This window comes from Sturnira hondurensis, unplaced genomic scaffold (genome assembly GCF_014824575.4).
Source record: "Sturnira hondurensis isolate 20B ecotype Veracruz unplaced genomic scaffold, ASM1482457v3 Scaffold0012533, whole genome shotgun sequence".
Taxonomy (NCBI): Eukaryota; Metazoa; Chordata; class Mammalia; order Chiroptera; family Phyllostomidae; genus Sturnira; species Sturnira hondurensis.
In genome coordinates this window covers 510,982-655,160 of record NW_028085164.1, presented here as the reverse complement: position 1 = coordinate 655,160, position 144,179 = coordinate 510,982, and the positions used below count along the sequence as shown (strand labels likewise).

The 144,179-nt window shown below is 37.6% G+C and overlaps 2 protein-coding genes, 1 long non-coding RNA gene, 1 other non-coding gene and 1 pseudogene across 7 annotated transcripts in view; 1 reads left to right on the top strand and 4 right to left on the bottom strand.

Annotated features, from left to right (window-relative positions):
• Positions 1 to 5,287: 5,287 nt before the first annotated feature.
• Positions 5,288 to 14,410, bottom strand: LOC118997168 (uncharacterized). Its single transcript, XR_005068625.1, has 3 exons — positions 14,113 to 14,410; positions 6,055 to 6,059; positions 5,288 to 5,298 (listed from the first exon to the last, which is right to left on the bottom strand). It is a non-coding gene; the product is annotated as an uncharacterized LOC118997168 (long non-coding RNA).
• A 40,966-nt stretch (positions 14,411 to 55,376) lies between these two features.
• Positions 55,377 to 117,069, bottom strand: TMEM182 (transmembrane protein 182). Its single transcript, XM_037060825.1, has 5 exons — positions 116,785 to 117,069; positions 116,453 to 116,552; positions 114,773 to 114,871; positions 75,666 to 75,803; positions 55,377 to 56,163 (listed from the first exon to the last, which is right to left on the bottom strand). Exons 1-5 carry the CDS (start codon positions 116,914 to 116,916, stop codon positions 55,943 to 55,945), a joined length of 690 nt encoding a protein of 229 aa, XP_036916720.1. The 5' UTR covers positions 116,917 to 117,069; the 3' UTR covers positions 55,377 to 55,942.
• On the bottom strand, positions 103,439 to 103,608 carry LOC118997180 (uncharacterized; annotated as a pseudogene).
• On the bottom strand, positions 113,680 to 113,806 carry LOC118997183 (small nucleolar RNA SNORA25). Its single transcript, XR_005068629.1, has one exon. It is a non-coding gene; the product is annotated as a small nucleolar RNA SNORA25 (small nucleolar RNA).
• A 25,037-nt stretch (positions 117,070 to 142,106) lies between the features above and the next one.
• SLC67A2 (solute carrier family 67 member 2) overlaps positions 142,107 to 144,179 on the top strand; it is a 23,461-nt gene continuing 21,388 nt past the window's right edge. The window contains exons 1-2 of one of the 4 annotated variants that reach the window (XM_037060823.1): positions 142,241 to 142,329; positions 143,021 to 143,052. Coding sequence is in view for 2 of the 4 variants with exons in the window: in XM_037060820.1 (XP_036916715.1) it covers positions 142,174 to 142,329 (156 nt within the window). In the remaining 2 variants the exon portion in view is untranslated. Of the gene's footprint in view, positions 142,330 to 143,020; positions 143,053 to 144,179 lie in introns of all 4 variants that reach the window. The other 3 variants (XM_037060824.1, XM_037060822.1, XM_037060820.1) reach the window with 3 other exon arrangements.

The window sequence follows — 144,179 nt, the reverse complement described above, 5'->3', positions numbered from 1 at the left end:
TGCTGAGTCATCTGGGTGATTTGATGTTTCACAAAAAAAACTCTGCATGAGATGTGATTCACAAACGGGCACATTGTCATACTGAAGCTGCCGATCACCAGTTGCCACAGCCTTCTGAATCATGTAATTTCCATGGAGGAATGTTCAAGCTCAATGCAAAATTTGATACAGATCTGTTGCTCTACTCACACAGTCATTTTGAATATGATGGCCACACAGTACACAAGCTCACACATCAGCATATACCTCCCTCACTGACTAGTACAATGAAGTTATCCTTGTTCATGCATGTGCCTTCCAGCCCACTCTTCCTCTGCTGTGAGGTTACATCAATGTCGCATAAACCATTTTTTATTATGTTAACAATAGTTGGACTTTTTTTACACAGGCCTTGTACATCATCTGTATATTGTATTGTATGTTCACAACCCCAAGTCAAGTCTCCTTCCATCACCATATATCTCCCCTTTATCCTCTTCTTTCTCACTCCATCCCACTTTTACTCTAGTAATCAATATACTGTTCTCTATGTCTATGAGTTTGGTTTTTTGCTTTTTTTTTTTTTTGCTAAAACCCTTCACCTTTTTCACCCATTGAAATTACATGGTACTTGTCTTTCTCTTACTTGCTTATTTCATTTAGCATAATATCCTCCAGGTCCACCCATGCCATTGCACAACTAAACAGTTTCTTCTTTTTTATGGCTAAGTAGTATTCCATTATAGAAATGTACCATAATTTTTTTATACACTGATCTACTGGTGGGCACACGGCCTGCTTCCAAATCTTGGCTGTTTTAAATAATGCTACAATATAATTAGGAATACATATATTTCTTCAAATTAGTGGTTTTGGTTTCTCTGGTTATATTCCCAGAACTGAGATCACTGAGTCAGTTCCATTTTTAATTTTTTGAAGTAACTCCATTATATTTTCCACAGTGGCTGCACCAATCTGTATTCCTACCAACAATGCATGTGGGTCCCTTTTTCTCCACATCCTTGCCAGCACATTTTGGACTTCCTATTTGGTTCCCTTTTTCTCTATGTCAGTATTTTGATTACTGTTGCCTTGTAATACAATTTGGTATCAGGTAGTATGATTCCTTCAACTTTATTCTTCTTTCTCAAGATCATTGTGGTCATTAGGGGTCATTTATAGTCCCATACAAATTTTGGGAATATTTGTAGTTCTGTGAAATATATCATTGGCACCTCGGAAGAAACTGTGTTGCATCTATAGATTGCTTTGGGTAGTATGAATGTTTTAATGATGACAATTCTTTCTAGCCATGAACATGGTATATGCTGCCGCTTATTTGTATCTTCTTCGATTTCTTTCTTTATTGTTTTATAATTTTCTCAGTATAAACCCTGTTCAATTAATTACTATTACTTATTACTATTTCTATTAATTATACTATTTTGTTTGTTTTCTCTTTTATACTTTCAGCTTTTTTCTTTGTCCAATTATATTTGAGTTTAATTTGTTATTGTTTTGCAACTCTTTGACTTAAACATTTAGTCATTTATTTTCAACCTCCTTCTTCTCTAAACATAGATACTATAAATTTTTCCACTTAGCTTTCTTTGTATTCCACAAGTTTGGTATATATGATAATTTTGTTCATTATCTCACATTAATAGTGATTCGTTTGCTTTGAAACATAGATTATTCAGACTGTTTTCTTTTCTCTTTGTTTGTTTCTTTTGTTTTGTTTTTTACTTCCAGACTCATGAGAACTTTGTGGGGGGGGGGGTGTTGTTATGATTACTTTCTAGCTTAATTGAATTGTGGTCAAAGTAGATATTGCATGATTTCAATCCACTGAAATCCCTGAGACAAACTGTGAAAACTGTTACTGTTCAGAACACTTACTTCCGCTTTCTCATGTGATCCTCTCTGCAGTAGAGTACAAACTCCTGCAACACTGTTGTCAGTTGTAAGCCATAAACCTGCTTTGTTCAACTAAATGTAAGTGGAAGCAAATGTAAATGTAAGTAGAACAAATATAAATGACATGAGATTCTTCTGAAATCTCTTTTCCTGTGCCAAGAGATAGTCATTGTTCCATATAGAAGCAGCTCTGACAACCTGAGTCATAATGAAAACATGGAGAGAGTCAGGATCATTCTCAAATATTTGGGGTGACTGCAGTACAATTTTGAATGATTTGCAGATGCTAGGGTAGCCCTCCATGACTTCTAAATGCTGGAATTCATGCCATTATAATGCCTTACCTTCAGAATTTAAGCACTTGTGTCCTTAGAAATAGAATGCAACAAATTTGATAGAATTTCACTTCTGAGATTAGGTTATAAAAAGACCTTGGCTTCCCATTGTAAACACCTCTGCCTATCTTCTGGTTCCCTCTCTTTCTCTTCCTGTGGGTGTCCCTCTCTTTCTATCATCAGTAGCTGCCGTGTGATGACAACACCCAGGCAGCCCTATGCAGATATCCACATGACGAGGAATGGAGGTCTGCCAGCAACTCCATAAGTGAGCTTGGAAGCAGGTCTGAGCCAGGCACATAAGTAAGCTAGGAAGGGGATTCTTCGGCTCCAGTCGAGACTTGAGATGATTGCAGCTCCAGAAAATATCTTCATTGCAGCTTCATGAGATTCCTTGAGCCAGAACCTTCATACTCCTAGATCCCTGACCCACAGAAAATATAAAATAATAAATGTTTTTTTTATTTAAGACACTAAGCTTTAGGATGGTTAAGTATATAGCAAGAGCTAAATGATATACATTTTGATACCTGGAAATGGGGTGCTGTCATAAAAATACCTTAAATGTGGGAGTAGTTTTGGAATCAGACAGTTGGTGGAAACTGGAAAGATTTTTAGGAACACGTTAAAGCAGCATAAATTTCCTTGAACAGACTGTTAATAACACTCTAGACTTTGAGGACACTGTGAATAAGAAGTTACAAGGAAATGACAAACATATTTTTGGAAACTAGAGCAAAGGGAACCCTAGTTATACAGTGGTGGAAAGCTTTGCAACATTATCACCTGCAGTAACATGTAAAGCACTACATATGACAAATAAACTGAGATTTCCAAGAAAGTTGTTGAAGGCTCCAAATGGCTTATTTTTACTGCTTACAGTAAAATGCAAAAGGACTGAGATAAATTGTGGGAAGGGCTGTTGATCATTAAGAATACAGAAATTTCTGGATTTGAAAATCCTCAGACCTTCAAGATGGCAAAGAATGCAAAAGTTAACAAATGACTCCCAAGTAATATTCAAATCCAGGGCACTGTCAAATCCAGGTCACTGTCTTTGTCTAAAGATGAAGCTGTGGATGGATCATAAAATCTCTGTTAAAATCTCAGAAAGATAAAAATTGATGTCTTGCAGTACTATTTCTTCACACAAAAATACCTCTAAAAAGATTAAGGGTGTACCTCACAGATCCTCTCAACTGAACAACAAGACCTCTAAAAGAGCTTAAGTTCTTCTTTGAAAAATGATTTGGAGGTGTGTTTTTTTTTGTTTAATATAGTGAACCATAAAAAGATTCTAAAGAGGTCCACAAAGTTTTTGAGAGAATTATGTTAGGAGAAACATAAGTGGCTTCAGCTGAAAGAAACAGAGACAGCACAAAATGAAAAGAGGCATTTGGATCATTTCCCCCACTTCTACTGGCAGGAAACTGACTAACAAAACTACTCACATGCAAACAAGTGTTACAGTCACTTCTTTATGATCCCAATTTTCTCTATTTTTGAACAAGAACATCTACAGCAGCCCTGGCTGGTATAGCTCGGTGGATTGAGCACGGGCCTGCAAACCACACAATCGCAGTTCGATTCCCAGTCAGGGCACATGCCTGGGTTGCAGGCCAGTTCCCAGCAGGGGACTCACAAGAAGCAACCATACATTGATATTTCTCTCCTTCCCTTCCTCTCTAAAGATAAATAAATCAAATCTAAAAAAAAGATTAAAAAAAACTGTATATTAGGCACCTCATCCATATTTGCCCTCATCCAAATAATGGCATTCTGAGCTTTGAGCCAACATATTAATGGCATGACACTTTTGTGGGGTCTTAAGAGCATGTGAATGCATTTCTTAGATTAAAGGGACTGAATCGCTGGGGGCCAGAGGGAAGATTGCATTAGGCAATCTGTGCAATGGGTACAGAACTTGTATATGCATGCTATGCTGGCTTCTTGTTAGACTTCCATACAGTTAGAAATGAGAAATAATTTCAAAATTTTAGATGCAAATACCACAATAAACAATATTGCAATCTGGTGGGGAAATTCACTACTCTCCTAAAGTTTTTAACTTTAAAAATTATATATTTATTAGCTCTACGTTGTACACTGTTCTGGGTTTTCTAAGTCTCTGACATATTTTTGTTTTGTATGACATATGGAATTCACAACACAGAGAGAGAAAGTCATAAATGTAGAATGTGGTAAAAAATAATCTATAGTTGCGCTACTCAAAGTGTGCTCTGCAGAGAGCCTGGTCTACTAGTTGTTTCCAACTAATGAGAAGAAAAGAATAGGAAGTTGAGAACAAGCATTAATAAAATATACATAAATTTGGCATTGCCACATCCAAGTGTGTGATCAGTGGCCTCCTCTGCTTTGACAAGGTTTAGATTTATCTGTGAGTTCCTGATCTCATACTTGTAGTCAATGTGGCAGAGCGCATGCTAACCTGACACAATACATAGTAAGTAGAATAGCAGTCCATAAAGCACTGGAAATTTTAAAGATGTGTCCTCCACAGCAAATACTTTGAACCACATATCATTTACTAGTGTCAATTTATGCACTGCTCTATATCCCCGTTTACTGTCTGATTGCGTCACCCAGCAATGGCTAAATAATGGACTGATTGCTCCTGCTCTAAGACTACACAGCTAAGATTTTTATTTTATTTTACTTTATAATATTTATTATATCTATTTTATAATATTTATTTTATTTTATATTTTATTTTAAATTGTTCTTCAAGTACAGTTTTCTACCTTTTACTCCCATACTAGCCCACCCGCCTAGCCCTCTCCAACTCCTTCCCATTTCCATCCCTACCTTGTTTTTGTCCATGTGTCCCTTATACTTGTTCCTGCAAACCCTTCCCTTTTTCTTCTGAAATTCCCTCTCCTCTCCCTTATGGTCACTGGCATTCTGTTCTCTATTTCAGTGTCTTTGGTTATATTTTGCTTATTTGTTTTGTTGATTAGGTTCCTGTTAAATGTGGGATCATATGGTATTCATCTTTCACTGCCTGGCTTATTTCACTCAGCATAATACTTTCCAAGTTCCCTCCACGCTGTCGCAAAGGGTAGGAGCTCCTTCTTTCTTTCTGCTGCATAGAATTCCATTGTGTAAATGTACCATAGTGTTTTTTTAATTTATTTAATTATTTTTCAAGTACAGTTTTCTGTCTGTTACTCCCATCCCATCCCACCCCCCCAACTCCCGCCCTCCCTTGCATTTCCACCCTTCTCAGTTGTTGCCCATGTATCCTTTATATATGTTCCTCTAAATCCCTCCCATATTTCCCCTGAAATTTCCTCCCCTCTCCCCTCTGGCCACTGTCAGCCTGTTCTCTATTTCAGTGACTTTGGTTATATTTTGCTTGCTTGTTTGTTTTGTTGTTTAGCTTCCTGTTAAAGGTGAGATCATATGGTATTTGTCCTTCAACACCTGGCTTATTTCACTAGCATAATGTTTTCCAGTTCCATCCATGCTGTTGCAAAAGGTAGGAGCTCCTTCTTTCTTTCTGCGGCATAGAATTCCATTGTGTATATCTACCAGAGTTTTTGGATCCATCCATTTACTGACGGGCCCCTAAGTTGCTTCCAACTCTTGGCTATTGTAAATTATGCTGCTATGAACATTGGGGTGCATATGTTCTTTGGGATTGGTGTTTTAGGGTTCTTAGGGTACAATCCCAGCAGTGGAATTGCTGGGTCAAAAGGCAAGTCCAATTTTAGTTTTCTGAGAAAATTCCATACTGTTTTCCATAATGGTTGTACCAGTCTGCAATCCCACCAACAGTGGACCAGAGTCCCCTTTTCCTCACACCCTCTCCAACATTTGTTGTTTATTGTTTTGTTTATGATTGTACCATAGTTTTTGGGTCCACTCATTTACTGATCAGTATCTAGGTTGCTTCTAGCAGTTGGCTATTGTAAATTGTGCTGCTATGAACATTGGGGTGCACATGTTCTTTTGGATTGGTGTTTCAGGGTCCTTAGAATATAATTCTAGCAGTGGAATTGTTGAGTCAAAAGGCAGATTCATTTTGAGTTTTCTGAGAAAATCCCATTCTGTTTTCCATACTGGTTGTACCAGTCTGCAATCCCACCAACAGTGCACTAGGATCCCCTTTTCTCCACAACCTCTCCAACACTTGCTCTTGGTTGCTTTGTTTATGATGTCCGTTCTGACCAGTGAGTGTGAAGTGGTATCTCATTGTAGTTTTAATTTGCATCTGTGATGGCAAGTGATACTAAGCATCTTTTCATGTGTCTCTGAACCATCTGTATGTCCTCTTTGGAGAGGGGTCTGTTCAAGTCCTTTGCTTTTTTTTTTTTTTAATTGAGTTCCTTTTCCTCTTAGAGTGGAGTCATGTGAGTTCTTTATATACTTTGGAGATTAAGCCCTTGTCTGAAGTGTCATTGGCAAATAAGTTTTCCAATACAGTTGGTTCTTTTTTAATTTTAATAATGTTTTCTTTAGCTATGCAGAAGCTTTGAATATTGATGAGATCCCATTTGTTTATTGTTTCCTTTATGTCCCTTTCTCTAGGGGACATATCAGTGAAAATGTTGCTGGGTGAAATATCTGAGATTTTCCTGCCTAGGTTCTCTTCTAGGATTTTAATGGTGTCATGGCTTATATTAAAATATTTTATCCACCTTGAATTTATTTTTGTGTATGGTGTAAGTTGGTCCTTGAGTTTCATTTTTTTGCACATAGCTGTTCAGTTCTCCCAACATCATTTGTTGAAGAGGCTATCTTCACTCCACCTTATGTTGCTTCCCCCTTCGTCAAATATTAATTGACTGTAGAGCCTGGGATTTATTTCTGGGCTCTCTGTTCTGTTCCATTGATCTATGTGCCTGTTTTTATGCCAGTACCAGGCTGTTTTGATTGCCGTGGCCTTGTAATACAATTTGGTATTGGGTATTGTGGTCCCCCCTACTTTACTCTTCTTTCTCAGAATTGCAACAGCTGGTCGGGATCATCTGTGGTTTCATATAAATTTTTAAAGTGTTTGTTCTATGCCTGTGAAAAATGCCATGGGTACATTAATAGGTATTGCATTGAATCTGTAAATTGCTTTGGGTAGCATGGACATTCTGATATTAATTCTTCTGGTATATGGTTTTATTTGTTTATCTTCCTTGATTTCTTTCTTCAGTGTTGTGTAGTTTTCTGAGTACAGGTCTTTTACCTCCTTGGTTAGGTTTATTCCTAGGTATATTATTTTTCTTGTTGCTATATCAAAACATTTTCCCCTTTATTTCTGCTTCTGCTGTTACAAAAATGCCTTTGATTTCTGGATATTGACTTTGTATCCTGCTTTTTTGCCAAATTTATTTATTAGGTCGAGCAGGTTTTGGGTGGAGTCTATAGGATTTTCCATGTACACTATCATGTCATCTGCAAACAATGACAATTCTGTTTTCTCCTTTTTGATTTGTATGCCTTTTATTTCTTTTCCTTGTCTGACTGCTGTGGCTAAAACTTCCAATGTTATATTGAATAGAAGTGGTTAAAGTAGACAACCTTGTCTTATTCCTGATCTTATTAAAAAAGCTTTTAGTTTTTGCCCATTCAGTTTGATGTTGGCTGTGTCTCATATATGGCCTTTAGTATATTGAGAAATTCTTCTTCTATTCTAAAAACACTTTGCTGAGTGTTTTATCATAAATGGGTGCTGTACCTTACCGAATGCTTTTCCATATCTATTGATATGAGAATGTGATTTTTGTCTTTGCTTTTGTTTATGTGATGTATTACATTTACTGATTTGTGAATATTGTACCATCCTTGTATCCCTGGGATGAATCCCATTTGGTCATGGTGTATGACCTTTTTAATGTGTTGCTGGATGTGGTTTGCCAATATTTTGTTGAAGATTTTAGTATCTAGGTTCATCAGCAATTTTGGCCTGAAGTTTTCTATGTTGTGCCTTTATCTGGTTTTGGGATTATGATGATGCTAGCTTCATAGAAAGAGTTTGGGAGTCTTCTATCACTCTGGATTTTTTGGAATAGTCCATGAAGAATAGGGGTTAGCTCTTCCTTAAATGCTTTGTAGAATTCTCCTGTGAAACTGTCTGGTCCAGGGCTTTTGTGTGTTGGGAGTTTTTTTATTACTGTCTCAATTTCACCTGCTGTTGGGCTGTTATTGGTCTTCAGGCTTCCTGCTTCTTCTTCGTTGAGTTTTGGAAGATTATATTTTTCTAGAATTTGCCAATTTCACCTAGGTTTTTGAATTTCTTGGTGCACAGTTCTTGGTAGTAATTTCTTACAGTCTTTTGTATTTCTGTGGTATCAGTTGTAATCTCTCCTTTTTCATTTCTGATCATCTTTATTTGGGTCCTCTCTCTTTTCTTGGTGAGCCTGCTTAAAGACTTGTCAATTTTGTCTTTCTTTTCAAAGAACAAGCTCCTGGATTCATTGATCCTTAGAATTGATCCTTTTCATCTCTGTCATTTAATTCTACTGTTATCTTGATTATTTCCTTCCTTCTACTTGCTCTGGGCTGTCTTTGTTGTCATTCCTCAAGTTATTGTAAGCATAGGGTTAGGTTGTTGGTTTGAAATGTTTCTATCTTTCTTTGGTAAGCTTGTATCACTATAAACTTCCCTCTCAAGAGTGCCTTTGCTGTGTCCCATGAGTTTTGAGTTCTTGTGAGTTCATTTTCATTTGTTTCCAGAAACTTTTTGATTTCTTCCCTAATTTCATCCTTGACCCATTCATTGTTTAATAACATGCTATTCATTCTCTATGATTTTGAGTGTTTTGGGTTTTATCCCTTGGGGTTGGTTTATAGTTTCAGTCCCTTGTGGTTGGAGAAAATGCTTGATATGATTTCAATTTTCTTGGATTCGTTGAGGCTTGTTTTATGTCCTATCATGTGGTCTATCTGTGAATATGTTCCATGTGCATTTGAAAAGAATGTGTATTTAGCTTCTTTGGGATGAAGGGCTCTATATATATCAGTTTAGTCCATTTCATCTAAGGCATAGTTTAATGCAACAATATCTTTGTTGATATTTTGTTTGGAAGATCTATTTTTGACAGTGGGGTGTTAAAATCCCCTACTATAATTGTGTTGCTGTCAATATCTTTCTTGAAGTCCTCTAAGATTTTCTCTATGTATTTGGGTGCTCCTATGTTGGGGGCATATATATTTCCAATGTTTATGTCTTCTTGGTGGACTCTTCCTTTGAGTATTATAAAGTGACCTTCTGGGTCTCTTTTTATGGCCTTTTTTTGAAGTCTGTTTTGTCTGATATGAGTATTGCTATGCGAGCTTTTTTTTTTTTTTTTTCTATCTGTTTGCTTGGAAAATTTGTTTTCAGCCCTTCACTTTCAGTCTGTGTAGGTCTTTTGTTCTGAGGTGGGTCTCTTGTAGGTGGCATTTGTATGGGTCATGCTTTCTTATTCATTCAGCTATTCTATGTCTTTTGATCAGAGCATTTAATCCATTTACGTTTAAGGTTAATATTGATAGGTACTTATTCATTGACATTTTCATACCTGTGTTCCTTGTGGGAGCCCACCAGGCCGCAGGGGACCACGGACAGAGCCCCCACTGTGAAAACGGTGGCGGGACTTGGTTTCTGGTCCCTGGAGCCGGCGGGTATCTTGACATCTTCCGGACCTTCTCCTTCTCAGCCTTGAAGGAAAGAACAAGGTCTTGGCATGTGCGTCATGTTCCAGGAAAGAGATAATCTTGAGGACACTGTTATCTGTGGGCTAATGTTCTCAGGATGTGAGAACATCTTGCCCTCTTGATAGCCTTCAGGAATGTACAAACTTTTGTAAAACAGCATTGTTCTCAGGCCACTGTAGTTCTGCATATAAGCCAGCAGTTCCTTGAATAAACTTGCCATTTGCCAGCCAGGAGCACTTGGACCTCTCCATTATTTTAATTAAGTTAAGTCCATCGCCTCACCTCGCGAACACCTTGCTGCCGCGGGCGGCGGCAGAGTGGCGCCCGAAACAGGGACCCGGAAAAAGGGGGTCAGGGGGGACCAGCAGAGTCCTAATCGCGAGGATAGGGGAGCCCGAGAGGACCGCTGCTACAGGGGGCCCGGTAAGTAAAAAATAAAAAGTAGCAGGAAGCAGTATTGGAGAGTTTATAATTATGGGAAGTTCCCATTCATCAGATCAGGGACTTTTTGAAAAAGTCCTCTGCTCCTTATTAAAGGGGCGAGGCATTACTACCTCTAAGAATCAAATACATTGTTTTGTAGATTTTATTCAACAAGTTTGCCCTTGGTTCCCGGAAGAAGGTACTATTAATATGGAAACTTGGAAAAAGGTAGGAGAACGTATTCGTGAACACTACCGTGCTCACGGTCCAGAGAAAACTCCTGTTGATGCGTTTTCTTTGTGGACACTAGTAAGAGATTGTCTTAGGGGAGATTCTGAGCTTGAAAAATGGGAACGAGGGACTCGTGGCAGTTTGCCAGCCATTCATTCGGCAGAGGATCTTTCTCGCCCTCTGCCTCCAGTGCCAACTGCTCTGCCTCCTCCGACTTGGGAGGCGCGGTATGAAGAACCTAATCTTAAGGTGGCGACTAATCTTAAGGTGGCGACTGATTTTAAGGTGGCGACTGATTTTAAGGTGGCGACTGTTCAATCGGGGCCGCCAAACCCTGATGAAGCAGATTGGGGAGATCTAGCAGGTCAAGCGGAGCCCGGATAGCTCAGTTGGTAGAGCATCAGACTTTTAATCTGAGGGTTCAGGGTTCAAGTCCCTATGTCAAAAGTTTGTGCAACAAGCTATTCAACAAACTCGAGATCAGTTTCCTCTTGCATTAATCATCCATTACATGGATGACATTCTATTAGCTCATGAAAGCGAGTCTTATTTGTATTCAACTTTCCAGCATATACAACAAGCCTTATCCCAATCAGGATTGCAGATCGCTACTGATAAGGTACAAAATACCTATCCATTTTCTTACCTAGGGTATTCATTAAAACCCTCTTCCTTCTCTCCGCAGAAACTAACCATTGATACTTCTCAATTAAAAACTTTACATGATTTTCAAACCTTTCTAGGGGAACTCAATTGGATCCGCCCTTCACTTAAATTATCTACTGGTGACTTAAAACCCTTGTTTAATCTTCTTTTAGGAGACCCTAATCCCTCGTCTCCTAGATCCATGACTCCAGAAGCAAAGAAGGCTTTACAGTCTGTAGAAAATGCTTTATTAACAGCTCAACTCACATATTGTGATATTTCACGACCGTGGTCCTTGATTATTCTTCCTACTACCTTAACCCCAACAGGAGTTTTATATCAAGAAGGTGTATTGCAATGGATCCATGGATCGTCTACTCCAAAGAAAGTTTTGAGTCCCTATCCCTCTCTGGTAGCAGAACGCATCCAGCAAGGGCGCAAAATCTCTCTCCAAGTTTTAGGACATGATCCCACTGTTATTGTTATACCTTATACCGCTGAACAACTTAACTGGCTTCTTAACTTTAACGACATTTTTGCTCTTGCCTTTGAAGGTTTTGCTGGAACCATCTCTCATCATCTGCCCGCTGATAAAATTTTACAATTTGCCCATACTGCACGATTTATTTTTCCTAACATTGTCACTTCTGAACCTTTATCAACTTCCTTTACCCTATTCACAGATGGATCTTCTAATGGACGTGCTGTTCTACTTACTCCTACCAAGCCTCTCATCTGGACCACCCCTTATGTTTCAGCTCAAGAAGTGGAACTGTTTGCTGTCAGCCAAGCTCTTGCCCTATATAATCAACCATTTAATCTTTACACAGATAGCCAATATGTTGTTCGAGCTATGGCTGTTTTAGAAACTGTTCCTTTAATTCATACCTCTAATCATACGATTTCTCAGCTTTTCTCAGATATTCAACAACTTTTACAGAAACGACAGTTTCCCTGTTTCATTGGTCACATTCGAGGACATTCCTCCCTTCCTGGACCCCTTGCCCATGGTAATCAAACTGCAGATACTTTTACGCAAATTTTCCTTTCACAGGAGCAAAAGGCTACATCTTCTCATGCCCTGCATCATCAATCTGCTCGCTCTCTTCGTTATCAATTCCGTCTCACCCGAGAAGCTGCCCGTCAAATTGTTAAATCATGTTCTACGTGCGCTCAGCTTCTCCCCGTGCCTCATTATGGTATCAACCCTCGTGGTCTTAAACCCAATGATCTTTGGCAGATGGACGTTACCCACTGCCCAGCGTTTGGACGATTACGTTACTTACATGTCACCGTTGATACCTGTTCTCATTTTATCTGCGCTTCTCCTCTCACAGGTGAAAATGTACGCAATGTTATTACTCACCTTCTCTTTTGTTTTTCAATCCTTGGAGTTCCTAAGGTCTTGAAGACAGATAATGCCCCAGCGTATACTAGTAAAAGTTTCGCTTCTTTTTGTGCTTCATTTCAGATTTTACATAAAACAGGTATACCTCACAACCCACAAGGACAAGGTATCATTGAACGTACTCATCTTTCCCTCAAACATCAGTTCTCTAAATTAAAAGGGGGGAGATGGTATGATCCTCATTCTCCTAAACTGTTAGTGTCACATTCCTTATTTGTTCTTAACTTTTTAACTTTGGATGCAGAAGGACGCTCCGCGGCTGATCGGCATTGGGGGCCGCGTATGCGACATTACCCGTTGGTTTATTGGAGAGACCCCATAGATGGCTCTCGTCATGGACCTGACCCAGTTTTAGTTTGGGGCAGGGGGCATGTTTGTGTTTTTCCAACAGACGCAGAAGCCCCTCGTTGGCTTCCTGAACGTTGTGTCCGACATGCCCAGAAGCAAAACGAACCGGCTGCGGGGACGGCTAGCACGCTTGACGATGCAGCCTCGCCTCAGCCACCCGGAGCGAGCTCGGAGAAGACGCCAACGTCTGGCGATTTTGCTGAGCCTTTTGTGGATGCTGAGGATTCAAGTGAAGACTGAGGAATATTGGGCTTTTGTCCCTAATCCTCCAATGATGCATCCTGTGACCTGGAACGATAATGACTTTGTTCCTGTTTATGTTAACAATACTAAAGTTTTAGGACCTCCTTCTATAGGACATGTTATCCCAATATCTACGCTTTATAACTACACAGGATTATCTACTACTTTGCCCATCTGTTTTTCATTAGACAATAATAACTGCACTCTTATCTCTAGATATGCTGATTGGGATGGGAATTTCACTAACGGGACTCACTGGGGAGTGGACTTACTATACCTACGACGAAATGTCTCAACTACCATTGTAGGACCAGGAGATCCCCCACCTGATATCCCATTGTGCAAGCAGAAAACACCATCCCCAAGTCAATTGGGACCTGCTTGGAGAATGTGCCATCTCAACTATACCATCTGTGATCAAGGGCTTTGTGACTGGAGTGATTACCGCCCCACAACATTCAGACCAATGAACTTGCTGTATGGTATATGGACTAGAAATAACCGTACATTTCAAAATATGTTATGGAAAGCGGTTGCTGCCCTTCAATATGTCACTGTAGCTAAAAGAGATGTTCAATGGGTTCACCTTGGAGACCAGGACGCTATGAATGTTTCGGGGACTCAGAAAAATGTTTCAATTATTGCTTGCGTTCCAGATCCATATGCTTTTGTAGCCGGAAATGTTCAACTTATATATGATCAAAAGTATAACTTAAGCTGTCATAACTGCTTCCTAACCAATTGTTTAAATGCATCAATGAATGTTACATCATTTGCTGTTATTAAGCAACCTGCCTTCACCTTTCTACCTGTTAACCTTACCATCCCCTGGTTTAATGATCCAGGGTATGCTATTATTAAGGCTACTAACGATTTGATTTTAGCCCGATCAAAAAGATTTATAGGGACGCTTATTGCAGGAATTACCACCTTGATTGCCCTCATTGCGACAGCAACTACAGCTGCTGTTGCCCTAACTGAAAGTGTACAAACAGCAGACTTTGTTAACGAACTAGCACATAATGTCTCTGTTGCCTTCCAGACCCAGGAAGACTGGGACCGAAAAGTAGAACAGAAATTGAACGCCTTGTATGATACTGTTAGAATTGTTGGAGAAGAGTTAAAATCACTTGAGGTTCGATCTTCTTTAAGATGTCATTTCATGTTTTCCCATATATGTGTTACCCCTTTTCCCTATAATTCAACTAAGTTTCCATGGGAAAAGGTTCGCAACCATTTGTTAGGAATTTGGCATAATTGCAATTCATCCTTAGACCTTATTACGTTACATAAAGAGATTCAAGATTTGATAAATGCTCCTCCTTTAAACATAGATATTGCTCGAGATGCTCAGAATTTCTTGTCCGCTTTATCTAAGCAGTTTCCCTCTTTTGGACATGTTCTTTATAGTTGGATAGGTTTTGGTATCTTCGTTATTTTGCTTTTGTTATGTATACCTTGCATTATTCGGTTTTTTATCAAACAAATCAGTGGCTTGTACGTAGACCTCAAAAGACATAAGCTGGACATGACGAGGAATGTGGAGCCGGTTCGATATATAAAATAAAGAAGGGGGAGATGTGGGAGCCCACCAGGCTGCAGGGGACCACGGACAGAGCCCCCACTGTGAAAACGGTGGCGGGACTTGGTTTCTGGTCCCTGGAGCCGGCGGGTATCTTGACATCTTCCGGACCTTCTCCTTCTCAGCCTTGAAGGAAAGAACAAGGTCTTGGCATGTATGTCATGTTCCAGGAAAGAGATAATCTTGAGGACACTGTTATCTGTGGGCTAATGTTCTCAGGATGTGAGAACATCTTGCCCTCTTGATAGCCTTCAGGAATGTACAAACTTTTGTAAAACAGCATTGTTCTCAGGCCACTGTAGTTCTGCATATAAGCCAGCAGTTCCTTGAATAAACTCGCCATTTGCCAGCCAGGAGCACTTGGACCTCTCCATTATTTTAATTAAGTTAAGTCCATCGCCTCACCTCGCGAACACCTTGCTGCCGCGGGCGGCGGCAGTTCCTCTCTGTCTCTCTCTTTTCCTTCCTTTCCTTAAAGCAGTCCCTTTAGCATCTCTTGCAGAGCTGGTACGGTGGAGGTGTATTTATACTTTTTTTTGTCTGGGAAACTTCTTATTTGGCCTTCTTTCTTAATTGAGAGCCTTGGTGGGGAAAGTAGCCTTGGTTGCAACCCTCTGGTTCTCATTACTTAGGATATTTTTTGCCATTCTCTTCTGGCTTAGAGAGTTTCCATTGAGAATTCAGCCTTAACCTTATCAGGGCTCCCTTGTATTTTAGTTCCTGTTTGTCCCTTACTTCCTTTATGCTTCTCTCTTTGTGTTGAAATTTTTTGATTATGATGTGTCTTTAAGTGGGCCTCTTTGGGTTCCTCTTGATTGGGACTCTGTGTTTTCTGGATTTGTGTGACTTTTTCTCTTATTAAATTAAGGAAGTTTTTTATTATTACTTTTTCAAATAGGTTTTCTATCCCTTGCTCTTCTTATTCCCCTTCTGGTATTCCTATTATACAGATATTATTATGTTTCATATTGCCCTGCATTTCTCTTAATCGCTCTTCATTCTTTCTGAATTTCTTTTCATTTTCTTGCTCTTTCTGGGTGTTTTTTCTACTTTGTTCTCCAGCTCACTGATCCAATCTTCTGCTTCATTGATCCTGCTTTTGATTCCTTCTACTGTGTTCTTTAGTTCAGAAATTATATTCTTGATTTCCTCTTGGCCCTTGTTGATAGTTTCTAATTCCTTTTTCCATGTTGATAGAGTTTGCAGTAAGTTCATTGTAGTTTCCTTATAGTTTCTGGTAATTCTCTGTGATCTCATTGAACTTCCTGATAACCATTGCTTTGAACTCAATATCTGATAGTTGAGTTGCCTCTATTTCATCTAGCATTCTTTCTGAGGCTTCCTCCTTTCCTGTCATTTGGGGATTGTTTCTTTGTCTTCCCATTGTTTGTGAGACTCTTTTTGTTAGCCTCAGTTTCTTAATTTGATCTGTTCTGACTTCCTGGGTTTATGATGTGAACTTCTATGGTAGAATACCTGTGAAATATATAACTAAGATCTTTTGTAAGATGCCAGGTGCCACATGTGCCCTCTGGCTTGTCTAGTGGCTAACTGGACAGAAAGGAGACACAACTGAGAAGTTGGGAAACTATCTCTTGGAGTAGCAGTAATAAATTGGAGGTGAAAGATGAGAGAGAGATTGGGACACAGTCTTCTGCCCTTCTCTCCTTAGGCCATCAGCTGTGCTTGTTATCACACAAGGGCCAGCTCAGAAGCTCAAGAGTATATACCATCATAGTTTTTTTATTTTCCCCTTTTTCCCTACTTCTAATTTCTTTTTTCTGTTACACCAGTTTTCTAATGCTGCACATGCTAATAAAGTATTAGCATTTAAGCTTTGGTCTCAGGGTACATTTCTGGAGAACATGGGTCAAGGAAAATATTATGTAAAATGAGCACACAAAATGCTTTACACTAGTGGTTCTCCAAGTGTGAACCCCAGCCCAGTGTCATTTGTAACATTGTTAGAACTGCTAATTCTTGGGTCTCACTGATAAGAATTAGTAAGTCAGAGATTCTAGAAACAAATCCCAGCAATCTGATTAACAAGCCTTACAGATGAGTCTCTTGTATGAAAGTTTGAGAACTACTGTTTTAAAGTAGCAACTAGACCTGGAAGTAGCTTCTTCCATTTCAAAGTGTAACAGTATATTAGAAGCTTACCTCAACTATGAACCATTTCTTAGTTGATATTCATAATGTTAATTTAACAATATTATAATGGTATGTGATCCAGTAGCTAAAATATAATATTTCTGTCATAGAACCAAGCCTATTGAAAAAAATAATTTCTGTATATTAAACTTGTTGTGGCTACTCTTTCTTAAAGCCCCACTTTTAAAATTTTTCTTCCTTTATTACTTAGACCCATATAGAAAATACTTAATTCACCAGACCAGTGCTTCTGCTTACTTAGACCATACTTCTGTTGGGTAATATATTTCTCTCCCATTGCATTCCTTCTTCTTGCTCTACCCTCTAAGATAGCTTTGTAAAATAACTACTTAGTTTTAAACAAAGAATATTAAAACTAACATTTGGACTTTTTGCAACATTTCTGACGATCCATAGAGTTACCATGGGCTGTTGACAACATTGAGGTTTGGAACTGGTGCTCTGTTCAGTACTGAGTGTAGGTAGAATCAGCAGAAAAGCATTAAAAACACATTCATATGTTTGCTCCCACCCCCCAAAACTAATTTATTTGGTTTAGGGTTAGGACCTAGGTATTGTCTATTTCAAAATCCCCAAAGGGTTATTCTAATGTTTAGCCAGGGTTGAGAAACACTTCTGAGGCCAACTAGCTAGCAGTATGTTTACTTTTTGCTCCCTAACCCCAAAGCCCTGGGTCAAACACACCAACTATTTCATGTGTTTCTGCCTTTCAAAGGTAATTTGAAAGGACAGCCTTCACTATCAGTACCTTACAACAATCATAAAGAGTTCTAGTAAAATGACATTCTGAAAATTGAAGTTAAAGGACAAATCAGAGTCCCTTGAAAATTTCTCTCACACTGCGCTTCCAACAAATATAGGACTTTGGGTTTTGTTAAAAATGGTCTGCAATCTTCTTATGGGACTGTTACTGTCTCTTGTATTCCCTGCTACATTATGTAATCAGAGCAAACTTTCTTGGTCTCCCATAATCTCAGCCCAAAGGCTACAACCTGGTGCTCTCCAAGGTACTTGGCAGTTGGGAGGGGTCTGCACACTGGTTCAGGACATAAACTATTGGTTCCACATAGCTCCTGAGTGCAGTCTCTGGGGTTGGGGTGTGAGCTTCCAGGAAAACTTTGAAGATGCAGGAACCCCCGAGCCACCACTCCAACCTTCAGCCTGATTGTGTGGGTTGGTTTGTGCTGAAATTTTTGTGTTTGATCCTTATTTTCCATTCCCTTGGTGAAAAACCCAATATATCTAACAGCTGTGTGTCAAGAGAAGACATAAATTTTATGTAATACCAAAAGGATACTGTACTTGTTTGTTCCAGGTACCCTTAAGCAATAATATTTTATCTCACTTTCTTTATTTATAATATAAAGAGTGAAACTTCCTGCAGCAAGAATGGAGGTACTTCATAGCGAGAAAGCTTGGAAAGAAGCAAATTAAATGTATAGCACAGAAGGAAGTCCATACTAATATATATACATATATTTCAAAAAGCCTGGGCAAAAAATATTAAAATTTGCGGTTCAAATATTATTTGCAGGTTATCATATCATTTCTAGGTAAATTTACAAAGTGAAGAAAAACCACGAAGGTGACTTATACTGCTAGTGTAAAACTTGAAATTAATTTCAGAAGTATCAGCGCTCACTACAAAAGAACTTCACAGTTTAATTAGTATGGCTCAAATCCAGCATCTATATTTAGGATAAACTGGAAATTATAATGTAGAAATGAGAATTAACCAGCAACTAAATGGTGGGGTGGAGAGGGTAATCTACGGAAAAACACACCTCCACTTTTCTCGGCTAACTATAAAATTTATTAATTTTTCTTTTTCATTGCACAAAAATTGAATTATATCTGCTCAGCTGAGGAATACATTTTTACTAAAATTTGGTAACTATAAACTTTTAAATCAGAATTTATATCTATTCCTCAAATTCTTTTTAAAACTTATATGATCTGCTTTAGTACAGATGAATTTGGCATTTAAGTTATATCAAAAAATCCTCATTAAAATTCTGAATGTATATAAACATTTTATCTCTTTAATATTTTGACTCGTTTTTTAAGAGGTTGGCAGGGTTCTCATGGCACTATATCATTAATTCCTTAACTGTTCCTGTTTTCTTTTCATCACTGGTAGGTATATCAGCAAATAAATTAGTTTAGACTCAAATGTGACAGAACAATATGATTAATTTTTTTCATTCCAGGAAATGTTTTAAATGATTTTGTACAAGTTATATTGACTTAATCTCCAATAATTTTTAGAGGAGGACATGTGTTTTATAGCCATAATTTTGGTTTTTGAATGTTGAACAGGGTGTTTTTCTTCTTCCTCCTTTTTCTTTTTTACAGTGATGTAGGTCTGGGTTTAAACATGCTTTTCAGTGATTTCCCTAAAAGCAGTTTAAACCATCTAAATAATATACTCAAATCTGTTAAGAAGATAAGTTAGTGAGCTACACTCGTCAGCAAAGAGGCTTCAATGCACAATGACTGTAGCCAGAAAGACACAGACAGAAATTAGAATCACAGGAACAGTCTAAAACTCTTTAGAATTAAAATTATTTGCTTTGGGTAATGGTTTAATTTTAGAATACAAGAAAGAAAATACTCCATGTAAAATAGCTCTTGCCCAATTTTACCTAAAAAATAAATTGCAGATTTCCTATTTAGAACTTGAGTGTACACTAGTCACATATTGGTGAATTACTTTCTCATTTGTTAATTTTATAACAGTTCGAATACTGCTCTATGCTATAATTTTTCTTTTTTATTTATTGTTGCTCAGTTACAGTTGTCCAGCATTTTCCTAATTGCTCACCCCATCCCACCCACCCCCATTACTCTCAATATACCCCATTTTCCATGCCCATGAGTCCTTTATTCATGTTCCTCTGCTTGCTTCTTCCCTTTCTCTCCCCTATTATCCACCTCCCCCCAACACTCTGGTCACTGTCCACATGTTCTTCATTTCTAAGACTCTGGTTCTATTTTGCTCATTTGTTTGTCTTATTGATTAGGTTCCTCTCATAAGTGAGATCACATGGTATTTGTCTTTCACCATCTGGCTGATGTCACTTAGCATAATGCTCTCCAGATCCATCCATGATATTGCAAAAAGTAGGAGCTCCTTCTTTCTTTCTGCTGTGTTGTATTCCATTGTGTAAATGTATCAGTTTTTTTGATCCACTCCTTTACTGATGTGCGCTTATGCTGTTTCCAGTACTTGGTTATTGTAAATAATACTGCTATGAACATTGGGGTGCATAGGTTCTTTTGAATTGGTGTTTCAAGATTCTTAGGATATAATCCCAGCAGTGGAGTTTCTGGGTAAAAAGACAGCTCCATTTTTAGTTTTCTGAGGAAATTCCATACTGTTTTCCACAGTGGCTGCACCAGTCTGAATTCCCACCAATAGTGTACCTGGGTTCCCTTTGCTCCATAACCTTATCAGCACTTATTGTTTGTTGGTTTATTAATGATGACCATTCTGACTGGCATGAAGTAGTATCTCATTATGGTTTTAATTTGCATCTCTCTAAAGGCTAGTGATATTGAGCATTTTTTACATGTTTATTGGCCCTCTGTATGTCCTCCTTAGAAAAGTATCTGTTCAGGTCCTTTGCCCATTTTTTAATTGGATTGTTTGTCTTCCTGGTGTGGAGTCATGTTAATTCTTTATAGATTTTGGAGATCAAACTATTACCCAAGGTATCATTGGCAAATATGTTTTCCTCTACAGTTGGTTCCCTTTCCATTTTGTTGATGTCTTCTTTATGGTATAATTTTAATGTCAGTTATCTTTAACGTGATCATTCAAATTTAAACATGTCCTGAAATTTACCAAACTCTAACTCTGAAGACACAGTGTAACTGAGTTTGCTTGTTAATTGACAACAGAACTATTTGAAAGGTACAACAGTTAGCTTTACTCATTTCATCTTTATAATGTCAATTATGAATAGTTGTTTATTTCCCAAAACTGAGGTTAAGTGTGACTCAGTAATTTGCTGCCAATGTCCAAGCCATCATCGTTACCCTCTGGGCTGTGCCTGTCACTATTCTAGGTGTCCAGAGAGGAGGCAATTTTGAAAAGATATAGCTGACCCACCCAGGAATTACCTAATACCAGGATGAAAAAAATGATCACTGCTTGTTTCCCTGAAACTGTCTTACTAACTGAAGGTGAAACAGGCATTTAGTTGTTCTCTTTTGTGTGGAAAGTAGGAAAGGAGAGTTGAATAAAGGGGTCATGGTTGAAATAAAAATCTTGGCCTATGATCATTTTCTACAAAATTAGCTCAAGCATCCTTAATATCTTATGGCTTCTATTAACTCAAATTGAAAACCTTTAGTCTTCAATAAAGAAAAGGACAAACAACAAAATTTTAAAAATACTTTTGAGTTAAAGAATCAGGAGGATAGCTGTTGAGTTTTATAATGAGTCAGGCAAGCCAGGTTATTCAGGTCTTGTTGGTCACCCTCCCTATAGGCAGAGTAGACTCCAGAAAGAGGGACTACCAGCTGGCCTGATACTATTAATTTTGCATGTGCAGGGACTGCTGTGGTTGTCAGGCACCAGAAAATGCAGAAAACTCAAGATAGAAGAGGGGCAAGGTCAGTAACAATGTGGTGACTCACCAAAGAATGAAATGTTTTGCCTAACACTGCCACTGGGTGGTTTTTCCAGGAGAGGTTTATTAAAATTAAAACAAAAACCTCTAAGGTTTTCTTGCTGATAATCATAATTTAATCAAGTCTCAGACATGTCAGCAGCTAGGTGCCGAATAGCATTGGAATATTCAAACAGTCAAATCCAGAATGACAAATCTTCAGGACAAATTAACCACTTTCTTCAACAAATTCATGGCAGGAAGAAAGAAAACTGAAATGGAAGTAGTAGGGAGGCAGGAAAGAGAGGGAAAACTATTTTAAAAGACATTTAAGAGATACAATAATGAAATGCACTCAGTATATGCATCTCATTTGGATCCTGATTCAAACAACTCAATTGTAGAAAGACATTTTACAGCCAATTGGGGACAGTTGGATATAGAAGTATTATATAATATTAAGGAATTATTGTTAATTTTTCTGATAACAGTATTGAGGTTTATTTTTAAAAGAGGGGTATTCTATCTAATAGGCAGAATATGCTGTTTAAATAATATATCAGAACTTTGTTTTAAAATATTCTAAGTAAAACATGGGGTTGGGAATAGATGGAAGAGCCTGGAAGAATGGTGTTATCTGTGGAATCCAGAGAATGGTCACATGGTGGCAGGGGGTGGTATTCTGCTGTTCTTCATGTTTGTATATTTGAAAATATCTTCAATGAACATATTCCAAAAATTGACTAATTTACAGGGGAAATTACTTGTTCTTCTAAGTTGAATATAATGCTATATAAAACATATATATTGCTTTTTGATCCGTCCCATTGCAAGTTTTCTTGTACTTATTGCCTTTCTCTTCACACATGGACACCCTTAACTGTATTAGTTGCCATTCCATGTCACCTGTATTATTGTAAATACTATACATCAAATCCTAAAGAGAAATTTGACTTTTGAAACAACTTAATTGAATAAAGCATTCACAATTCCACTTTAAAAACCTGTCAATATTAGGAATCCATTTTGTCTTGTCTGGTTAGAGGCTTTTCTCACTGAAATGCTTTAAACACTGTAATATATACATTTCCTTCTTCTTTCATCTCCGTGGCATAAAAATATAGAAAGCAAACATATGAATGGTTATTTCTTTTCTAAAAAAATTGCATTCCTTGACATGTCTTAATATATTATTTTTCTGGGACCGGTTGGAGGGGGGGGCGGGAATCAACAGCTTTGATAACAATATAGCATATCTCAACCCTAATATTTGAGTGAACACTTTGTATTCAAATTCCAAAAAAGTAACACCTGCATAATATAGTACTTATATGCCCAGAAAAAAAATTGAACATTCTCATGAAATTGGGCACCAGACAGCTCAATGTTCTGGTTTGAATTCTGAAGAACAAGAACTCAGACCATAGCACAAGAAAAAATTTCCAAACAGATAAAGGTAATAAACAATTTTTTTCACTGAATTAAAAATTTCACTAAAAGGTTGCTACAAAAAATTTCTCTTACTTTTTGGTACTTTGTTTTATTTTGCTTGAATGTGGAGTGATTAGTGCAATAGTACTATCTTTGTTAATGTATTTTATGTTAATTTTTAAAAAACCCACAATACAGTGAAGCCGCAAATAAGTGAATCGCGATACAGCGAAGGACAACTGTACACTTCACTGATGAGTACCTATATAGAATTTTATATGTTGTTAAAATTACATTAGATTTAAGAGTTTAGAAAGTGTTTAAGAGCATATGAAGTGTTTATAAGAGTGTAGGAAAGGTTAATAGGAGAGTAGGAAAGGTTTATAGGAGTGTGGGAAGGGTTTATAAAGCCTTAAAATATACATAAATAATAAAATAAATATATCACCACTACTTTATGGATTTTCACCTATGGGGGGGGGGTCTCTGGAACATAATTCCCCTGATTGGTGAGGGATCACTGTATTAGGAATACCACTTCAGGTGATTACAAGATGCTTAAAAAAATCATTGCATATATTTCAGTTTTCCTCAATTTGCCATTTCCCTCCACCCCAGACAGGGGGATTGGTTTTGCTTCCCAGTGTTCAGTCAAGTTCCCTTCTCTGATCACATATGTATACAGAGACACTCACAAACTCTGCTTGGTGTCAAGTGTCTCTTAAGAAGAACCTCAACAACAAAACAAACAAGCAAGCAAAATATAACCAAAGACACTGAAATAGAGAACAGGCTGACAGTGTCCAGAGGGGAGAGGGCAGGGAATTTTAGGGGAAAGGGGGAAGGGTTTACAGGAACAAGTATAAAAGACAAAGGGACAAAAACTAAGGGGGGTTAGAAATGGGAGGGAGAAGGGAGGGCTGAGTGGGTGGGCTGGGATGGAAGTAAAAGACAGAAAACTGTACTTAAACAACAATTAAAATTTTTTAAAAAAGAAAGAAAGAAATGGCATTGCTGAGGGGAAGAAAAGAGTAAAATTGGTGGATGATCACCCAGAGGCTGGGGCTCTGCCCTACTACCCCAGTGTAAATCCCAGCAGGTCATCCACTAACTTAGTGAGCAGGGCAATTTATTTCATCTCATGTTTTCCTCAGGTTCAAAACGGTCATAAATCATATCACTGTTGGGAGGATCCAAGCGACTCCACAGGGTCAAAGTGCTCAAGGAAAAAGAAGAGAGCAGAGCACTCACTGAGCCCTCCAACCCGGAGAAGCTTGGCCAATGAGCTGCATACTGTGGGTGGTGCTCTGGCTGTGCTGGATGGTGCCACCGTCTTTCTGGAGTCCAGGATTCCCAACTTCTTTCCCCTAGTTTTAGAAACTTATCTCAGATCTGCTCCTCCTGCTAACTCTTCTAACTCCTGCTTCTCCTTCTGTCTTAGCTTCACCATGACTCCCTTTGGAAGCCTTTTTTTTTTTTTTTGCCCTAAATTAAACCCTACTTATAAGGTGAGGCCCGATGAACATTTCCTTATGATTTTTAAAATTTCAATACTTATTGGTGGGTTAAAGTAGTTGTCTAATAACTAAATACCACTCCCGTTAGACTGTAAATTTGGGTAGGGAAAGAAATTGCTTTCCCTATACACTGCTACACCTTTGTACTTGCCACACAGTAGGTCCAGAATAAACAGGTGTGACAGGAATGTGCAGTCTATGGGGAACAACATATATTGTTTTCAGAATCCACCATCAGAACATCCAGCCCAACCTGTGGGAAATGAGCTGGGAGGAAGGCAGGAATTAAAGGAGTTATAGGAGGGGAAGGAGGGTCTCCTAAATGAGCACCAGTTGTGGATCCACACAGAGCTGCCAGAAGGGCAGGAGTAGCTGCAGTTCAGCAAATGTTTACAATATTTCCAGCACTATTCTAAGAATGTGCAAATTCTTCTAATCCATACAGCAACCCCAAAGAATTAGGAATTAAGATTATTGTCACTTTACAGAGGAGATGATTAAGATACAGAGGTGTAATGAATGGCCAAGGTCATCCTGCTAGTGAGCAATGGGGCCATTCACAGACAAATGGGCGAACTGAGGTCTTTTCTCCTTAGGTACTATGCCATACCACCCAACCCAATACTGGCAAGAGTGTCTACCCACATCAGCTAATTATCTCTAACTGCAGGTACACCCATAGCCAGAGACATAAATAATAAGACACAGCAAAAATGTTCCTCTCTCCTAAACTGTACTGTAAACAGTTACCCTTTTTTAAAAATTTCTTTCAGCTTGTATGACAGGGCTACATGTCAATAGAAACTTATTAAATGATCAAATAGAAGGGTGTTGGCCACCTAACATATTGGTAAACTGGTTACTAAAATATATAGTTACTGGGAAAAAGTTAATTAGTGTATTTATAGGAGTACACTTTTTATTCTAACAATAATTCTTATTTTCTTATAAGAACACTTAACTATAAAAATAGGAACTATGCAACTTTGGGAAAGTTACTTAACTTGGCTGTGCCTCAGTTTTTGCCACTACAAAATGGGATCAATAAAGAGTTCCTGCTTTGTATGGTTGTTGTGAGGGGCATGTGAGCAAATTCTTTAGCCATATATAATACTGATTTATGTACACTAGCACACTAATATTGGCACATTAGTGCTAGCACACTACTAATTGTGGTGTGCTAGCCCTGTGGCTTTCTAGGGAGCACAGCCTATGAACATCACAGTTCGAAGCCACACTTCTATGCTCAAGGAACATAAAGCCTTCCCTCCTTGGCCCCAAGACATTACAATTTACCTCCTCAGGGAAGAGCCACTCTTCTACATCAAGTGAGCTGAGCAGTTGTAGCCAAGAGTAACTTTGGGGTCTCAGAAGAAGACAAACAAGGAAACTCAGACCAGCAGCATGGAGGATGTAATTGTCAAGGTTAAAAACCCCGTGACTGGATCCTAAGTTCATGCCAGAGAAATGGGAAACCTCTGTTCCCCATCATCCTCTGCAGTCCCTCAAAGTTTCTCTTCATGGCCATCATTTGCCCTGTAAGACCGGTGGGAAGTCCTCAGCCTGAAATGTCAGCAAGGCAGGTCCATGCAGGACACAGCTACGAGGAAGAAAAGAGACTGTCCCAAGGTACTGGCCTGGATCCAGCCTGGAGGGTCCATTCAGCCTCTTAGTCAGGAGGACCTGGTAAGCAAATCAGGCCACCCACTTGGATGCAATTAGCTACCGAAAGGTTCTGGGAATCGGTATGCAAATGTTTCCATAATGCAACCTTAGTTATTTTCCATAGCCATAATTTGTTTTTAAAAAACCTCATGCCAGGATAGAAATATCTGAGACAAGGTGGCCTCTGCTGACCACCAGGTCACCATAGAGGTTCCTGGTCACAAACCACTATTCATTAATCATTCTGACAGGAGCAATTACAAAGCGGACATTCTAGAAAGGAAATTTTGCATTTCCCTCTACATGTGAACTGATGAAGGAATGGATAATTGGACGCATTTTTTTAGAAACAAATACTACACTCCTGAGTTCCCTTTAATTTTAAGTGTAAGTAGTTATGTACTTCCTTCATTTGTTTAATAAATATTTATAGGACATGTATAGTAAGGAAACAAACACTTAAACAATGAGAATTTAGGAATAAGAGTAGTAGAGGAAGATTTAAGCCTTAAGCATTTATCAGAAAAGCATTACAAAACAAATTCAAGATGTGTTCTCTGCTTCCAAATGGGTTGCAGAGATGATGAACTAAGTACAAGAAAATAAATGGCAATAGAAACCCACATGTGATAACCATTCAGTGAATGGTTTATAGCAGCTTGTGGGAAGGAGATATCATCGAGGACTGAAGGAGCTCAGGAAGGGGCTGGGACATCAGGGCTTTGAGAGACTGAAATAACAGAGAGGAGAGAAAATTAGATGTAGAAAAGATTGAAATTTATTAGGAGAATCACTTGTTCTAAATAATAAATTGCTCAGGGTATTGTGAGAAATAACATGAAGTAGGTATTGGTGCTATATTATAAACAAACTGAATCTCCAGTATTTTATCAGATTATGCTTTGCCATTTCCTAACAAGAAAGATTTCCTACATGACTTGAACACACACAAAAAAATGACTATCTTTTGATGGGATAGACCTGAGTAGCCAAGGCTCCAGATAGGCAAAATGGGGCTTTGTCTGAGATCCTCAGCATTGAGAATTCTTTTTTTTTCACATTTTTTATTGTTGTTCAAATCCAGTTGTCTCCATTTTCCCTCCACCACTTCTCTGTACCCAAGCCATCCCTACTTCCCACCCTTGATCCTACCCACCTTTGGCTTTGTCCATGTGTCCTTTATAGTTGTTCCTGAAAACACTACCCCCTTGTCCCCCCATTATCCCCTCCCACCTCCACTCTGGTTACTGTCAGTTTGTTCTTAATCTCAAAGTCTCTGGTTATATTTTGCTTGCTTGTTTGTTTTGTTGATTAGGTTCCACTTATAGGTGAGATCATATGGTATTTGTCTTTCACCGCCTGGCTTAAAAAAAAAAAAGCTATGGTACATTTACACAATGGAATACTACGAAGCAGAAAGAAAGAAGGAGCTCTTACAATTTGCAACAGCATGGGTGGATCTGGAGAACATTATGCTAAGTGAAATAAACATTGAGAGTTCTTAAGGGTAGGTGTTACCATACATGGGACTCAGTTTCCATCACTTCAACTCTTAATGTCTCTCCATTTCACATTCCATATTCTTTGAAAATAGCATGTGCATACACTGAATCAGAAGCCTGCATTCAACTATGGAGAAGGGTCAGTGCCAGTTGTCTTTTTATTTATCAGGACAGTCCCTAGGGAAGGGGACATGGTTGTGACCCAGGCAACCACAGAGAGGTATCTATTATGAGTAAATACATATCAGGTGACTAATGCTTTGTTACATGATAACATTACTTAACTATGAATTTAATTCCATTCTTTACAAAATGGAAATCACAAAGGTGTGCGGCAAGGAAGAAACAAAATTAAAATATGGCTTTAAGAAGAGCATTCTATCAGTGAAGTGCATTATAGATTTAAAGGTAGAACTAACTGACTTGAGGTGAGAAACATATGTGATGATTCCCAACAGAATCCAGAGTGTATGTTAAAGCCATGTCATCTTACCCCATCACCCCCAATATCAATGACATGGATTTAGGATGGGCCCTGGACTTGGTGTTTAAGGAAGGCCCCCAGCATATTCAGTAGCCACTGATGTAGGACACCTGACAACAAATGATGGGACAGCATCAGGTAGACAAAGGAGACAAGCAACATTTGAAGATGACATTGCCAGGTCAGGGATCTGTTTAGATATTGAAGATGATGACAAAGGAGAATTTGAGGTGATTCCAGCTCTTCAAGGTTCAGGGAAAGGGAACATAACCATCAGATGGAATAAAGAAAACAGAAAGTGATATTGGATCATAGAGATAAAGACTTTGCTTTTGAGTCCTAGCAGGACTCTGGGCAGAGATGGTCAGTGGGTATTGGGGCTCACATGAGACAAGCAGGTTATTGTCCTAGAGGTTATAATTTACACATGGGTAATAATGTATGAACAGAATCTGTTCAAAATTAAATCTAACCAGTATTTCAATGATGCATCTGGATTCAGATTTAACTAACCATTTGCGGTGCTTTCATGACTTATTTTGTTTAACCTTCTCAATTACCCTGTCATGGAACTGAGTTGCAAAGCTCTAAATTATGTAAATTATATAAAGTAACATACACTCAGGGATCAGAAGTGAGGCTCTCAAGCCAGCTTTTCAGATTCCCAAGTTTTTCCATGACATTGTTACCTCCCAATTAAAAAACAAACAAAAATATCTACCCAAACAGTCAGCAAGTAGGACAACAAATTTATGTTGCTACTGACACTGTGAAATGTAGATGTCTTGCCTTTGAATGGCTGTGTGGATAACAGTTCTGCTTCTCAAACCTTGAAACTCCGGGTGAACTAAAGAGTTTAAAGACAACAGTCACTGCAGCATCACAGCATTGGAGTCAGCAGAGATAGCATGGTTTGCTTTTCTTTTTCAGTTCCTCCAAATTATTGCTGCGTAGCCTGTGTGCAATTTTAGCTTAAGGTATTTTCCATGGGATTTAACTCACTACAACACAGCTCCTTTTCTTCTTTCCATTTTAGTAATTCCACAGTGACACCTGCTGGGAAGAAAAAACTCTTCTGCCTAGAGTCCCCTGCAGGAAAGTTCCTCCTGGCTTGGGCCCTTGATTTCCCCTGCCCTCCCATGTTACAGCTTGCCTATCACACAAGAGTAGTCTTCTACCAGGAAGATCAATAACCATATTCTGGGCTGCTCTCCAGCCAGATCCCAAAGCAGCAAGACCTGCAAGGTACTGGCAAATGAAGGGGGCAACTGTTATATTCTTGCCACTCTGTGCTTATTCTGGCTCCCTTTTCTGCCTCAACTTGTAGCTCTAGTTCCCTCCTCCGCACTGCATCCTTGACACCCCTGTCTTTTTCTCCATGGAGCTCTGTGATTACTTAATAATAAAGCAAAATTGAAAAAAGTCCCCTGACAGAACTGAGAAGACAATGACTTTCATGGGAAGTGCCAAAATGTTTTAGAAATAAACAACAGACAACAAAGTACTTGCTTATTTCATGAAGCAGGATACTAATTTATGTAATGTATTTTTAACTATGAGAAGTGAGTGAGGATCACTTAAACATTATGTGAATTGAAGATTTGTCAGTTATGTAGTTGGCGCAGTGGCAGATCTGGAAGCTGTTAAACAAATTGAAGTATCACCAATAGAGAATGCCTAATATCAGAGGTTTTCGAGTTCTGACGCCCCCTATCTTGAGGAATTTTCTGCTTTCTGGGAATATTGTGCTTTCTGTGAAAAGAACTAAATCCCTGACTGGTGTAGCTCAGTGGATTGAGCACAGGCTGTAAACCAAAGGGTCACCAGTTCAATTCCCTGGGCCCCGGGCCAGATCTCAAGTTTGGGGCAACCTTTGGTTGCCTGGAGAGGCAACCACACATTGATATTTCTCTCCCTCTCTTTCTCCCTCCCTTCCACTCTCTCTATAAATAAATACATGAATGAAAAAGAATTTGAGTTATGCACTGTCAAATGTTCTTTTTTAAAAATCATCTTTTTTCATTATTTTTGTACCTCCGCTCCGCTCTGTATTTTAGCCTTTCTATAACATTGAAGTGACCTGACACTAACTCAGTGACACTCTATTCTCTGTGCCCAAATATCATTTATCTGACCCAGAAATACCCCTATATTTACTTTGATTTCTCCCCCATTTTGGGTGAATGGCCTCTTGGGAACACATTGGAACATTTATTAAACCTGGACCCCCTCCACAGGAGAGAATTTATATTGAGAAAAATAGTCTTTAATTTCTGTCTGGAATATGAGCTGTGTGTATTGAGGCCACACAATCAGAAATATATAGCGTCTTAACCTGTGGTCATGTCACACTCAGACACACACCTTCCCCAAAAGTTATCCAAAGATACAACTCTCTATGTCACGCCATACACTCCCTCCAACCCTCCCACACATACACTCTCTCATCCCCTCTGCACCCCCTCCCCCCGCACCTTCTCAGTCCCCACCACCCTTTTACATGCGCTCCAAAAAGGCTTTTGGAAGTTCCTGTTTTTTCATTGGAAAAATATCTTTATAGATGGCATGAGCCCTCTAGTGGCCACTTTTTGAGTTACGTCCTCTAGATTCATGGTTTGAGGATGTTGGTTATTTCCTCTTTCTTCCACAGAGAAGCCAGAGCTAATAGTTCTTACTATGAATTCATGTAAGTCCCATTTCTTGTTGCCTCCTTCTCCCCAAGACAATTTGCACTCCCTTTATCACTTTGCTGCATATCCTGAGAATCTTTCCTTTGTTTATTATAATTTGCACAATTCATTCTCACCTATTGGATGCCAGAGAACCAATCTAGAATCCTTGTCCTCCTGTTATTCTGTGGTAGACTTGCTGACCTTCTGACTTCAAGGCTCCATGCTGAGAATAATCGCAGGACACTGGTGGTCGACCAGCTGGACTGACACTTCTCTCTGAACAGAAATGTAATGCAAACACTGCCCTCTGCACAAAGGACTCAGTTTGGCCAAGAACTATATCCACGTTAAAATTAAGTTTCATTGGTGTTTCGATATTTTCCCAAAAAGTCTAATGTCTTCCATGTCTGTCACATCTCACACTTACATTTTTGCTTTTATAGTGCTCCAAACAAACTAAAAGGGCAATTTTTGAGTATTTGCCATAAAGTGCTACGAGGGGTAAAAGTTTAGACCTAGATAGCTAAAAGCAAAGCAATCAAAAACCTGTACTAACTTGGATGTGTGCCACCAGGGCTGCAGATTGTCCTATCTTCTCCTACTCTAAGTGTTTAAATCAACAGAGAAAATCCATAGCCTTTTAAAGAGCTTTGATGTTCTCTTTTTGATCATAACCAGAGAGAAAAATGGCAGGCATTTAGCATCCACTGCCATGTGAAACAAACATAGTTACCAAGTCCAACCTAGTTTTGAACCTAGTTATCAGAAACAGAAAAATCACAGGCACAATCACTACTAATTATTGGTTGCTATCTGGGGAATTACTAATAATGAATGTCATTGTTCCCCTGGGTGAAATATAGAGCTTTGTTTATACTACCTTAGAGAAGACAATGGGTCCTTAACCATCTTTGGATTTCTCTCTCATTTTTCACATCCACAGTGTATCTTAAATTCATTCTCTTGCCATCCTTCCTCTGCTAGTGGCTTGGCTGAGGTCTCAAGGTATCTCCACTTGAACAGCTGTGAGACCAAATTCCTTAGTCATTCATGTAAGTCCATTCTACACAGAGCCCCAGAACTATTTGTAAAATGTTCATCCATTTTCATTCCCACTTTAAAAGTCATCAGTAACTTTCTGTTGTCCTCAAAAACAGTTCCAAAGTTTTTCCAGGATTTTGATTATTCAGGATGTTAGTGGTGACAGATGAAAAGGATTATCCACTTGGGAAATGGAAAAGGTGCACTGTGGATTACCAAGCTGGGGAGAGAGGACAAATGGAGACAGTACACAGGAATTTTTGCTTGGAGTCCTCTGGGCAGTCTTCCCTGACCACCTGCAGCTAAATTAAGAAGCTCTTCCCCCTCTTAACATATACATACTTCCCATCCTCCTCTTAATATATACATACTTCCCACATGGCATAATATATTTTATGGGGTGCTTTATACCCCATAAAATATGAACCCTTGAGAGGAGAAACTGTGTCTAATCATATTTGTAGTCCATTGCACCAGACAGTAAAACTAATGGAAATTAAACACCTTTATTGAACTTAAAAAAAAAGACTCTAGGTTCAAACTATAGCTATCTCTCAAAAGTGATAACTGAACTTCATAGTTTTCTGTTTTGTAACTTAAGACTTGGAAAACCTAAATCAAACTGGAGAAGTATAAGCACAATGCCATTTATGGAGGAAGCATTAGATGATTACTTTATATAGTAAAGAGACTATAACTTTGTGAATTTGGAAATGATCAACTAAAATATTAATTAGTGTTAGTAATACTAATTAATAGTAATGTTAATTACTAATTAGTAATTATTAATTAGTCATTAGTCACATTACTAATAATAGTAATGAAGGAATTTATAGCCCATGAGTGAAATTCTAGGTATTTCTCCTCACTAAAATATAAGAAGCTGAAACAATGTGACTTGTTCATTTTCAGTTAATTGTATTCTGATATATAAAGGTTGAGCTTGATGGAGGATGTCTCCTACCTGGCATAGATTTGGTGCAAATATAAGAAGATATGCTAACACTATGTCAGGACCAGCTTCATGGGTGAGTGACCTGTGCAGTCATATAGGGCCCCAGACTTAGAAAGGCCCAAACTCGGTTTAGTGCTCTGCTCTTCAAATTGTTAATAATTTTTCAACAAGGAGACTCATGTTTTCATTTTGCACTGGACCCTGGAGAGTATGTAGCCAATCCTGCAGGGAGAAGCTCTCAGAATTTGCTTCTGCCTTTCTCAGCTGGCAGCTTCCCTGTGTACAGCAGAGCTGGAGGGAAGAACAGACAGACAGAGACAGAGAGAGAGACCAAAGCCAGCCTATACATCCTGGCTTGTTTGCTGCAGTCTCCACCATTGCATTATTAATCACATTCCACAACTGGGTGCTGGTGATTCCATCAAGGTGGCATCACAACAGCTGCAGAGTCCAACAAAGTCCTCTCATAGCACCACCACACAGAAAGATACACAGGCCTGCACTGGACTCTTACACCCTAACTCTGCCATCAGTTTTCAGATTCTTTATATTGTCAAGCAGAGACCCCCAGTCTGTTAACAGACGCAAGTCCTTCTGCAAAATATCTGTAGAAGGCAGTCAGTGTTTTATTGCTTGTGCTCTTCTAGTCTCTAATTCAAGTTCAAAGCAAATCATTTTTCTTAATGAGAATATTTTTAATCCTTGGGCATTTTTGAAATTGTAATTCCTTAAATTGAAAAAAAAGGTCAACAAACTTCACCTTTTTATTACTATTTTTTTCAAAACTGAATTTGGTTGGAACTAATATTCTAAGAATTCCCTATTTTATATGAAAAAATGGGAAACACCACAGGGTACTGGGGAACTGGGAATGAAAACTACCTAATAATACAATTAAATTGGAGAGAGGTATCATATAGCACAGAGTTCTTATCAGCAGTTGGTGTTTATTCAGAGAGCAGACAATGTATTTCAACTAGATTGCAAAGCCATGCTAAGTTTGTGCTGCACTCAGAGGAAGCCCTCTGTTTCTAATATAAGCATTAAATTAAATGCATTTAAAATAAGTATTAGGGTCTGAGAAGCTTTGAATACCCATAATGCTTTGGGATTTGTGTGTATAAAGCCAGGGAGTACATACCTTACATTGGAGGCCAATCCTGACTTGACTGATGGCTGAATGGTTGGGAAGTTTTGTATGGTATAGAGGGCAAGGCTGACAAAGAGCAGGTTCTCTTCCTATGCCTTATTCCAAATAGTCATGACTTCCAGTGAGTCTTTCATCAGATCTGGAATCAATGTCTCCCTTCTGAAAAGGAGGAGGTAAACTTGCAGACCAACAAAGTCACAGTAACCTTGCTTCATATTGCGAGGGAACTCTTCTGAACATTTGTTTTTGTGCTTGATATTTCTGGGACCTTAGGCAAGTTGGGTCCTCTTTCTCAACTTATCTTTATTTCTCTATAAAATGGAAAGACAAAATTATAGCACCTGAAAGGATTTTTGTAATGATTAAATGATATTATTGTTGTGTTTACCCCAGTCTCTGGCACATATTTAAGAACTCAAAAACTTTTAGCATAATGAGATACCACCTATATACATATTATAAAAGCTCAGATCCAGAAAACTGACTACATCCAATGCCGGAGAGGACTGGAGCAACAAGAACTCTTATTCATTGTTGGTGGCAATACAAAATGGTACTGCTACTGTGGTAGAGAGATTGGCAGTTTCTTATAAAACTAAACATACTCTTAACATATGATTCAGCAATCATGCTCCTTGATATTTACCTTTGGGGACTGAAAACATGTCTACACAAAAACCTGAACAGAGATGTTTACAGAAGGCTTGTTTATAATTGTCAAAACTTGAAGCAACCAAGATGTCCTTCAGTAGCTGAATAGATGTATTAAAAAAAACTTAGGTACATCCAGACAATGAAATACTATTCAATGCTAAAAATAAATGGTCTAGCAAGCCATGAAAATATATGTGGGAAATTTAAATGATTTTTTTACTTAGCAAAAGAAGCCAATCTGAAAAGCTAAATACTGTGGGATTACAACTATATATATGACATTCTAGAAAAATTAAAACCACAGAGACAGTAAATTTTTTAAAATTTTGAAAGAAAAAGATCAGTAGTTGCCAGGTGTTAAGCAGGAGGAAGGGCTGAATAGACGGAGCACAGAATATTTTTAGGGCAGTGAAACTGCTCTGTATGATACAATATGGTATATATATATATGTCATGCATTTATCCAAACCCACAGATTGTACAATACGGAGAGTAAACCCTAATGTCAAGTATGGATGATGGATGATAATGATGCATCAGTGTAGGTTTATCAATTATAGCAAATGTACCAGTCTGGTGCAATATGTTGATAGTAGGCAGGCTATGTGTCAAGAGGTGGGGGGACACAGTATATGGGAAAGAAATCTCTAGCGCCTGTTTAATATTGCTGGGAACCTAAGACTGATCTAAAAACTGTGGTCATTGTTGTCTAAAATCCCTTCTAGCTTTAAATTCTGGGATTTATGTAGCCAATATGCATTTGTTGAGTGAAGTTAATGTTTACCAAGCATTTGTATTACTCTGGCCTCTAGTAGGGAATGCATAGAGAAGTCATAATTCTTACTAATGCATTAAGCATTTCCCAGTGTTTTCCCCTGATTTTGGTTTTCCCTAAGCTATCACATTAATTGAGCCTTTTCCACTCCACCCCCATAATTATTTTGTGTGCAGCTGATCACTATTATTACCCTTAATTTCCAATGAAGGAAATAGGCACAATGGGTCCTCATCTGGGCAGTGTTGTTTGGGCATAAATAACACCTCAGGTCAAACAGGTGAGGCACAATTTGCATCTTGACATTATATTAGCAGTGTACCCCAAGAGAATTTTGTTCCTGAAATAACAACCACCAAGTGGAAAAACCAGAGTGATTAACAAATATTTCTTGTCTTTCATAATAACTTGGTAATAAATTCAGAGTTTGAGCCACCTGCTTATAGATTGGACTGCTCTCAACTGCCAAGGGCCCTGAGTCTCTAGGGTGTATCAAGCCCAGGCAGTTCAGTGAACTAAGTATCAGAGAATTTGGGTCCTCTAACTGATGCTGCACTGTCATAGCCATACAACCTTGGCAAGTCCTTGATTCTTTCTAAGCATTAGTTCATTAGTTGTTGTTTTGCTTTTTGTTTTGCTTTGTTTTCAATTTTTGGATTGGAGATAACATTCTCTCTGATTTTTCCACTTCCAGAGCTGGGGAGGAACAAGCATAAATGTGGCATATGCAGTTTGAAAAAAGATAATTCCCATGTTTCTTTCTTTAGGTCTACTTGTTCACAAAGCTCATCATTGGATAATCCTTCAGCTTTAAATAAGAACCAAGGCAAAGTGGAGTCAGGGTTTGATTTATTGATGGCTACAACCAGCTACAGCTATATATATAAAAAATTATAATGGTCACAAATTATTGAGTACAGAAATTAAAAATACAAGTCAAATCAATGATGCAAAGCATTGAATACTTACTAAAAGCACAGACATGTTGTTTAAATTACATTTCTACTAAATTAATTGTTAACATAAGCTTAACCATGATATTTTGCTAACATAAGCCCCATTCACAAATAGAATAAGACTTAGAATGGAATAAAACTGACTTAGCAGACTTAGAATGGAATAAGACTGACTTAGCAGACCCCGCCTTGACTAAGGTTACTATCACCATTAATGGGATACATTGATGTCCTGAACCTCATGATATGAACTGAGAAGGGAACATCATTCTCTCCTAAAACCTATAGCTCTAATCTGTTGAAGCATCAGATGAAAACAAAATGAGAGATATTTGACAAAGTGCTTGATCAATACTATTCAAAAATATCAATATTATGAAAGATAAAGACTGAAGAAAGGTCATATATTGGAGGAGGCTAAGAAGACACTGCAACTAAATGCAATGTGGGATCCTGCAGCATATTCTGGAATAGAGAAAGACTTTGTAGGAAAAACTGGTGAGATCCAAGAAAGGTGTGTACTTTTAGTTAGTGGTATTGTATGAAGATAAATTCTTGAATGTTGCACTGTGGTTTCATGAGAGGTTAACTTCAGTGAACGCGGATGAGGGTGAGTGTGGGAGTTGTCTGTTTTATCATTGCAACTTCTTTGTAAGTTTAAATTTATTTCAAAAAATGTTAGGGGGAAAAAGAAACATTGTGCTTGATTTTCCAGTCCCCATGCACAACACCACCAGTGCAATACTACAGCTGCAATCAGATGTGGCAAGGAGAGGAGAATGATGGCCATTGCTCTTTAAATTGAGGCAAAGGGTGAAATTTCACATGGTTGTTACTTCTACAAAAAGTATATCCTTAGTTGATTTATGCCAAAAGTGAACAAATAACTGAGAATTGGTTTGATAAGCTCGGGCCAGAAACTTTTTCATCCCTAATCCCCATTCCTTCCTCCACCTGCCTGAAAAGGTGAGCTCCTCTGCAAAAGAATTACACGTTGCAGTTTTTGTGTTGACCACTGCAAAGGTATTAACTCTCTCTCTCTCTCTTTTTACATTGTTCTTATGAAGTATTCTATTAGGTGCTCAGAATAATAAAAACTTCTGTCATAGTTAAGCTCCAGGATATACTTCAAAGACACAAACGTTACAGATGGGAAAGATCCAGCAAGGTCACACAAGCCTGTCTCCTTGCCAGTGCAGTATGGCTGTGTACAATTTGGCAGATGTGCTATCAGGCTATAAACATTCTGAACTATTCAAAATTATATTGTACAAATTATCATGCAAAGTTTACCTTATTAAAGGAAAATTCTTGAGGCTAAGGGGAATGAAAAGTAAGCCATGCATAGCTCACTAAAAATAGTTATTGACCTTTGTAGCATGTATTTTCCAAAGTGAAAATGTAGTTATTTTCCATTTACTGTGACAGCCTGTGCTTATTGTTATGCAAGAGTTGCTTCTTTGCATCTGATAATTTAAAATTTAGCACTGACCTCAACAAACCTACAAATGATATTCTAAAAGTGGTTTGCAAAATCCCTACTTCTGAGGGCTTCCAAACTCTTTTTATGAAGTCAGCATCATCCTAATTCCAAAATCAGGTATAGACACAACATAGAAAGAGAACTATGGGTCAATATTGTTGATGAACATAGATGCTAAAATCCTCAACTAAATATTGGCAAACCACAACCAACAATATGTTTTAAAAATCGCATACCTTGATCAAGTGGGATTCATCCCAAGTATGCATGGATGGTACAATATTTGCAAATCAATAAATGTATTATACTGCATAAACAAAAGAAAAGACAAAAATCACATAATCATGTAGTGATGTGGGAAATGCCTTTGATAAGGTACAGCACTTACTTATGATAAAAACATTCAGCAAAGTTGAAGTAGAGGGAGCATTCCTCAACATGATAAAGACCATATACAAGAAACCTACAGCCAATATTATACTCAATGGTCAAAAATGAAAAGCTTTCCCACTATGATGAGAAACTAGACAAGGGTGTCTGTTTTCACCACTTCTACTCAACATAGTATTGGAAGTCCTAGCCACAGAGACCAGACAAGAAAGAGAAATAAAATGCATCAAAATTGGAAAGGAGGAAATAAGACTGTCATTGTTTGCAGATGACTATATAGCATACATACAAAATCCTATAGACTCCACCAAAAAACTATTGGACCTAATAAGTGAATTTGGCAAAACACCAGGATACAAAGTCAATATTCAAAAATCAAAGGCATTTTTTAAAAATTTTATTATTTATTTATCTTCAGAGGGGAAAGGAAGGAGAGAGGAAGGAAACATCAATGTATGGTTGCTTCTCGTGCATCCCCTGCAGGGAACTGGCCCCTGCTGGAAACTGGCCTGCAACCCAGGCATGTGCCCTGACTGGGAATCGAACCCTGATCGTCTGGTTCGCAGGCCCGTGCTCAATCCACTGAGCTACACCAGCCAGGTCTCAAAGGCATTTTTTATACCAACAAAGAAATATCAGAAACAAAAATCAGGGGAAAATGCCATTTTCTATGGTAGTATGAAAAATAAAATATGTAGGCATAAACTTAACCAATGAGGTAAAAGACCTGTACTCAGAAAACCACACAACACTGAAGAAGGAAATTAAAGAAGACACAAATGAATGGAAGCATATACTGTGCTCTAGGACTGAAAGAATTAACATCATCAAAATGTCCATTCTACCCAAAGCAGTTTAGAGATTCAAGACAATTCCTGTCAAAGTACCAATGACATATTTTACAGATATACAACAAACATTTCAGAAATTTATATGAAACTGTAACCTCTCTGAATATCCACAGCAATTTTGAGAAAGAAGAACAAGGTAGGAGGGATCACAATACCTGATACCAAACTATATTATAAGGCCACAGTAATCCAAACAGTCTGGTACTGGCATAAGAATAGGCCATAAATCAGTGGAACCAAATACAGACCCTAGAAATAAACCCAACTCTCTATGGTCAATTAATATTTGACAAAGGGGGCAGAAGCATAAAATGGAGTAAAAGTTGGGAAATCTGGACAGCTACATGAAAAAGATTAAAGCTGATCACCAACTTATACCATACACAAAAATAAACTCAGGATGGATAAAAGACTTAAATAACAACATCATAAGACTTAAGTCACAACATCATAAAAGCCCTGGAGAAGAACATAGGCAGGAAAATCTGAGATATTCCACATAGCAATATCTTCACCAATATGTCACCTAGAGCAAGGAACATGAAAGAATAAACAAACTGGACTTGATCAAAATACAAAACTTCTACATGGCTAAAGAAAACATCAGCAAAATGAAAAGGGAAAAACTATATGAGAAAATATATTTGCCAATGATACCTCGGAAAAGGGTTTGATCTCCAAAATATATAAAGAACTCACACAACTCCACTCCAGAAAGACAAACAACCCAGTTAAAATGGTCAAAAGACTTGAACAGACACTTCTCCAAGGAGAACATACAGAGGACCCAGAGACATATGAAAGGATGCTCAGCACTGCTAGCCACCAGAGAGATGCAAATTAAAACCACAGTGAGATATCACCTCACACCTGTCAGAATTATCATCTTAACCAGATCAACAAGTGCTGGTGAGGTTGTGGAGAAAAGGGAACCCTAGAGCACTGTTGGTGGGAATGCAGACTGGTGTAGCCACTGTGGAAAACAGTATGAAATTTCCTCAGAAAACTAAAAATGGAACTGCATCTTGACCCACCAATACCACTGCTGGGATTATACCCTAAGAATTCTGAAACACCAACTCAAAAGAACCTATGTGTTGGGTTCCCCTGCTCTGCCTGGTTTCAGGGGTTGTATCTACTCCCCATGGCTAAGGATGAGTTTGCGACCTCTGGAATGCAAGCCACAAGGAGACAAAGCTTGTCTCTGGTAGCAAACGCTGTTTCTGCTTCCTCCCCCTGGCCCCAAAGCATGGTCAGTTAGTTGTGATGGGTAAGACTTCTCAGAGAGAGGGACAACCTAAGCCAGCCACAATTACTTGGGAGGACCCAGGGGGAGCTGCAACAATGAGGGAGTGATGGACCCTCACCCCCCAGCTATTTTGACATAGCCTGAGTCCCCATGTCCTCTGGGAGAAGCACTTCCTGGCTCTAATCCACTCAAGCCTGAAATCCTGTGATGGGGGAGGCAGTGCATCCCCTTGCCTTGCTAGAATGGTATCTGGGGTAATCAGGCATAAGAAAGAATTCCTAAAAGTCCTGTGAAACCTTCTTTGCTAAGAGGGCTTTCATTCATATGTTAAGGGTCCAAGCAGGAAATGAGTATGTCTCCCAAAGTTTCTGCAACCCCCTTTCCTGACAGACACTGACTCAGACTAAGCCCTCAGATTTCTTTGAAATGTTATCTACTGTTCGATCCTTGCCGCCTGTATTCTTGTGTATTACAACCCAATAAAAGCCATTGAGGAAAGGGCTCCTGGCCCTTTTTCTCTGAGAAATTGGCCACCTCTCCTCCCCAAGAAGATCATGTCTTATTAGTGTTACTTTCATCCGTTGCAGATGGGCGGACTTGTGGGCAAAGTCACCCCACATCTATGCACCTCAATGTTCATAGCAGCACAATTTACAACAGCCAAGTGTTGGAAGGAACCTAAGTACTCATCAGTAAACGAGTGGATCAGAAAACTATGGTATATTCACACAGTGGAATACTATGCAGCAGAAAGAAAGAAGGGGCTACCTTTCACAACAGCATGGATGGAACTGGAGAGCATTATGCTGAGTAAAGTGAGCCAGGCAGTGGAAAACCAATACCATATGATCTTACCTAATCAGCAAAACAAACAAGGAGGCAAAATATAACCAGAGACATTGAAATTAAGAACAAACCAACAGTAACCAGAGGGAAGGTGGGAGGGGATAATTGGAGGAAAACGGGCAAGGGTCATTAAGGAACATGTATAAAGGGCACATGGACAAAACCAAGGTGGGTGGGATCAAGGGTGGGAAGTGGGGATGGCAGGTGGTGAAGGGGTGGGTGGAAAATGGAGACAATTATACTTGAACAACAATAAAAAAGAGAGAAAAAGAACAAAATAATAAACAAACAAACAAACAAACAAACAAATAAATAAATAAGAGTTCCCACTTTTTCGGTTTGTATCTAATGGACTTGATGGACTTGAACACATTTGTGGTATATGATTCTGTCTTTGGCTCAGGCATCTAACCCCAAAGTCTACATTTCCTGAGAAGGAATGCTAGAACAAACCTTTTGAGTCCTTCAAAGAATGATACTCAAGCTACTGTTCTTATCAAGTTGAGTGAGGCCCTTTCTAATTAGAATTGTGAAATACTAACAAGGTACATATGAACATAGAAACAGTTAAGGGCAAAACAACTACAACAATAACAAAAGCAGGAAGTATTTTCAATGAGAAGAACTTGGGGGAAGATTGAGGAGCATCATTTAAGTGGGTAGGTTGATTCATAGCTCAGAAATACATCCTTGGAATACATTTTGATTATGTACAAAGTAGACACTTTGCAGAATAAAGAATGTAGATAAAGTCCAGTGAAATACATGGTCACTGCATCCATCAAGACCTGATATTCATCTGTCACTCTCTTATACTAGGCATAGAGAAACAAGGGCACAAAACAGAAATATGTTAATATTTTCCATTTTTCTTGTGTTTTCTCTTCTTGGCATACACATTTTACCTTTATATATAATACATAAGAAAATGGTGGTCTGTGTACTATGGGGGGAAAGCATTGTAACAAAATTTGTGCTTAGGTTTTCTTTACAAGCACTGTATTAGTTGGGCACATCATGTCTGCAAGAAGTCATGGCAGAAACTTGTATTGAGGAGCATATCTCGAGAACCAGAAGTTTTGCATTTGAAATTTTTAATCACTCTTCTATTGGTATAATTTCATGGAAAATGTATGCAGATAGGACCCTGTTTATAAACGGTTTATGTTCCCAAATTTCATTTGTCAGTTGGTTAAAACTGGAATGTACTTTCCAAAAGCTCCAGTGTTTTAAACAATAGCTTACTTTCCAGGGTGGCTCACAAAAGTCCCACTGATAGAGCAGGTCATGGGTTTGACTACCTCTAAATACAGAATACTTAAAACCCAAGTGCTGAAAGCCCTATTAGTACACTAGTTCACATGCCATCAGGACTTAATGCCAGCAATTTAGCACTACAAAATTCCAAGTCCTGGGTTTACAGGCTAAGAATATTTATATAATCCATTATTCACAGAGGATATTATTCATTTATATAAAATGGTCATCAAGAATTTATTATTCATCATGTCTGAGGATTAGGGTATTGAAAGTAATAGGTAAAGTTTAGATATATGAAATTAACAATAGTAACAAGACATCTATATAATTATAACAAATGGGAGGGGCAGATTAGAAATTAAGTATTCTCAGGGAGATCTAGCCCCTTAGATAGAAGTCGATGAATAGTTAATTTTCAACTGCTATAGCTTTTTTGGATCTCCCAATGGTATATAAGCAATATGAACATATTGTTACTTTTTACTTTTCAACTATTACTCTATAGATAATACGGACATTGGTCTATGGGGTGGGAGGGAACGACCCATAATTTTTTTCTGTTTTGGTTTGGTCCTTTGGGTTGTCATGAATGTAGACAGCCTCAGTCTAGTTTAAATGGGAGAGGAGAGTGTTCTAGCAATGCATGGTGCAGTAAGAGAAAGTCTCCAAAAAAGCCAAGAACAGGCCACATAAAGACTTAGGAGGTCTGGTTCCTGGAATTGGAAGCCAGGAGGCTCCAAGGGCCACCATAGCAAATACCTCTGTATCTCACAGCAGCCATCTGATATTCATGAGACTCCTTTACACTCTCCATGTGCATGGCTTTCTGTTCTGCTGGCCAAATCTTCATGTGCTTTCTAATGATTTCCATTCCCCTAAGCCTTCTGACTATTAATTTCTGTCTCTACTTCTTCCTAACAACTTTTGATGTTCCCGTGTAAATACTAGGAGGGCAGCAGTTGGGGGAGAAGAGAGAATCAGGGAGGAAAGAGAGAAAAAGAACAGCTGCCCAACTTTTTCCCTGGATATAGGTCAGATGTCATGAGTACTTGGATAGACCACAGATTGGTTTTCTGTGGGTCAGGTGCCCCTTGACAGCATTAGCTGTACTGGTCCTGTTGCATAAACTTGGGGTGTGCTCCCTAGAAACAGGATCCAACTCTGTGCCATTATTAGTACATTTCTCTTTTGAAGCATTTTTGATAAGGTGCTCTAAATAAATAAGAAATTCTTAATTCAGTAATGATCACTGTGCATGAACAACTCTACCTGGTAAGAAACATTAACTATCTCATAATGTCAGCCTTGCATTTAAACTTTTGGTCCTGGGAATTGAAAGATTAACTAGCCAATTAATGAACATTAAAAGAGAAGGACAGAATCTTTGCTAACTTCTGCTCAGTTCCAACGCTTCAAAGGAATGAATATTTTTCTAAGTGATCAGAATAGTTGTCTAATATAGAGTATTACATGTTGCTTCAGTTTCTTCTTCATTATTAGTAAAAGTAATTTTGCTCTGAGCCAAAACTTCACAACACCTCAATCTACTCACTTCATTCAGTCACTCATTTAGCCAATGTTCATTAGGTACCTACTGTGGAGACTCAGAGAGGGGTTGCCAGCCACATTCCCCTACCTTGGCAATCACTTGCAATACCTTGACTGACAGATATCTTGCTCCAGAACCAGAAAGGATATCAAAGTCAGGACCAGTTTTTCTAACAACTTTTTTTTGGTAAAGATAGCATGTGAAAAGCTGAAAAATGACCTGAATACTTTGTTTTCCAAGCTCTCTAAGTGATTCTTTTAATTATACAGATAAAAAATTAAGTAGTGTCTTTCCAAAGATTATGACGTAAATCGGCGATAATTATAAAGAAGCGGTGTCCTTGCCAGTGCTCTCCTATACACACTGCAATTCTATTAGTTTATTCTACAAGGCACCTCTGTTACACATGACCTGAGACACAGTGAACACCCTTGATTATCCATAAGATAGGATTTTGATTTCTCTGTTTAAACAGCTGCACAGAGCCATATCTCCTACCAAGTCACCTTTCAAAACATTTTCACTACTTTAATCCTAAAACCACAAGTCACTGTAATCCAGTGCATGTATTAGCAAAATCTTTTTGAAGTTGCATGTTTGTTTTTCATGAATATTCTTGTGAAATATAAATACTGTATGATAATGAGGGTGAAGCTTAAATCTGCCCTTCTGATGCTCAGTACTCAACCATACTTCTAAACCTCATCTGGGTTTCTTAGGCATGGGGAAATGGCTTCTTTTCATAAAACAATCTCCTAAAATCAATGGCACACAATGTACTTTGGTTTGAAAAAAGGAGACAAGAAGAAAACTGATAAAAGCTCAGACTAGAGGGCCTTGAAGCTAGGAAATTTTCTGATATTGACAAATGCAGTATTTACCCTTGACAGAGCATTTCACTCCATTTAGCACTTTCTATTCTCTGCATTTAGAAGCTTGTAAGCAATTGTAGAAGGAAGAATAAGCCAGTATGTCTGACAATACAGTATAGCAGACTAACAAACCTGAGTTTTCCTTGTGGTGTAAGCAAGACACTGTTCAGAAAATTAAAAAATAAAAAAAGAACAGTGTGTAAGAGAGAATGCCTTCAAATTTATTTTCAGAAAATAAAAAAATAAAGAACTGAAGTTGATTTCTGTTTAATCAGTTGTATACCAGTTGAAACATGCATGTCTAGAACTGCAGCTCAGCAATCTAACCTGTGCTTTAAATAGCCTTGTGGCATCTGGCAGCATGCCGCCTATGGCAGTGAGAGCAATCTGTTTCAAGGTGCAGCCCTAGAACAAGGGGGCAAGGAAAGCTGCAGCATAGGGGAGCCATTTCTCATTATATTTTTGTGTTTTCCTTTATATATATATTTAAATATATCCCCCATTTTTAAAGGACACTAATTCAACATTTTTTGGTTGACCAACCACATTTGGAAACCCACCTAAATAATTTCTGAGATAACTTCTCTTCTTTGGTGGTCTGTTTTCTCTAACAGAGACATAATGCTAATATTTCCACTGATTCTTCCTATGTTTTCTGGCTCTCATCACACGCCTGGGAAATCATACACAAGCAGAGGCAGTGAAATGTAAGATGCTCTTAAGATTAGTATAGGAATGAGGAAAGGGTCCTGGAAAAAAATCTTATCCACTGGCCCTTGTAAAGATAAGAAATTCTGAATCAGAAATTATAGAAACATGGTAACTCAAACAACAACAATAATAATAATAATAGCTGCAAATAGTACATAATACTTATTAAGCACCTACTCTGTGACAGGCACTCTTTCGAACACCCTGCATGAATATTTTATTGTGCTTCCTTAATGGATGAGGATGCTGAGGCATAGAGGAATTATCTAATGGCTCAACATGCTGCTAGTATTGGAACTCCGACTCTAAAACAGGCTATCACTTTCCCTCTCTTCAGGGCCCTCTTTCTTAACTAGAAGGCCTCCATCACTGTTATCCCATTTAGTGTTTCTGTTGACTCTGTTAAAAGCCAGCTACAGACTGGACACTATTCAATTGCATCATTTGGAAAAATAAGTGAAGCTCAGTAACTCTCCAGAGGGTACACAGACAGGCCTTAAAAGTATACTATCTTCCAGCCCTGGCTGGTGTAGCTCAGTGGATTGAGCGCGGGCCTGCGAACCAGAGGATCGAGGTTCGATTCCCAGTCAGGGCACATGCCTGGGTTGCAGGCTGGTTCCCTGCAGGCCAACCCCCAGCAGGGGATGCACTAAAGGCAACCATACATCGATGTTTCTCTCCCTCTCCTTCCCCTCTAAAGATAAATAAATAAATAAAATCTTAAAAAAAAAAAGTACACTATCTTCCTGCAGCCACATACCTGGATGTTCTTTCTAACACTGTGAGCCATGGCTTCCAATAAGAAAAACAGGAAGCCATTTCTGCCAGGCAATGCCTGCTTTCTAAAAATAGCAGACTTGCTGTTTTGCTCCCAGAGTGGCATAAGCCATTAAAGTGGATTCTGATTCCTATTGCCGCACACCAGATTCTAGGTTGCTGAGGTCACTGAGCATGTCACAGTGACTTTACATACTTCACTATCCATCCCATTTATGCTTGAAGCCCAAAGACTCCCTCAAAGTGAGTATTAGTCAAAAGAGGATTCAAAAGTAGTTTACTTTTTACAATTTGCTTTTCTTTCATGAAACTAATCTAGTGTGTAACCATGCCCAAATAGCTTTCTGTTTTTACTCAAACACCTTCGAAGTGTTTTTTTCTTACACTGACAGAAAGAATCCAAATGGTGTTGAGCATGAATTTTCAAACATTTAGAAACCAATCTCCAATGCTTCTTAGCTGTGTAGCCTTGGAAAATTCATATACACCCTCAGTTTCCATTCCCTCCACTCCCTACTGAGAATGGCACCACTACACCATGTATGAAAACCTACTGCACACAGTAAGTGCTAAAAAATCAGTTATCTCCATTGTTAAGCTTGTCTTGATCTTCTAAAATTTTATTGTGTTTTTCCACAACAATTTATCCCCCCATCCCCTCTTCCACATCTACTCTTTATTTTTTCTAATATAATTTTCAATGGTCTACAATTATTTAACTCACAATAATCTAGAGTGGATGATCACTATTATTCTTCCATTTACAAATATGTCCAAAATAACTCCTAAAACAAGCAGGCTCTCTAGAGTAGAATACTCAAATGCAGATCAGACGGCATGCTTCTGAACTGTGCTTGCTTGCTGCTTTTGAAAGACAGTACATAATCCTTGAAATATTTAGTAACACAAAATTGTTAAAACTATACAGTATTAAGTAAAAAATTAAGTTTACAAAACTTTATTCAGTATGACTCTCTTCTGTTACTTACTAGAACAACTTATACTGCTCGACTCTAGTCATGTAATTATGAGTGAAATACGTTTCTTTCTGCCTATTTGTACATTCTGAATTGTCTAATGAATATGTGTTTTTTGGAAAGAAGAAACAGCTTGGAGTATTAAAAGACTTTAACATCTTTTATTTCTTTCCTATTGTGTCTGTGAATAGGCCTTGGAAACTGTATTTTTCTGAAAGCTTGATAGGTAGTAAAATTGCAGGCTTTGAGATTTTTCATTTACGATTAACAAAACAACCTTATGAAGTATCCAGATTAATTTGAAACATCTTGCTCTCTATGCACAATCATGTGCACAAGTAAAAGTATCAGAAGTCAAATATGTATTGATAAGCTGTCAATAGATCAAAAACCACACTATCTACAAGAAAAAGATGTAGCCTCTCTTCCCAGGGATTTTGAGATAGTTCACTGAAGGCGCTGGTAGTCATTCAGGCTAATTACTCAGATAGAATTAGTAAAGACAACATTTCTTCTACGTTCCCTTTAAAAAATAAACTCCTCTATTTTTACTACTAATACACTAAGAAATACTGGAATTTCTGAGTCTAAATAAAGCCAATTTTTACAATCCACTTTTTGATCATTTCATTTCATCACTCCTCTTTCATATACTGTACTTTTACTTCTATTTTAGGGCATTTTCCAAGATTAAAAATGGATAACTGAAAACAAACAATGCAAAATGCAGATCCAAGTTTCTAGTGCAGTACCTAGTATGCCTTTTGATTGTCCTTAAACAGGAAGCTGAGTATCCCCATCCTGCCAGTGGATGGCTTTTCTGACAGTCACTGGGATTTTACAAGGTATAAATAAAATTAAAGTCATCAGATACAAGCAAATCCCTTTCTCAAAAAACTTTTTTTGTCTAGAGAAGCAAGTCAGGGAGCACTTAACTTAGTGAAGTTAAGTGCATTGGAACCATGGTAAATATACAATAGAATTTTTGTTTGTTATTGTCAAACTTAACATAATGAGAGCTTTCCACATTCTGGGTTTTTTCAGATATGTGACCTCCTTTAAGACAAGGCAATCACCATTGTCTCTCCATGCATACATTAGCATGCTCCATGACTTTACTCTATTCAGGTTTGTCTTCACATCCTTAACTTCTCTCTAGAGAATAATTTTCAAAATACAGAAACTTGCTCTCATTTTCCCAGGTCTTAAAAATGCTTTCTCTGAATTCACAATCTCTTCTATCTAGAAATATGACTCTTTGTTCTCCTTCAAAGATGATCTTCTTCTAGAAGTTGCACAAAAATCTTCACTCCTCAAGACATTCAAAGCTGACTTCTGTTTCCACCTTATGCCAAGAGTCCTATTGTCATTGTCACAAACAACCTCCAAGTTTCCATAGCCAAATCTCACCTTTTCTTCCCTATCTTAGTCATCAGCTCAGCAGAGTTGATAGATAAAAACACAGTCTCTTCTCAAAACATTCTCTCATCTTCATATCACCTTTCCCATCGATCCTTCTACGTCTATTTTTGGCCTCTCTCTGGCTCATTCTTCTACTCGTCCTCTAAATGGTGAGTGTTCCAATACAGAGAGAATTTCTCTCTCTTCATCCTTCAGAAAGGTCTTATCTTCCTAGTGACTTTAAATTTGGTGACCTTCAAGTGTGAGTCTTTATCTCAAATTGAGCTCCTGACACTTATATCCAATTATGTGCCAGTATTACAACTTGGACACTTTATAGGTATCTCAAGCATTACATCATCAAGATGAAACATTGATTCCTTTTATTACCAAGTCTGTTCCTTTCCTGTTTTATTCCAGTTTTCTCCATCTAGTCATTTGTTTAAGCTGGAAAATTTTGGAGTGAGTCTTGATTTGTCCCTCTTTCAATTTTTCCTTCAAAATATACTATAATGTGTCAAGGGCTCAGTATAATTGGTCCTTTCTTACTTCTCCAAATTATAACAAACCTCTTCCCTTTAGTGCCTAGCCACACAAGCCACCTTCCTGTTCCTAGGATAAGCCAAGCTCTTTTCTACTTCCAGGCCTTCTCTCCTAACATTGCCCCTCCATGAAAAGTTCATACTACCACTTTTCATCCTAATGGCCTGTTCATGTCTTTTATTTTTAGTATACTCAGAATTTTCTCCTTCAATTCAGGTTTTTTTCCTTACAAGACTTCCCTGACTATCCATCAATTATGGTTTTACCTGTCATTACATCTTGTGTACTTTAAAGTATTTATCACCATTTATAAATTCAATTATCTTTGGCTTACTTATTTGTTTTCTATATCCTTTCTTTTAGTCCTAGCTTGAAGGATGAAAATACCACATCTATCTTGTTTAGTAAAATATATCCAATATATAACATAATCTGTGACACAGTTACTGTTGCTGAATAAGCTTGCAAATATTTTAGATGAAGAAACTGGGCCAAGGTGAGGTGGAGTAACTTGTCAAGCTATAAGTTTAGAATCCAGGATTGAAATGTAGGTCTTCATACACAGATTTCTCACTTTTCCTACCATACCACAGGATACTTTTTAAGGTGACATAAATTACCTGTTCATGGGGAATCCACTTGACTTAATCTTCTTCAGGGGAATTAAATGAATGTACAATTCAAGGTATGTTGCTTTAGAAAGGAAATATTTTATAAAACAAAATTTATAACTATTAAAAATATGCATTAACAGCTATCAAATTGCTAGGTATCCACTGCTAGAAGATGCTAGACTATAGGGTCATTGCCTATGGGCATTCATAGGGTAAGACATGACCAGTCTGGTTCACATGCATCACCACATATGTCCTGGATAAAAAAAAGAGAGAGAGAGGTCATGATACTAGTCACTGAGCCTCCCCTGTATCCAACTCACCACTGGGAGAGGCCACAATATTCTAAGGATAAAACATACCCCACTTTTCAGCAAAAGTTAAAGCTCAGACATGCTTGAGAGAGAAAGAAATTTCAATGGAAGCATTTCTTACATACATGTACAGATTATAGATGTGAAAATTATGTGTTCATATTCAGATGTGTATCTCTTCATAATTATATATATACATATATACAGCTTTATCCAAATTTTTATATAAATGTGTATACATAGTACATAATACATACATAAAAATATGCATAGGTATTTGGGTATATGTGTACATACACATGCACACAGAGGTTAATTCAACTTTCTGTTTGACATTTCTTCAAATATTTACATATGCCCATAAAATTCTTGAGAAAATTTTTCTTGTATTTTTGGGGGGAGTGAAGATGAAATATAAATATTTCTTATAGTGTCTTTGTATAAACCACACCAAAACATAAGGCAGTAAGCATAATTCTTTACATATCACAGTTTTATTATTTTAAAGGATAATTTTATTCCCATTTGAGAGGAAGGGGAAGGAAGAAAGAGAGAGAGAGAGAGAGAGAGAGAGAACCAGAATGAAACAGAAAGAGAGAGAAAAACATTAATGGGAGAAAGAAACATCAGTAAGTTTCCTCCAGTATGTGCACACTGACCAGGGATTGAACACGCAACCTAGATATGTGCCCTGACTGAAATCAAACCAGAACCATTTAGGTGCATGGGATTATGCTCCAACCAACTGAACCATACTGGTCAGGGCCATATAACTCTTTTAAAAGCTATATTGTTTAAATACCTGTTTGTTTAGATAGTTGTTGACATCAATGCTATTTGCAGGCATTGGTGAATTATTTAACAGTGACTGTTTCTTTTTAGGAGGAATGGAGAAAAATACAAATAAAAAAAAGAAATTGCCATAAAAAGGAGGAACCATCTACATTTTCAGTGAATATGTCAGAATAACTCCTGGACTCCCAGAAGAATGAGAGTATTAAAATTTTTGCTATGTATACTTACCCCAGTAAGTCATCTCCCAGTGCTAAATTATGCACATAATATTCAGGATCAGTGCAGGTTACCAATTACTCCAGTCATTCTTATTTCACAAAGCCAATGTAAACTATTCTCGCCATTTGTGTGAACCAGAAAAATCATCATTACTTAATGAACTCAAAATTATTCTAATTTATTTATGGATATCTTATAAACTATATATATATATATCCATACATATATACAAAATAGAATTATTAGACATACCATGTGATTCCTCACGTTATGAAAAAAAGTTCAACCAACCAATTACCTCTTCAGTGGTTCACATCAGGTACACACTGGTAAGAAAAATGACCCTTCAAAAGGCAAAGTGGGACTTAGTACTTCTCCATAGTGACTTTAGACTTATCATCTCTAGCAATTAGTAGTCCAGGAGGATTCAAATGTTCCCGAAGACACAGCTGCTAGCATTTGCCTTGGTTTGCTAGTTCAGAAACTCTAAATGTTAACTGGATACTTTTCTTTCTTTCCTCTTTTCCTGCTAACCAGATTAAATAGTCCTTTGTTTAGTTTCTGCTTATTGTAATACGTGTGGTAGTAAATATTTCTCCACCCTCCTTGGTTTTTAACATATCTCATATACTATCTTCCTAAGTTTTTGTTAGAATTTTTCTACCCACACTGATCATTACTAAGAAAATGCCTCAATATATTCAATTCCTTCAGACAATCAACATTTAGTTTCTACTATCATCTCTTTTGTGTGAGCCCCCAAATTGCTGATGGAGTCCCACCAAAATCAAATTGGGAACCCATCTCCTTACCCATTAACATGAAGTCTGTTCAGAAAGTATCCAGCCACTTGCTGGATAAAATAGAGACATTTATTGAAGAAGATACAAGAAATGTACATAGGGCAATGACGCCTCAGTCCCCTTCAAAGTGGGCACCTTGGTACCTCACGCAGTTCTCCCAGTGTCTCTTCCACTGTTCAAAACACTCTGCTAGATCCTTTGTTAGAATCACCATCAGCTGCCCTACTTTGACAATTTTCCTGAATCTCATCAATCATCTGAAATCTCCTCCCTTTCAAAGGTGATTTCAGTTTTGGGAAAAGCCAGAAATCACAGGGCACCAAATCTGGGCTGTATGGGGGTGAGTCAGCTGGGTCACCAATCTTTGTTGACTGCAGCCTGTACATGTTCACCATTCTCAGGTATTCTGCTAGTTGCAGACCATTCAGAACATAGAGCACTTTCAGCAGATTCTCAACCATTTTTGAAGCATTTGTGTCACAATTTTATTTGTGCCATACTCATTTTATCATTTCCAAAAGCCTTCTGCGTCATCAGAATAGTTTCCACAGAGGGATGTTCAAACCTAATGCAAAGTATGATGCAGATTCATTGTTCTACTCATTCAGTGACTTCGAATGTGATGGTCACACAGTTCACATGCTTACTCAACAGCATCTACATCCCCCACTGACTAGTACAGTGAAATCTTCATTGTTCACATATGTGCTTTCCAGTCTACTCTCCTTGGCTGCCAGGTTACATAGATGTTGCATAAACCCTTTTCTTTATATTAACATGGCTGGACTTTTCTCAGACAGTCGTCCTATATCTTGCTATATTACCCAAGCACTAACAGTCTTTCCCGGCAATGCTAACCACCTGCACACATACGCTCAGCTTACTTTTACTAACATTCCATTTTTACCTAACTTTTCTGATGTTCCAAGTCTCTTATAAGTCTAATTTGGCCACTTTTATAACATATAAATTGAGTTTTGTGTTGAACTGAGTAGACCTCATCATCAGTGGACTTAAACAGTTAAAATGGCACTCAGGGAAATACAGCTAGCTATATTACTGTTCCCCAAGAAAACATGATTTTTTTAGAATTTGCTTATCACAAATACATTCATTTTTATCATTCACTTTATCTCTTTCAATCCAAACTTATAACACATGCACACACACATGTGTTGATGACAAGTGACAATTACCAAATATTGACACCTCCTCCACCATGTACCCTTACAAGTGGATTTAATCTTCACTTTCAACAAATATATGCCATAGGTTAGTCATAAAAGTGACTAAATGACCATTAAGGGCACACATAATAGTATTTTTAAGTTCTACCCTCAACCCCTAAATTAAATGCCATGATTTGACCTCTCTGTGTGGTTTTCCCAAGCAGTGCCAATGCACATGCTTGCTACCTGCTACCCAACCAAAGGAAATCCACTGAACAAATGCCACATGGAGAGATCAAAGTTATCACCAAAGTCCAGGGACATGATTCACTCCCTCTTATTTCGATTCTAGAATTATAACGAAAATACTATATTTGTCAAATTAAAAAGTTTATGATGCAAAATCAACACTCAAGATTTCAACACTTTGGAATCTTCTGAAAATTAATTAACATGCTCAATAGGGAAATAAAAGAAAACATACTATCCCAAGTAAGATATAAGACCATTACAAAAATATATCATCTCTGCTATTTTTAAGTATATTTTACCCATGAAAGCAAGCACAACTCATTTTTCTCCCTTCTGCAACTACTGGTGGTAGATTAGGAAATGCATCAGCATTAATATAATTGATGTATTATGACCACAAAATACTTCTAAAGTGAGGATCTGTATAAAAGTGTCACGCACATCAGATATTCAGACAGTTGCCTCATGGTAAATATATGGTAGCCACATAAGTACATTAGAAAGTGCAGGTAAACATCTGAAATTTATGAATATTCAAAACTTTACTGAAAGTAGCTTGTATGTGAAATTTAAATTAATAATGCACCAGAAAAAGTCTCCATTCCAAACTTCTACAAAAAAGAATTATATTTACAGATGACATGAATTAATCAATACATCTAACATCATCTGGAGAACTTAATAGCATGCCATAATTTAATATCACAGTCAGTATGCAGAGAAAAACCTGTAATTATTTTTCAAATCATCAAGCCAAAAGCAAAGAACTAAATGAATCAATATAAAAATGAAACAGAAAGACAAATGAAAATACCAAAATTTGTTTATGATATAATTGAAATGGCTTGAGAAACCAGTTACAATTAGTTTTGTTGTATTTGTATTTTGTTTCTTGGTTTCTACTACATGCAAGTCCTAACTGTCTCTAAACACTAAAATGCCACTCATGATTCTGCAGATACTTCAGACCTTTGCTATTCCTCCAGAAATCCCTTCAATTGAAATGAGGCTAACGGAAAACACAAGCTGTGTGGTGAAGACTCTGGCAACCTCTCCTCATGGGCCAGCTGGAAGGAAATGATAGTACCTCTACTCTACAGCATCTTCTAGGTGCCACTCAGTCTGTCTTTGACTCTTGCCTCTGTACCCACCCAGCTGTGCAATGAAATGCTGCTCCTGGTAAAAGCTCACCACTGTGCTGGACTCTGTTCCATCATGAACAACCAATTCCTCCATGGTGGAGGTTTCCAAAATGAAAAAATGACCTAGGCTTCCCAAATGGGATTGATTTCAATCAAAGTTACTGCCAAGAAAACATCTTTGATACGTAAAATGTCTATACAGAATTATTCTACTCCCACCCCTTGCAAAAAAGCAAAAGTTTTTTTTTCCAAAGAGATTAAAGGAAATCGAAATTTGTAAATGTTTAAATTACTGATATAAAGATGAAGAAATTGAGGGACAATAATTAAGGAAGTCAAGTGATCAGAATAACTACAACCCATAAAATTTTGGAACGTTATTATTACATAGACTTCAATAAAGTTATTATTACATAGACTTCAATAAATACTCCCGTAGGAGGTTATCAACACCTTCCTATGGGAGTATTTTGTGCATATTAAAGCTCATTTCTTCAATAAATTTTCATAAGTTGAACATAGTAGCAATATAATATTAAATGGGAACTTTAAAATATCAAATAGAATTATATAGTAAGCTAAGGTCCTTGGTCTTTACATATTTTCAACTACATTAAATATGTAATTAATCCATTTTAAGTTCTCAAAATCCAATCTGCATTATACATATTTTGATGTACAGATTTGCTACTTTTAAATACAATTCAATGTTATGTAAACATGCACAATTAACTGAAAAAATAGCTAATCAAACTACTGTTGATAAGAAAGCAGAAAAGGTTTTGTTATGGCCCACGTTAACTGATGAGTTTGTGTGGCTCCTGCTACAAGAACATCTGCTATCTATTTTTAAATAATGATACTCACAGGAATCATCTGTGTGGATATGTATGTGTGTGGAGAGAAAATGGAGTAAGTTTTCTGACAAAATGTAAAATTTTACAGAATGTAAAATTTTCGTTTTACATTCTTAATTATTCTACAAAGATTATTTTTTAAGTAGCAACAGAATTGAATGCCAAAAGGGAGGCTTCAAATTGAATCTTGATTTGCCCTAGCTGATGGTATTATGCTATTATTATAACTGTATATATTTTCAACCTATGTGAACTCTAACAAGTTCGATGAAAGGAAGTCATGTTACCTTCTCCCTAAAAAAAAGAAATAGGTTCTTGATAACACTCAAATGGATGGAAACATGTTGGTGTCTCAAAAGATTTTAGTACCTTCTTATGAGAGAAAAATCACAAGTAAAATAATTCATTCAAATAGCAACTAAAAAGTTACACAAACAAACTCAATGCTAAGATCACTAAACAAATAAAAATAAAATATGGTGTCAAGAAAACACTGGTGGCAACAGTTTGATTAGTGATGTATCTGAATATGCTTTCCAACAACTAGAAAAAGTAATCCAGAGAGCAAGGAAAAAAATATCCCTGCCGGGGCCAGAAAAAATGACCAGCCATACAGAACAGAAGGTGTAAAATCCAAGCAGTCTTTCAATTTCATGTTTCTGTAGCTTTCCATGTCAGCCACTACCTGGACCCAGATAACATACAGCATCACCACCAAGGAAAACAGGATGCCTAAGAAAGACAAAACAAAAGATCTTTAATCTTTCTGAAGATGTTTTCCCAAGATCCCTCATCCATCATTTGCCTAATGATATGTCTCTAAAAATATAATTCTAACTAGATCACCTACTTTGTGTCAGATCTTTTATTACATACTTTACATGCACATCATTTTGTTTAATTGTCAAAGCACTGAGATGAGGGCTATATCAGTATAAGAACCATGACAAGGCAACAGCTGACATGTATTTATTGAGTACTTACTGCGTGCCAAGCACTGTATTAGGAGCTTGTGAACATAAGAGTTAAAGATCCCTACCTCTTGGAATTTATTTTAACATTTATCCCTCTTTACTTATGTCTGGTTTGGAATACATTATTTGTAATAAATTATTTCTTTCATATGTACAATGAACTTGTAAAATAGGTACTGTTAACCCCCAGTTTTAAATATGTGCAAACATAGCTAGTAATCTTCTAAGCTCATTTTTAGCTCAGGTCTTTCTGACTATTGTTATATTATAAAACAGATAATTAGTGCTACAGCTAAATATGCCCATGGAAATAGAAATCAAATTAAGTACCAGATATGAAAGCACTAAACTGATGTAAAAGAATGTAACATAAATTAAAGAACCATGTAAAGGAATATACATGGTTCTTTAAAATTAAAAATATATGTGCTGGAAATTGATTATAGCATAAAGGAACACTGCCCTGAAAGATTGAGGGAGGAGACTAAAAATATTCTGTAGAACAGGAAAATTTCAGGTCTGAGGTCAAGAGCCTATTAAATAAAGAAAAGGATGAGTGAAGAAGGGAGGGAGGGAGGAGGAAGGAAGGGTGGAGAGAGGGAGGGAGGGAAGGAAGGAAAGAAGGAAGGAAGGAGAGAATGAGTTTAACCAAGAACAAGAAGGAAATATGACAATTTATCCACAGTTTCAATAAAACTGTAATCCACTTGCTCAAAAATACTGCTGGAATTGTAAGAATAGAGAAATATATATTGTTAGACATTTGGTCTTAACAAAAAATGGACAGAATGACTTCAAGAGTGCTAAAATTTGAGAATGCCACTAAGCATATACTTTTTCATGTTACTGTGACTATAACAACAGAAGGGAGCAACGGGGTCCCACTGACCTGCAAATTTAGGAGCACCAGCTCGGCTGTTTCATTAGTGAGTGACAGGTCCCATGCACAAACCACACATCCTGAGGGACTTAAATTTGTCCTAAAGCAAAACACACTTGAGATCACTTGCTATCTGTTCAAAAGTTCAACCCAGATATGTCAAAGATAATGAACTGACCCATCAGGTATTAAATATCCATATTCTAAATGCTAGTCTGTCTGAAAGAGAAAGAGAACTCTGTTATGAGGAACAGAGACTGAGCTATATTGGCAGGAGTAGGTCACTTTAAGAGCCTAGCCACCAGTCACCCTTCTGGAGTTCGCTGTGCTCCTATGGTATTTAGGATGTCCCTTTCCTCTTGGTCATCAATTTCATAAACAATCTTCACTCAACATAATGTTGAGTGAAGTAAGCCAGGTGGTGAAAGACAAATACCATATGATCTCACCTTTAACAGGAATCTAAACAACAAAACAAACAAGCAAGCAAAATATGACCAATGACACACAAATACGGAACAGGCTGACAGGGTCCAGAGAGGAGAGGGGAGAGAACCACAGGAGAAAAGGGGAGGGACTCACATGGATAAGTATAAAGGACACATGGACAATAATTAAGGTGGGGGCAGAAATGGGAGGGAGGTGGGGAGCACTGGGGGCGGCAGGGCAGGGAATATAAAACAGAAAACTGTACTTGAATAAGAATTAAATTAAAAAAAAAAACAATCTTAACAAGTAAACACAAAAGAAGAAGAACTCATAAACATGTCAAGGTGTGTCCATATCAGAGCTTCAACTTTCTTATAATCATGATACACAAGAGGAAGAAGAAATCAACATAGACGCTTCACTAATAAGATACATACTTCGCACTGTTGTCTGTAATGCAAATGCAAACACTAGAGCACAAAATAGAGCAATTTAACCACTGAACAACAACTGTATTACAGGGAAATAATAAACTCATAGCCTGCAAGCAAACTCCTATGAAGTCATACCTCGGATTTTGATGACGATATAGCAATGCAACCCTGAGCATTTCAATACATTTTTTCAGCAACTATATAGATAATGTTCTCTGATGATGTAAAAGTTTGACTTAGTGATTTGCATACTATTTGCAATGCAAACTCATTGTAAACCTTTGTTATTAGTAGTTGATATAAATTTTATCTTCCTACATCACGTGAATCTCTTGCATTTGCAGATATTTTTATAAAAAAAGAAAATTGCCTTTGTGAAAAATCAATAGCCTGATACACATTTTCTCAAAAGTTTCAAAACCCACTTCTGAATTTAGAATATTTACAAAAATGTATTGCAAGTAGTCATGTAGAAGATGGTTCCTAATAAGGAAGAATTAACCAATCTTTAAATACTGCTGTTATTTAAAGAGTAATTTCACCCTGAAAGCAATGAATAATAGGTATTTCTATCACTACAATATTTAACTTGTTCACTAATTGAAGATATACTCTACTTAATTCATTTCTGAATTAAGTTTCTAATCAGATTATGATTATACCATGCTCATGAGGTAAAACAGTATTTCCCTGCCATTAAATTGCCAGTTTTATATTAGGTTGGCCAAAAAGTTCATTACATTTTTTTCTGTAAAATAAAAGACACATTTCTTGTTTTCACCAGTAACTTTATTTATTTGGATATTTTTAATGTGTCCGCTATCTCCCGCTCTTGGCTTCTAGTGGGTAGAGACTAAGGGTGATACTAAACATCTTCAAATGCATAATTCAGCCCCACAGCAAAGAATTATTTGGTTAAAACATCAATAATAGCAAGAAACTTTGCAAACCACTTTTGACACATTCGATCAGTTACAACAACTTCTCCACACACAGCACAAATCTTTTTCTGCATTTCAGTTGCATTTTTACCATTCTTGAAATAATAAAGCAAATGTTGCATATTTTCATCCATCTTCAATATTAAAATGGCTTCACAAAAATTAATCAATTTTAATAAGTTTTTTAAATGCATGCTGATATGATAGGTGTCAAAATGCAATCTAACAAAATTGTTTCTGATGAAGTTAAAGACAACTAAGCACTACTAGAGCTATCATATGGAAAACAAATACAAGATTATTTTGCCAACTCAATACATATGTACATATGCTCATAGAGACAAAAAGAAGGAATATGAACTAACAGACATAGGGAAGTATTTACATTAAAGGCCAATGGTTTGACTGATAGAGCAGCGAGAACTTGTGACAGGCTCCTGAATGAGCAATATGGCTAGAGAGCAATCAGAATGTTGTTAAATATAGGTAGACTGATCAAGTAAATAAATATATTGATGTGAATTGCAGCCAGGTTCTTCACTGCCTGAAAAAGGTGTTACTAATTTAAAAGGGGGAAAGCTAGAATGAATTCTATGTTTTTTGTTTAGAACCAAATGTATTAGTGATAATTTATGGAGATGATGATTAGATAGATAGATGAATATAGAAGTAAAAGTGTCTGTGTGTGTTAAAATATCCCTATGTGCATATACCTCAATATATTTCCTGGCTCTGTTCTCTGAGAGGTTCTGGGACCAGCAACACCCCCATAGCATAGTATGCATTAAATTTCCAGCACTTGGCTTGAAAATACCAGGAACTAGAGCATCTCAAATAGTTCAATTCAGATTGGAACAGAAAATGCATGTCTGGGATGTCTTATTATAGCAAAAATTAAGATACACTCAAAGAATGATGAGGATGTTTCAGAAGCCATATTGATGGGGCTCCCCCTAGCTAATTCTGAGACAGTTTGATTATCAAACAAATAATGATAGTGGCACACTATATATCATTGAATAAAAAGGATCCATGTGCCCAAAGTGATATAAATAAGAGTGAATAAATAAGTGGGGAAAAGGGAAAGATTTCCCTAATTCAATGAGAAGAACACAGTATCACTGCTATGATACTACAGCCAAAAAAAAAAACCCCAAACACCTAAATAAATCACTAGGAAATATTAGACAAACCAACTCAAGAACATTCTAGAAAATCATGGACCTCTACACTTTGAGAGTCAAAGTCGTGAATATCAAAGAAGGACTTACTCTGGTTTGATAAAGAATCACATTGCACAACAACTAAATGCAAAGCATGTTTCCAGACTGGGTCCTTTTGTTATAAGAGACACTATTGGGACAGCTAGTGAAATGGGTCTAGGTAAAAAGACTTATAACTGCTATGTAAACTGGAAAACATTTCCAAATAACAAAATCAGCAACACAAAAAAGGGTGGTGGAAGTCCGTGGCATATGTCGGGGGATGGGGACAGAGTATGTGTGTTCATATACCTAGAAAGGTACATTTTCTTTTGGTGGACTATTGTTACTAATAATGAACAATAATATTATTGATTTGATTCACCTGTCAAATGGAGAATCTCTTCTGGGGCAATCCTAATACAATGGAGAAACCTTAATTATTATCCCAACAAAAATTCATAATGTAGCTCACTGGAGGCATAATAAAAATGTGGCCCCAAATCCCATAAAAATCTGAGATTATGAAAATACCAAAGACATATAGTTAAGTCACACCCAAAGCTTATTGGGGCTTTTCTCATCGGCAGTATGGGAGAACCACTCAGAGCTTGTGATTGTATTGCATTGACTGAAAAGTGCATTCAGTTTTCTGTAAAATAAAAGACACATTTTTCATTTTCACTAATAACTTTACTGATTTGCATATTTTGAGTATGTTGGCTATCTCCCGCTATTGACTTCTAGTGGGTAGAGGGTAGGTAGAGGTACTGCTAAACATCCTCCTATGCATAAGACAGCCCTACAGCAAAGAGTTATTTGGCCAAAATGTCAATAGTACCAAGAAACTTTGCAAACCACTTTTGACACATTCAGTCAGTGACAGCACCTTCTCCATACACTGCACAAGTCTTTTTATGCATTTCAGTTGTGTTTTTAGCTTTTTTGAAATAATAAAGCATAATATACTAAAAATGCTACACTAAAATATTTTCTTCCTTCTTCAATATTAAAATGGCTGCACAAAAATTCACCAATTTTGATGTTTTTTTAATGAATGCTTATACGACAGCTGTCACAATACAGTCTAATAAAATTGTTTTGAATTAAGTTAATCTAAGCACTACTACAGTCATCATACAGAAAAAAAGAGGTGAAAAGCTTTTGGGGAAATCCAGTACCTAGATTTTCATACTGAGTTGAAAACTTTTCTCTCTTAACATGAATTCAATTGAAAATCATTTTTTTCTGAACCAAAAGTAACAAAATTCAGTCATAAATAACCATTAGGAATGCAATTACTACTGATAAACAATATAGAAACAATCACAATGTGAAAACGAGAACAAAAGAATTTCTCTAACGCCAAGTCAGATTGAGAAAAAAACTGTGTGGATGCAATATTTTTTAGAAGCAAGAACAGGAAAAGGAGACAAACTATAAAGGACATTTTATTTTTTTAATTATTTTATTGTTCAAGTACAGTTGTCTGCATTTACCCTCCACCACTTCCCCCAACCCTAGCCATCCCCACCTCTCACCCCTGATTCCACCCCCTCTAGGTTTTGTCCATGTATTCTTTTTTTTTTTTGGTTGTGAAAGTGCACTTTTATTTAAGAAGAGGGAAAAGTGTTCCCCGAGTCAATTCAGAGATTATCAGGCCCACTGTCTCTGCATTGGTGGTTCAGACCACCTCTGCCCAAAGCCTTAGCATATGGGACAAGACCTCTGCCCCACCCCACTGGGTTCTGAAAGCAGAGCATCTAACCAAAGATTATTTTTTTTATAAATATATTTTATTGATTATACCATTACAGATTACAGTTGTTCTATCCCCCCCTTCATTCCCCTCCACCCGCACACTCCCTCCCCCACCATTCTCCCCACCTTAGTTTATAACCACGTGTCTCAAGTTCTTTAGATTCTATATTTCCCCCACTATTCTTGCCCTCCCTCCTATCTATTTTCTACCTACTGTCTATGCTATTTTCTGTGCCTTCTCCCCCCTTCTCCTCCTCCCACTCCCCTGTTGCTAACCCTCCATGTGTTCTTCATTTCTATGGTTCTACTCCTGATCTAGCTGTCCTCTTGGTTTGCTTTTGTTTTAGGTGTGGTTGTTAATAACTGTGAGTTTGCTGTCCTTTCACTGTTCATATTTTTCATCTTCTTTTTCTTATATAAGTCCCTTTAGCATTTCATATAATAAGAGCTTGGTGATGATGAACTCCTTGAATTTGACCTTATCTGAGAAGCACTTTATCTGTCCTTCCATTCTAAATGAAAGCTTTGCTGGATAAAGCAATCTTGGCTGTAGGTCTTTGGATTTCATGACTTGGAATACTTCTTTCCAGCCCCTTCTTGCCTGTAAGGTCTCTTTTGAGAAATCCGCTGACAGTCTGATGGGTACTCCTTTGTAGGTGACTGTCCCCTTATCCCTTGCTGCTTCTAGGATTCTCTCCTTCATTTTGGTCTTGGCTAATGTAATTATGATGTGCCTTGGTGTGTTCCTTCTTGGGTCCAACTTCTTTGGGACTCTCTGAGCTTCCTGGATTTCCTGGAAGTCTATTTCCTTTGCCAGACTGGGGCAGTTCTCCTTTATTATTTGTTCAAATAAGTTTTCCACTTGTGGCTGTTTCTTTCCCCCTTCTGGTACCCCTATAATCCGGATGTTGGAATGTTTAAAAATGTTCTGGAGGTTCCTAAGCCTCTCCTCATTTTTCTGAATTCTCATTTCTCCATTCCTTTCTGGTTGGATGTTTTGTTCTTCCTTCTGGTCCATTCCATTGATTTGAGTCCCAGTTTCCTTTCCATCGCTATTGGTTTCCTGTGCATCTCCCTTCATTTCAATTAGTTTAGCCTTCATATGTTCCTCTAATTTGTGACTATAATCCACCAGTTCTGTGAGCATCCTGATAAATAGTGTCTTGAACTGTGCATCTGAGAGGCTGGCAATCTCTTGGTTGCTTAGAGTTACCGGCTCTGGGACTTTGAGTTCTTCTTGCGCCATCTGTTGGGCTGTTCGTGCCTGTTAAGTAGCAGGATCAGAGCTCTAGGTCTTCACCAGAGCAGGGCAACTAAGTCGCTGGGTTGTGACTGTTGTATGTGGGGGCGGGGTCAACAAGAAGCAATGGCGTCCCATAGGCCATCTCCTGCCGCGGCCCCCACAGGTATGGCAGCTGCCGCCGTCACCGGGCCCAGGCGTTTCGTCCCACTGCACGCGAGTGTGCCACCACCATCAGCCCTCGCTCCCTGGGGCCCGTGTGGTCTGTCTCACTGTGCGCGAATGTGCGACCTCGATCAGTCTGCCCCACACCCTGACTGGGTCCGGGCCACTTGCGCGCCTAGGTCAGGGGATCTTTCCTGCCTGCTGCTGGCTCCGCCCCTCTTACCATCCCGTTGATGGTTAGTGGTTGTGGTACTTCTGTATAATTCAATTTTCTGTTTTGTGGCTGTGTCTTTGTTCTCCAAACCTTTGTTGTATTCAAACTTGGTTGTGGGAGAAGGCACAGTGTTTCCACCTATGCCTCCATCTTGGCGGAAGTCCCCCACGTATCCTTTATAGATGTTCCTGAAAACCCTTCCCCACTTTCCCCCCATTATCCTCTCCCACCCCCCCTCTGGTCACTGTCAGATTGTTCTTAATTTCAATGTTTGGTTATATTTTGTGTGTTTGTTTGTTATATTGATTAGGTTACTCTTAAAGGTGAGATCATATGGTATTTGTCTTTCACTGCCTGGCTTATTTCACTTAGCATAACACTCTCCAGTTAAAAGATATTTTACACTATATTTGAAAAGAACAGACTTAAAAAAATGCATTCCTAGGAAAACTTAGCCACAGAAATGAAGACATTCTTTTTCCAAAAAAATATAGTCAAATGTCAAACCCCTATATTCTTGCCTAGAATCACATATACCTAATTGAAAAATAAAAAAAAATCCTCTTGAAGTTACTAAAAAAATAATAAACTTCATCTTTAACTGCTTAGAAATAACTGACTTGCCTCTGAAATGTGCCTTAACAACTTGAATCATGGGCAGTTATTGGGGAAGAATCCTAATTCAAGAGGATTCATTGGCCTCTTTCAAGTCATGCTTCCACACAAAAAAGACCAAAGAATTCCATAGTCTGGATAATGTATTATGAAGGAAGTTAAAGTGAATGTAAATTAGAATCCTTATCTTGGAGGACATATAATCTAGAGATAGGGCACTATTCAAAAAGGGCATTTACATAGAACTAGAAAGTGAGATTCATAAAATTTTATGAATTATCCCTAATTCATAAAATTAGGGATAATAGCATCAGCTTTCTGATTGTGTCTATTTTCAGAAGATGAAAGTGAAACTAATTGTCTACCAAGATCAAAAGTTTTAGACATAACTCAAGACTAAAACTCTGACAGAAGGTGTGACACATTAGGCTGAAGACATTCAAAAACATCCTACAATGGGGAATATATCCCAAGGAGTTGGAAAGAGACTAGTTTTATTCTCCAGGTGAAACTCCCTGGAAGGCAGGGAGAGAGTTCATGATCACTATAGAAATGAAGACAAAGTGTGAAGCTTGGGTAAGAGTGCTAAGGATGGCAGCATAAATGGAATGGTCAGCCTAGATCTGAGATGCCCATAAGAAAGAAAAGAAAGGGAACCTGATAAACCATGTATTTTCTAACATTTTCTAAAAGGGAACAGCAATTCCTCAAGAAATATATAACAAATACCTTCTGCAGATCTGCACAGAAACTTTGAACAGCAAAACTGACAACAGCCCATCAAAGGACTTTTGCATAAAGTACAGTCTTCATATAAACATATCTTATATTTGACCACACAGTAGTAATATTTAAAGATATTAAGCTCTAATGATCTGAAAATTTTTCCAATGAGTAGAAAGCATTCAGGTTTATTATTTCTCTTTCTCATTCCTTTAAATGAAATATAATTTACACACAGCAAATATGAATTTTAAGTGAATGTTTTGATGGGTTTTAGTAAATGTAAATTTTAGTGTAACCAACAACTCATAAAAAATAGAAAATACTTATCCCTGTCACTCCAGAGAGGTTCTCCAGGCCTCCAAACTCTGCCACCCAAAACATTTATCACTACAGCATGGTTTAACTTTTAGAATTTTAGAGGAATGAAATCTTAACAGCATGTAGTCTTTTCTCTCTGGCTGCTTTTACTCAGCATAACTGAGAAACCATCCACATTGTTACGTAAGCTACCAGTTCACTTTTCACTGATGAACAGTATTTCATTGTGTGAATACACCACAATCTGTCTGTTTATTTATTGCTGAACATCTGGGCTCTTCCTAGGTTCTGTTATTGTGAATTTAGTAAGCTACTATGAATAGTTTGGTTTGTGATGTTCTAAAGCAAATACAGAATCTTGAAATTACAGATACATTTCCTTAGACAAATGGTTTTGAAAAAATGGCAAAAAAAATCTTTTTACAAAACATGATCTTGTATCAAACTGATTAAATAATGCTGGGCTTACTGATGCTCTGGTACTGACCTGAAACACAACTGCTCAACCTAACCCCCCAATACCGAGCAGCCCTGCTAAGACCTACTAAAAATACAGTTATATTTTTTGAATGCTGCCTTAGCATCATCTTCCTCAAACATCAGTTTGTCAACAAAACTTTTGACAGTCATTAATAGTGCTTGCTGACCAATTAAACTCTCCAAGTGCCTAAAACACAGGGATATCTTTTTGTAACCGGTTATTTTCAGTTCCTGAATTCTCTTTCTGAAACTTTCATTATGCAGTATTTGAAGCATATGAAATATGACATATAGCTGAATATTATGAACTCTCATTATAAAATGAACCTCCAACCTAGGAACCAGAATATCAACTTTGGGCCAGTTTTTTCTGGAATTCCTTTGGAAAGAGAGTTGCCCCTCATATGTTCAGGAAGTGTCTCTAGGCTTTAAATTAGAGGACAAAAGTGAGAGGCCTTAAAGAGCCAGACTCTCTGAGAACTAGCAAGGGATTTGACCCCTTGATAGGGAATCACAGTGTCCCTGAAGTTATGGATGACATTGCAGTCAATTAGAATTATTTTATTTAAGCCCTACATTTATACATGACTTTGGATAACATCTGAAAATTAAGTTATCTATAGGGTCATTACTTTCACATAGTATTTTAAAAGACTAGAACATTAATGTCTTAAACATAAATACATAAAATTTTATGTCACAATATTTACAAACCAGTTTTCACATGTATTAACTATTAATAATAGAAATGGCAGCATTGAGGGCTTTCTTTACATCTCAGGAGTCCTATGTGTCATGCTGAAGGAGGGAACATGGGCATTAATTAGTGCAGGATGAGTTCTCACAGGACCATTCCAGAGGCTAAAATATATACTGTTTTTCCTAAGTGTTATATGATGGAAAAAGAAAAATCAGCCAATTCTACATTTCCTAAAGAGCAATAATTGTCCTTATATTGTAATATACTTCCAAAGTAATCTCATATAGAGGGTCAGGCAGAAGTAAGGCCTACTAGAGTGTTTTTGGTAGGGTAATAACATGGGTGCAATAATTTACAGTTCTAATATGAACATTTCACCTAAAATGTTATATGGTGTGCATGAATATGATGTTGCTATGTTATAGAATTATGATTTTGTAATAAAAAGGGGTGTTATTTGTGCCAGACCCTGTATACTATTTTTTTTATTAAAAACATAGTTTCTCTGAGGAAATAAGCTAGGACTTCTTAAAAATAATTTAAATTGTGTTTTATAATAGTTCTTTCTTCTTTAAATTAGTAATTGCTTTTTGTTACAATTAAGTATGCTCAGTGTTGGATGTCATTTTTAGTGACCACGAATCTGATGCATAACAGTCAACCAAAGCATTCTCAGCTTTTCTCCAGTCTTCATTTTCTCAAAATCAGTTTCTACTAATTTTTCTCCTGGATTCTAACTGCCCTAGTTCTAAGTTCACTGTCCAGAGAGCTTGACACTTTGCAAGCTAAATTACCTTAAGCAAGTTTTTAAGTTCTGTTTTTTTCATTGGAAAAATAGAGATAATGAAAGTACCTACTACAGAGAGCAGTCATGAGGAAACAATGGAAGTAATGGCTAGCAAATAGCATTCCATAAAATATGTTAAAGCATCAGAGCTTCTCATTTGACTGGCCTATTTCAGGACTGGCCAAGAGGTAAGAGAATAAACTAGACACTCTCATCCCGTTCTGAGATTTCAGGAGAGAAAAGGCCAGGGAAAAATTGCTTCAAGTTTCTGCCAGTGTCTTACTGAAATCCTCCATCAGGGGGCACCAGTTACTTCACAGTCCCAGAGCAGAGCATTGGAAAGAATAACATATTCTTTATACATATAATTGATTATACCATTACAGTTGTTCTATTACCCCCCCTTCATTCCACTCCACCCGCACACTCCCTCCCCCACCATTCTCCCCACCTTAGTTTATAACCACGTGTCTCAAGTTCTTTAGATTCTATATTTCCCCCACTATTCTTGCCCTCCCTCCTATCTATTTTCTACCTACGTCTATGCTATTTTCTGTGCCTTCTCCCCCCCTTCTCCTCCTCCCACTCCCCTGTTTCTAACCCTCCATGTGTTCTTCATTTCTATGGTTCCACTCCTGATCTAGCTGTCCTCTTGGTTTGCTTTTGTTTTAGTTGTGGTTGTTAATAACTGTGAGTTTGCTGTCCTTTCACTGTTCATATTTTTCATCTTCTTTTTCTTATATAAGTCCCTTTAGCATTTCATATAATAAGGGCTTGGTGATGATGAACTCCTTGAACTTGACCTTATCTGAGAAGCACTTTATCTGTCCTTCCATTCTAAATGAAAGTTTTGCTGGATAAAGCAATCTTGGCTGTAGGTCTTTGGATTTCATGACTTGGAATACTTCTTTCCAGCCCCTTCTTGCCTGTAAGGTCTCTTTTGAGAAATCCGCTGACAGTCTGATGGGTACTCCTTTGTAGGTGACTGTCCCCTTATCCCTTGCTGCTTCTAGGATTCTCTCCTTCATTTTAGTCTTGGCTAATGTAATTATGATGTGCCTTGGTGTGTTCCTTCTTGGGTCCAACTTCTTTGGCACTCTCTGAGCTTCCTGGATTTCCTGGAAGTCTATTTCCTTTGCCAGACTGGGGCAGTTCTCCTTTATTATTTGTTCAAATAAGTTTTCCACTTGTGGCTGTTTCTTTCCCCCTTCTGGTACCCCTATAATCCGGATGTTGGAACGTTTAAAGATGTCCTGGAGGTTCCTAAGCTTCTCCTCGTTTTTTTGAATTCTCATTTCTTCATTCTTTTCTGGTTGGATGTTTTGTTCTTCCTTCTGGTCCATTCCATTGATTTGAGTCCCAGTTTCCTTTCCATCGCTATTGGTTTCCTGTGCATCTCCCTTCATTTCAATTAGTTTAGCCTTCATATGTTCCTCTAATTTGTGACTATAATCCACCAGTTCTGTGAGCATCCTGATAAATAGTGTCTTGAACTGTGCGTCTGAGAGGCTGGCAATCTCTTGGTTGCTTAGAGTTACCGGCTCTGGGACTTTGAGTTCTTCTTGCACCATCTGTTGGGCTGTTCGTGCCTGTTACTTAGCAGGATCAGAGCCCTAGGTCTTCACTAGAGTAGGGCAACTAAGTCGCTGGGTTGTGACGCTGTATGTGGGGGCGGGGTCAAAGAGGAGCAATGGCGTACAGTCTGCCGCCTCCCACCACCGCCCCCACAGGTGCGGCAGCTGCCACCGTCACCGGGGGCCCTTGGGTTTCATCCCACTGCACTCGAGTGTGCCACCGCCATCAGCCCTCCACCACTGGGTTCGCCCTCTAGGGCCTGCGTGGTCCATCTCACTGTGTGTGAATGTCTGCCCCACACCCTGACTGGGTCCAGGCTGCCTGTGCGTCAAGGTCAGGGAATCTTTCCTGCCCAACCCTGCTCTGCTGCTGGCTCCGCCCCTCTTACCATCCCGGATGAACGGTTCAGTGTTGTCGGACTTCTGTATAATTCAATTTTCTGGTCTTTGGGCGTGTCTTTGTTCTCCAAACCTTTGTTGTATTCAAACTTGGTTGTGGGAGAAGGCACAGTGTTTCCACCTATGCCTCCATCTTGGCAGAAGTCAGAATAACATATTCTTTATGTCCCAATATATTCAGGGAAATCACCACACTAAGAATGGTAGAGACTCAGAAAGCAACAGTTCTCCACAGAGAAATCACTTTGTGTCTCCTCCATCCTGTTCATACTCTCCCTCCCTCCCATGGCTTTCATCTGGCTGAGATGCTAAGACACAAAGAACTGGGATCCTGTCTTCTCATTTCAGAGTCATATATCTGCCATGTGGGTGCCCCATTCGGAAACAGTCAGCACAAGTCCGAGTCTTCTGCTCCTTTCTCCTCACAATGTTTATCAGATGAAATGTGTGTAACACACATTTCTTGACATTTGGATGTCAAGAGACATCCATTCTACAGTTCATGAAATCAGAGAAAATGCTTCTGCTACAAGAAGTACATCTAATATATAACTATCCTAGTTTCTATTAAGTATGCTTTCCTTTCCAGCTTTCACCTCCAACAAGCCAGAGAGAGCTTTGAATAAAATCTTCAGTCCTGGACTTGGATGAAATACTCTGTACCTTTTTGGGAAGTTACGCTTGCGCTTTTCTTGGGGAAACCTACTTCCTACATGCTAAGAAACACACAGAAATTTTAGAAAAGCTATTCTGTCAAGAATTTACTGCCCTTCCAGGCTTGTTTTCCAGGGTAAGCAGCTGTTTATAGCCAGATCTTTCACTATATAGACGTGGGGACAGCAGGTGCAATCAGGGGCATGTGTGTGTCTGTAAGATTAGACCTTCTGCCTCTGGGCCGTCAGCAGTTCTTTCCGAATCCCTGCCCGCTCCAGGTCTGTGTTTCCTCCACACACTCTTCCCTGCTCCCACTGCCACCATCTTCTGCTTCATCTGGAGGAAGAGGTGAGGAGCTGGGAGGGGCCCTGAGCACCTCCTAAGAGCCACAGGCTCAGTCTCAGCCAAAAAAAAAAATCTGAAGTATGTCTCTTGGCTTCTGTGAGCCTTTTTTCTTTTAAGATGGGAAGAAGTCTCTTGTGGTATGCATTCATTTTATCTTATGCAGAATAAATGTGGTTTTCTGATGTGCTACCACAAATACCATAGATCTTACTAAAGGAAAAGGAAAACCAAACACAAATTCATTTATGAGTCAGTTTTACCTGCTATATATGAATATTTCATATTCCTTTCATAATCACTCACCTTTGCTATACTACTTTCTTACAAGGGTTCATGTCACTATGCTTCTAAAAAGCATTGTCCTTGGGAGCATAAGGGAGCAGCCATGGCCGTAAAAAGCATGTGTTTCAGGCTGTTAGTCCCATATGGCACAAGACTTACCCAATTCACTTAGATTGTGTCCCGGTGACTAAACATTAACTGTCTGGGTGAGGAGCACACCATGTGGTCACAGACAGCCAGCAGTCACACCACAGCTGTGCCTCTGCCACATTCCAAAGAACTGACTACACAGAAGAGGCCTTTCCTCCCACTAGTGCATCCTGTATCCCCTGACTCATAAGATGCATATGTAGCCCCACCAACCTGAAGATCTAACAAGGGATTTAGCGGACATTTAGGCTCCTCTTTCAAGATGAGACTCTGTCAAGCTCTACATGTAGCAGGAAAATATAATCCCAGTTTGCTATTCAGGAAAAGGTGACTTCAGTTGTGATAGAAAAATCTTTCTCCCTTGATATCCTGACAAAATAACAATTTCTAGTATTTGTGGATTATCACTTAAAATGTCCCAAGCACCCAGATCACCACACCATTATGTTTCCTTATGCACTTAGAAGTCTTGCTGATGAGCATTAATTCCCATTGATGTCTCTTTGCACAGGCATTAGAAATATTCAGCTTTATAGTAATTTTCTCAACTCTAACACAACTCTAACCCTTTTTCAGGCCATGTCTATCACTTCTAACCTTTGTCTGCATCTTTCCTACCACTTCCAATAACACAGGTTAGGAGAAGACAACAGCCTTCTCCTGCATTTCTAAGAGTTCTCCAAAAGTCCCCATTAAAACCAATTTATGGGTAAATGGGGATAAATAGAGATGGAAGGAGACTTGACTTTGGGGTGGTGAACACAATATGCAGATGGTGAATTATACATTAAAATTTTTTAAATGCAAAAAAGTCACTAATTGTTTAGTTATTGTGGAGGTGTGTGATGAGATTGATTGAAATACAGGCTTGGCATCATAACGCCCTGACAATACCACTTAGTTCGTCTGGAACTGAACTTCTCTGGGGCACACATGGTATGGCTTGCCTGAGGAGGGATCTGTTCAAGTGCAGGGAGTGGCAACATATGCCCCCCAAGCCTTGCTCTGAGTCTGGTGCCACAGCAAGAGGAATACCATGGACCCTGCCCCTTACTCACACTGACTGCTGTAATACAAGTATGTCCAGCCACGTGGAATGCCCCAAAACAATCTTACTGTTGCTAAAAGATGTTCTAGTGTATACACCCAGCAACTGCCATTTGGAATTTGGTTCTACCCTGTTCTAAGGTCATCACCCAAATAAAGAGAGTGTCCAAACTTGTTTGTGGTGTTGATAAAATAGCCACAGCAACCACAGCCCAAACTGCACCTGCTCCTAACTGCCCATCAGAGAACAGTGTTGACATAAAGCAGCATGAGAGATTTGGTCAGTCAGGGGATGACTACAAGGCCTAAAACTAAAGAGATTTTAGAATACTAGGTACATGGAATGAAACTTTTTCATTTTAAAATATAAAATCTAAACCACCCAAAGCACTATAAATTCCATTTAGCCCAGTAAATGATTATATGCATAGTTCCATGTTAAATGCGGTCCAGAAGAAAACTTGGCTGGCAAACCTGCTGTTTATCTCATATTCCCCTCACCCCTGTAGAGCATAGTATTTAAGTTTCCATCAACAACTTTGAAAAAACAACTTTCTAATTTATATTATCTGGGAATATAAATAATACAGAATTGAAAGATTTTTAAAATTCTTCTGTCAATAATTACTCAAGAGGAAGGATGATTTATAGGCCCCAAAACTGCTTTAAAAGATTATGTTTAAAAGATCATGGTGGAAATTGCTACTGGAAAGTAAACTTTAGTTATTCCTGAGAACATCATTTTTCCTGACTGAACTGATAAGCTGAGCTGGTTCAGTAAGGAAACTGATTAATATTTTATTTTATCCGACAGCATACTTGTCTCTGTTCTTGGGGGGGAGAATGTCCTGCATAAACAATAAAAAACTAAGCCATGAAGGAAATTACATGGAATTTTAAAGGAAGTGTCTTCATAATCATCTAGTTTGGAACTTTCAGAATGGGCTCCCAGGACACCTCGGACACCTCTCAGCTCCCAGGATCTTTTGCATGGAGACCTGAGCAAGGAGAATCTCAGCCCCATACTCACAAACAACAAAGGATTTGCTGAAAAAATAAAGTCCACTTGTCACAGGCACATGAGTATGTAGTATGTTGGGACCACTCTGCCTGGTTTCAGGAATTGTAACTGCCTCCCATGGCTAAGACTGAGTGAGTGACCTCTGGAATGCAAGCCACTTAGGAGACAAAGCTTGTCTCTGGCAGCAAGCGCTGCTTCTGTTTCTTCCCCTGTCCCTAAAGCATGGTTGACGTCCATGATGGGTGTGACTCCTCACACAGAGAGGGGCAACCTAAGCCAGACACAGTCACTTGGGAGGCCATCCTGGAAGGACCCGGGGGGGGCTACAAAAAAGAGGGAGTGATGGACCCTTGCCCCCCAGCTATTGTGACATAGCCTGAGTCTCCATTTCCATCTGGAAGAAGAGCTTCCTGGCTCTAATCCACTTAAGCCTGAAAACCTGTGATGGGAGGCGGTGCAGCTCCTTGCCTAGCTAGAGTGTTATCCAGGGTGATCAGGCCTAAGAAAGAATATGTAAAAATCCTGTGAAACCTGCTTTGTTTAGAATGCTCTCATTTAAGTGATAAGGGTCCGAGCAAGAAGTTTGTTCCTCAAAGTTTTATATCTCTTTAGCTATCTGACCCTGACTGAGAATAAGCCCTCTTGGTTCTCTGAATGCTATCTGTTGTTTGATCCTTACCTATATTCTTGTGCAAATGAACATAATAAGAGCCACTTGAGGAGGGGGCTCTTGGCCCTTCCCCTTTGAGGGATCAGCCACCTTTCCTCCCCAAGCAGACTATGTCTTGGTAGTGTTTACCTTCATCTGTGGTGGACGTGGGTACTTTGCAGGCAAAGTTGCCCCCACAGTAGTAAATGCAAGTAGTAAATGAACCTTATTTTTCTACAAGGTTCTTGGCCAAGTGTAATTTTTTAAAGAAAACTGTTAAAATAGAGTTGACATATAATATTATATAAATTTCAGGTGTATAATAGAGTGATCTGACATTTATATACCTTACAAAGTGATCACCCTGAAAATTCTAGTTGGATATGCTACTACTTTCTCACACAAATTATAAAATGGCTCCCCCACCCCCCCAAAAAAGCACTAAGCATAAACAAGCACACAAAATTACCTAAGACCAAACTCAGGATCAGGGCATTTCTGAGTTTCAGTTAGTTGTGCTGCTAATGATGTGTTAGTATGAAACTACTGCTATTACACCTAACATATGTTGACAAAGACAAAAAAAGAAAGTCAAGGAATGAAGAAAAAAATATTTACATATTTTAGCAAGGAAATGTTATTTCTGGGAAGACCAGGGAAGAAGATTCACCTTAACTAGACCTGTGAATGAAACGAGAGTAGAATGTGGTTTGTGGGAAGAAAAACTATGTGGTAAAAGAGATGCTCAGTATTGTCATAATGAGTTTGGTCTTATGGAATTATGAATTAAAGAAGAGAGATGATAAATTATGAGATCTAAGTGCAAGAAGCAAGGCAAAGAAGGCCACAACTGCAATTGTATCTATTTGAAAAGTCCAGAGAAGACAAATCTATATATAGAGAGAAAATCAGTGGTTACTGGGGTTTGGATGGGAGCAGAGAAGAGGATGAGGTTTCTTTATGGGGTGATAAAAACATTCCAGAATCAAATATTGATACTTAAACCACTTTGTCAATGTACTAAAAATCACTGCACTTTATATACTTTAAAATGGTATATTTTGTAGTATGTGAATTATATTTTAATTTTTAAAATGTTATTTAAGAAATTATGAACTCAAATGGATATATTGAAGAAAAGAATTGAAATAAGAGGGAAAAGTCAGAGTAGTTTAAACAGGGCTCTTGTTCTCAGTGGGTTTTTATTTGTTTGTTTTATTTGGTTTTTTAGCTCCTTGAGCAGAGGATCCATATCTGATTATAATTTTTATTCTCTCTGCAGAAATAAGCACAGTATTATGCAAAATGTGTACTTAAAGAAACTCTTTGTTAACTGGCCATTGATTAAATTGTGATGGCCAACATCATGAGCTGTCTTTGCAATGATTATAAAAACAGTAAAGCTAGTCAGTCTGCCCCTTCTCTTTTCTCTTACTGCCATATCACGGAGAAACTCTTTGTCCTTCTAATCTGATGTTACAATATAGCATTATCATGTAAAGTTTAGTTTGAGTCACACTGAAATTGTCTAATTTTTTTAGAATTGTTATCTCTACAAATAAACTTAGACTTATGTTTTAAAATTAGTGTTCTGTCTTTTACTTCCTAATTAAATGAAAAAGTCTTAAAATTCACAAGACTCACCTATTCAGTTATATTTTCATTTATACTATGATTATTTTAGTAGGAATTAGAAAGTCTAGTTGGTAAGCTGACTAAAATAACTGTAGGTTTTACAATAAAGAGAATGTGTTTAGATAATGCACATGAATCACAATTTAAAAAACCAAATGGTGACATGGTAGAAAAACACGTTTTTATCTATGGGTAAATACATTATGAGAGTTTTGAGCATTATCATGACACTATCTTTTCCAGAGAACACAGAAAAGTTTACCTATATCTTAATGATACAGAGGAACATTATGACCCCATTTTACAGACAGAAAATTAATAGGGTGTAAGATATTAAAAGGTTCTCTGAGCAGATAGTTCCCCTCTATTGTCTGATTTCATATAACGTGGACACAATGAGCAAAAGCTGTTGCTCTGATTAAGTGTTAGCACATGAGAAATGTAAAGTGCCTGGGGAAATGCCTGATGTATAGTTAGCATTCTAGAAATATTACACATGAATATAATTGTATTCCTACTGCTAGAAGCCTTATACCTAAAACTATAAATGAAAAATACAATGATATAGAGAAAATCTATGGCTAGAACACACGCTCACAGCACTACACATACCTGCAGCAATATATGAGCCTCCTCCAGCTTTATAGAGAAGATGGCTGGCAAAGGGGGCTGCACAGATGATCAAAAAGCTCGCGGTGACCACAGCAACTACTCCCAGGAGCATCAGGACTGCCCAGAAACCACGGTAAACTGGAGACCCCAAGATAAAAATAGAAAAAAAAACCACACACTTAGATTTTGAACACAACAGATTGTGACACAACATGTTTGTTGCCTCTTCATTTTTCTCATTTCTGTCATAGCACTGCCAGGTGGTATTCCAAGATATAGGCCCTGACTTATCTTTAACTGGAAACCTTATTAGAGACTTTGGACTCAGTGGAATCAACCTTCAGTCAACTCATGCTAGGAATTTGTACTACACACGTGCTTAGTATACTTTGGTAGCTCAATTTTCTAATCAGATTTTCTATTTCAGAAGAGGAAACACCTAGAATTCTAGAAAGAGTTCTCTTGAGTAAGTACCCCCTGGGTCACATATGGGTATTTCATACCAAATGTACAAAAACGTGGACAAATTCATATTTATAAACAGTCAGTTACTTCCTAATAAGATAATGTTTATAATAAAAATAGCAGGCAATTTTTTTTAAAGTTGTAAACCCATTGAGATTTTAAACTAGATATATTCTAAACTTTACAACTTTTTATTAAATTTCTTTTTAAAAAGATTCAAAATGAGAAGTTTTAGTGATTGCTTATTTAAGGAGCAGCTAGTTTGAATTAATGGATGGATGCAAATGGTGAGAAGTAGATTGTGGGTTTGGTGACATGTTCACAGTAATCAAATAAAGATGAATCCTAATAATAGATTTTGAGCAGTATAATACCAATCTATTAAACAAAGTTATCATTTCCCAAAGGCCAAAACACTAACATAAATTCCTTTTCGTGCAAACAAGGAAAAGCTCAGTGAAACATACTAAATTAATTGTATGTAAATATAAAAATTTTATAATGAAGCAAAGAATGACTTTTTTCTCTACAAGCCTACCTGACAAAGAAAAAAATCAGTGGACTGATTTTTTTCCCACTTTTCAAAGTGGAATCTTAGAAAAGAATGGATGGGAAGATGGGAATTTGAGGAGTCACTGCAGCTAAATTGGAAAGGACTTCTGTGTTCATAACTGAATCTTGAAGACAAGACTAAAAGATCGGCATTTATGTTACAAATCAATGCTGTGATTTTCATTCACTTCATTTACTTCATTGTCAATTACAGGGCAATTTCTATGGTAAGTGCTAAGGATTACAAACCTTAATAAGAGGCTGACCAGGGAACACAGAACCCATTCTGTCACTCCCATGATCACACTAAAACTGGACAAATGTGACAAACAACTAGATGAGAAATCCAGAAAGTAAACCACACCAAGTGAATTAAGGAAGGAACTCAAATCTATAGCAGAGCTCAACTGAGCTACAGAGACTCTTCCCTGTTTTTCCTTTTTATCTCCTCCTGGATTTGTCCTGAAGTCAAGTTGGGAACTTTGTAAAAGGAGCCAACAAAACAAAACAAAATAAAAACATACTTAAGGTCATTATTCTGGTTGTAGAAACGGGATAAAGGGCTCCTACAAGCCAAAGTATGGGGAAAATCCTCATGTTTACTTTTCTTTTTATTCTCTCAGTCCTGACTCAAGGCCAACTTCAAGAATAAATCTGCAGTCCTGGCTGGTGGCTCACTTGATTAGAGTGTATCCCATAAACCAAAAGGTTGTGGGTCTGATTCTCAGTCAGAGCACACGTGTCTAGGTTATGGGTTTAGTTCTCAGTCAGGGCATGTTTGGGAGGCAGCTAATCAATGTGTTCTCTCACACTGATATTTCTCTTCTATCTGTCTCCCATCTTTTCCCTCTCTAAAATCAATAAGCATGTCCTCAGGTGAGGATAAAAAGAATTTAGAGTAGATCTGCATTGCTACCCCAGTAGCGGCATGGGCATTTATACTCCCAAATGATGATTTAATCCTTTCTATANGGGTCTGATTCTCAGTCAGAGCACACATGTCTAGGTTATGGGTTTAGTTCTCAGTCAGGGCGTGTTTGGGAGGCAGCTAATCAATGTGTTCTCTCACACTGATATTTCTCTTCTATCTGTCTCCCATCTTTTCCCTCTCTAAAATCAATAAGCATGTCCTCAGGTGAGGATAAAAAGAATTTAGAGTAGATCTGCATTGCTACCCCAGTAGCGGCATGGGCATTTATACTCCCAAATGATGATTTAATCCTTTCTATAGAAGAATTTGATCCCCCTTGTGCAAAAAGGAGGTGAATCAGTGTTACATGCTCTTTCTTTCCCCTGCTGCTTTGCACTGCAGTTCAATTACATGGAATAGTGCCACAGCAACGGAGGCCAAACTCTAAAAGCACCCAAACTTTCTTTCCAGAAAACCTGGGTAAAATAGTTCTAGATGTCAGAGGATGTAGGGAAATCCCCATAGACAAGAGAGAGTTGGAGAAGAGAATCTATTTCTGTGTTTGAACCTGTACAAGTAATGAACTCACTTCTCAAGTTGCCCAAGTGTTGAAAATGCCCAGAGAAGTACAATGAAAGCTTTAAGAATTGAATTACAGTTTTGGGGTGATAAAAATTACCCCCAAACCAGAGCAAGCTTTGAGTGATACATGCCTTATCAGACCCAAATAACGTAGAAACAGCTGAAAATTGTGTTGACATTGAAAATAGTATCACAGAAGAAAGGAACAGACAATGTAACTTGAATGCCCATTCTAACAACACATCAATATTTGCCAGAAAATTTTAACAGTATGCAGAGTCTGACAATCTAATCTTCAAAATATCCAGGATATAATCCAAACTTACTTGATATACTAACAACCATGAAAATTTGACTAATTCCCGAAGGAAGATCAATCAGCAGATGCCAATCCAAAGTTCTAGGTGTGTGAACTAGTACAGACTTTGAAGTAGCTATTAGAACCACTTTTTACAAACTAAAATGAACACTCTTTAAATGAAAAAAAAAGAGAAATAGAGTCTATAAAGAAAGAACTAAATTGAATTTTAAAGTTGAAAAATATAATACTTTAAATTAAAAATGTATTAGACAAGCTCAATGGCAGGATGGAGATGAGAGAGGAAAGGACAAGTGAACTTGTAGAATGAGTAATAGAAATTATGCAATCTAAACAACAGAAATAAAAGAAATTTAAAACAAAACTGACTAGATAGAGTTTTAGAGACTTGTGGGACCATATCAAAAGGTCTCATATTTCTGTCATGGGAGTCCTTAAAGAAGAGGAAAAAAAAAGATGCTGGTACAGAAAGAATATTCATGGAAATAAATTCTGAAAACCTCCCAAATTTGACCAAAGATAAATATACAGATACAAGAAACTCAACAAACTCCAAAAAGATAAACTCAAAAAAATCAGTTCAAACACATAGTAAAATTAATAAAAACTGTGGACAAAGAAAAAATCTTGGAAGCAGCCAAAATGGGGATGGGAGACTAGAATGAAATATTAAATGTATGGACCAACAGTTGCAAGGACTGTTGGAAATTTTCTCATGAGAAATAATGGCATCCAGAAGACAGTGGAGCCTTGGCCAGATGGCTAAGTTGGTCAGAGAGTAATCCCATACACCAAAAGGTTGAAGGATTGATTTCTGGTAAGGGCACATACCTGGTTGTGGGTTTGATCCCTGGTCAGGGTGCATTTGGAAGGCAACTCATCAATGTTTCTCCCCTCCCCTCCCCTCCCCTCCCCTCCCCTCCCCTCCCATCCCTTCCCCTCCTCTCCCTTTCTCTTTCTCTTTCTCTTTCTCTTTCTCTTTCTCCCCCTTCCTTTCTATTTAAATTAATAAACATATCCTCAGGTGAGGATTTTTTTAAAAAAGAATATGACAACAGTGGAATATCTTTAAGGTGCCAGAAGAGACCTATCAACCTAAAATTCTACTTCTTGTAAAAATGTCTTAGAGTGATGAAGGTGAAAAAAGTCTTTTCTCAGGTAGGAAAATAGGATTTGTCACAGCACACCTGCTCTCCAAAACATGTAAAAGGAATTTCTTTAGGCTAAAGGAAAATGACACCGAAGTTTCTTTGAAACTTCAAAAATAAAGCAAGAGATAACAGAAAAGGCGAATACCTGCATAAATATAGTGGACTATTTTCCACATCTTAATTTGTTAAAAGTATATTTGATTGTTGAAATTTTAAAAATATACCATCAGCATAATACAGTAAAGAAATACAGGTATTGGAATGAGAGTAACCCAAGTATTTACCATTTATGAACAAGCTGAGTCCAAAAGAACCAATAGTAAGCCAGATCATATGCAGTCAAGAGGGCAAGAATTATCGGTCAGGCTACAGAGAATGAGTGTAAAAAGGACAAGCCTCTGCACAGAGAGAAGTAGAGGGACTATAAGTAAGAGAGAAAACACCTGATGGAGAACAAGAAAGAGAGCCAGACAGACAAAGAAATAAATGTTCCCCAGATCTGCTGCTATTCCTGAAGTCTGCCGGTTCCATTCTTTTTATTTGCTCTAGCATAATAACCATAATTTTTTATTCTGAGTCCCCTGTAAAAGGCAGAAGCATTAGATATGTGCGTAAGGGAATGGGAGATTCCTCTGTCTGGAGAGTTGTGACCGTACAGAAATTGCTTCTAAGTGAGATGCCCTATCACAACCCCTGACCACATGCTTTATTTTTCTGCCTGGAATAAATGTTCAAAATTGCATAACTTTAAAATTATTTCAAAATTTCTTGAAACTTCCTGTTTTTTAGCTAATTATATTAACTAGTTTGCATATGTGGCTCACTTGATTCCAGAATTAAAATGTTCACTTGTAATGAGGATTCATCCTCTGGAATTGGATAGAGTTCTCTTACTGCCTGAAATAAGTCTAAAGCCATCGTGTGGAAGTGACTTCCCTCGCAAGTCTCCCAAGGTGCCATGGGTGAGAGTGAATACGACCAAGAAATGACGTGGTCTGCTTGAGGAGGAGAAGTGGCCATTTTTCCAGAGGGAAAAGTTTCTCAGGGGAGACAACAGCCAGCAGTGGCCAGTTTCTCCGAGGAGAAAAAGGCCTGGAGTCCCCTCTTCCAGGACCTTTTATTGGGTTGTAATTCACAGGAATACATGGTGGCAAGGATCAAACAGTAGATAATATTTCAAAGAAATCTGAGGGCTTACTATGAGTCAGTCTGTCAGGAACAGAGTTTTAGGGTTTCTTGCTCAAACCCTTAACATCTGAATAAAAGCACTCTTAGCAGAGCAGATTTCACAGGTGTATCAAGGAGTCTTTGTGATGCCAGATTTTTCCCCAGGACGTGCTTTAGCAAGGCAAGGAGCGGAACCTCTCCCCAACAGTTATTCAGGCTTAAGGGGATCGGAGCCAGGAAGTGCTTCTCCTAGAGAACATGGGGACTCGGGCTTTGACAAAGCTGGGGGGAGAGAGTCCATTGCTCCCTCTTTGTTGCAGCCCCCCCGCTGAGTCCTTCCATGAAGGCCTCCCAAATGATGGAGTCTCGCTTAGGTTGACCCCCTCTGTGAGGGGTCTTACCCGTCATTGACTTCCGACCAAGCTTTGGGGGCAGGGAGAGGAAACTGAGGCAGCGTTTGCTGCCAGAGACAAGCTTTGTTTCCTGTGGCTTACATTCCAGAGGTCATCCCTTACCCTTAGCCACAAGGGGTCAAGATACAATTCCTAAAACCAGGCAGAGCATTCTACACCATCAGAGAATTTTCAGCATAAGGTTAATTCAATAATGTTTTGGGGAGTCAAATATTATATTGGAAGGCCCTCCACTTACTAATTTTTGACTCTGATGAACATCAGTTTTTCAATATGCAAAAACAATATCCTTCACCTAAGGTTATGGTAAAGACTGAGGAAATATATGAAAAGTATCATGCAGTCATTACTCAAATATATTTGCTATTATTATTATGTATATTCTAATAACATGTTTTTGTTGAGAATGCAGTTGACATTTAATAGATATCTATCTATTAATGCCACAGATCTAGGAAAAGAACATGTTTTTGGTTTTAATATATACAACTATAAAATATTGGTGGGAAGCATGTTTCTGTTTGGTTAGGATATTTAAGAATCCTATGTTTAAGAATCCTATGTCTTGAATGTGTTTTAGAAAACAGTTGTTCCTTACATAAGTCCATTAAAACTGCAAGCTTTTCTCTTTGAAAACTTTGGATTGTGCCAAACGAAGTCTCTAAAAATCCATTTGTACCATTAAATACAATTCAATGTTTAACTTAAACAATATTAAATTCTATTCGTTCCTATGGGAACATGAAGCAAAATTTATGATGTAAATAAATTTGCATATACTCAATATCATCACAATTTATATTCATCAAAAGAAAGCATTATCAGAATCTGTGCAAAGCCAGAATTAATGGCTATTTTCAAATGCATGAAGTTCTGTTGGTTGTAGATAAATTGGTGAATTCATCTAAAACAAGTGTTCTTTGATTAAGTGTGTGAACTCTGACAAAAAAAAAAAAAAAGACACCTACTAAGAAGGGCTCTTGGTCACCAACTAGGCCCACACTTTTAAAAAAGAGACCCTATCAGCCATTTCTGACAGGAGCCTCCCACACAAACTTCACAGAAAAGCCTCTGTGTTGGACTACCTGCCTGCACTGTGTTCCTGCCATCTGCATCAGCTCTTATTTATTTACTTTTAATTTTGAGTATATTTTATTGATTATGCTACTGCAGTTATCCCATTTTTTTCTTCCATTATCCCCCCTCTGCCCTGTACTCTGCCACCTTCCAGCATTTGCCCTCCCCCCTTAGGTCATGTTCATGGATCATACATATAAGTTTTTTGGCTTCTATATTTCCTACACTAATCTTAACCTCCCTCTGTCTATTTTATGCATACCAATTATCCTTATTATTCCCTGTACCTTCCCTCCCCATTCTCTCCCTCCCCCTCTCCACTGATTACCCTCCACAGAATCTCCATTTCTGTGATTCTGTTCCTGTTCTAGTTGTTTGCTTAGTTTTTGTTTTTGTTTTATTTTTTAGGTTCAGTCGTTGATAGTTGTGAGTTGGATGCCATTTTATTGTTCATAATTTTTGATCTTCTATTTCTTAGATAAGTTCCTTTAACATTTCACATAATAAGGGCTGGGTGATGATGAACTCCTTTAACTTGACCTTATCTGGGAAGCACTTTATCTTCTCTCCCATTCTAAATGATATCTTTGCTGGATAGAGTAATCTTGGATGTAAGTCCTTGCCATTCATGACTTGGAATACTTCTTTGGAAGTATTCTCTTTGGAAGGACCCCTTTTTGCCTGCAAGGTTTCTTTTGGGAAATCAGGTGATAGTCTTACTGCACCCCGTTGTGGGTAAATATCTGCTTTCCTCTTGCTGCTTTTAAGATTCTTTTCTTATCTTTAATCTGGGGTAACTTAATTATGATGTGTCTTTGTGTGTTGTTCCTTGGATCCAATTTCTTTGGGACTCTCTGGGCTTCCTGGAAGTCTATTTCCTTCACCACATTGAGGATGTTCTCCTTCATTATTTGTTCAAATAAGTGTTCCATTTCTTGTTCTTTCTCTTCTCCTCTGTCACTTCTAAGATTTGAATGCTGGAATGCTTAAAGTTGTCCCAGAATTTCCTAAGCTTCTTTTTTTTAAATTCTTGTTTCTTCATTCTGTTCTGGTTGGATATTTATTTGTTCTTTTTGTTTCAGATTGTTGATTCGAGTCCTGCTTTTCTTCCCTTCACTGTTGGTTCCCTGTATATTTCCCTTTACTTCACTTTGTGTAGCCTTCATTTCTTTCTTAATTTTGTGGAAGAGTTCAATCAGTTCTGTGAGCATCCTGCTTACCAATGTTTTGAACTCTGCATCAGATAGATTGTCTACCTCCTTGTTGCTTAGCTCTTTTTCTGGAGTTTTGATCTTTTCTTTTATTTGGGCCACATTTTGAGGTTCGGCAAAGATGGGGGCATAGATATAAATGCTTCACATCTTTGCACAACCAAAAGAAGGATAACAACCAATTTAAAAACAATAAACAACCAGAACAGCCAGAATATCAAACTACAAGGAATTCCAACAATTAAGAAGTTAAAGAAACATTCATCCAGACCAGCAGGCGGGACAGAGATGGGCAGCTGGGCAGGCATAGAGAACCTGTGGCAAGGCAGCAGACTGTGTGAGGAGGAGGGAGAAAAATCCCAGTCTCACAAGATAGTTCACGGGAAAGCAGAGCTTGAGCCAGCAGCATTGTTTTCTCTCTGACCCTTCTTCCACATACAGCACCACAACAAAGCAGAGGATTGCCCCACCCTGGCAAATACCTAAGGCTCCACCCCCTTACAATGTAACAGGTATGCCAACACAAAACAATACACACAGGTCCTTAGAAAGGAGGTCCTAAAATCCTATTTATACCAGTAGAACTGAGTCTTTCCCAATCCAATCAGAGCTGCACAGCTTCAGACAATCAGAGTGACTCTACTTTGAACAGTAAGGACAGTGCTTTTTAGACGAATTGAGCCTAAAAGATTTGGAGTCCTTATTTATATGAGGACAGATCAATCAGGGACCAAAGGGTGGGCACTTCTCTCCATACAAACCACCTCCCTGTGGCTCTGGGAATACATTTTCCCCTTCCACTGAATGAAGACTGCATCTTCTTGGCTGAACTGAAACACTGGAGATGTCTCAGCAGAGCAGAACTCTATAGCTGGAGAGGAACCTGACCCCAGGGCTATGTAATAGCCCTGCTATTTTCACAGCTGTGCTGTATGACAGTTGAGCTGTTTTGTACTGAACAAAGTTTTCTTCTTCACCATGCCCCAACAGGGGATTCCTGTTGGCATCTAATTGGTGCCAATAGCCATTGATTGACAAGCACTGCAATGAAGAGGATGACTAGTAACTACTTTAACAACAGATGCACTAGAAATGGTTCTTCCAAAGTCCTCACTTTATTTTTCTGAATAGACTTTTACCCTTACAGTATTACTTTTACTACCAATTTGCTTAGTGATTTTATTCTAGTAGATCTAGAATCATCAGTCAAGAACTATGCTGATATTTCATATTAATATTGTCCATATAAATATATCATTTTATATTTTATAATATTTTCACTTACATGGAGTATTTTCTGGTTTTCACTTGAAGGCTATCCAGTGGTTATTTTAGTAGAGAAAAAAACCTCAAGTCATTAGAGATTTTCTAGTTTGTTAAAAAAGAGTGTATATGGAATATAAAACTATGCTCTTCATGTCTGAGTTTAATTCATAAAAGTACTTAACATAGATTATTAATAGTGCTGCAAATTCAAATTTCAGATTCAAATATATATCAAAGGAGTTCATATCTCGGGTATATCTAAAAGGTTCAATAGCAAAGTGGCATAACTAGGAAGTAAAAGCAGATATCTATTAAGGATCCTTCAGAGAGAAAACATTAAAAAATCATTCAAAACTGCAGGACAGTGATAGCCACAAAATAAAGTAAACTAGTAATGAGACACACTAATATGTGTGTGTATGTGTGTTTGTGCATTTGTGTAGGCCACAGATGGAAAGTAATGACAGAAATGGCATCTGATCTTAACTCCATGTAAAGAGTTAAAAAACTAAAACCCTACCATATTTATTTTTCCAGTGGGAATGCAATAAACAAGCAAGCAGTAAGACCTCATTAATTTAGACAATGACCAAAAGCATCCTGAAGGTTTAACTAGAGTATTTGAGAATAAGTTCCATTCCAAACCATTCACACCCAGCCAATTGCTCAAACTAGTGTCTTACAAGGGACACTGGAAAGGGGCTCTGCCAGCTTGCTTGTGAATGGGCACATTGCTGACCATCAGAAGCCACGAAATTTAGTAAGTGTATCTTGATGGCTCTCTCAGTGCTAGGCACTAGAAACCTCTATAGTGAGACATAAGCTTTGCTCTCACAAATTCAGTCCAGTGAGGAAAAAGCAAATAAGATTAACACAGTGAGCTAGGTGCCCTAGCAGAGGAATGCACAGAAAAGCATGGAGCCAAATGGGCTGCTGCATGGAGGCCACTACTTCAGGACTGAAGGGGAGTGAGAAGAGCTGGGTTTTACCACCTGGTTGGTATTTCACTGGGAAGAAGGCAGGAGAAAGTTCACTGCAATCAGAAAGGGTCCCATGGGTGGGGGAAGAGAAAGTGGCAAATATTACCCAGGTAGGTGAGGGGAAGAGAAAATGAGGAACCTAGAAAGGTAGTCAGACCCTCCTATGCCTTCACCATGCAGATCCTTGTAGTATCCTGGGGGTCAGTAATCAGAAATTACAGCCAGAAAAACATTTAGCCACATTTGTATCAGAACATTATTCTTGCAACTGTATAAAGAGTCAGCTAGGAAGAACAAGGACAGAACAAGGAAACTGGTTAGGTAGTTATTAAAGCAACCCAAGCAGTTCCTAAAACTAACCCATCAAGGTAAACATGAAATAAGCTTTACTGATACTGTTGTTATAAGTCTTGAGAGTCCAGCAAAAGTAAAGACTTTCTTCCTAGGTTTTCATTTTTATGCCAAACACTTTTTCTCTGTTAAGATATTTACAAATCTCTTGATTTCATAATATTGTAATTTATACAACAAACCCTCTTTCACACAAAGTGGAAAAAAGTCAACCCAAATGATTCACAACTCCAAATTCAGTTTTTTGATAAATTATTTTGTTATGTATATACAATGTAAATATTGTATTTGCTGTATAAAGATAAACTTGTGTTATTCATTTTTCAAAAATTGCTATCTTGCCCCAGGCGCCTCACAAAGCTAGTTCATACAGCTAATTCTGTTTCAATATAGCCTCAAGCACCCAGAGGATGAAGTGCTATGAAATGTTTTAAATGAAGCCAGAACGAAACATGCCACTCCCTTCACCATCCTCAGCCCTAAATGAGAGAGCCTCCAGTGTTTGTTGCTGGAGCTTTAAGTGAGACACTCCTGCTACAAGGCCAGCAAGCCTGCCTGCATCTCCACACACTGCTCTTCTTGGCAGTACTGGGCAGGTTTAAAAATATGGTAATACCAAACTAAAGCAGAAGGAAAGGCTGTACAGTATGTCCAGTCAGAGCTCTGTGACTGTGGACACGTTAAGCCAAGTCACACGCTCAGCACAGTCCCCTGTGCTGAGGACAAAAAGAACATGGAGGAACAGTATGGAGTGTATTTACCACCCTATTGTGAACACTGGCAGTGAAGGAGTAACAGAGAGAGGAGGAGTATTGGGCAGATGGAACAGGGCCTTCACCTGCCCTGCTGTCTGTGACCTTGGGAAAGTCCCCAAAGATGGAGGAGGGGTTTCTCCACAAGGGTAGAGAGCTCTCCAGGTTTAAGAGGAAACTCATGGTCATTATCTCACGTCCTCCCCCTAACAATTTTGGGGGCTAGGAAAGGAGGTTCATAGGTGCTAGACAGGTACCTCTGCAGTACCAGAGGAACATGGGGTTGGCTGCATTGACAGCAGCAACAATGGGATGCAGCTTCATAGGAGCAGCTACCAGCACCCTTGAGGTTACAGTAGTGAGGTAAACAATGCTCTTAGAGTGTTGGGTGTCAGAATATGTCATCCCAACACATAACATTTTGGCATAAGAATTGCTTTAGTCTGTGATAAAAATAATGATGGCAAATGAGAATCAACACACACAGAAAGAAACCTAGTTTTCCTTAGTTACCCAAAAGCAGAAACTTCTGAGAAATGAGAACTTCCATAAATTTCCTCTTCTGGGGGAGTTAATAGCCATGAAGACAGTGAGTCAGCACCAAGACATGTCTGCAAACGTGGCTTACTAAAATAACCCCTATCATGCATTAATTTCCCTAAGTATTCCCTAGTCACCTTCTCACAATTTACCACCCCTACACCAAATTCCTTTCCCCTTTGTCTTGTCACATCTGTACATTTATTGTCATTTTGTTTAAAAGGTATAAAAACTCTCAGTCTTTTTTAAAATTCTATTTTATTTTATTTATTTACCTTTAGAGGGAAAGGGAAGGAGTGAAGGAGAGAAATAATGTACGGTTGCCTCTCATGAGTCCCCTGCTGGGAACTGGCCTGCAACCCAGGCATGTGCCCTGACTGGGAATCGAACCGCAATCGCAGGCCCGCGCTCAATCCACTGATCTACACCAGCTAGGGCTTTTTTTTTTTTTAAACTCTCAGTCTTATCTGCTTCTTTGAGTCTTCACTTTCCTATGAAAGCCTCCATATGTATATGTAGTAATAAACCTTTTCTATGGTAATATGTCTTTTTACAGTCTGATTGTAGGATCTCAGTCATTGAATCTAAGAAGGTAGGAGAAAAATTCCTTTACTTCCTTAAAGAGATATTATGTACAAAGTCACTCAAATTATTATACAAGAGGCCAAGGTAAGTACCCATGGTTAACCCTTCAGCTCCCTGGTCTTCTCATGACCACTGCTGCCTTAGAGGACCTGAACTGGTAGCTGCCATCCTTGCTTCAGCATCAGAGGCACTGGGAGGACTTTAACAACATACACAAGCCAGGTTTCCAAACCAGATCATTTGAGTGAGAATCTCTGAGGGTGGGCACAAGCAAACTTCTCCTTTCTTTTTTTTTAAAGACCTCTAGGAGAATGGCATGTACAGCCACATTGAGGACCACTGAATCTTTGGTCTCTCTAGAGCTCTGAATTTTATTGAGAAGTTGCTATACATATGAAGTGGTTCAGCCTTTACCGGCAGTCTTTTCTCTGTCATCACAGCAATCCCTATTGCATACTTTACAAATGAGGCTCAGAGAGGTTAAATAATGTTCCAAAAATTAAATAATCAGTAAATGGCAAGAGCAAAAGTTGCACTCAGGGCCTTCTGCGTTCGGTCTCAGATATCATTAGTATCTATGTTTGATTTTTTTTTTTGAAATAAATTGTCACTATTTCATCTAAGTGTCCCAGGCTCAAATCCTCCCTTCTGGTGCCTCTTCCCTCATCCTCCAGAAATTATACCAACATTTCCTGAGGGGAAATGCTGTTATCATGCTTCTGGGCTTTTGTAATACTGTTTCCCCTAGTTGAAATAAACAACCTTCTTATTTGTCCTTCGATGTCTAATCAAGTATTCTTCCCTCCTTGAAAGATGTAGTGAAGCTACCCCTTATCTCTACCAAAAGGCAAGACAGTAGAGAATCAGTAGGAATATAAGCTCAAGAACTAGAATACCTCTTATCAAGTGTGTTACCTTGGGTAAGTTATTTAGTTACCCATGTCTCACTTTAACCTTCCTTAAAATATGATGATAATACCTATCATAGTGTTAAGAGGATTGAAAGAGTTAATGCAGATCAACACTGAGCAGAGTACCTTGTCTCCAGACTGAATCAGTGTTCCTCACATGTACCAGTCACTGGACCTAGCTCTGTGTTCTTTGCATCCTTATATATTCACCTCCACATCTTGACTATGAATTTCTCAAGGCAAAGACTCGATCTTGTTTAGCTGTATAACCCCAGGGGAAGTTTTATGCCTGGCATGTAATAGATTCTCAAGAAAATGCAAAATGAGTGACTAATCAATAATTTATCACTCAGTTTCCACTGAAATCTCAAGGTATGCATTCAAGGTTGATGGAGTACCTAACAGCCATGGAACAGAGTGAAGCTAACTCATTCAAAACAGAGACGAATCCATGGTTTTGGCCTCATTACCACAATAGTTAAAAGTCTTTATCACTTAAATCCATGCTAGAGAAAATCAGGCATTTAAGAGACAAGACTGAAGGAACCAGGAATGGAATATTTTCACCTAGGTACTAAATAAGAGTACTGAGAACTGTTCACACTTCTGAGTACCAGCACATGAAAATCAATCAAGAACATCAAGAAGTTCTGTAAGTGTTCCCACCAAATTCTATGAATGACAGTGAAGAGATAAATTTCCTCATTTACCTATTCGCTCTTTAAAAAAATCTTATCTATAACTTAGAAGACTTGTTATCTGTTATACCAACCAATGAAAAGAGCATTTTGAGGACCACTTCATTCATATACTTCTTTAATGTTAGATTTGAATCTGCTGACCCAAAGCTTTTTTATAGACAATTGAAAATAATTACAGCAAAGTCTTGCTTACTGTTGTAAGTGTTCTGTTATAAGTATTCAAGACCCTGACTCTTCATTTTATATCATTCAAATAATTGGTCTCTATAAGATTCTAACACCCTAGAAGTCACATTTCTCAGAAAATTTTATGGTTTGTTTGTTTGTTTGTTTTTAATAACAACTATATATCCAGGAGTCTTTCTATTAGGGACAGGAAAGTAATTTCTATTTTCTCTGTATCAGAAAAGTTAGTTTAGGAATTCCATATACTAAAATGATTTGATATTTCCCCTTCTATTTATCATAAAACACCCCCAAAAGAAGTAATTAACAACTAAATTGAGTTCTAACTCCTTCATCCACTTATGCTCAAATTGGCAGTTGATTAAAAAAATTTACCTTGTGCTAGGTAAGCACTTACCGGTGACAGGAAAAAAAGTGCAAACAATCTAATAGGAGAGAAATAAATATACAACCAGGTGACTATCAGCTATGCCAGGTGCAAGGAGAAAATTCTAAATTCTAATTACACAAGAGCAAAGAGCACTTGATCCAATCTTGGCATACTACAGAAGGCTTCTTGGAGGAGGTGGCTTTTAAGGGGGAGAACAAAAGTGCAGGAAATGGAGGCAGAGAATAGAAAGTGCAGCAAAGGAAACCGAGGAGGAAAGCAGATGCATGCCAAAAGCTTAGTGCAAAGGCACAAAAAGAACAAAAGCTTTAGTGCAGAGGAAGGGGCCAGAGAGAAAGTAGAAGTCAGATAATGATGGTCCTTGTAGGTTGTTTCCCATTGAAACATTTTGCCCATGTTGTATGAAACTTTATAAATCATGTGAAAAATCACTGAGTAAATTAACATTGGCTTTTTGTCCACCTGTTGCTTTAATCTATCATTATTTAAGTCATTGGCATAGTGTTTGTAGTATGGTTTAGTGTAAGGAGTAGGGTATTTTCAGTGAGAAAGAAACACTAGTAAAACGCAGAAACACATATATCCCCTTTATTTGCAGATATTTGTTTTCCTAATATATTTTAAAGATTTTTATTTATTTATTTATCTTTAGAGGAGAAGGGAAGGGGAGAGGGAGAGAAATATCAATGTATGGTTGCCTCTTGTGCATCCCATGCTGGGAACTGGCCTGCAACCCAGGCATGTGCCCTGACTAGGAATTGAACCTTGATCCTTTAGTTCACAGGCCCCTGCTCAATCCACTGAGCTAGGCCAGCCAGGGCTGTTTTCCTAATATATGTTTAAAAGGGTAAAATACTATTACAAAAAGCCATCAAAAAAATTCTGACAGTACTTCATAGTAACTAGCCTGCTTTGTGGGGAAAGTGAAATGTGCAAGGAAATCTTATCAAAGAATTAGAATAAAAAAGAAATTAAAAAATTTTCTAAGAAGAAAATGAAAGTATTATGATGAAAGTTACCATTGGCTGCTGGGGTGAGAGGGTTGTACAGGCAAGTAATGGTCTGACCCTGATGACAAATGCTGTGGAAGAATCCTGGCCAGCTCAGAATAAGGACCTGCATAATCTGGGATGTGAATGCTTGCACGCAAGGAATGTGAGCACAACCAATGTAAGGTGAGTGTCTTTTGGGGACAGACAGGATAGCTAGGACATAGCTGGCATCTCTGCCAGGGTGAGGATGCCTCATTTACTCCAGAACAAACACTCTCACTTTGCTTATTCACAAACAGATTGACAGTCACATTTTTCTACCTAGCGAGAAACATGGGCTTTAATATTCAAAGTCGATATTCACTAGGTACAGCACCTAAATGTTTCTTGGGCATCTTTCATTAACCTGGTTTCTTCAGTCTGAGAAAATGTGTTAGAAATGCCTGCTGACAGCCTTGAGTTCTCACTGAGTGGGCCAACTGTGTGCTATGTATTCTCCAGAAGCAAATCTCTTGAATAACCTCCTTAATTTTCTGTTTGTTTCTTTTTTTTCAGGATGCAATCTTACCTTTTATATATGAAAACAATACTTACAGTTATTCAAAGATAATTCCAGATCAGATGCTCATTTCACTAGGTAAATGATACCCAAACTTTTAGAAAATATTTATTGACAAAATACATACTGATAAAATGTTTTAACAGATTATTTATTTATTTTTAATTTTTATTGATGTTAAAATACAGTTGTCTCCATTTTCCCACCACCATTTTCCCCCACCCTACCCACCCCCACTTCCCACCCTCAATCTTACCCCTCTTTGCCCTTGTCCGTGAGTCCTTTACACATGTTCATTTACAACCCTTTCCCTTCTTTCCCATGTTATTTCCCTCTCCCCTTCCTTCTGGTTACTGTCAAAAATAAATACCGTATGATCTGTTTGTTTCTTAGTTTAAAAACATGGTAGAACCAAAAGTCTCAAAAGTTATTGCCAACTCTTGTGGTCAGAGTCACAGCAAGTAGATAGTTAATATTTCCCTTTGGTAATAAACTGAATTTCCAAGTCTCTCCTCAAAAGGACCAGCCTTCTAAAACTGCCCATTTTAAGCAGAAAATCATTGCAAAGATCAAACATAGCATTCCCATAGCTACACTGTACATGGTCTAGTGTACTATTTGGTTTTATTATTTATTTGCAGTGATAGGTCTTTGGAGGTCTTGGGAAGTCTTCCTTCTGTTGAACTCAACAAAGCAAGATGCTAAAGTAAACACCTGCCTATTGCAAACAGCTGTGCCTCTGGAAACAAATGAACACTTCGCTTCCCATAAAATGTCTCACTCTCTCAACAATACTAAACCAATATTTTATTGATGTGAATAACAGCCTTGACCACTCAAAGATTTGAAGCAATGAATTTGAATACTAGTAAAAAGACTCTATAGAAATAAAATAACTATATTTAAGAGTCATTTTCATTTTATTTCTATATCCCCAAACTTAATAATGAATGAAAAACTGCTATTGATTGATTCATCATACCAAAACTAAAAAGTAATAATAAAACTTACCAATTCTTCCCTATTTAACAAGTGGGTTTTGTTTTAAAGTATATATTGCTTGCTAAGTGAGTGCATGAAACAATTCCCCCTATAGTGTTATCAAGAAGGTGATTATGGAAATGCAGACAGCTCACTGCAAAGCATGATCTTTGTGTTGAGAAACCTAAACAATCTCAGATTCATCGGCTTTAAAATGGCAGCAATAACTTCTATTTCACAGCACTGTCACCAAGATACAAGAGGGCAGAGTATGTAAGTAAAGCAAGTGGACTGTCACAATGACTGCACATAATAGAACTCCATATACATTCCATCGATGTATTTAATTTGTAAAAAGAAATGAAGCCACTTTGTTGTGACATTAGTGATTTTGTAAGATAAAAAATAAAGTGTCTCTTTTTAAAAAAATTTTCCAATAGATTAGTAGGTTTAAATAAGCAGAAATAAGAAATCAGGATATAAATGAATAGCTTTGAAAAAATTGTGATGCTGCCTCTGAGCAGTTTATGGCCCCAGTTATTGATAAATTCACTGGTTCTCATTCCTCATGTAATTTATCAAACAGTATTTCTGTTTGTCATTTAGATATTATCATTTACAGATGGAGAAAAGAAAAATAAGATTACACAAAATGAGACCTGTTAAAGGAAAATAGTGGTAGTGAGCCTGAGAAGGAAGAAACCCAGTTCGAAAAACATGAGATCAAATTTCTGTGGACAACCTCTTAAGTCCAAGGATCAAATCTCAATCTATGCCTTACTTTACTTATTGGCAGCATTTGACCAAGCTTACCACTCCTCCTCTGAGAAAAACTTTCTTTGTCTAGTTCCCCGGACACCACACTCCCCTAGTTTGCTTCCTGCTTCCCTAGCTGCCCTCCCTCAGTCTCCGTTACATGTCGTTCCTCTTCTCCCTAACCTCTTATTCATGGAACACCTTGGGGTTCAGTCCCTGAACTGACCTCCTTTCTCTCTACAGCCACTCCCCTGATGGTCTCATTTTGCCCTATGGCTCTAAATAGACCTCCATACAATGACTCCTGAACATACAATTCCTGCCTAGACCTCCACCTTTAACTCCAGACTCTGTGATCCAAAAGCCTAATACCATATCCACTAGGCAACTTCAGCTTAATATGTCCAAAAGCTACCAAAGATTCCCTTTTAAAATCAGGCTTCCCAATCTCTAAGGATAGCAACTTTATCCCTTCAGTTGTTAAGATTTAAAAAATTGCCATCATTGCCAATTCTTTCCCTCACACCCAACACCCAATCCATTAGCAAATCTGGTCAACTCTTCCTTCACAACAAAAGCAGATACAGTGAACTTCTGCTTCCAAAAGATGAAGCAGAAATATTTTCCCTATTGTTTCTTTTATCCACAGCTAAAATCCTTGGAGATTATCTATGAAATAAACAAAAGATTCAGAAAGGTGAAGAAAAGAGGTAGACCAACAAGAGAACTTGGAATCCAAGGAATGGCACAATGGTGAGTTATGTGAGTTTTCTTTTGGCCTCATTCATCTCATACTGGAAGCTAGAGGAGTTGATAACCAGGAAATGGCTATAGACACCAACAACAAAAGCATGCTCTATCTACACAAAGCACCAGGAAAGAGGCAGCATATCAAGACACAAAACATTTATATAGTAACTGCTCAACTGCAAACACCACAGAAAAAAATGTCAACAAAGTCTGAATGGAGGGTCTAGATTCTACCATTATCAGACTATAATGAACACTCCAGGTCCCCCAAACAGGAGTGGTATCAGAGAAGAGATTTTCATCACCAGAAGGTGACAATGTTCAGACCCTGTCCCATGGTGTCAGTGGAGATAAAAAAAAAAACCAGAAACCAAGAAATGCCAACAATCACAGACAAAAATCAGGACCCAACAAAATTATTTATCCGAAAGAGCAAGAAGGGGCCACATAGCAAGTCAGGAAACTTAGAAAATAACCACTCTATACCTAAACACCACAGAAAAAAGCATTGGCCTGCAGCTGCACTCTGATCAGCAAAGACCAAGATGGAAGACCAGACTAAAACCCTTGACAGACTATAACAATTTGCCCTGACCACCTTCCACTACCATGACAACACAGGCACACAAGAATGTGGCAGGTAAAATTGAATAAGGAGTCAGGACTTTCATCTCTCAAGAAGTACTGAAGCCACAATTCAAAGAAACAGTAGAGACAATGTAGGGAGCCTGGTTTTTCACCCCTACAAAGTGGAAATGAGATATACCTCCCCCAGAGGAGGCCTAGCAGAAAGTCAAAATTTCCACCACCACCAGTAGTAATGAGGCCACCTCTGAATACCCACCATATCAGTGGAAGCCATGATAGAAGCTACAATGATCCAAACCTGATCCTCCTGCCCAGGATGGCATCACTGGAACCATGATAAGAAGCCGGAAATCTCATTATTGACTGGCAGTACAAAGAAGAGCTCCTCCTCATGTCAACACAGACCAAGTAAGAAACCTAGAATTTCACTCCCACCTGAGATTTACTGAGGCAGTGTCCACCCTTCCCAGGATCAGTATAAAAAAACAACAACAATCAAAAAACCAAAACAAAACAGAAGATCCAGAGTCTTAATGTAATACCCCTACATCTCATGTTTTAATTGAAAAAAACAAAAACCAACTATTTGCATGAGAAAAATCTCAACTTAAATTAAAAAGATCATACAACAGATGCCAAGAGATACAGTACAGGTGTTAGTATTACTTAACCAAAACTGTAAATAACCCATGATAAAATTTCTCAAAGGAGAAAAGAAGAACATGTTTGAACAAAATTAAAGAAAAAAATAAATAGAAGATATAAAGAAAAGCCTGAGACTTCCAGCCTAGATGGAGGCATAGGTAGATACTCTGTGCCTCCTCACATAATCAAACAAAGGATGAAAATAAATTTAAAAAGAAAAATAACCAGAACTACCAGAAAATTGAACTGTATCAAAGTTGACAATCAGAGAGTTAAAGAAGAAACATTCATCCATATCTGTTGAAGGGACAAAGATGTGCAGTCATAGTGGAAAGCACTCATGGCAAGGCAGCATTTGGAGGGCCAGGGAGGGCAAGGTAGTAGCTGGCGGAGAAGGCGAGAAAGTGGCTGATGGATCAGCAGTCCCACATTTGTGTGAGGACAAACTGGGAAGAATAATTGGGGAGTAAGACAGACAGCACAAGCCAGGGTTCCAATGAGGGGAAATAAAGCCTCAAATCTCTGACTGAAAAAACCTGTGGGGGTTGAGGAGGCATGAGAAACTCCCAGCCTCACAGGAGAGTTTGTTGCAGAGATCCACAGGGTCCTGGAATGTACAGATACCCACCCACTTGGGAATCAGCACCAGAGAGGCTCAATTTTCTTGTGGGTAGCAGAGGAAGTGACTGAAAGCTGGCTGAGAGTTGAGCAAGTGGCATTGCTCCCTTTCAGACTCCTCCCCCACATACAGCATCACAATGTAGCAATGTGGGTTGACCTGCCCTGATGAATACTTACTGGGGACCACTTGGTGTGGTTTCAGAGATTATAGTCCCATGAGAGAAAGCTCTGAAAGGGGCTGGTAAGTCCCTCTGGAAAACCAGGTCATATGCAGGTGGCAGGCCTGACTCGATTCTAACACTGAGGGTCCTGTAGAAATCAGGCCTGAAATGTTCATTTTTGTCCTCTGAAGCCAGTTCTGCTCAGCAATAAGATCTGTTAGTATAACACAAATCCTTGAGTTCAAGGCATAAGGAGTAAAACTTCCTACTTCATGACATTCGCCTTTATAGCCATCTGGCTCCTGCTTGTCTTGAAGACCCCAAACCAAAAATATTTTTGTGTTTCTTTAATTGTTTCCTATAGATAGCGTTAGTTTTTTTTAAGACTATAGCCCATTGGACATTGATTGATAATCTATGCATTTGTGCTTTATCCCTCTGCACTTCCCAACCCTAAGAAAAGCCATGTAGGAGAAGGACTTGAGGCATTCTCCACTAGAGAGAATTGCCACCTCTTTTCCCATTGGAGCAACAAGACTGTAGCTGGGACAACTCATTGTTTTTATCTATGGTGGCCCCAGGGGACCTTGCTGGCAGAAGTCCCCTGTAAATACCTAAGACTCCCTCACTTACTGTGTAACAGGCAAGCTGAGACAATCATATGTGGCAAAAATTAAAGAAGAGATCAAAGCTCCAGAGAAGAGACAACGAAGTGATGAAGAGAGAGCCAACCTATCAGATACAGTTCAAAACACATAATCAGGGTGTTCACAGAAATGGTTGAGTATGATCACAAAATAGCAGAAAAAGGGAAGGCTGTGAAAAGTGAAATAAAGGTAACAGTGACAGGAAGGAAATCAGGACTCAAATTAATGGTTTGGAGCAAAAGAAAGAAATAAACATTCAACCAGAAGAGAATGAAGAAACAAGACCTCAAAAAGAGTGAGGAGAGGCTCAGGAACCCCTGGAACAACTTTCAGTGTTCCAGCATCTGAATTATAGGTGTGCCAGAAGGAGAAAAGAAAGAGCAAAAAATTGAAAACTTCTTTGAACACATAATGAAAGAGAACTCCCCCAATCTGGTGAAGGAAACAGACTTCCAGGAAGTCTAGGAAGCCCAGAGAGTCCCAAGAAAGTTGGACCCAAGGAAGCATATACCAAGGCACATCATAATTATGTTATCCAAGATTAAAGATAAGGAGACAATCTTAAAAGCAGCAAGAGAAAAAGAGATATTTACCCACAAAGGAGCTCCCCTAAGAATATCAACTGATTTCTCAAAAGTAACTTTGCAGGCAAGAAGGGGCTGGAAAGAAGTATTCAAAGTCATGAACACCAAGGACCTACATCCCAGATTACTCTATCCAGCAAAGCTATCATTTAGAATGGAAGCGCAGATAAAGTGCTTCCCAGACAAGGTCAAGTTAAAGGAGTTCATCATCACCAAGCCCTTATTATATGAAATGTTAAAAGGGCTTATCTTAGAAAAAGAAAATAAAAAACATGAACAGTAAAATGACAGCAAACTCACAACTATTAACAACTGAACCTAAAAACAACAAAACAGAAACAAACTAAATACTCAATTAGATTCACAGAAATAGAGATCACATTGAGGGTTATCAGCAGGGAGGGACACAGGGGGGAATGGGGGAAAAGGTACAGGAAATAAGAAGCATAAATGATAGGTACAAAACAGATAGGGCAAGATTAAGAATAGTATGGGAAATAGAGAAGCCTAAGAACTTATATGTATGATCCATGAACTAAGGTTGGAGTGATACAGGACAGAGGGGAATAAGAGGACAAAAACACTGGGATATGCCCTAGCTGGTGTAGCTCAGTAGATTGAGCGTGGGCCTGCAAACCAAACAACTGCAGTTCGATTCCCAGTCAGGGCACATGCCTGGGTTGCAGACCAGTCCCCAGCAGGGGATGCATGAGAAGCAACCATACATTGATATTTCTCTCCCTCTCTCCTTCCCTTCCCCTCTAAAGATAAATAAATAAAATATTAAAAAAATATTGGGATAACTGTAATAACATAATCAATAAAATATATTAAAAAAGAAAAACCCAAAGGAAATTTTAGAAGTGAACAAATATAATACCAAAAATAAAAACTAATTTGATGTTCTGAACAGTGGACAGGTGTAAAGAAAGATATGCTCAAAAATACTAGATAAATCAAAATAGAATGGGATTTAAAATAAATCAAGTCACTTATAACAAGGAAAAAAACACAAAAAAAATTAAATGCAGAACAATGAGAAAATAAATTTAAAATGACAGGGTTAAGTCCTAACATATCAATAACGACATTGAATATAAATTATATAAATGTATTATTAAAGAACAGCTTTTGCTTTAATATGCACTTACTTAACAAGAAAGTATCAAACTACATAAGGAAAAAATTGATAGAACTGAAGGGAGGAAAGAAAATATCCACTATCATAGTTGGAGACTTCAATACCTCTCTAGAAGAAATAGATCCAACAGGCAGAAAATCAGTTAAGAACATAGCTAGGCTCTGTAACAGCAACAACCAACTACATGTAACTGACTTAACCCAAGAAAAGCAGAATACACATTTTTCTCAAGCTCACAAGAAATATTCACTAAGGTAGAACACATTCTGGGCCATAAAGTACACCTTAACAAATTTAAAAGATCAGATAATGTCTGCTCTCGGACCACAAAAGAGTTTAATTAAAAATCAATTGCAAAAAGATAACTGAAAAATCCAAAAACATGTGGAGTTGAAAACCACACCTCTGCATAACATTTGGGTCAAAGAAGAAATATCAAGATACATTTTAAAATATTTTCAACTAAATGAAAATGAAAACACAACTTATCCAAATATGTGGAATGCAAAGAAAGCAGTGCTTAGAGGAAAATTTATAGTACAGCGTGTATATATTGGGAACAAGGAAAGATCTAACATCACTAATCTAAATTTCTACCTTAAGAACCTAGAAAAGGTAGAGCACATTAAATACAAAGTGAGCATAAGCCAAGACATTATATTAGAGAAAAAAACATTGAATTTTAAAACAGAAAATAGAGAAAATCAACAAAATAGAAAGAGTTTTTTAAATGATCAATAAAATTTACCAGCTTCTAACCAAGCTAAAAATAAAACATTAAAAATAAATAAATAAATACCAAAAAAGGAAAGGAAGAGATATCACTACATGTGATTTAAAAGATATTACAAAATACTATGCAATTCTCTATGCCCATGTATTTGATAGTGCAGATAAAAGAGACTAAATGCTTGAGACACACAGTCTACCAAAACCAAAACAAGAAGAAATAGACAATGTAAATATAGACCTGTATCTACTAAATAAGCTAAATCTATTGTTAATAACCTTTCCAAATAAAAAGTTTCAGTCTAAATTGGTTGACTGGTGAATTATACCAAACTTTAAGAAATTACACCAATTCTTTATAATATTTTAAAGGGCAGAAGCAGAGGAAATAATTATATGCCATAATTAAGCAGCATTTTTCCTGGGTGTGCAAGGGCGGTTCAATATATTTTAAAAATCAGTTAATATAACTATGACATCAACAGGCTAGAAAAGAAAAATGACATGATCATATCAACACATGTAAAAAAACTTCTGACAAAGTCCAAGAACACCTATTTATAATTAAAAAATGCAGGCAAGAAATACATGGGAAATTCCTTAAAATTGGTAATGCATACATACAAAAATACTACACCTAATATCATACTAAATAGTAAGAAACTCATAGCTTTCCCACTAAGACAAGGAGCAAGGCAAAGATGTACCCTATTATCATTTCTTTTCAACATCACACAGTAGTCCTTGCTAATGCAATTAGACAAGAAAGGAAATAAAGGTTATATAGATTGTGAATAAAAGTAAAACTTTGTTCATTTGATGACATGATCATCTATGTAGAAAAATCTTTTAAAAATCAGTGCACAAAACTCGAAACTAATAATAGCAAGGTTGTAGGATACAAGATTAATATACAAAAGCCAATCAATTTTCTATATACTAGCAATGAAAATTCGAATTTCAAATTAAAAACACAGTACCTTTTACATTAGCACCCTCAACAAATAGAATATTTAGGCCTAAATCTACAAAATATGTAAATATATACATAAGGAAAACCACAAAACTCTGATGAACAAAACAACGAACTAAAAAAATGTAGAGATTTTTCAAACTAATGAGTAGAAAGACTCAATATTTCCAAGATGTCACTTCTTTCTAATTTGATCTATAGATCCAATAAAATCTCAATAATCAAAATCTAAGCAAGTTGTTTTGTGGATATCAACAAACTGATTCTAAGAAGATCCAGACTAACCAACATAAAATGAAAAGACAAGAACAAGGTTGGAAGACTGATATTACCTTACTTCAAGACTTATTATAAAGTTGCAGTTACTAAGACAGTATGGTATTAACAAAATAATACACATATATAGATCAGTTGAATATAATAGCCAAAATATATGTATATATGGTTAACTGATCTTTGACAAAGGAGCAAAGAATATGAAATTGGGCAAAGAAAATGGTGCTGGAAGAGGTGGACATCAGCATGCACTATACCGATCTAGATACAAACCTTATACACTTCACAAACATTAACTCAAAATGGATCACAGACCAAAAAGTAAAACACAAAACTAAAAACTCCTACAGAATAATATAGCAGAAAACCTGGATGTCTGTGTGTATGATGAGGACTTTTTAGATATACTAAAATAACAGTCCATGAAAGAAATAATTGATAAGTTGGGATTTATTAAAATCAAATACTTCTTCTCTGCAAAAGACACTGTTAAAGACAATAAGAATATGAGCTACAGACAGATAAAATATTTTCAAAACATAGATCTGTTCAAAATTATTACCCAAAATACACAAAGAACCCTTAAAACTCAAAAATTAGAAAACAGACAGCCCAATTAGACACTGAGTGGTACCCCAGATCAAATGGATTTAACTGATATATATAGAAGTTTATACCCCAAAGAAACAAAATGTACATTCTTGTGATCATATATTAATTGATGCAGAAAAACACTTAACAAAAGTCAACATTCATTCATATCAAAAGCTCACAAGAAACTAGGAATAAAGAGAAACATCCTCAATTTAATAAAAACCATCTCCAAAAAACATACAATAAGCATCATACTTAATGCAGAAACACTCAATGATTTTTCAAGAGTAAGAATGAGACAAGGATGTCTGCTCTCACTGTGACTATTCAGGCTGGTACTGGAAGTTATAGCCAGTGGAATAAGGAAAGAAAATAAAATAAAAGGCACACAAAAAAGCAAGCAAGAAACAAAACCAGCACTATATGCCAATGGCATAAATATCTATGTAGAAAATTCCATGTAATCTACAAAAAAATTTTCTAGAACTACTAAGTGAATTCAGCAAGGTCACAAAATACAAGATAAAAATCAATTATGTAAAACACATAAATATAGTAACAGTTATAATTGCTCATAAAATGAAATAGATATAGTATATTAGGCCTTATACACTAAAAACTACAAAATGCTGACAAAAAAACATAAATAAGATCCAAGTAAATTGAAAGATATATTACTTTCACAGATTAGAAGATTCAGTATAATAAAAATATTAATTCACCCCAAATTAATTGATACATAGATAATTCTACCATCCAAGAAAGATTTGTTTATAGATATAGACAAAACTACTCTAAAATTTATATGGAAAGGCAAAGAATCTAGAATAGTTAAAATAATTTTGAAAAAGAAGAACCTTGTAGAAGAGATCACTCAACCCAATTTCAAGATATGGTTAAGGTAATCCAGATGGTATGGAATTGGCAGGGAGATAGACACATAAGTTAATGGAACAAAATACATAATAAAAAAATACTTTGACACAAGTATGACCAACTATATTTTGACATAGGTGTGCAAGCAATTCAATGGAGGAAAGATCATTTCTTCAACAAATAGAGCTAGAGCAATAGGACATACATTTGAAAAATAATAAATCGCATATCTCATACAAAAGTCAACTCAAAATAGACAGTAGATTTAAATTTAAAACATGGATGGAACTGGAAAGCATTATGCTGAGCGAAATAAGCCAGGTGGTGAAAGACAAATACCATATTATATCACCGTTAACAGGGATCTAAACAAAACAAACAAGCAAGCAAAATATGACCAAAGACACTAAAATACAGAACAGGCTGACAGGGTCCAGAGGGGAGAGGGGAGAGAATCATGGGGGATAAGGGTATGGACTCACGTGAACAAGTATAAAGGACACATGGACAATAACTAAGGGTGGGGGGCGGAAATGGGAGGGAGGCGGGGAGCATGAGGCGGGGGGTGGGCAGGGTTGGGAATATAAGACAGAAAGCTGTACTTGAACAAGAATTAAATTTAAAAAATTAAATAATTAAATAAATAAATAAAAATAAAATAAAACAGAAAACTATCAAAATTTTGGAATAAAATCAGAGAAAATCTGCAGGACCTGAGGTTTGGTCCTGCATATATAACCCCAAAGGTATGATTCATAAAAGAAAACCTCCATAAATTGAACTTCAACAAAATTCACAATTTTTACTATGTGAAAGGCCTTAAGATGATGAAAATACAAGCTACAGAGTGGAAAGAAATATTTGAAAACCATATAGGCAGTAAAAGAACTCTCCAACTCACAGTAATAAAGGTTCTTTAGAAAATATGTGAATAATAATTGGCCCTGGCTGGTGTAGCTCAGTGGATTGATCACGGGCCTGTGAACCACACGATTGCAGTTCGATTCCCAGTCAGGGCACATGGGGTTGCAGGCCAGTTCCCAGCAGGGGACTCACGAGAGGCAACCATACATTGATGTTTCACTCCTTCTCCCCTTCCCTTCCTCTCTAAAGGTAAATAAATAAAATCTTAAAAAAAATAATTGAAGCCAGGTGATGACAATATATGGATTTACTGTACTCTTTTCCCTGTTTTTATAAATGATTGAAAATATCTGTATTTTGTAACAATAAAAAATAGGAAAAAATGAAATCCAGGACTGATATTGTAAGGTATTTAATAGTCTAAACATAAGAGATTTTTTTCATTTTGTTGTCTTGATTTACAGATATTAACCATTTTATAATTTCCCTACTGGTTGTTATATAATTTTAAAGGACAAGTCCAGAATCAGACAAGTACTCCCATACTAATATCCTTATCTTAGTCATCTAAAATATAGCAAAGTTCCTGGCTCCCTGATTTCACCATTGCCTTTCTATGGTCTGTTAAGATTCTTGTACAATATAAACTAATAAGAACTGATACTACACTTGATCTTAGCCAAAAGGCTGAGAAGCAATAGATTCTTGTACAATATAAATCAGGTATCCCCTCAAATCTCCCACTCAATCCCACTCAGAGTAAAAACCAAGGTGATCACATGGGCTCAGCCCCTCCTGGTACCCTCTGTCTCTCTGAGCATCTTCTTTACTCTCCCCTCACTCACTCTTCTGCTTTACAGACTTCTTCTCTGTTATTTGCACATGTCAGGTGTATCCCAGCCCCTCTAGGCCTTTGCATCTGATGTACTGTCTACCTAGAACACTCTTCTGGATATCATATACCTCACTGCCTCACTTTCAAGTCTCCACTCAAATGTTACTTTTCCAAAGGCATGTTTCCTTTTGACCACATTATGGAGTTCTTATCACCCCCACATGTGCACCGCATGCTCCTAGTCTCCAGCCTCTTCCCACGTTTCACGTTTACCAGAGCACTTGTCATCTTCCAACTACTATATAATTGACTTATTTTATGTTGCTTTGTCTTTTTCCTCTCACTAAAATGTCAGCTCCAGACGGCAGGGATGTCCATCTGTTTTGTTCACTGCTGTTTCCCAGAACCTAGAAAAGTGTCTAGCACTTAGTATGTGCTCAATAAATATTTTAAAAATAAACTTTAATCAATATTACCAGATAAATAGTGGTAAATCTTGGCCAGTATGGATGGTAATATTAACTCTCTTGTACTAGAATGACAATGATCATGATTATAATAACAAACACTATTTTTGAAGCCCTTACTTTTTGCCAGAAACTCTGCCAAAGGCTTGATGTGACTGCATGTGCACACATGCACACACACACTGTAGAGAGCAGGAAGCATGTTACCAAGGAGAAGCTATAATGAATTCATGTGCCCTTATGTTGACTTATTTTCAGTGCCCTAAATTGACATACTGTCATAAAAATAGCTACATGGCAACCACTCTGCTAAGCTTTTGTATTATTATCTCTTTTCATTTTAACAATGGTGTGAGACTGATACTATACTTACTGTCTTTTTACAAATGAGTGCAGTGAATTTCATGGAAACAGAAAGCCAGAACTAGGGTGCAGTGGTTCCAGGTGGTAAACACAGACATGTTGACTGGAAGGGCAGTTAATAACCCCAGGGAACTCTTGCACTGACCAGTCCTTGTGCTAAACACTCTCTGTATAATCCACAAGAGATAAATCAGAGAACTATGACAGCTTAGCTCAGCACACATAAACTACTAATTCTGTGGCACACCAAAAAATACATGTTTTTGCTGATCTGATATAAAAAATATGTATGTATAATTTTGGTTCATTCCCACCAGACAGCTATAGTTGTGTTAGCTATTTATTTTTTATTTGACAATCTAAGGGAAAAGAGGTCAGTTTCCCTGACTAAATAGTCAGGTGTTGCATAATTCAAAAATTCTTGTGGCACAAGGGTTGAAAATTGCTGGCACAGCTCAATGGCACAGCTCCTAAGACTGGCCAACTCAAACAGACATCATCTTCTCTGTGAGGTATCCTTAGTCACTCTATTTAATATTAACATTCTCTCCACACATACCCCACACCCATTTATTTCTCTCCAAATACTTGACTAACTTATTTTATTTTCTGCCTTTCCTATAATGAAAACTCAATGTGGGCAAGAATTTAGGACTAACACTGAAGCACCCAAAATAGTCCACAGCACATAGTATTCAATATTTTAAATCAAATTTAATTAATATTCTCTTCTAAAAATATGCAAAGCTTGTAGCAAATGCAGTATTATTTAAAGATAAGACAGGCTTAGTCCAGGTTATTTTGAGTCTGAATATTCTGCTTGGAAAAAAAGGCAGAAGGAAACCAACCATTATTTATGTGCTTTGGACCAAGAACTGGAGCTGGGCACAGAGTATTGGTAGTATAAATATAATTTTAAAGAAGAGCTGGGGTCGTGGGTCATAAGTGCTGGGAATAAATATCTAGAATGCCCCAGTGATTCTCATCAGAGGTAATTTTGTGCCCACTCACTCCAGGACAGCTGGAAGTGTTTGGAGACATTTTTTATTGTCATGGCTGAAGAGTGCTACTGGCATCTAGTGGGTAGAGGCCAGGGAGGCTGCCAAATAAATATCCCACAACACATAGGACAGCCCCACAAAATATAAGGATATGGGCCTAAATATCAATACTGCTGAAGTTGAGAAACCCTGGTCTAGAGCACCAAGAAATGCCTCATCATTAGAGGAGACTTTCCTTCCAAGTGTAGCCAGCATTTTCCCAGATATCATCAGAAGTCTCTGTAGAGATTGGGGCCTGTCTTCTATGAAGGTAAGTCAAGCCACAATATAATAAATAACCACATATTCTTGTTTGGTTATTTAACCACAGAAAACAATTGCCTGCTTTATTGGAGAAATATTGCACGAACTGCCAACCAATCCTTTGAAGTTCATGAATAAATTGTAGAAAACACAAAATAATTTTCTCTGAATACGTGATTTTTAAATAAAACATTGATGTTGGGCCATGGAACTAAGAGGCCACTGTATCCTCATGAACTGCAGCATTGGAAAGCTGAACGAGCTCCCCGTGGGCAGTAGCTGAATGTGAATACAAGGGCTCCTACACTTGGGGGTATAGGTAAAAAGCCAACCAGAGACAGAAAGAGCAGCCACCATGTAAAATCATGCTGTATCTGTGACCACAGCTACATGATCCAAATGACTGAATGACTAATAGGAAATTAAGTGGATGTTAAGGTGTTTTTAAATATGACATCCCCCCAAAAGACTGGATTGCATTTTCCATTACATTTTGCAATGTATGTTTTTTTCCTACACACCTAAAGCTGAATGGAATAAAGTATTTAAAACTATTTGGTAAATTTAAGATAAGCTCTGGATTCCCTACATCTGAACATGAAAAAAAGATAAAAAATAAGACCCAACTGCACCAGTGTAATTGATCTAGAAGCAAGAAAACACCCCAACAAAATTAGACATGTCTCCTTATTTATTTAAATACTTAAACTAGCTTAGGACTCAAATCTTAATTCATTTTTTGCTGTTTATTTGCCACCAAATAGAATTCATTTCTATATTTCATTTTATTTTCCCTTCTATAGTGAAGCAAGATGTTGTGTGTGTACATATGTGACTATTTTATATGGGCTTGGTACTCTGTGATGCTGTGCTATTTTGGTAACTATTCCAAGGTCAAATGTTGCCTAATTGCAAAGGTCTCAACTTCCTCACTGCCTACTCCCTAAGCACCCCAGTGTGAGGTTTCATCTTCCCAGAATTCTGTTGTTCTACCCCTTTAATAGCACTGCTTTCTGACCTCCTCTCTGGGGAGAAAAGAAGTAAGAGGAAGCTTGCAGTACAGTTTGGCTCTCAGAAAGATCCTCAGGTGACAAAACGTACAGGAAAATGAAATGGTTTCCTGTGTAGAAAGAGCATTACCAAAAAAAGAGGGAAAACTCTACACTCTAATCCAAGGGAATTGGCAGTGAGCAGAAGCGGGATACAGGGCAAAGATCTGGAAGTTTCAAGGCCCATGCAGCAGGACACGTGGGTCTAGGTGTAGAAGGAGGTGCCTGGAAAGAACTGCCTGTATGGACGTCCACAGCTGATCTTTTGGTGGGAGGGAGCTATCAGGGACCACCAGAACTTTTGCATTATTGGCATATTATCCAGTTCCTTCCTGTTACCTTCTCATTTTCATTTGCTCTGCATCAGACACTGAGGACCAGCATCTCCTTCCCAAGACTCTCCCCTCCACCAGCCCTTTTGACAGCACATCAGCCTGCTCATCAGCTTGCTTCTGAATGCTTCATTTTCTTTCTATTTTATGGGATGTCCTAATTTCTTTCCTTCTCCTGCTAAGTACTATGGATATTTTAGTACCTTTTTCCTATTATTTTTCTTAAAGATTATATCTCATATCAAAAACTATCCTTTGCAACAACACGATGGAACTGGAAAGCATTATGCTGAGTGAAATAAGCCAGGCATTGAAAGACAAATACCATATGATCTCACCTTTAACAGGAACCTAAACAACAAAGCAAACAAGCAAGCAAAATATAACCAAAGACACTGAAATAGAGAACAGGGACCAGAGGGGAGAGGGGAGGGAGTTTCAGGGGGGAAAGGGAAAGGACTCACAGGAATAAGTATAAAGGATACATGGGCAAAAATTAACAAGCGTGGAAATGGGAGGGAAGTGAGGAGCACTGGTGGGGTGGGTAAACTGGGATGGGAGTAAAAGACAGAAAATTGTACTTGAACAGTAATTAAATAAATTTTAAAAACCTACATCTTAAATTCCTCATCAATATCTTCTGTGCTAATTAATATCTTTAAAAAAACTCAGTTTTGCACATTGAGCTACTCCCTAAATTATTTACTGCTATTCTACCATCAACCCAAATTTAATACATCTAAATCCAAAATAGCCCTGGCTGGTGTAGCTCAGTGAATTGAGTGCGGGCCTGTGAACCCAAGGATCGTAGTTCGATTCCCGGTCAGGGCACATGCCTGGGTTGCAGGCTAGTCCCCAGCAGGGGAACCCATGAGAGGCAACCATACAGTGATATTTCTCTCCTCTTCTTTCTTCCCTTCCCCTCTAAAGATAAATACATAAAACATTAAAAATAAATAAATAAATCCTCATCCTCCAATTCGAAACAAGCCCTTCCTCTTGATTCTCATGATCTGTTTTTCTTGCCAAATTTGCTTAGTTGAAGTCATTCATGTACCATTTGGTAAACGAGTCGGTACTATGGCCTGGTAACATAATAATAAAAATCCATTTCTATCTTTTCATTCACTATTCATACTTCTGGAAACATATAATTCAAAGAACTAATAAAAATTATGAAAAATTTTACATGCATATAATTACTTTTAACGTTGAGGTAGCATCTAACATATTCAAAATTTAGGAAACTATTAGATAAACCTATTAGATAGAAACCTAATAGAGAGATAACACACAAGATGAAATGTGTGTTATCTTAAAGATATAAAAATGAGATATACATTTGTATTCCCAGTGATTAAAACTATGTACAAATGCATATAAAATGACTGGCAAGAAATACACTAAAATAATATTTGTTGTTTGGAAAGTGACCATATTACCTTCTATCTATATTGCTTAAACTGAATTATAACTTCTTCCAAAAGAAATTTCTTCACCATCCAAAATTTATCCAGCTGTCTATTGTTTGGCTATTAAGTTTTATATATTAACTATTTTTATATCAATTATTTTATTTTTACCTTTTCTGTTCCACCCTCATTCAAGACCTAATAGGGTCTTCTGAGGACGATCCTTTAGGTTAATACACTCAACACTCACTCCCAGACCTTCTTCCTTTTCCTGAACTATTCTGGTGGCTAGAAAGCCAACAACTCCATGCCCAAGTTTAACAAGATATTATGTTATTATGTGGCACAGTTCTGAAGAAGAAAGCATTGGCAGAAATCTGATGAAGGATTCCAGGGACAATTCTGCTCTTCTGAAGATAGAAGAACACAATGGCAACTGTACATCTGTCAAAAATGATGGGATTGGTGTTTCAGAGTTCTTAGGATATACTCGTAATAGTGGAATTGCTGAGTCAAAAGGCACGTTCATTTTTAGCAGTACAATTTACGACAGCCAAGAGTTGGAAGCAACCTAGATGCCCATCGTAAATGACTGGATCAAAAAGCTATGGTATATTTACACAGTGGGATTCTATGCTGCGGGAAAGAAGAAGGAACTACTACCCTTTGCAACATCATGGATGGAACTGGAAAGCATTATGCTGAGCGAAATAAGCCATGCGGTGAAAGACAAATACCATATTATATCACCATTAATAGGAAGCTAAACAACGAAACAAACAAGCAAGCAAAATATGACCAATGACACTGAAATACAGAACAGGCTGACAGGGTCCAGAGGGGAGAGAGGACAGAATCATAGGGGAAATGGGGATGGACTCACATGAACAAGTAAATATAAAGGACACATGGACAATAACTAAGGTGGCAGGCGGAAATGGGAGGGAGGTGGGGAGCACTGGGGGGGCATGGATGGGAATATAAGACAGAAAACTGCACTTGAAGAAGAATTAAATTTAAAAAAAGATGATGGGAGTAAAGATTGAAACAGTCTGGATCCCTGAGAGTATCATTATGGCAGCTGCCTCTGAACATCTTATTGTGGGAGATAAATAGTCTTACACTGTAGTTCCTGTCTATTTTCTGTTATTTACAGCTTAATGTGTTGCTGACAGATATCTTGCCTAGCGGCCTTTCTGATTCTAGTCTTACATCATACACTTGACCCTACATTTATTGTATAATGGTAAAGAAAAAAATATCAGAAGAGAATAGTAAATAAATAAACACTGACAATAAAAGAACAGCTGACATCTAAAAACAATTTTGAAGACTTAAAAACTACAAAACGTATGAAGAAAAAATTGAAGAGTAATCTAGGTCTATTTAGTAAAGTCTTAAAAATTTTTTGAATACATCAGAAGTTTCTTAAGGCATTACTATTAGTACCACAATACAGTATAATAATGAAAACTTCTAAGAAATTTTCATTCTACAAAAAATATTCAGCCTAAAGTAGTTATAATGGTGAGCCAAACATAAAAGACATCATCACCATAGGAGCTTAGAGTTGAACTGGAATAAAATACATGAACAAAATAATTACACAATAAATAATTGATATTAGGCTGTGATTTATCAAATCAAAGTATGAGTTTTATAAAAGAGAATCTGGTCTAGTACAAGTATTAGTAGGGTAAGGGGCTACTGGCAAGGAAAACATCCCTGCAAAACTGGGGATAAAGCTGCCTTGTGAAAGAAATGAAGGGAGGAAGAGTATGGAAGAGAGAAATAGTGTACAGGGAGATGGGATGGAACATACAAAGGCCTTGGGACAAGAAGGCAAATACTTTTCTGAGGAATTCACAGAAGGTCATTGTGGCTACCCTGTTGTGTATGTGTTTGTTCTAACTCATCAAGAAAAGATGCAATTATTTTCAATACCTTCTGCTCAAGAAAAAAGCCAAGTATGAAATTAGTTCCAAAACTGTTCTACTTCAAAAAAATAAAATTAAAATAGTTAACTGTTGAAAATGTTATCTGCAGCCCTGGCTGGTGTAGCTTAGTGGATTGAGCGCGGGCCTGCGAACCAGACGATCGCGGTTCGATTCCCAGTCAGGGCACATGCTTAGGTTGCAGGCCAGTTTCTGGCAGGGGCCAGTTCCCTGCAGGGGATGCATGAGAAGCAACCATACATTGATGTTTCTTTCCTCTCTCCTTCCCTTCCCCTCTAAAAAGATAAATAAATAAAATTTATAAAAAAGAAAATGTTATCTGCAATTTTTGCGTTGTTATTTTTTCAAATATTTAAGCATCTACTGAGTGCCAGGTGCTATATTAAGTTCTGGGAATACAGATGTTAAGTAGGTTACATTCTGTGCCTTTAGAGGATTGCAATAAATCACGAAGAAACTGAGATAAACATAGAATTACAGTTAAGTATAAGGAGAACTTTTATACAGGTGTGGTCAAGGGCTAGGAGGACATCAGAAAGAATTGATTAGTTTACTCAAGGGTTGAATTATTTTGAAAATTAATCTATGTTCAGCACATCATTATCAAATGATACTAAATAAATATAACTGAGTTTAGTCATGAGACAAACCAGAAAATCTAACTTCTAACAGATATCAATATGTAACAGAATTTAATGACTTCAAATTACACCAAGTACCTCCAAAAACAATACTTATATTATCCCCTATAGGCTTGGACAACCATTCAAATTTCTAGGTTTGAGCATAACTGAATTGTAGATAGTGTATTTGAGATATAAAGTAAAGGAAACACTAAATTAGACCTGATTATATATAAAAGTGAGGATCAGATAGAAAGGTAGGGAAAAAACATACATTTAATTCACTCTTCCACTGAGATTCAACTGAAAGATTTACACTTAAAAATTTTAATGTTAAGCAGTAAAATTAGAATTTTAATTCACTGTAATCTAGAAAATTAAACTATTGATGTAAAGTATTCACATAGTTTGTCACTAAACAAAATCCAGAAACTTGAAACTTCGCATTAGTTCTGGCAATGATCATCTGTGTAGGGACAAAGTCACTTGATTTCTCTGAGTCTCACTTTTAGTTCTCATATTATGAAATGGAATAATTTCACCAGTAGTATCTGATGGTTCTAAAATGGTCTTTCCAGAAAATAATACACCACTCATTTTGTTCACTGACTTCAATATTGGCTAACTTAAATTGTGAAAACTCAGAAGAATGCAAAGCCATTTTACCAATAATTTGCCAGGCCAGGATACATCAAATTGCATGAACAATACTTTGAATTTACCCAGAATAAGTTGACAACTATATATGGCTGACAGAGAAGCTCTGGAGTCTAGTGAAGCCTCATTGACTAGGAAACACATACTTTCAGTCAGGTATAATCCTTCTGATAAAATATTTGCCTTTGTCTTGGATGAAGTAAATAATTAAAAATCAACCAAATACAATGTCAGATGTCATTGTATAATATTATGAAGATAAATGGAATGTGTATATACTGTTTGTGTTGTTGGACATACCTCTCCCCCTGTCAATCATCTTAAAGTATTTGATAAAGTTGCTTTAATGTGAATGAGTCAAAGAAGAGTTTGATGACTTAAAAAAATTGGAATATGATTTTGTCTCTAGATCCAAAGAATGACATAGTAATTATATGCTGTGCTACATAGTAATTCTAATTGTACTTATAGTATAATTATTTTGATATGCATTTACTATCCATCTCCATCGTAATTATTATGCATAGATTATATTACCTTGTTTTTAAGTTCTCCATTATTGCCTAGAGGTACAGATTTTTCAAATATGTAGATTTACTTTAAAACAGATGGTACCTACAATACTTATCATAGGGCCTCAACACATGAAGATCAACAAAAACAATACTAATATTCATGTAGATGCACAATGTTCTGGAAAGCCAACCCTATACCAGTTATTAAATTGTTTTATAAAAGTAAGAATTATTTCTCAGGGAAGAAATATTTTTGTGACTTTTTGTAATATAAAATAGTTTATACTCTTTCCTGTGCCGTCTCTTCTCTTAGCAATGCAAAGGTCAACATATACATGATGCAAGAAGTTTTGACAAATGAGCATGAGTTTCCTCATGTAGTTTTTAATGGGAAAGGGTATCACACCACACACATTTGCAAGACCAATAGTCACAATCTTTTTGCCTGTATTGTGACAAGGAACCCTGCAGGGCAAGCACAGTGGAGGATCAGCTCAGTTCATTTCCTCTGCAGATCTCACTCCCCGCCATACAATGTCATGTTAATGATGTGATATAAGCAAACTCTACAACCTTTGACAAACATAAAACAAAATTATAGTGTGTGGAAATACATGACTTTATAGGAAGATAAAAAACAAATAATGAAAGTTCTGTGATGGTTAATTTTATGTGTCAATTTGGTTAGACTATGATGCTTAGGTGTTTGGTCAAACCCTTCATTAGATGTTACTCTTAAGGCACTGGATAGATGTGATTACCATTTATAATTAGTATACTACAAGTAAAGTAGACTATTCTTTATAATTATTACGGGCATAATTTAATCAGTTGGAGGCTTTAAGAACAAAGATTGAGGTTTTCTGAATAAGAAGGAATTCTCCTCAACACTGAACATTGAAATTTACCACTTTCCAGGCTTCGGTCTCAAGACAGTAATAACGACTCACCTGTGTCTTCAAGTCTGTAGACTTGCCACCCTCCACAATCACGGAATTCAATTCTTTCAAGTCTCTTTCTCGATTATCTGTTTTTTACATGTGTATCTCCTATTGATTTTCTGGAGAATCCTGACTACTATACATTTATTCAGAACTTGAAAATATTATGTATTCTCTTTGAAAAACAAACATTTTTGATTCTGTTCATGCCATCAGAGAATTTTATGCCAACTCTTAGCTTTTTGTTGTTTTTTTCCTAACTTAGGAGACATTTATTTACTTTCAAACATCACCAATCATGAATATGAGTGGTTTAATCTTTTATCTCTCCAGAAAAATATAGCACTATTGAATGACAATTACATCCTGTGGAGAACTTCAATCTTTGATCACAGTATTAAGAGCTCCTGGTTTGTGTTCCACAAGCTCTCTTTGAAGTGTTGCACCAAACCTTACTTTTAAGATTAAGACAGCCCTGGCTGGTGTAGCTCAGTGCGGGCCTGCATACCACATGATCACAGTTTTATTCCCACTCAGGGCACTTGCAGGCCAGTTCCCAGCAGGGGACTCACAAGAGGCAACCATACATTGATATTTCTCTCCTTCTCTCTTTCCCTTCCCCTCTAAAGATAAATAAATAAAATCTTTTAAAAAAAGATTAAGACAAACACTCTTTATTTAAAAGTTCATGAAACTAGCTGAGAATAAAGTTGACATATTGAGCTTATGTACTTTCTATACAATAGGGTTTATGTACTACATATTATGTATTTTCCATAGAAACTATGTTTATGCACTTTCTAGAGAACAAATTGTGTGAAAACAACAAAAACAATGGTAGGTAATCATGACTTCCAGTTAATAACATCTGACTATTCTCTTTCTCTGTGGGTTATCGTGCATAAAAGTTCAGTCATTTTGTAGAAATATAGTAACAAAGTCAGGTTCTTATGTGTAACAATTGCAAAAAATGTTCTAAAGGCAGGGTGTATACTATATTTTCTATTGCAAGACTAGTTGTAGGTCATTTACACCTTTAGGAAGCAATTCTTCCTAATGAACATCATTATTTTCATATCAGAAAACACATTTTTAAAAATTTATCTTTGTAAGTGGCAAGTAAATTATAATAGCTTAACTTTTAGACTGAAGTTATATTCTGTTACAATATAAAAATAATATTATATTTTAAAAATATAATATTTTTAAAATATATTAAATTGTGTGTTAAAAATAATATTCTATTATTTTGTACATAACAGATTGATATAAAAGAAAATATTAAAATTATACATATTAAATTATTTTTAGATATTAAATTATTTTTAACATCCCATAAAAATTCTCTGGGGGGCATCTTTCATAAAGACATGTTTTTCTTGGAGACATATCGTAGACAGAGGTACTTACTAACTGCAGAGTCATAGAATGTAGAATTGTGCTCGCCTCTCATGAAAGGATATGGAGACAGGTAAGCATGTGTGCAGTTCTTGGATGGTGGCTGATTGGCTGGGGAGGAGACCAAAACAATGATATTTGTTATTAAGCACCTAAGTGAAGACTAGTTCCTAATAGAAAAGAAATAGGGAGCCTGGGATACACAAACTAAATAAAACTGTAGGATAGATCAACAAATTCAAAAAGCATTGAGTGAAGGGGAAAGACTTTCTAAAAATCTCTTATTGAGAAGCATAGGAATCTGGAAAGACAATGTATCCCAAACCTCTTACTCATGACATAATTCAATTCAGAGAATGCCTTTTTAATATCACCTTAAAATTGAAGGCACCAGATTTCATTTATTTTACAACCATATTCTTTACTTCCTAACATAATGCCTAGCACATAGTAATTTTTCAAAAAATAATTGTTTTGAAAATCTAATAAACTTAGATTTACCTTTGATCAATTCCAATGAATACAAAATTTCTTCTATAACCTATTTCTAGGGAAAAGATGTCAATGATAGATCATACAATTTAATAATTTGAATATACATTTAGCATTTGAAGAAACCACAAGAACTTTTTTGTTGTGTAGAACTTGAAGATTTCACTGTGTACATTTTAAAAGGGAGTGAAATATTCTTTCTTTATCAAAGTCTTTCAAAAAAATCTTTTTCTTGCATGCTCTAATTTACTCCATTTTACCAAAGTCTAAATAGTTTTTGACATGTTGCATATTTATTTTCCTCCCTTAAGGGACAATAAGAATTATATCAAATATCCCTCTCGAAATGACATTTCATCATTACCTTGTTTCATATATGCAAACTTGCCATCAACTTTCTTAAGTCTTCTATGATCTCATATTTTTATTATATATTCCATAAACTCAACTGTTGTGTAAGTATCATACTTTGGTTTATCACAGGAGTATTTCATAAGCAGACCAAAAACTTTAACCAACAATAAGCTTTAGGGTAATAAACAATTCTTTTCTTTCTTGGATGTAATAAGATAAAAGCTGGCTATTTTCAACAAATTGATTTTCAAAGATTAATACAATATAAGGAATACAGTTGAAAAATGTATCATATTTTAAAGAAGCTGTTCAACCTCAAAAAAGAACTTAAAGTTTCTATGAGAGAATGCAAACATCAAACGCAAGACATTTCTTGTTATTGCCCACAAACTCGATTGAAGCCCAAACAAAGTAAGCTTTCATCTGCCAAAGCTGGTAATAAAATTCATTATTAAAAAAATAAGATTTTTAACTATTTTTAAAATAGGATGTATCATTTCATATTCATGGAATAAATAAAATAAAAACAATATACTAATAGTAGACACTTTAAAAATATTATAAATAATAACTTAATTTGTTATTGTTAGTGAACAAGGAAACAATGAGTAATTCAGTTTTACCATAAACACCCAAATTTCTATTTATATGTTTCAATAAAATAATTATTTATATAGCCATTTCTACTTACTGAACAGCAATCACTTCATAAATCTTTTGAAGACACCCTCTTGAGAGTCTACAACTAAAAATTCAATCCCATTTTGTAAATGACATATACTAAATAAGAAACTAGTCATTTTTATTATAAAGACAAAAGAGAAAATAAAGCAAAAATACACTTACTATACCAGAACTTCCAGATATTTGAATTACTTTCTTCCACAATCCCATTAAACCAACATCTCCAGAAGAATCCTTCATGGTGAAAAGTAATGTTCTCTATCTGCACAGAACACAAATGAAGCAACTTGTCAACACAAGGAATGTAATCTAAATTATTACATCCAGAAAAATTTTAAAGCAAGGTATTTTTCCAAATAATAATGATCAGTAACTTTGTACATATCTCTTTTATGAATAAATAGACATTTTGCTGTTATTCTCTGATTTCAAGAGGATACATAAGGCTATTCTCACCACTACCAAATACATTAATAGTTTGGAAAAAAACGCACATTCTGTTCACCTGAACACTTGCCCACTTCAGTCACAAGAAGCCAATAGTCTGATCCAAAAGCCACCAAAAACAGCAAAACTCCTAAAGCACCAAATAGAGCCCCAAAGAAGATGGCAACATTTAGTCTCATTTTCAATTCACTGGTTCCTCTTTAAATAGAGTTAAAAAATTAAAAAATGGCAGTTGCCCAGCTTTTCAACAAGAAAAGAATAAAGAATTTTGAGTAGACTGAATTGTCTTGAGAACCCTCTCCTAGCTCATGTGTTGGTGACTGCTCACTCACAACGAGCCGTTAGATTATATTCCCTTTGCTCACCCCTGGAGGGACTCCAGCCCAGCAGCTGAGAATGGCCAGCTATTTTAGGAAACTGATTGAGGAGCTTTCTCTCTCCTGTGAGAATCAAAAAATAGCTGACCTTCCCCTGACTATAGAAAGGAGTATCAAGAGCTGGCTGGTATACTTATTATTGCTTTGGGGTAATCCATAGAAGTGGAAAGAAGATGGTACAAAGTCATTGACAATATTGGCCTACTCCTAAGTATCTGAACAAGCTCCTCTTAGCCTAGAGTGACCATTAAACTCCTAAGACACTTAAGACTCTCTTTGAAGATATATAAATTGCAGCTATAAAGAATCACAAAGACTTTTCTTGAACACAATTGAAGTTGTAATTATTGCTTTTGCATCTTTCAGGGATAGAAATAATTAGTGGGTCAAATAGTCTAACATAAAACTGAGTACAGTTCAGGTTTATAAGCTAGACCTTCAGATATATAGTAATGGATCCAAGAATATGGTAACATGAACTGGTTAAACTATTAAAATGTACTTTTATGTACTTTTATGTCAACAATGTACATTGTTGACATTAAAATGTACAGTGTACATTTTGTACATAAAATGTACAATGTACAATGTACATTGTTGACATAAAAACAGCACTATCTACAGCAGCTCCCAGATCTAGCACAAGTTACTTAAAATAATCATCTCAAATGTGAGCTGATAAAAAATCTCAAAAACACAGTGTTTTCTAGATTAAAGGGAAAACATCTTGTCTACTTTTTTTGTTTTCTTCAAGTTTCCAGTTTCCTCAAAATACGAATCTTACTTGATATTCATAAAGCCATCTAATAGCAATGAATCTAATCTTTCTGCATACTTCAGCCCTATAGTTTGTTAGGTTTTATGTCTGATTATGCCAGAGAATATTTTTAAGTATTTTCATAATATTTAAAAACTTGTACTCTCCCTATGCATATTGGTCTTATTTTCTCAGTAGTAACAAATCACTGTTACTCTTCTAAGATGCATCTAAACTCTACCACTTCCTTCACCACTTCTTAATTTGGCATCTTTAGATGCATATTTGGTAAAGACAAAAAGATGACTCCTCAGTAAAAATGTGGGGAATTGGCTGGCTCCAGCTGCACACAATTGGAGGTACTCAAAGGTCATGAATAGAATTCTAAGTAATAGAATCAGTGACTCTGAAAGTTATATAGAATTTGAGAGTTCATCTCCCTCAATCCCTCATTTAATGTTCAAAGGTCCTTTAAAAGACTCCCCATGTCTGATTTTGTTCCACTGTATACTGTGGGGAAAACTGGACTGGTACATGCAAAAAAAAAAAAAAGAAACTAGGCCACCATCTTACACCATCCACCAGAATAAACTCAAAATGGATAAAAGACTTAAATATAAGTTATGCTATCATAAGAATCCTAAAGGAAAACATAGGCTGTAAAATTTCAGGTATCTTGTATGACAATATTTTTGCCAATATATCTCCTAGGCCAAGAGAAACAAAGGGAAAAAATAAACAAATGGGACTACATCAAATTAAAAAGCTTCTGCACAGCTAAAGAAACTATCCTCAGAATGAAAATGGTACCAATTGTATGAGAGAACATATTTGTCAGATTATGCAGACACCAGCAAGCAGTGTCCACGGCATTGTGACTGAGATGAGACAAATTCACACAGACTACTGAGTCCTGTGTAGGAAAAGGGACAGCATGGCCACTCTATCAAGGGGAGAGCACACCAACCCTTGTCTTGATAACTTTTTACCGCTTTTCTGGGCACATTACATTGAGGATGGTCCTCATTTACTATCCACAAGTTTGCTTTTGGTGGTTACCTTTCACAGAAAACAAAGGAGAGGATTTTGCTAATTACATCAAAAAAGAAAGATATTTGCAAATGTAAAGGGAAAAGTGATTGAACTGGTTACACTCATCCTTAGAAGGTTTAGCATAAATTTTAGGAATTTACTTTAAAGATATGCAGTAAACCTTTGTTGCCTCCATTCAGGGTGATGGGCTTTTAGCAAAAAGCAAATCTCAAAGCAGCCTAGGTACAGTTCAGGCCTGATTCCCCACAAGAGAACCTATCCATGGGCGTGGGTCCTGTGTACCGGACTTTGCTTTCCACTGGCCTTTCTTTTTTAAAGACTTTATTTATTTATTCTTAGAGAGACGGGAAGGGAGGGAGAAAGAGAGGGAGAGAAATGTCAATGTGTGGTTGATTTTCATGTGGCCTCCACTGGGAACCTGGCCCACAACCCAGGCATATGCCCTGACTGGGAATGGAACCGGTAACCCTTTGGTTAACAGTCTGTGTTTAATCCACTGAGCTACACCAGTCAGGTCTCCACTGGCATTTCTGAGTGGGTGCTCGGCCCACACCACACAGAATGGTTTCCTATAGTCAGAGACACATAAAATAAGGGTTTAATCTCTAAAATATAATAAAGAGCTCATATGACTCAACACCAAAAAATGAACAATCCAATTAAAAAGTAGGCAAAGGACTTGAATAGACACTTCTCTCAGGAGGATATACAGATGGACCATAGACCTATAAAAAAATGCTCAACATCACTAGCCATCAGAGAGATGCAAATTAAACCACATTGAGAAATCACTTCACATCTTCCAAAATGGCTATCATTAATAAATCAACAGACAACAAATGCCAGTGAGGATATGGAGAAAAGGTAACCCTGGTGCACTGTTGGAGGGAATGCAGACTGGTGTAGCCACTATGGAAAGCAGTATCAAATTTCTTCAAAAACTTAAAAATGGAACTGCCTTTTGACCCAGGGATTCCACAACTGGGAATATACCAGAAGAATCCTGAAGCATTAGTTCAAAAGAATTTATATACCCTCATGTTCATAACAGAGCTATCTATAATAGCCAAGATTGAGAAATAGCCAAAGTGTCCATTAGTAAGTAGATGAATGGATAAAAAAAAAAACAAAAAGAAGAAAACATGATACTACTGCACAATGGAATATTACACATCAGAAAGAAAGAAGAAATTCCTACCTTTTGAAACAGCACAAATGGAACTGGAGATGATTATGCTAAGGGAAAGAATACAGTCAGTGAAAGACAAATACCATAGGATCTCACTTATGTGCGCAATCTAATGAACAAAATAAACTAATGAGAAAATAGAATCAGAGGCATGGAATCATGGAATAGACTGACAGCTGTAAGAGGGGAGGAAAGAAGTGGGGACTGATTGAAAGAAGGTCAAGAGATTAGTCAAAGAACATATATGTAGGACCCGTGGATGTGGACAACAGTGTGGGAATTGACTATGGAAGCAGAGGAGGACTGGGTAGAGTGGGGCAAAGGTGGAAAATTGCAAAAGCTCTAATGTTGGGGTAGCATAAACAATAAAGTATTTTTTAAAATAAGAAAAATAAAAGACTATATCATCATCCATGCCATTTCCTGCCTGTTGGATTTAAGAACATCAATAATGTCCACACAGTTCTGCCTCAATTTCTGCCAAAAGTTGTTTCCCTCAAGTTAATTAATCCTATTCTGTCCTCTGATTGCACATAAGACAGGACTTTCTGTTATTTTGAAGATGTAATCATCTTGTGTCTCCTCAAAGCATAATACCCATTCCACCCCTAAATATAGGTATTCTTTTCCTTTAAGATAAACATCCTATTCTTTTAAATATCCCATTGATTGACAGAACTCCAAATCTCCTTGTTGTTCTGGTCCTTTCCTACAAATTTCAAGACTGAAGTGAAGCATAGTAGAATATCCTGGGTTAAGTTTCGGAACTTAATGACACCATTTTCTTTTCTTTTTTTTTTTAATTTGGATGCTGTGTAATAGTCTCCCCAAAATGTCCAAACTGTAATCCTACACATAATCACGTGATCTGTGAATATGTTACATTACATGGAGAAGTGCTGGACTATACAGGTAGGCCTGTCTAATCACATGAATCCTTAAAAGAAGTGAATCTTTCCAGGCAGTGTGACTAGAAGAAGAATCAGGGAGTTTCTGGGTTGAAGATAAAGGAAGAAGGACAGAGCCAAGGATTGTGAGTGTCCCCAGGAGCTGGAAGAGGAAAGGAAACAGATTATCCCTGAGAGCCTTCAGGAATGAAGGAAGCCCTACTAATACCTTAGTTAGGAGGATTTCTGACATTTAGACCAGAAGGTTTATAAATTTTATAAACTTTCAAATTAACACAAAGATAGCGTCTGTTATTTTCAGCCGCTATCTTTGTGTTAATCTGATATAACAGCAAAAAGGACTAATATGGATACTATTCTTAATGCAATATAAAATCAAATTGAGGTTTTAGAGGGAAAAGGAAAATACATTTTCAAAAAGTGGTTATTGAGAACTTGTGAGGGTCCAGGCATTTTATCTGGTATTAAGTTTACAATACTCACTTCTCGACTTCGAATGCTGCATGAGCTAGTGGGAAAAAATGATTCATTAGAACAAAGTACACAGAGGTTATAATAATGAACTTCTGGCACCCCAGATACATTCTCTGTAGTAAAAGTCTACCCATTAATATTAAATCTTTAATACACATATTCACCCATATGCACACAAACAACAAGTAGATTTTTTAAATAAGTAGAAAAGAGTGTAAAACTTTGGTATTGTTACAATTCACTTCAAATTTTGTCTTTCTCCCCCAAAATATTGGGTTGGCCAAAAAGTCCATTTAGGTTTTTTTTTCTATAAAATAGAAGACACATTTTCATTTTCACCATAACTTTATTGATTTAAATATTTTGAGCATGTCAATATCTCCCATGTGGTATGATATTAATTGTACTCAATTAATGTCTCGATTTGATTGCTATCAACTTCAACTGGTCTACCCAGCCATAAAGCATCATCCAGCAAGAACTCTCCAGCACGAAACTTCACAAACCACTTTTGACACATCAGTCAGTCACAGTTCCTTCCCCATACAGTGCACAAATCTTTTGTGTTTCAATTGCATTTTTACCTTTTTTAAAAAAATAAAGCATAATATGTCTCCCATATTATCTCCCATCTTCAGTATTAAAATGGCTATACAAGAATTCACCAATTTTGATTTTTTTCAAGTGCACACTGACATGACAGCTGTCACAATACAATCTAACAAAATTGTTTCAAATAAATTTCAAGACAACTAAGCACTCTAGAGCCATCTTATGGAAAAAAACAAAGGAACTTTTTATGAACACAGAATATATCTCCTGGACTAGGCCCATCAACTACTAGGATTTTGTCACCATATCCAAAATTATATAAACAACATTATAAAAAATGTATTTATTAAACTAGTGATTAATTTGACCTATCTAATTGTTTCCAATCATTCAATCATGGGCAACTATTTGAGAAAAATATCATACAATACTTTGACATCATAAAACTGAAATCCTTTAGCTCAATAATCTTTAGTGATTATAGTGTTTGACACATAATGGGTACTAAAATAAAATAAAAATCAATTTGTATTAGGACTCTTGGCTGAGATGCAAGTGCATTACCTCTTGTGCTATCCAAATGGCAATCCATCTCAGAAGAAATGGCATCCCACCCTGAACTGGCATGGTCAGTTCTTTGTGAAACTTGAAGAGATGGAATTTATCAGGGTGTGTGCTTCCTCTGAAGATGCTAATAAACCATCTGTTTAAAAATCTATATTGGACTATTATGAAGAAATGAAATGGAACTTACAGTCCAGGAGTCAAAATACTGTCTTTTGTCTTTAGAAAGTTAGCTTCTTTGCCAGTCATTTAAAACTCCTCTAATTTTCTTTTCTTTTTTTTAAAGATTTTATTTATTTATCTTTAGAGAGGAAAGGAAGGAGAGAAGGAGAGAAACATCAATGTATGGTTGCCTCTCATGAGTCCCCTGCTGGGAACTGGCCCGCAACCCAGGCATGTACCCTAACTGGGAATCGAAGCGCGATCGTGTGGTTCGCAGGCCCGCACTCAATCCACTGAGCTACACCAGCCAGGGCATAAAACTCTAATTTTCCACGATTCTAAAATATTTCTAAAGCCATTCAGTATCTCTTTCCCAAGTTATTTCAGCAGCCTAAAAAGTTGTCTATGCACCAGGAAGATTGTTAAACAGCTTTGTTCTCATGACCTCTTTACAAATTTGGGCATAGCTACCCTTTTAACTTTCTTTTCTAGTGAAAGGACAGAATATGAGGACAGATAGACATACCTGAGCACCAACCTCAACTCACAATAATCCTATGATGAAGCAACTGCATTGCTACTATCCATACCTAGCTCTTACGAAAATATTGAATCTATTTTTATGTTGATATGACTGTCATACTGAATCTATAAGGCCACAGGCATAAACCTGGTGTCTCAGGTTCAAACCTGTGGGAGAGCTTGATTGTCAAATATCTACACCAAGAAGAATAACAATCAGTAATACTCAGGAGTATCTACCACATGGCAGAACCCATCCTAAGCATATTACATACATTGAATACAGCTAAGTCTTCAGTAGTCAGAATATGAAATGGTAAGTTTCTCTGTGGCTATCCAATCTCTTGGTTGAAAATGTTGGCATCAAAAAGTATTCTTAATGGTATGAGTTAAAGATTTTCTTGGTCACATGAAGAAGGCCAGAGGTTTCATTCTTTTTTATGATGAAGAAATATTCCTTTGTACATTTGTATCATTATCTTTATCCAATCATTTATCAATGGATACTTACGTTGCTCTCATATCTTTGCTATCTTAAATGATTCCACAATGAACATAAGGATGCATACATATTTTTGAATTTGTGTTTTGGATTTCTTCAGATAAATACTTAGAAGTGGGATTAGAACTACCATCATATGGTAGTTCTATTTTTTATTTTTTATGGAATCTCCATACTGTTTTTCATCATGACTGTACTGATTTCCAATTCCACCAATAGTACATGAAGGTTTCCTTCTCTCCATATCCTCACCAACACTTGTTCTTTGTTGATTTATTAAAAATAGCCATTATGAAATCTTACCAGTTGCAACAACATGGGTAGACATAAAATGTATTATGCTAAATGAAATAAGTAAGACGGAGAAAAACAAAAAAGTACATAATTTAACTTATATGCAAAATCTAAGAAACAATCAAACAAACCCATTTATGTACAGAATAAACTGATGGTATATGTAATATGTCTAACCACTATGCTATATATCTTGACCTGATATAATATTGAATGTCAGCTCTAATTGAAAAAGGTTTTTAAAAAGTTTTTAATGCCAGAGGTAAGAAAAGAATGATCTACATGAAGTCTCACTACCAAATGTGGTTCATAATAATTTATGGGTTAAGTTCCTATGTTGATATCCTAAATTTTACCCATAGTTTTATCACAAATTTAATCATTGAATTCTCTATACCACAAAAGCTGAATGAAAGAGGCAGGGTACTGAGTGGAGACTTGGGAGTGATTCTCCAGGTATACCTGGGCCAAGAATAGGAACTTCAGGTGCTAGCTCCCATGCCCACATTCCCCCTCACTGTCTTTTAAAGTGAGGATTTCATTGAATTAATAATTGAATGAGGATTTCATTGAATGAGGGTGTTCTTTCTAGATGAGTCTTCTTAGGCAAATAGTTCAACTCTGTGAGTCTATTTTTATAGAAAAATGGGAACAACACTTGAGAGGACAATTTGTGCTATTAGGTAAGGTAAAGTGCGTCAAATAAGTTGGTGCATCATACATTAGGCTTCCTTCTATCCTGCATTTAACTGAAGATCATTCTTGAGAAAAAAAAATTAAAGAAATAAGATAAATAGAATTCCCTATACTAGAATTCTACATCTGACTCAGGTTTAGTTTATTTCATCAGACTAACTTCTCACTAAGTGTCCTCAGGCCTCCCCACATCCATGTACAACATCTTTCTTCTTAGATTCCACCTTCCATCTTCCACTTTAGATTGGAGAACCATAAGCAATTCTCCAAATCTTTGCCATCTGTCACCCTCTGATTAGAAGCCCTTTCTCTTTCATCTAACCAATGAGCTCTTCATTAATTCTTTTTTAAAAATATATTTTTATTGATTATACTATTACAGTTGTTCCATTTTTTTCTCCTCTTTATTCCCCTCTGCCCTGTACACCCCCTTCTACAATCATTCCTTCACCTTAGTTCAAGTTCATGGGCTATACATACAAGTTCTTAGACTTCTCTATTTCCATAATATTCTTAACCTCCCCCTGTCTATTCTGTAGCTACCATTTATGCTTCTTATTCTCTGTACCTTTTCCCCCATTCTTCCTCTTCTCCCTTCCTGCTGATAACCCTCCATGTGATTTCTATTTCTGTGAATCTGTTCCTCTTCTAATTGTTTGCTTAGTTCATTTTTTTTAGATTCAGTTTTTGATAGTTGTGAGTTTGTTGTCATTTTACTGTTCATATTTTTTATCTTATTTTTCTTAGATAAGTCTCTTTAGCATTTCATATAATAAACATTTGGTGATGATGAACTCCTTTAACTTGACCTTATCTGGGAATTACTTTATCTGCCCTCCCATTTCAAATGATAGCTTTGCTGGATAGAGTAATCTTGAATGTAGGCCCTTGCCTTTCATGACTTCAAATACTTCTTTCCAGCCTCTTCTTGTCAGCAAGTTTTCTTTTGGGAAATCAGCTAATAGTCTGATGGGAACTCCTTTGTAGGTAACTGTGTCCTTTTCTCTTGCTGCTCTTGCTCCTTATCTTTGATGTTGGGTAATGTAATTATGATGTGCCTTGGTGTGAACTTCCTTGGGTTCAACTTCTTTGGGACTCTTGGAACTTCCTGGACTTCCAGGAAGTCTGTTCGCTTTGTCAGATTGGGGAAATTCTCCATTATGTTTTCAAATAAGCTTTCATTTTTTGCCCTCCCTCTTCTTCTGACGCCATTATGATTCCAATGTTGGAACGTTCAAAACTATTCCAGAGGTTCCTAAGCCTCTCCTCACTTTTTTTGAATTCTTGTTTCTTCATTCTGTTCTGGTTGAATGCTTAATTCTTCCCTCTGCTCGAAACCATTGATTTGGATCCCAATTTCCGTCCCATCACTGTTGGTTCCCTGTACATTTTCCTTTATTTCACTTTTCATAGCCTTCACTTTTTCTTCTATTTTGTGACCATACTCAACCAATTCTGCAAGTATCCTGATTACCAATATTTTGAACTGTGCATCTGATAGGTTGGCTATCTCTTTATTACTTTGTTGTATTTTTTCTGGAGCTTTGATTTGTTCTTTCATTTGGCCATTTTTTTGTTTGTTTTGCACACCCGTTATGTTGTAAGGGGTGGAGGCTTAGATATTCACCAGGTGGGGATACCAATATAGTTGTGTTGTGGCACCGTATGTGGGGGAGGGGTCTAAGAGGGAACAATGCCACTTGCTCAGCTCTCAGCTGGCTTTCAGTCAGTTCCACTGCTACCTGCTACCGGCAAGCAAATTGAGCCCCTCTACCACTGATTCCCAGGTAGATGGATTTGTGTACATCCTAGGACCCTGTGAGTCTCTCCAATGAACTCTCCTGTGAGGCAGAGAGTTGCTCACACCACTGAAAACCCCACATATTTTTTTCAGTCAGAGGTTTTGAGGACTTCTTTTCCCATGCTGGAATCCTGGTTTGTGTGGTCTGTCTCACTCCCTAGTTGTTCCTCTCAGTTTATCCTCATGCAAATGTGGAACCACCAACTTCACCAGCTTCCACCTTGCCCGCTCTGCCAGTCTCTGCCTCACCTGCCCTAGTCCTCCAGCCACCTCCTTGACATGAGTTCTCTCCACCCTGGCTGCCCATCTCCACCACTACTATAAGTCTAGATGAATGTTTTTGCTTTAACTCCTTGGTTGTTGGACTTTATATACAGTTTGATTTTCTGTCAGATCTGATTATTTTTATGTTTAAATTTGTTGTTGTCCTTCTTTTGGTTATGCAAGGAGGCAAAGTGTACCTACCTATGCCTCCATTTTGGCTGGAAGTCTCTTCATTAATCATTTCAACAAATATTTACCCAGTCCCTACTGTGTGCTACATGTTCTTCTAGCTATTGAGTTACCATGAGCATTCTCCAATGAGACTGTATTATACAACCTACAACACTTTTCCCTGATTTTTTAATTATACACTTGCTCTTCTAGACAGTTCTTGAATCCATGTCTCTTGAAAAATAATAGGTCAAGAAGTATTCAGTTAATTAGCAAATTAACAATGAACGGACAAATGAATCAAAGCCTCATAAATAACTTGCCCCATTATTTTTCCAGATATTACTGGGGATGTTGCTCTCTTCATTTACTTACAGAAGTGACCCCTACAGAAGACCAGTAGGAAATGTCTGAATGCTAAAAAGAAGTGCCCCCCATAGCACTACTGTCACTTTTAATCTTAGAGACACTGTAAATTTGTGAAATATTTACTTGCCCATTCTAAGACAGACTGCTGTGTCCCAGAACAGAGACATGCAAATAAAATGTGCTCTCTAACCTCAATGATCTTATATTCTCAGGGCACTGTGAGTACTTCTCTTCATTTTGGTACCTAGAAAGATCAGATGCTGACCATAAAAGGCAATATCCCCTCCCCAACCTTGACTCCCTTAGTTTGTTCCCATGTGCCCCTGACTTTCTCTCATACACACCTTTTCAACCTGTTATTTCGTATGCATTTATGTAAGTGCCTTCAAATACTTTTAAGGACAATATGAAAACGAAATAATGAAGCAAACAGACATTTCGTGAAATCAGAAGTTAGAAGGCATGTGTCCAGTTAATGTTGGCTTTGTTTGGTTTTGCATTTTGAAAGCTCCTTGTATTTGTGGATCATTCTGCCTTTTTTCCCCTCTATCCTGATTATTCTAACTGCCACAATTTCATTTGGTGATACTCCTGAATTGCCTGAAGACTTTCATTTTGGATTCTCTTGTCATTTAGAGAAGTGAGGCAAAAATATTTTTAATTTAATTTTTAATTTAAACAAAGTTTTGAAGACAACCCTTTAAAAGCTAGAGTTTATGAAGATCATTAGCACTCTTATATAGTGTGGTAAATCTCTCTCTCTTTTTTTTTAATAAGTAAAATCAAACTTGACAACCTGAATGACTGTCATAATGAAAAGCTTTTCCAGTTTTGATCTAATGTCCTCTCACTTAGTTGTGTGTATGTGTTTTTTCTCTTAAAGTCAGAATTCCTGATCCTGATATTTCAATAGCCTTAATTATCTCAAAGTATCTAATGAAATTATTTAAACTCTCTCAAAACAAAATTAATTCTGATTCACTTTAGCTTAAATATATATATATACACATTAATATACATTAATATTAATATAATATTAATTTTGTATGTATATACACACACACACACACACACACACACACACACACAAGAGCACCCAACAATGCTGAACAAATTTGCAAAGAAATGTAGGCATAAAACTCTCAAGGCTTTTACAGAATGAGAAACTTTCCAGAAAACTAGATTGGTTTATGGAGATTTGTGGGTAGATTTTTTTTTTGTCATGAAATAATATGTTATAGATTCACAATACTTATCTTCCATTTGAACATCTAAAATCTTCTAAAACCAGAAGCTTTAGGCAAAGCAGACCTGATTGACATAAGCATGCATATAAACTATAATGTGAATTTTCATGTATTTGATTGCTTGAGTATGAGTGTGCTTGATTACAGGGCTCCCCGAGTTCCACTAGAAGTGTTAGGCAGTGTACAGCATATGTATATTGTTACTTTTCCAAAATCCCCCCAAATTCTGAGTTCTAAACACATCTGTCCCTAAAGATTACAGACAATGGATCATGGTCCCATAGTCCTAGATATAAGACTAGGCTGAGTAGTGACCTTAACATCAGTTGTTTCCCTATGATCATTATTGAAACAGATTTTAATGCCCAGTGAGCCATCACCATGTGTTTCTAATGAGCTTTTCAATTTCTATTTTGTACTACAGTTTTTGGTTCTTGTGTATTATCCTCCTTGCTACCTGCCTTATCAATATGACAATAGGACTACAATGTACAACGTTAAGGGATTATCCACAAACCTTCTCATCTTACACATAGTACAGGAATAATGAATAAACTCTATAGGGGAAATAAACTCTAAAGAATTCTTTTGTGGTTTATGGCTACATAGCACCTGGTACAATGCTTAGGTAGGTGTTCAGTACCTGATCAAATATTAAATAGTGTTCTTGCTGAGTTGAATTAACTCGGGGTTGAACACTGCCATCTGCAGGCTATAGGTAAAATTTGCGTTCTATGGTATACTACGATCAGTTGTTGGGCTTTTCATACAATGCAAATATTGTAGTCAAGGATTTATTATTTTTACAGCATTTGATGCTCTGCAGCTTTAGTTAAAATGGTGACATCAGGCCACAAAAACAAAGAAAATTTTACCTTTTGTGAGAGCATAGATGGACCTGGAGATTTTTATGCTAAGTGAAATAAAGAAAAAGACAAATACTATATGATCTCATTTATATGTGGGCTGTAATAAACAAAATAGAACCAGATGCATGGATACATGGAACAGACTAACAGAGGGTAGGGGGAATCAGAAACTGGATGAAAAGTGAAGGGATTAGCCAAAGAACATATATGTATAACCCATGGACATGAACAGCAGTGTGATGAGGGCCAAAAAGAAATGGTGGACAGTGGCTGGGTGGAGATGGAAAAAGGTGGGGGATGGAGAATATGAGGAGCAAGAGACTGGGGGACATCTGTAATAGTGTCATCAACAGCAACAAAAATAGATGGTGCCATCAAAGTGCCCAGGCCCCACTGAATAACTTACGCTGAACACAATTCTAACAACCTCCATAAGCTCATTCACCTCATTAATTTAAGCAGTTTACAATCCACTGAATTGAGAGGTACTCAGAGGTAGTACACAAGTAACTCACACTGAGGCAGTTATGTTACAAAAATATCCTTCACTTTGAAAAAGGTTTGCTGCACAACTCTGGGTTCAATTCCATAAGGAACTCTTATTAGTGCATGGGTGTACCCGTCTACAGCAATGTTGGTGCTCTTTTCTTCCCTGCATGTGTGTGATGAGATGTATGTATACAGTTTCAAGGTGACAACCAGAGCAACTGGACCACTTCTGGGAGAATAAGCAGTATGTGGAGTAGTTCCTGAAAGACAGGAATGCACTACATAGATTCTGAGGCCAACATCAACCACATGCTGGCCAATGCCAACACGATCAAGGTCTACTGGGGCAGCTGAGAAAGGTGTGATTGTGATCTATAAACTCAGCCATGAAGTAAGGAGCTATACCAGGCCACAGTTGGAACCAATCATGCTGCAGCCCAACAAGCATGGGCTATTCCCTGTCTATCACAATACTCTGGGGGCCAGACACCAATCAACACTGCATTCTGGTGATACCTATGTTTCTCTCAACCAATCATGAGATTCAACTGCTTGAATCAACTTCCAGCTCTTGGCCTGACATCTCTAGTCAACGGCCCTCGGAGATGAACAGATGATCTCTCAATCCTTGCTCCCCTATGACTTTGGGTAGGATTTTGTTACATGTTTTTTAAGGAGTAGATGTGGCTTTTGGCTTCAGGGAAGTACTTTTTGGGGGGCTCAATTGAAGCTGTCCCAGTCACTTGTGGGCCTGATGCCACCCAAGACAACAGAAGGAAAAGGAGGAGAGGGCCTCGGCCTTTAGCAATTTTTAGACCCCACATTTGTTACATCCCTTAGGCTGAGATAGGTGAATGTCAGCCAACCAAAGAAATGCAGTGAGAATCAAAAGGGCATATAGTTTCCTCTTATCTTTCCTTCTCCCTCTCCCCACCTTTGGCCACCCTATGGAACAGCCCTTCTTACCAGGGCATTTAGTGTATCACCAGAAAAAAATTGTATATACCCTTGCTTGGGGGCAGAATTTGCCTGGGGTCTCTGAACATAGGTGTAAGGACTGTAAAGGGACAAGGAAACCTCTTCACATCAAATGTGAAGTGTTTCTGACTCATGTGTATCCTTGGCCCTCACTATTCACTAAACCTTTAGTGTCTTTCCTTAGGTCCCAGGCTTCCTCACCAGCCTACTTGTTTTGGAAATTTAAAAAAATCAAAAGTTGTCTTGGAATTTATTTGGTGGCGGCTTCTTCTTCTTCTTCTTCTTCTTCTTCTTCTTCTTCCTCCCTCTCTCCCCATCCCTCTGCTCACCCTTACTTTTTTCTCTCTCTTTTTTTCTCTCGCACATGTCCTTGGCTGGCTCAAGGGAGAGGGAACAACATGTGTGAAAGAAGGCTGAAGATGGGGAGCCCAGCTACTTGTTGTACACACCTTCTCTTCCTTCACCTATCACCCCAAAGAAGAGTAGGAAACCTAATTCTAAGATGGGAATGGAACTGGTGGGAGCCTAGCTGGAGAGGAGTAGATTTGCCCTTCTGCATGACTCCTCCCATGCCATGGGTCCCCTTCCCCATGCTCACATCCTGCCTGATTGCTCTAACTTTTTATTTACAGCTCTGGAACAGGGAGGGGAGTTAACAACCAGGAATTATAACTGGAAGCTACTTGAATGACTAAGCCCAGTTTCAGGGCCTAGAGGAAGCTACTAATGGTGTTCTGACCCTTCATGGCTAGGGAAGTTTAGAAGGAAAAAAGATCTTCTGTGAAGATTTCTAACACTGAAAGGAGCCCATTGTGAAGAGTGACAATGCAATTAACACATTTTCCCCTGAGCTGGCACTACCAAGCAGCTTCCTGGCCATTGGTGTAGTTGCTGCAGCTGACTGGGAGAACAGTAAATAGAGGATAGTAGAGAAGGGTTGAGATATTAGAGGAGAGTTGAGATGGGGCAGTGAGCATCCCCAAAAGTTAGTATATTGATAACTTACCTCGAGTCTGTTCTTTCCTAATTCCAAAAGTAGGCAGAATAAGAATGGAGATAGATTTTGTAGGGGGTGGTCTTTGGCGAATTGCCCCACAGGCGATCCCACCACCATTTTGAGAGCCTAGGCACTAGCCATTTTTGCTGACCTCATCTCAGTGCTTCCTGAAGAGCCTGTTTTGAATGTTTATAAGATGAAAAACAATGCAATTATGCCAAACAGTATTGAGCAGAGTAAATTATTTCTTTTTCTTCTTTTTTGTTTTGTTTTGGGTGATTAATAAATACCCATTCTGGAAGAGGTAGGTTCTAGCATCCAGTCTGGACCTCCTTTTCTGCAGCAGTTTTTTATTTTTATTTTTTATTCAATAGATTGGGTCACATTGGTTAATAAAATTATAAGGTTTCAGTTATACAATTCTATAACACCCTATCTGAATATAGAATTATGTGCAAAGTTATTTAAACAAATTATTTCTTTTTAATTTCCCCTCTCTGAATTAAAAAAAATTAAAAAGAACCAATTAGATTTAAAAATATTTAATAATCAAAAGAAAAAATAAATAGAAGCAATCAGTAACAGACTGGATAATACAGAAGAGCAGATTATCAACCTGGAAGACAGAATAGTTCAAGTCACCCCCCCCCAAAAAAAAACCAGCAAAAAGATAAAAAAATAATAATAATAATAAAAACGAAGGCAGTTTAAGGGACAGGTAGGACAACACCAAGCACTCTAACATTCTCATGGTAGGGACTTAGAAAGAAAAGATAGAATAATGGGCATGGGAAGAAAGTTTAACTGAAGAAATAAAGGTTAAAAACTTTCCTAACTTGGGGAAAGAAAAAAGACATCCACGTCCAGGAAGCACAGAGAGTTCCAAGCAAGACAAATGTGAAGAGATCCAAACCAAGACATACTGGAATTAAAATAGCAAAAGTTAAAGATAAAGAAATAATGGTAAAGGCAGGGAAAGAAAACAACTGGTTTAATACAAGGGAAACTTCATAAAGTTATCAGCTGATTTCTCTGCAGAAGATTCTCAGGCCAAGTGGCAGATAATATTTAAAGTGCTGAAAGAAAGGAAACTACAACCTAAAATACTCCACTTGACAAGGTTATCATTCAAAATTCAAAGAGAGATAAATAGTTCCTCAGATAAACAAAAATTCAAGGAGTTCACCACCAGTAAAGCGACTTTACAAAAATTGTTAAAGGGATTTTTTAAGCAGAAAAGATCATAACCAGAAATGAGACAATGTTGTTTGCTTTCCACCCTCCTGATAAGTATCATCAGTCTTTGAAAGTAGGTAGCCACAGCAGCTATTCCAATTATTCTCTTCATGCCTCTGTTGGTAGTGTTCTTGTCATGTGCCACTGCCCTTTAGAAACAGTGAGCTCACAATTTCTCTTACTAGTAACCTCTCCTGAGTCCTCAACATGGTGGGTGAATCTTATTATTAGCAAGACTGGGTTTTCTCTGGATGTAGCTTTTTACCAGGACTCACAGTTTCTTTAAAGGTGGGTAAAATCATAGCATCTGCACCACAGGCTCTCTGATCACTCACAACCAAGCATTAATTTTAGCCATCCAATAAATGCATTAAATGTCTGTTTCAGTGCTAGTTGGCTTCCTTTCAATGTGTACCATTTTCTGCTCCTACTAAATGGGGACATACATGTCCTAGCCACAATAGAAACTGACAGTCTTTTTAGTTTTTGCCAGTCTGACACTAGAAGTGTTACTTTCTGCTTATTTATATTTCTCTATTAGTGTACTTTGACATTTTTTTCTTTGTAAAGTATATCCACCTGGTGTATTTCTTCTTTTATGAATTGGTTGCTTATTTCTTTGACTCATTTTTCTGTTGAGAGACTTTTTGTTTGTTCATTTTTATAACAGCTTTACTAAAATTGTTCACTTACTATATAAGTCAGTCTTTGAAAGTATACAGTTTAATGGCTTTTCATGTATTCACAGAGTTGTGCAACCACAACCATATCTAATTTCAGAATGTTGTCATTAACCTCAAAAGAAAATCAGCACCCATTAGGAGTCCCTTCTCATCCAGCTTTTTCTCTGCCAGCCCTAGAAAACCAACATTTATCTTCACAGAAATGCCTATTCTGAGCTGTTCACATAAATTGAATCATAAAAAAGAAAATATATGAAAAAAAATCTCATTGGTGAAAGCAAATATAAAATAAGGTGAATCAGACACTTAAAAGACTAGAATGGAGGTTAAAGGACAAAAGTAGTAAAATCAGCTATAACTACAATAAGTAGCTACGGGATACACAAAACAAAATGATCTAAAATATAACATTAAAAACACAAATCATGGTCTCATCTTCTAATTTAATAGAATCTTTTCTACACCGCATGGTGGACACATTGCCTTCTTGGGGTTAAAGTCCTCAAAACAAGAAAGCTCAATGATGCCAATATGAGAAGCGTATGTTTCATAAATGAGTTATTAGGTATAAGAGAGAGAGAATCCACTACTACTACCTTTGATTTTCAAATTATATCTTCTGGATATGGAGGAGACCGCACTGTATAATGATCTCTAATTCAAAGAACATACCATATGCTTTAAGACAGAACTCTATTCCCTTAGAGTATTCTCTTCTATAGGGAACCTATCCACGTGGAATGGCAAATGTAGCCTAGCCCTATTGGAAAACCTATAGGTGAAAGTTGGCACACAGGATGCCAATCCACATGCGGGAGCGACTTTCCTCTCAAGTACCCCCATGTGCCACAGATGAGAGTAAACATGACTGAGACATGATGTGATCTTCTTGGGGAGGAGAGGTAGCTAGTTTCCCAGAGGAAAAAGGCCTTGAGTAGTGGCCAGTTTCTCAGGGGGAAAAGGCCTTGAGCCCCTTCCTCCAAAGGCTTTTATTGGGTTGTAATACACAGGAACACAGGGAGGCAAGGATCAAACAATAGATAACATTTCAAAAGATCTGAGGGCCCAGTCTGAGCCAGAGTCTGTCAGGAAGAGAGTTTTAGAGTTTCCTGTTCGAACCCTTAACATATGAATGAAAGCACTCTTAGCAGCGCAGATTTCACAGGCTTTTCAGGAAGTTTTTGTGATGCCAGATTTTCCCCTGGATATGCTCTAGCAAGGCAAAAAGCTGCATCCCTCCCCAGCAGGTATTCAGGCTTAAGGGGATTAGAGCCAGGAAGCGCTTCTCCCAGAAGACATGGGGACTCGGGCTATCTCAAAGCCAGGGGGTGAGAGTTCACTGCTCTTTGTTGCAGCCTCCCTGAGTTCTTCCATGATGGCCTCCCAAGTGGTTGTGTCTGGCCTAGGTTGCCCCCTACTGTAAGGGGTCTTCCGACCAAGCTTTGTCTTGGTCAGGGAGGAAACTGAGGCAGCATTTGCTACCAGAGACAAGCTTTGTCTCCTGAGGCTCGAATTCCAGAGGTCACTCATTCATCCTTAGCCACAGGGGGTTGAGAGTTACAATTCCTAGAACCAGGAGGAGAGGTTGACAACATCCATGGATTGGTCTTCCTGTGGGAAACCAGGCCTGCATTATACCTAGGCTGCTTCAAGACTTGCTCATGCTAAAACTCCCTCACCCTGAGTTGAAGCAGCAAATGCTTACTACGTATCTTTAAAGTGACTTCCTGAGGTCTGTGCTAATTCTCCCAAGGACCGGGTGTAACCAGACCAATCACTCTTATCATTCCCTAGTATTTGCAACATTTTTTCCTTGTTAATCTGTAAGAAGTAATCAGTAACATCCTTTCCTTTGTTATCTGTAAAAGTAATCACCTAAAGCAAACCTGAGCATAATGAATGAGAATCTTCTTTGATGTATGCTATTAGAAAGCCAATAAAAACTTGTCAAGGCAAGGGTCGAGGCACTCTCCCCTTCAGAAAGTGTCCAAGGCACTCTCTCTCTGGGAGAGTGGGCATGCCATCCCTTTTTCTCCATAGGACTTCTGTAGTCCATGTGAATTTGTTCATTGCATCCACAACATATTGATTCCACAGGACAGAGCCAGCATCACTCTTCCATTTAGCACTGTAACTGAGCCTATACTAAGTACTCTCTCCATTTAATTAAGCCAGCCTCTTATGGATGACATGTGATATGATAAGATAATTCAATAAGTATGATTCTATTGCTTTATTTCCTTTGCAGTGAAATGAGTACATTGCTCAGAAGCAATGCTATGTTAAAATGCCCTAAGTTATTTCATGAGTCCATAAGTAGTATTGTCAGAAGTATCAGAAATAGAGAAGGAAAATATACATGCAAATATTTATTATACTAAGGATGAACCTCTGTCTCTTCCATAATCGTAGAGGTCCAATGCAAGCAACCTTCCATTAGGTTGCTTTCCCAGAGAATGGTGGCATAGCAGGAGCTAAATGTTGGTCTATGCTGTTGGTAGATTACAAATTAAGCAATATTATTGGTAAAAGTAAGGTGAGGCCTTTGATTCAATATGTAGGCCCCATCACTACCACCACAACCATTTTGCCCTTGGGCCCATTGAAAAAACCCTGGTGTGGGTGGAAATATCCAAAGAGCACATCATTTTGTCTACTTGATTATTAAGAGCCTCCTCCGCAGTAGATACCCACTGGCAGAAATTCACATGGGACAAAAGTATCTTCTTTATCCTGTGTCCCTTTGAGATGTCCAACCACATTATCTTTACTCCAGACTTCAATGTCATTAACCTTTCAAGTCTGCTTCATATAGCCTCAGCTATTGCTAGTGAAAAATGTAGTTTATTTTTGGCTACCTCTCACTCCAGACAAAGTGAACCACTAAAATGCCACTGGAAGTCCCAACCAGTGATAAAATTTTCCTTCACCACTATCCTTCAGAGTCACCCCCATGTTGTGCTCTAATATTATAGCGGTTCCCTTTCAGGCAATACCAGAATATCATGCAGATCTATTTGTATACCAGTCTCAAGTTTTTCTTCTCCAGTCAGCTGGTTCTAAGGAAATTCCCATAAGATCAAGACATCTCCAAGGTCTCTGCTCATTATATATTAGCAGAGTGTTTCAATTATTTTGGTGTGTACCCAATTTCTTCCAAGGTCACTTAGTGTCTATCTGCCACCTGGAGCTTATTGAAATATTACCCTATCTATTTATCTTGTAACCACTGCAGGCAATTTGGATGGGTCTTGAGGAACATGTGCACCACGCTTCAAGGCATCTACTCCAGATAAGAAAATCACAAGATTTTCAAACACAAGGAGGTTAGTTTCCTCAGATATAGAAGGACAAACTACTTCTACTGGCAAGGAAAGGTAAGAGTGGCTTGGTTTAAGACCACCAGTCTCATCTTGGATCCAACCACATGTCTTCATTCTAAATTCATGATCTTATTCTTTTCTAAATAGCACCCTAACTTTCACAGGAGAAATTCTACAAGATTGAATTCCACAGATGTTTTAATTCAGCAACCTGCACAACTAAATTAAGATTTTCATTAAAAATCTCATTAAAAACTAATTCTTCTTGATACCAAAGAAAGAGAGAAGTAGTTAATGAAAAAATGCCTCAATAAAAAGGGACCACAAAAGTGGAGAGAGGACACAAATAAACACAATCAGAAATGAAAGAGGAGAAATTACAACTGATATCACAGAAATAGAAGGGATTGTAAGAAATTACTATGAAGAACTGTATGCCAAGAAATTTGAAAACCTAGGTGAAATGGACAAATTTCTAGAAAAATATAATCTTCCAAAACTCAATAAAGAAGAAGCAGAAAACCTGAACAGGCCAATAACAGCAGATGAAATTGAAGCAGTAATCAAAAAAACTCCCATCACACAAAAGCCCTGGACCAGATGGTTTCACAGGAGAATTCTAACAAAGCATTTAAGGAAGAGCTAATCCCTATTCTTCACAGACTAGTCCAAAAAATCCAAAATGATGGGAAACTCCCAAACTCTTTTTATGAAGCCAGCATCATCCTAATTGCAAAACCAGATAGACACACAACAAAGAAAGAAAACTTCAGGGCAATATTGCTGATGAACATAGACGCTAAAATCCTCAATAAGACATTGGCAAATGGCATCCAATTTGTAGTGGATCTCAAAAAGATCATACACTACAACCAAGTGGGATTCATCCCAGGGATACAAGGATGGTTCAATATCCACAAATCAGTAAATGTAATACATCATATAAACAAAAGCAAAGACAAAAACCACATGATCATATCAATAGATGCGGGAAAAGCTTTTCATAAGGTACAACACCCATTTATGATAAAGATACTCAGCAAAGTGGGAATAGAGGGAGCATTCTTCAATATAATAAAGGCCATATATGAAAGACCTACAGCCAACATCATACTCAATGGACAAAAACTAAAAGCTTTTCCACTAAGATCAGGAATAAGACAAGGTTGTCCACTTTCACCACTTCTATTTAATATAGTATTGGAAGTTTTAGCCACAGCGATCAGGCAAGAGAAGGAAATAAAAGGCATTCAAATCAGAAAGGAGGAAACAAAACTGTCATTGTTTGCAGATGACATGATAGTGTACATGGAAAATCCTATAGCCTCTACCAAAAAACTGCTCGAACTAATAAATGAATTTGGCAGAACAGTGGAATACTGAAAGTCAATATCCAGAAATCAAAGGCATTTTTTGTATACTAACAATGAAACAGCAGAAGCAGAAATCAAGAAAAAAATCCCATTCCATATAGCAAAAACAAAAATAAAATATGTGGGAATAAATCTAACCAAGGAGGTAAAAGACTTGTATGCAGAAAACTACACAACACTGAAGAAAGAAATCAAGGAAGACACAAACAAATGGAAACATATACCGTGTCCATGGATTGGAAGAATTAACATCATCAAAATGTCCATACTATCCAAAGCAATTTACAGATTTAATGCAATACCTATTAAAGTACCAATGGCATATTTCACAGATATAGAACAAACACTTCAAAAATTTATATGGAACCATAAACGACCCCGAATAACAGCTGCAAGGTTGAGAAAGAAGAACAAAGTAGGAGGGATCACAATACCTGATATCAAACTGTATTACAAGGCCGCTTTATTCAAAACAGCCTGGTACTGGCATAAAAATAGGCACATAGACCAATGGAATAGAACAGAGAGCTCAGAAATAAACCCAAATCTCTATAGTCAATTAATATTTGACAAAGGGGGCAGTAACATAAAATGGAGTAAAGATAGCCCCTTCAACAAATGGTGTTGGGGAACTGGACAGCTACATGCTAAAAAATGAAACTTGAGCAACAATTTACACCATACACCAAAATAAATTCAAGGTGGATAAAAGACTTGAATATAAGCCGTGACACCATTAAAGTCCTAGAGGAGAACATTGGCAGGAAAATCTCAGATATTTCATGCAGCAACATTTTTACTGATATGTCCCCTAGAGTAAGGAATATAAAGGAAAGAATAAACAAATGGGATCTCATCAAAATAAAAAGTTTCTGCACAGCTAAAGAAAACAGCATTAAAATAAAAAGACAACCAACTATATGGGAAAACATATTTGCCAATGATACCTCAGACAAAGGTTTAATCTCCAAAATATATAAAGAACTCACATGACTTCACTCTAAGAAGACAACTAACCCAATTAAAAAATGGGGAAAGGACTTGAATAAACACTTCACCAAGGAGGACATACAGAGGATCCAGAGACACATGAAAAGATCCTCAATATCACTAGCTATCAGAGAGATGCAAATTAAAGCCACAATGAGATCCCACTTTACACCCGTGAGAATGGCTATCATAAACAAAGCAATAAACAACAAATGTTGGAGAGGGTGTGGGGAAAAGGGGACTCTAGCCCACTGTTGGTGGGATTTTTGACTGGTACAACCATTATGGAAAAAAGTATGGGATTTTTCTCAGAAAACTAAAATTGGACCTGTCTTTTGACCCAGCAATTCCACTCCTAGGATTGTATTCTAAGAACCCTAAAATACCAATCCCAAAGAACATATGCACCCCAATATTCATAGCAGCACAATTTGCAATAGCCAAGAGTTGCAAGCAATCTAGGTGCCCATCAGTAAATGAATGGATCCAAAAACTCTGGTACATATACACAGTGGAATTCTATGCAGCAGAAGGAAAGAAGGAGCTCCTAACCTTTTGGAACAGCATGGATGGAACTGGAAAGCATTATGCTGAGTGAAATAAGCCAGGTGTTGAAGGACAAATACCATATGATCTCACCTTTAACAGAAAGCTAAACAAGCAAGCAAAATACAACCAAAGACACTGAAATAGAGAACAGGGGGGCAGTGACCAGAGGGAAGAGGGGAGGGAGTTTCAGGGAAAATAGGGGAGGGATTTAGAGGAACAAATATAAAGGATACACGTACAACAACTAAGAAGGGTGGAAATGGGAGAAAGGTGGGGAGCACCGGGTGGTGAGATGGGATGGGAGTAATAGACAGAAAACTCTACTTGAAAAATAATTAAATAAACTTAAAAAATAAAACAAAAATGGACTACTAACCATAATTAATATTTATTATGTACTTACTAAGTGTCAGGTGCTGTGTTGAGTGATTTATATACACTATTTGGTGTCATGAATCATTTAATTCCTTCACTGCACTTGGAATGAAATCCCAAGAATCTTCCATGGCTTTTTAGGTCCTAAATTATCTGTACCCAAGCTTACCTCTCTGATCTGATTTCTAAGTTTGTTCATAAATTTTCAGCCACAAATATCTCCTTTTAACTGTACTCAGCTTACATGTCATCTCCTCCAAGATGCTTTTCTAAAACAGCTCACTTATCAGTCTCCACACTGAGACTGTGCTGTCTTCCGTTATTTGTCAGGATATTATTTATTGTCTCAGTCTTTTATTTATTGTGCTTTATTATTTTAATTTATCATGTTTATTTAGTGTGTATTTATTATTATTACTCCAGGAAATGATACCCTCATCTCAGACAAAGACCATGTTTGTCTTATTCACATTTGAACAGCACGAGGCGAAACACTCAGTAAGCATTTGTAGAATTGTCACAACTTAGTCTATGTTATTCATTCTTGGTTTTCACATAAATAATAAACTGAATCTTGCAGGGGTTAGGGGCCGCTAACAGCCAACTAGGGTCCTAAGTCTTGATGTCTTACAGCGGAAGCTAATTGCCACCGAGGATGATCTTGTGAACCAAAAAATGGGGCTTTTGATAAACCTAACAAGCTGCAGAGCCCACGTGGCAGGCCTGACAAGCTCAGTGACCAAAAAGTAACCACACAGGATGATGTGATTATAAATCGTCAACTAGACTGGTCAATCATAGAGGGTAGTCATGCCCCAGGCCTACAGCTTTTTTAGTAAAGGGCAATCTTTACCTTAAGTGAGCTCTGCTCATTGTTCTTGCATATAGGATACTATACCTTTGAAATGTCAATGTAACTTTCTTTTCCAGACCCATCTGAGGCAGGAGAACAGATCACAGAACCCCTGCCCCCAAAGGTTATCTTGTTCACCCCATACCATCTCTGTGTGCTGTTATTAACTATACTGTACTCACCAAAAGGAAAGTAAGTGTCCATGTCTCCATCTTACTTTTCCAGCCCTAGGGATAGCACTCCCTCCCTTAGCTTTCTCTGGTCCCCTTAATCTACCACCTTCTTTACAGCTTCTCCTTTGATTTTACTAGATAAAATAAGCTGCAAAATTGCCATTCTGCACAGTCTTTTCTCAATCCATTGAGATTTTGCTTCCAGGTATGTTCTCTAAATTGGACTCACATAAACTCATCAAACTTTTCTACAAGTTTGGATGCTGTTTCATTGACAAACCCACTCCCTCAGGTGAAGCTCGTTACAATTCCCTCCGTCCACCACATGCAACAATAGTCTTTATTTCAAGAAAACAGAGCATCATCACTGCCATCACAAAAAACCACACATCCTTCACGAGATGGTGGCTGAGCGGGTGTGTACCGGTCAGGGAGAAGGGGGCAGTGTCCTCTTCCGGCTAGGGCCACACCCCGCGCGAGGCCTCCTCCCAGCCTTTCCCCGCCAGCCACTCAGCGCCAGCCTGCAGAATCTCCCTTTGCGCAAGCGCCTGCCGCACAGCGCGTTGAGGGCGGGGCTGGGGTGGAGCCGCGCGCCGACCTCTCGCGCAGGGTCTGATGGGAGTCGGATCTCCCGGTTATTACTGGTATGGAGCTGGGAGCCGGTGGGGTGTTCAGAGGGGGCCTCAGCAGCACCAAACCGTGGCAGCAGGAGCCGGGGGTAGGGACCAAGACGGGGCCTCCGAGGCCTGATGCGAAGGAAGCCCGTCTGTTCCTGCTCTGCGTGTACCTGGTGGGATTCTTGGTTAGTGCTGGGTCTGCTTCCTAGGTGCATACTGCTAACGCTGTTAGGGGGAGTGGGTTTTCTTGCAGCTGGAGCGGGAGATGTGTTAACCGTTAAAAGCACCAGGTTTTAGACCTGGGTCCTTGATTTCTGGCTGAGAAAAAAATTTAGAGCTAAGACTAAACACAAGCAAAATTTTATTTAGAAAGTCACGGATGTAGAAATGAGCCGTGTCAGACGTGAGCCCCCTGGGCTGCGTGGTTTTGGAAAACAGCTGGCTCAGGCAAAAAAAAAAGAGAGAAAAAAAAAGCCTCTTGGAACTTAGGATAAAGAAAGTAAAGGTAATGCGCCTTGAAGAAAGGGGGAGGAAAGGCGCGGAGTGGCGGATGTGTGTGCACGCGCGTGTGTGGTGGGGGGAAAGACTGACAATGAATCAAGAACTACACTTATGAATTTTAAATAGCACGCTGTTTAAAATCTCACAGTGTCACACCTCCTATAGCTCTAGACGTGAATCAGCCCCATGCTGTTGACCAGTGCCTCCCTGCCATAGACCTACCTGTATACAGTACCTTCCCTGTAGTTACTTGGTAGCCTTCTTGCTTAGTTAGCAGATCGGCACAGTGCTTTTGATCAAGTAATCTTTACAGTAGCTTAAGGACACTGTGTCACAATGCCTACGTTATTCTCCTCACTTCGTCTCATCACATAGAAACTGAATTATCTTACATCACCACGAAAAGGGTAAGTACAGTGCAACAAGATGTTTAAAGAGAGACCACATTCACGTAACTTTTATTACAGTATATTGTTATAATTGTCTTATTTTATTAGTTATTGTTGTTAGTCTTTTACAGAGCCTAATTTGTAAATTAACCTTGATCGTAGGAATGCGTGTATAGGAAAAAAAATATGTATATGGAATTTGGTACTCTGGCTCCAGGCATCCACTTGGAGTTCTTCAAATGTATCTCCAGTGGATAGGGGAGGACTACTATAATATTAAAATTGAAATAGTAAGCTGTAGTTCTGGTAGTGTAAATTTATAAGCTATTTAAGATCACTGGATATTAAAGACATGGCCATCTAAAAATGTAACCCTGGAGGATAAAACGCTGAAAAGTGTATTGGGAAGCTTATGATTCTGTAATTAGGTGAATTACAGCTACCAAGAGAAGCAAGGAACAAAAGATTAATTGTTGGCTGAAAAAATACATCTCTTTCAAGTATTTCTGTTTAACCAGGATTACAAGAAAATGAATTCAGGGTGACTATTTAATAAAATAGTGTGTGTGTCCTATGTGGTTTTCTTCTGCTAAACCAGTTGCAGCAGTACCCAAGTGAAGTAGTAATGAGAACCACAATAGTTAAAGGAAAATTAGCAATCTGTTAACTCAGAATCCCTAGCAAAAAAGGATCAGTACCTATTCTCAGAACTGAAGAGAAAATATGCTTGAGCTTCTATTGTGTGCCAGACTTTTCTCAATCTCTGTATCTCTTAATACACATTATATTTCTACCAGGCATGTATTTTATCCTTATTTTTTAAAGATGACAGCACTGATGCTTGGTAACATTCAATAAACTTTTTAAGGACACATATTTATTAATAAATGATGGAGCTGGAATTGGGAACTGTCTTTCTGGTCCCAGAGGGCATGCACTTTCTGTGACTTAGTTGCAGAATATGGCCTTGCATTAATATATCAGCTTTTTGGTAAACCCCATATTAGTTGTCTTCCCCAACTGCAGGAGGGAATTCATGTTCAAATTCGAGTATGTGCTGCCTTATCAAGAAATACACATCATCCCTACCTCCTTTCCCCACTTCATTACCCACAAAAATTGTTTAGTTTTCTTATTTAAGGAAC

Bases quoted from the DNA above. Each gene is read 5' to 3' on its own strand.
- TMEM182 (XM_037060825.1), bottom strand. From the start codon at position 116,916: ATGAGACTAAATGTTGCCATCTTCTTTGGGGCTCTATTTGGTGCTTTA. The intron at 116,553-116,784 runs GTGCGTTTTTTT...TGTTCTGTGCAG, and splicing joins AGTGTTCAGGTGAACAGAAT to ATAGAGAACATTACTTTTCA. The intron at 114,872-116,452 runs GTAAGTGTATTT...TCTCCTCCCCAG, and splicing joins TATCTGGAAGTTCTGGTATA to CCAATCAGCCACCATCCAAG.